The sequence below is a fragment of the Protomyctophum bolini genome (genome assembly GCF_963924005.1).
Source record: "Protomyctophum bolini genome assembly, chromosome: 5".
Taxonomy (NCBI): Eukaryota; Metazoa; Chordata; class Actinopteri; order Myctophiformes; family Myctophidae; genus Protomyctophum; species Protomyctophum bolini.
In genome coordinates, this window is record NC_137866.1 from 24400346 (window position 1) to 24529558 (window position 129213).

The 129213-nt window shown below is 40.4% G+C and overlaps 5 protein-coding genes across 12 annotated transcripts in view; 2 read left to right on the forward strand and 3 right to left on the reverse strand.

Moving 5' to 3' along the window:
* ctdsp2 (CTD (carboxy-terminal domain, RNA polymerase II, polypeptide A) small phosphatase 2) overlaps positions 1–2 on the forward strand; it is a 9341-nt gene extending 9339 nt beyond the window's left edge. The window contains exon 7 of the mRNA XM_080764490.1: positions 1–2. This exon is cut by the window's left edge and continues 2016 nt beyond it. The gene's annotated coding sequence lies outside the window, so the exon portion shown is untranslated.
* A 1492-nt stretch (positions 3–1494) lies between these two features.
* On the forward strand, positions 1495–15593 carry tegt (testis enhanced gene transcript (BAX inhibitor 1)). Its single transcript, XM_080764451.1, has 10 exons — positions 1495–1622; positions 2232–2341; positions 2452–2560; positions 8301–8421; positions 8760–8808; positions 9231–9328; positions 12356–12435; positions 13441–13541; positions 13755–13830; positions 14674–15593. Exons 2-10 carry the CDS (start codon positions 2286–2288, stop codon positions 14695–14697), a joined length of 714 nt encoding a protein of 237 aa, XP_080620577.1. The 5' UTR covers positions 1495–1622; positions 2232–2285; the 3' UTR covers positions 14698–15593.
* Positions 15594–50984: 35391 nt separating this feature from the next.
* On the reverse strand, positions 50985–105216 carry nckap5l (NCK-associated protein 5-like). Of its 6 annotated transcripts, XM_080762747.1 has the most exons (14): positions 105065–105216; positions 102688–102763; positions 83867–83955; positions 70377–70517; positions 69329–69397; positions 69102–69140; positions 68383–68502; positions 66391–66483; positions 62884–66083; positions 60337–60466; positions 56981–57053; positions 55689–55994; positions 54010–54161; positions 50985–52468 (listed from the first exon to the last, which is right to left on the reverse strand). In XM_080762747.1, exons 4-14 carry the CDS (start codon positions 70515–70517, stop codon positions 52208–52210), a joined length of 4584 nt encoding a protein of 1527 aa, XP_080618873.1. In that variant the 5' UTR covers positions 83867–83955; positions 102688–102763; positions 105065–105216; the 3' UTR covers positions 50985–52207. The 6 variants fall into 6 exon arrangements, 5 of the variants coding, with proteins under 5 accessions (XP_080618873.1, XP_080618871.1, XP_080618874.1 ...); XM_080762745.1 differs by lacking the exon at positions 102688–102763; XM_080762748.1 differs by lacking the exons at positions 102688–102763; positions 105065–105216 and adding an exon at positions 88051–88223.
* Positions 105217–105552: 336 nt separating this feature from the next.
* On the reverse strand, positions 105553–121258 carry kansl2 (KAT8 regulatory NSL complex subunit 2). Of its 2 annotated transcripts, none has more exons than XM_080762753.1 (10): positions 121189–121258; positions 117671–117929; positions 116693–116865; positions 115031–115145; positions 114511–114674; positions 114029–114192; positions 109970–110066; positions 107998–108251; positions 106957–107121; positions 105553–105977 (listed from the first exon to the last, which is right to left on the reverse strand). In XM_080762753.1, exons 2-10 carry the CDS (start codon positions 117919–117921, stop codon positions 105888–105890), a joined length of 1473 nt encoding a protein of 490 aa, XP_080618879.1. In that variant the 5' UTR covers positions 117922–117929; positions 121189–121258; the 3' UTR covers positions 105553–105887. The 2 variants fall into 2 exon arrangements, with proteins under 2 accessions (XP_080618879.1, XP_080618880.1); XM_080762754.1 differs by having other exon boundaries at positions 106944–107121.
* A 2523-nt stretch (positions 121259–123781) lies between these two features.
* The window catches only part of ccnt1 (cyclin T1), a 5465-nt gene continuing 33 nt past the window's right edge, over positions 123782–129213 (reverse strand). Inside the window, exons 1-10 of one of the 2 annotated variants that reach the window (XM_080762752.1) lie at positions 129067–129213; positions 128174–128255; positions 127937–128065; positions 127293–127353; positions 126621–126683; positions 126201–126269; positions 126066–126111; positions 125769–125932; positions 125344–125414; positions 123782–125203 (exon numbers count right to left, since the gene is read on the reverse strand). The exon at positions 129067–129213 is cut by the window's right edge and continues 33 nt beyond it. In XM_080762752.1, coding sequence (XP_080618878.1) covers positions 123899–125203; positions 125344–125414; positions 125769–125932; positions 126066–126111; positions 126201–126269; positions 126621–126683; positions 127293–127353; positions 127937–128065; positions 128174–128255; positions 129067–129213 — 2137 coding nt within the window. In that variant the 3' untranslated portion in view covers positions 123782–123898. Of the gene's footprint in view, positions 125204–125343; positions 125415–125768; positions 125990–126065; positions 126112–126200; positions 126270–126620; positions 126684–127292; positions 127354–127936; positions 128066–128173; positions 128256–129066 lie in introns of both variants that reach the window. The other variant, XM_080762751.1, reaches the window with a different exon arrangement.

The following is a 129213-nucleotide window of genomic DNA, read 5'->3' on the forward strand; positions in this document are numbered from 1 at the left end:
TACATGTTGTCTACAGTGTTTATGATTCAATCCTATGTCAACTTGTTTGCCTTCAGCAGTACAAATTCTACAAAAGGACATGAGTTGGTGTCCCAGTTATTTAGTATGTGACAATTTGACAAATGTTTGAGAGACATCCAGAGCTCAAACGAAGTGGAAAGCCCATTTCATTAAGAAATGTCACGATATTCAGGTAAATTTATGAGTTTATTTACTGCCATGACAAATGCAAAAATCTACCATAATCCCAATGGATAGTAAAATTTATACTTTAGTATTATTTTATACTAAATATTTTAACCACTTAAAATAAAAGCTTATTTACTTAAACTCAAGTCAAGTCAAATAAGTCAACTTATTTGACAGAGAAAACTTTGTAGTAAAAAAAGAAAAACAGTAGAAGCTACTGTCCAGTGTCCCCCACTGCCGGGAGGCTGGGTGTCGGACAGAAACGGGTTCGAGTTCCTAGTCTAGAATGAGCCTGGGGAGTTATCTACTCTGCCAATATAAAGACATGTCTAAGCCACGAATTCACAGAGTGCTCGTTTAAAACAACGTAAACCTTTACGACAACCACAACATGAAACACGACTACGGCAGCCATTTTAGGTGTACCACTACCAACAAACAGATTAGATTACCGTCTGCCATACAGGAAGTGTAATTTAAATAATGTGTCACCCAGCAGACTCAACGGTTTAACGCCAAATAATTAAAACATAAACGTGTTTAACTCTAAATTCAAGGATTATTAGTATTACACATGACATACACATTACATAGCAGACAGTGACTAGCTAGCTGCAGCTAGTTTATTAGTTTAAACACCGCGATCGCGCGGCGGGCGTGCGCACACACGGGTATTTATTTATTTTGAGTGGTGCAACCACCACTCCAAGGAACAGCAATGTCCGTGATGTTAACCTATTTGACTATGTATGTGACTATGAGTACCAGTAGGGGCAGAAGTGGCGCTGTTGTGCCAGAAACAGAGAGAGAGAGAGATAGTGCTGCACTGTTGCCTCACTGCTAATGAGAGAGAGAGAGCCCTTTGAATTGAATTGAATTGAATTGAATTGAATTGAATTGAATTGAATTGAATTGAATTTAATTTAATTTAATTTAATTGAGAGGGGGAGAGGGGAGTTGCACCACTCGTTCACACGGGTGTGATTTTTTAATTTTAATCGTATTTTTCATTTTCTATTATTATTATTATTATTATTATTATTTTTTTTTTTAGTAGTAGTAGTCTACTGCTACCAATAAGAGGGGCACCCAGCTGCAGCCTCGAATAATAACAATAATAATAATAATAATAATTATAATAATAATAATAATAATAATAATAATAATGGTAGTAGTAGTAGTAGTAGTAGTCTTAGTAGTAGTAACCTTTGTATATTTAATACATACGATCTCATCCATTATTAGAGAATGTCCATTTTGCATAATAAACCTCGTACGTATTTATGGGCGTTACTTGGATAACGTCATCATCACACCAGGCTGACTGACAGGTTACGTTACTATTTTCCCCCAAGAAGAAAAAACACTGTAAAGCAGGAAGAAGAAAGCAAATTAAACCTGAAACATAGCTGAGGAGGAGAGCCTAGCATTGAGTAAGTTATCACAACATTTCCCGTATGCCTTTTTTCCACATAGCTTGTAAGTTCTATCGTTTATCGACGAATAAAAGACACGTCGAACGGTTGGTTAGTGACATTACTATAGACGTTAGCTAGCCATTCGGCTAACGTTAGCTCTTAGCGTTAGCTTAGCACTTTCGATCTCATCATGCGCCATTAACATTTCGACTTTTCGTGACATCTTGATAAATGTTACTGACCTGTTTAAGTATAGCTATCTGCCTATTTTTGTAACGCTACGCAATGTTGCCAGTAAGCTTATTGGCAGCAGTCTGACAATCAAAACAGTTTAATGCTTGGCGTAAGTTGTTAGCCGTTATTTAAGATTGCAAACTCTCACCTATTGGGGCTAACTCTCACCCAGGTACTTTTACCCGTGTCAGTCTGATATAATAACCTGGCTTTGTTTATGTCAATGCGACACTGTCATAAGAACACAGTTGTCTAGCTACAGGCCGAATTACGGCCACTTGTGTTACTTTCATCTCGGCTGTGTTGAGCTGCAGAATAGTTGTCTTGAAAACAAGACGCAACTGTTAATAATCTACCAATGGCGTGTAATCTATTCTGTTCTCCCTCCAGGATAGCTGAAGATCAAAAGGAAATCTCTACGGATCTCAGTGCCCGGGTTCCAACATGAACGTGTTCGACCGCAACATCAATTTTGATGCTCTCTTCAAGTTCTCCCAAATGTATGTAGCATGTGTAACTGACCATGTACGCACTTGATGAACCAGAAATCCTCATTAATTTCCTCCTAGTTATTTACAGGCATACCTTGTCCCCCATACTTTGTTTCCAGCCCTCATTCTACCCAGGTGCACCTGAAGAATGTGTACTCCAGTCTGGCAGTGTGCATGTTCGTGGCTGGAGCGGGCTCCTATGTGCATGTTGTCACTCGTCTCTTTCAGGTAAGACTGATATATCATAGCACAACAGGACTTGGAATTCCCCTTCAAGTATCTATATAATATGACATACTTATTAAGATGTGAAGATATTTTGAAGTTGGTCTAATTTCTTTGTGTATCATCCTGACATAACAAGCAATGCGGATGTCGGATGAAGTCATTAAAATGCTGTCGTCAAACGCATAATGAGAGATCATTACTTATACTTTGTAATTTATATTTCAGGATTGATCAAACGATATAGTAAGGCTCCCATCTAGTGGTTGTTTTTACTAAGGGAATGTTTGGGAAATGGGCATGCATGTGTATGGACTGAGGAATTATCTAAAGGAGACTGTTTATTTTGTTTGAATCTTCTCTCTTGCAGTAGTTGAGACGAAGAATCATCTAAATCCATAATTTGTTCTGACTCCTCCCGGAAAGGCCTATCTGGCCAGACCCCTTATCCATAATTTATACATTATGGTTATAATTACTATGGACTTAGATGGTTTTTCGTCTCTAAACCGCTCAGTTTATATTCATTAGTTGGTTAGTCATAATCATTAGTTGTTTATGCCCTTATAGTTAATTTGTTCGGTAGATGGGCAACACTACATCAGGACTCGGGAGACAATTTTGTCTGTCCCAGACACGCAAATGTCTTTAATGGTAATTATTGCAACTAGACCTGTACCTGCTCGTCGGCCACCGGCCAAATTGGGAACCTAATAATACCCGTTGTCAACTTGTCATAGCACCTGTTTTAACTATCTGTGTCCCTTTTGTGCCCATACTGTATCGGAGATTAAAATAGGGTGCATTTTGCATCCCAAAACACAGTTTATAGTTGAGGGACGCAATAAAACAACGACCTCTGCATCCACGGGATGCACTACTGTACTACTGTACTGTTTTTTATTCTAGTTTATTTGGTAGCTTTAGTTATAATAATCATTTCTTCTTCCGGTTTCTACATGAATATAACCATATGAAATGGGAGTTAAATGCTGCAATTTGTAAAAATGGCAAAATATGACTCCTAACGTCGTTGAAGTGGGACTCATAAAATGTCCCTGGGACTCATTTCTAAAAGACCATCCCTGCATCGTGGGACTCATTACATTGAAAACCTGTTTACACCACTGCTGTGTATGGAGATCTCTATCTGTCTGTGTGAAGAGTGCAAACTGACTGAAAAGTGGACAGGTTAAGTAATCAATTGGCAGGTGTGGGCTTGCCATGGCAATCAATTGGCTGAGCCAGAGGCTGGAAATTGCACAGGTGAGGCAACCTGGGCAAGACCTCCTACGCTGTAGTGTAGAGGCTATCATTTGTTTGGGTGGAAGTTGATGCTTTACAAATCAGTTTACATTCTCTGCGAATTAAACAAGTCTTGTGATTGGTCGGGAAAATATCGTATCTGGGGGAAATGCATCTGACGGATGTTCCCGACGGTACATCTGCCGATAGCTTCTCTGCCTTATGTCGTGACCAGGCTTTTCTTAAAGGAGAACACCACACCAAAACACACTGGCCATGCATCTACCTTCATCCCTGTGCCATCATCCATAGTGCCCTTGATTTTTCTCATAGATGCCCCCTCCTCTACATCTCCCTCTGACTCCCCCCTCCCCTCCCACAGCTTGCATTTGCGCATGTTGTCCTCCTTCTAATGTGGGTATTTAGATAGCTCCAAACTTTATTTTTTTTTCACGTATCGTATTATTATAGTATACTGAGACTCACGCATGCGCAGTTTTCACTCTAGGCCAGCCGTTACATGTAATCTCAGACGTAGTCGATTCCAGACGAGATTCTCGCGAGACGCGCGAGACTTCAAGCTCCTGTCAACTCAACTCTGTGCTCTGCTCTTCCACGCCGCCGCCTACCACTTGTGTTTACATTGTTTAATTACATTCGCACGCGTGTCAAGCATTCCTACTAGTTGTCTAGTTTCATTTATTTGAGCAACAACATGCCTCGTTGTATATATCCAGGCTGTTCAACCGCAAAGACTAGGTCAACTCTAAAGAGAAAAAGTTTTCATGCGATAAGTTTTCATGCGATACCTACTTTGAGGAGACGTTGGCTTCTAGCACTACAGATGGATCTCAATAGCTCAGATGAGCAGACTCAAGGACGCATTATTTGCAGCGATCACTTCAAGGCAGATGATTTTCGTCCAAAACAACAAGAAGAAGAAACTATCTGCCTCGCTACATAAAAAGAAGGGTCACGGTCTGACCCAGGACCTTGTAGCTGTGAGGCAACAGCACTACTGAATGCCGATAAATACTATTGACTTCACACTGCACATTGAACACTTTGAATAAAAAATGTAAATGCCAAACTAGTGGGAATTACTACTGCTAAAATGGTGCTGCGTCAATTTATAACTACCTACTCCAGACTTATGTTACTTATCTACATACAAATTATATATATTTTTTTTTTTCATTCATTTTCCTGTATTGAATCTGTGTAACACTATATTGTTGTTACTTCCAATAAGAATTGAGCATATTGGCTGAAGCGTGTCATTCTGTGACTCATTTAAAAAATGCACCCCAAAATAGTATGTATGATTGACATTATTTTAAAGGTTTGTCAATAGTACAATATTAATATATATAGTATCAATAGAAATACAATATAATGAATTATATTTGAAATAACACTGGCATTTAGATTAGATAAATAATGAGCCAACAGCATGAATTTCTATGGCAACTGTTATAGTCACATGGAAGGAAATTATAAATAATACAAATAGGTTTTTATAACAGTGACATTTATTAATTATAATGACAACATTATAAAAGCCAGTCGTTATATTGTAATTTACTTTCAATTTGAAAATGGATTGAAATGAACAAGGGAGAGAAACATTGTAGAAATTAGGCTATTCATCTCTAGGAAAAACCAACACTGATATCTCCTGCTTCCTCTAAGAATCCACGATACAGCCCGGATGGTGAGGGGTAGATGCTTCTTATTTTGGAAACCAAACATGATGGCAAAACAATTCTGTTGCCTTTCCCAAGCGTTTCTCCACGGAGGACGAACTCCAACACAATCCTATAGGAGGCTAGTCTGCATTGCCTGTGTTCGAAGAGAAAAGTTTTAGAAAAGGATTACAATAGGATTACAATTTACAACAATGTGTATGCTTGGTAGATATAGGCCTCTATCTGAGGTATAATATTCAGGGGGAGGGGGTGAATAGCCTCCCTGCTTGCATGCATTTATTTATTTTCCAGAATGTCAACGTTCATAAATACAAGTCATGTAATGGTGAATGATTAGATTTAGATCCGTTATTCACTTATGTATAATCATTGTAGGTATTAGTAATTATAATAGTAGGCTACGTTGTTGTAGACTATACTTACTCAACGGATAGGTGCCCGTCTTCTCCTTCTGGTTTTGGTCGTTTGTCCCAGTTTATTTTCTTGGTCAGAAAAAATAATTCCAATACTCCTCTGTCGAGTAGATGGGGTAGAGGTAGATCTGCATTGTCTGTGATGCATGAGCGACGACGAGAAACACCTACTGTCTCTGTGTTTTCATCATCACTATACAGGCTTCGACCTCCACTCTTCCCATTCTCTGCTGCATTTACATTCCACTTCCAATGGCTTTAAATCGCAGTTTCCACATGAACACCAAAATAAATCCTCGGTTCTCTGCCGTACGCCTGGAAGGGGAACAGTAGAACCACCAGCTGCCTCGTTCATCCGTGCCTCCTCCATTAGACGCATATCTTCGTCGGTATACTCTGGCTCGTATAAGTAGGGCTCCTCGCCATATTCAAAATCTTCAGACATATACTCAACATCTTCTTCAACTTCGGCCATTATGCAACTAGTCTAGTTTGTTAATAATACAGAAAGATAAGGACTATAATGATGCGACGCGATCAGTCATCAGATTGCATGTAAACAAACAAGAGGGAGACTGGGAGAGATAGTGGATCACAGTTGAAAGGAGCGCTCCAGCTTGAAGTCTCGCGCGTCTCGCGAGAATCTCGTCTGGAATCGACTACGTCTGGGATTACATGTAACGGCTGGCCTAGAGTGAAAACTGCGCATGCGTGAGTCTCAGTATACTATAATAATACGATACGTGAAAAAAAAATAAAGTTTGGAGCTATCTAAATACCCACATTAGAAGGAGGACAACATGCGCAAATGCAAGCTGTGGGAGGGGAGGGGGGAGTCAGAGGGAGATGTAGAGGAGGGGGCATCTATGAGAAAAATCAAGGGCACTATGGATGATGGCACAGGGATGAAGGTAGATGCATGGCCAGTGTGTTTTGGTGTGGTGTTCTCCTTTAAGTAAGCCTGGGACCTAGGCTACAGGTGAGGGGACTTGGGCTCATTCGGTCCACTGGCAGAGCCTGACCAGAGCCTTTTGTGGTGTTTCTGGACAACGGTGTATGCCACCGACTCAGGCCGGGCACTGCACTCCCTGTGGGGGTGTGGAACGCGTGTGTCAAATTTGAAGTTGGTGGGGCAAACGGTTCTCGAGTTACGTGCATTACAACCGTGCACACACAGTCGGAGACGTGGCGCATTTATAGTTTGATGTAACACCATCTTCTTATCCACTAAGCCACAGCAGGCACCACAAGAGTCAACTCAAGATGAGTAAAATAGTTGGACCTGGCTAAGATATGTATGCACTTCATTTAGGAGAGAATATCTCAACTGTTCTTGGCTAATATGACCGCTGCGAACAACTTGGGAACTGTGAACAATTCTCTATCTTTCTGTTTTATGAACACAAGGTTGCTGTACTTTATACCTCATGGGTATAAAGTACAGCAACCTTGTATTCATAAAACAGAAAGATAGGGTATTGGGTAAGACTGACCTTTATGTATCTTTCAGGACCTTTCACTGCTTTGTCTCAACCATTACTCAATGGCTCTGGTCTCAGCCACCACGGTGGATATTTTGATCTTTTTTGGGAATGTTGCCACTACTGTTGGAGCAGCCATAAACTACACGGATTCATCCAGATGTTCTGGGCATCTTTGTAAAGTTAGTGTTAGTAAAAAGCAGGTAAAAGAGTTAACGTTTGAGGCAGACTAACATCAGTCACTTTTCCATTCACTGTAGTAGAACATGTCGTGATGTTACGAGGTGTGATCATATATGGCCATATATTGACATTCCCATATACGGTATTGGGAAGGGCCCCTGGCGATGTCCTCTGTCACTAGATCCCTGATGTCGAGGTAGCGCTGCCGCGTCAGATCGGGTGCGTGCACGCATCCGCCTGGGTGATGGCAGACTGCTGGGCGAGTGCTGTCACTTTAGCATGATGGGATCAACTTTGACCAAAGAATTTACAATGAAAAAACGGGTATGGCCAGGGTTCATGGCCGTGTCTTCTGTCTTGAGACATATGATGTACTGACGGACAATCTAAGGGTCTCCATGATATGGGGGGGGGGGGGGGGGGGGGGTGAGAAGAGAAAAGATAGAGAAACTGGTTAACAAACAACAAAAAGATGTAAACATACAGATGCGTATGTGTTAGCAGGTGTGTACAGTATACATACTATTTTGAACATAATATAATATGCAGATGTGTACATGTTGTTTTGGAAACATTAGCATCATGTGCAAAAAAAAAAGTAGCGGCAGGTACAGTGTTAGGTGCTATTAAATGGACAAGTTTGTGCAACAAGAAAGGTAAAGTCCACATTTGACATGAATAATATGCTCATGTAATGGCCAATGTTTTTCAGGGAGGAATTCTTTCTCTGCTGGGTTCTCTGGGGATGATGTTCTGGCTGGCCATGACTCCACACAACTATGAGACAGAGAAAAAGAGATTGGCCATCCTCGCTGGCTTTGCTTTCTTCACAGGTTAAGTAAACTGATATAGCATTGTAATGGTCATTTAGGCATGATACTAGTACTACACACAGTATTCTGGAGCACAGCTAATTTCACAGTTGTCTTTTGCATATAGTCATCATAAATATTATGGTCTATATACACACATTATGTTGCAGTGAAAGCCATCATTTCACTGATCAAGCAGACAATGGCGTCTTCAAACTAAAATATTAATTTCGTATAATCTGGTTAATTGATAGTTCAACAACATCACAATTTAGTGTCAACATTTGGTTATTTTAGTTAACATTGGGGATGGTGTAAACTGTGGTTTTGTTTCCTTTTTTATTTCTGTCTCTCTCCAGGTGTTGGCCTGGGACCTGCCATGGACTTTGTTATTGCTATCAACCCAAGGTATGACTGGGTGGACTTTAGCCCTGCTGTAGTTATCCGACTGAATCAAAACAGGCTTGTGTGTGTGTGTTTGTGTGTGTGTGTGTGTGTGTGTGTGTGTGTTGAGTTATTTATTTTTAGTTTAAGGCTATAGGTCAGACATTTTGAATGTCACAGGCCAGCAGATAATAATTTACCTGAGCTGAGGACTCATGTATTATTCAAGGTTCACTTTATTTGTCATTTCACATGTTTGCACATATTATTGTTGTTGCCGTGTGCGTTTCGTTATTAGTTTTGAAATGCACTGAAGTTTAAAAACATTTAGTCCTCAAACTTTCTTAGCTCTCTGACCGTGGAACGTTAGTGCCATTTGCAAGCCCATAGTTTGTGCTTAACGTTACGGACAAGTGTGACCTTTGTTTGCTCTGTTTTCTCTGCAGCATCATTGTGACGGCGTTCCTGGGAACGTCCATCATCTTCATTTGCTTCACTCTCAGTGCCCTCTATGCCAAGCGCCGGAGCTACCTCTTCCTGGGAGGTACAGGCATCTGGTTGATCTATCTTAGTGTTGGGTCACATTCACACCGGGATATTTTAACCCATTCTGACCTGAGATCAGATTCTAAAAAATGTCTTCTACATCCTGACCGTTTTCTGAAAAAGCTATGTTTCTTCGATTTTTCAAAAATAGCAGACCTACAAGCTCGTAGCGCGCCACCGGCGCGCTATGAGCTTGTAGATCTGCTATTTTTCAATAGCTAAAGCATATCGTAATGCTAGCACCAAAAGGGGTTCCCGCCCAAAATGGGCTAGTTGATCTATCTTGTGTTACGTCACATTCACACCAGGATATTTTAAAATTAAACCGAATACTGGAGCGTATTTTTGGAAAGTGCGCTTTGTTGGGGCAGGTGTGAAGGCTCATTTGAATTCTGGTGCGGATCAAAGAATTCGGTTCTATGCAGGTGTGAATGTAATCTGCACCAAATAGCAAAGAACGTGTATTTAATTTGCAGTAATTACAAAAAGGCTTGACATCCAAGCTACACCAGGCAATTTTGCGCGCGTGCGTATGCGTTTACTGCGCGTGTACGGTGCGTTTGGATAGGACCAATATATGTCAATGATACCAGCTACACGCACGGATACCGCAGGCCATCCTACGCATGCTCTAACAATAGGATCTGTTCTAATTATTTTACGTGCGTATGCCCCCATGCGCGCGTATCTATATATCCTCCCGGAAGGTCCCGCACAAACCTGCTGCGCGTCTGACATATCGATGTAGCCAGGGCATTTGGCTTACGCACGCACGGTCCGCGCGTTTAGAGTAAACGGGCGAGAAAAGCCTGGTGTAGCTTGGCCGTTAGTAGGTATTTACTTCAAATAGGCATATTCCCATAGCCCCATTCTTGATGAAGTTGGCTCGGTGGATATGCCCAAACCACATCAATGATTTGAGACGCAATGAAACCGTTTTAGTATTTGTCTCAGTGGTCTGATATGTCCCGTTGCACGTTGGCGCATTGCGTCGCAAGTTATTCAATTCAAAGCAGCTTTATTGGCATGAGAGAACCCTAGCTTCGAGCGTAGTTATCTGTCCGCCTGTGTGTGTGTGTGTGTGTGTGTGTGTGTGTCACACTAGCCGGCTCTGTGTGTGTGTGTGTCTACGCGTGTCGCTTTACGTCAAGTTGCAAAAACACTTGCCTCAGAAACCCAGCGGTTTATGTTACAGCGTAAACATCATTGCTGTGGACACCGGTGTAGGGTCCATTGGGCCACACGGGCCGAGGCCCAGTCAGTTTAGAGCTTGCCCAGTCTTACTTCGAAGAGAGGGGGCGAAAAAATAAGAAACGACAAAAGATGGCCTATTTTGGCAGCCCTTGTGCATGCAATTTCTGTCTGTAGCAAACCACAGCATGCAAGCCGCTTTAGCACATTAGCACGTCCGCAAAACCATTCACATATATGGGATATGTGCAGTTAAAGCACCATTCTGTCGTAGGTAGTTGCAAGGAGTTTCATGACGAGTCATTGGTGTAGTTTGGGCCCTAGGTTAGGCTTCAATGATGGCATTCGTCCTGTCACCGTCACCAAGGCAAGGTGGAATGTAGTAGCCAGCTCAATAACAGACATAATGGTATACCTACATGGGGTGTGTGGTTGGTTGGTCAAAGCCGCACACTGGAATATGGAGTAGAAAAGTAGACTGAGTGTCTTCCTGTTGCTGTAGTAATACCGCAGAAGCACACGCCTCTCTCCTCTGATTAGGTAATAACAGGTGTGCACCGTCCGTGACCAGTTGTCACTGTGCCTGAGCCGGCTATGTGGCTTAACGTGTTGTAGATCTGTTATTTTTGGAGCGCACCGGCCCCAGGCCTGTCATACGAAGTAGCCAATGATTTTTGCCCACAGTTAATCCCAAAAAGTGAATGACTGACTTTCCAGTTCCAATAATGCAATCTCATGAACATGAATGGATGGAAGTCCATTGGTACAAAAAATGGCAGCACAATGGAATTGATAAAACGGACAATGAAGTGGTAATACAAAAACAATGATATAAGTATAAGTAATATAATATAATACATTTCAATAAATAAATGCATTTATCGTCCCCTAGGGTAGGTACCCTCACAAAAACATGCAGTAATCCTTTTCTCTAAACTACCTCCCCCTGGACAGCTGGGGTGCCTGATGGAGGGAAAAGGAACTGGTCGGAATAACGTGTCGGGTGAAAAGAAGCAGCTTGGACTCCTCATGCATAGAAGGAAGCATGAGGTCAGTCCGCTGCCCCCCTAGTTTGGCAGGGGAAGTGTAGCGCCCAGGATTACATTAATAATTGACATTCATTGATTATAAAGAATAAATAAATGCATTTATCTCATTGTGGTAGAAATTCTGAGCTACCGTTTCAACTCTGTGACGTTTGGTGCGGTGCAGTGTGCAGTGCAGTGGGAGCGAAAACACTGCAAAATGCAATAAAGTTGCAACTGTCTTCACCCCCCAATCGCACCGAGTCTACCGAACTACAGGTGTGAATGTGCCCGTAGAACCACTAGGGATACACAATACAATGGCCCCCCAATGTTCATGGAAAAGTCCTGGAAAGTCATGCAGGGACCTCGCTATCAAAAATATATACTAAACTGAAATTGAAGTAATGGATCTTTACAGTAGATATTGTCTTGCTCTCGTTACATGTGTGTAATAGTGGGAACTTGTTTTAATGCAAAATATTATAGGAATGACCCGTTATTGTATTATTAACGAGCGCTAACGGCTTAGAAATTCCATATTCAGGGCTTAAAGTTCACAGTCCTGGGGACTGATTTCAGTCCTGAGGATCTCATAGGGGTCCTGGGTCATGTAATGAGATCAGTGCAGATTTGCAAAACAACATTTTCAGTCCTGGGATTGTTTTTGGCTTCAAGCCCTGCATATTGGTACAACTGCCCATCACCATGCTGCCCTGCACCAGCTTCTAGTGAAGTATGACAAATGCCTGTTTTGTATTTTTACTACGTATGCCTGCCCTAAAGAAATGCTGTCTTTCTGTCCTCAGGCACCCTGATGTCTGGCCTCTCCCTGCTGTTCCTGATGTCTGTGATGAATATGTTCTTTGGCTCCGTCATGCTGTTCAAGGTACCTGAACCGAGCTCTGACATTGTTGACGAGTGGATTCGTATGAATTGTTTGCAGTGACATTGGCTACGTTTACATGGACAGTTAAATCCCCTTTTCATTCCAAATAGAAGTTAAATCCTATTAAACGTTGTCATATAAACACCTACAAAAACTTAAATCCGAATGAAAATGCTCGATGCGATCTAAAAACCATTCCGATGTCACTGGCCGGATTATTCCAATGTTCAATGCGATTGAAAGAAAATTGGACTCATGTATACACTGCTTCGGATGTAAGTTCATTCTGGTCTTTCTGAGCATGCTCCAAGGCGCTCATATCCAAGGCACGCCGAGGAGTTTGCACATAGAGCGCGTTATTTCGTGCATTTTGCAGATCCGAAATCCACACCAAAAACGGGGAGCAGCAGCAGATGATGATACCCCTGATCTCTGTGTGTGTGTGTGTTCAACGGTCTCTCTCTCTCTCTCAAAAATAACGAGCGAGGAGCGACCCGATACAATAATAATCAGTGTGTTGCGTGCCCTGGCCGTGCTGTAGATAATAAAGTACAAATAAAAACGACATGATCACCTTCCCAGCGGAGAAGGGGAGCCGCAGCGGGTGGGGAAAAAAAAGACAGTAAACATATATGCCCGCCCCTATCCAACCAGCAGCCTCAAAGCTACTGCGGAATGAAATGATGGGATTTCAAAGTGTCGTCTTTCGTCTGTAAGGTTTGTATTGTTGAGACAGTCACGATGAATGAACTGCCTATATTTTATGTGTACAACAGATGGCGTAGTTTCACGTGAATTAACATGTATCATGTCTTATAGCACTTCTCCATATAAACACTCATTCGGAATGACCATTTCCCATGGAAACTCGAAGCAAAAAACATTACTTCCGAAGTATTTATTCGGAATGATCACCCTTCATATAAACACGGCCATTGAGTGTGAAGAATCTTGGAATGTGACTTTGAAACTTATTACATCTTTTCGGTTCTTATTTCCAACCAGGCACACATGTACCTCGGGCTGATCATCATGTGTGGATTCGTGCTGTTTGACACTCAGCTCATCATTGAGAAAGCAGAGAATGGAGACAAGGACTATATCTGGTAAGGATTTGCATGGGCCGAGCCTGTTATTTGAACTGCATGTCATATGTCAACAGAGACTGAAATAAGGATATGAAAAGTTGTAAACAGTAGAACCTACTGTTGGGCTGTGCATCTTGATACTCTTTGCGGACATTCTGTTTTCTTGTGTAAACACTGTGTGTGTGTGTGTGTGTGTGTGTGTGTGTTAAACTTTTTTGCATTCTTCTAAAGGCACTGCGTGGACCTGTTCCTTGATTTTGTCACAATCTTCAGGAAACTGATGATTCTTCTTGCCATGAATGAGAAGGTACCCCGTTTATTTCATAACACTCACTTCATAACAACTGTTGTTGTCCGTCTTCATCTGCAACTGCAAACTACTAGTCTGCATCATATTTCTTGTGCACAGTTCCAGCAAGCCAAGGAACTCAATTTCCTAATGTCGGTCAAATATCATACTGTGAATTTACAACCTCAGTCCTGCCGTCCCACCCATGGTATGGCATAATGATGTGCCCAAGCTATGTAGCGGAACTAGTCAATCCGCTGCAAGCTGTACTTCCAGTGCATGTGATCTGCACTACTTTGCTCACATCCCTCTGTGCAGCCTGCAACAATATCACGTAGTTGATCATGTAAAAAAAAGATATATATTTCTTTCATTGAATTCTTAGTGGTCACAGCAAAAATTGTTCTTGTGAAATACTGTTCTAATTGGAGAATATTATTTTAAAAAATGTAGCGGCACAGAGAACAACGCACACACACATGGTGTGGTTTCACTCAATCAGACGGTATCACAATGTACGTTTATAGTTGAAACATTTTAATTGTGATATTGCATGTTGCTGTGAAACAGTTTCATTGCAATAGGTGAATGCTGGGCACTGAGATTCACTATTGCGTAATTTCAGTTTGCTCCTTATCGGAGTGATGGGGTCTGGTCTGTTTATACTACTTCTGAACTATGAATAGTTTTTTAGGTTATAATAATTTAACATTATTTTGGTCTTTGTGATGGCATGCTGCTCTACTTTTTGATGTGTTTGCTGTATAAAGATTTGTCTTAGTACAGCCCGTCCCTTGGGTTGCACCGTAATGCTGTAATGATGAGTCTTTATGTTTGTGTGTTTTCTTTTTTTTTTTTCAGGAAAAGAAGAAAGAGAAGAAGTAGATGAGGCAAAATCTTGTGGAGTTTCAAATTAAAAACAATCTGAGAAAGGCACAATTTGCAATGCTGTTGGTGCTTTCACTTTGTCTTCAATTCTTGAAATTAACTCCTATGTGGTCTTACTATTCTTATTATTATTGAAGTTTCTTTGATTTATTAACTTACAATAAGGGTTGAATGTAAGTTTTATGGTAAACTAATGCTAGTCCTTTCTTGGCTGTGAATGGAAAGTAGACTAATGCTGCAGTGATCACGCTTGGCCTATAGATGGGAGTGCTGCCCTGAAAAGGCTCCCACAAGCCGAGCGGCATTTCCTAAGGTTTTCATATTGTTATTTAGTGCCATAAAATAGGTTATTTGAGCATTTGAGACTGATTGTTTTTGTTTGAAGTTATGTAATTTCAGTTGATTTGCCTATTTATACAGTTTTCCCTCAAATCTCTTCAGTGGAGTTGTCAAGATGCCGTCTCCCATGATATTCCCAGTTTAACACCACTTTTTCCCAATTGTGATTAATTACCATGGCGTTGCACAACATTTTGAGAACAACACTGGTAAAAGCCAGCAGTCAGCAGCATCTGATCATACTGGTCTTTTTAAATTCTTGAAGACAAATGTCAAGTCTCCTGGTTGGGATATATGACTGGCTGGTGTTAGATTTGTCATCTATACATAGTTTAAATGTGGATAGCCAAGACAGGCCAGTTCCTGACTTCCTATTGCTCCCATACATGAATTTGTCTTTAAAAATGGTCTAAAATACCTGTGCTCTACATATTAGTTTGCCAAATGTGATGTTAACCTAAAAGTTTTTGAAGATCTGTATACTGTGAACTTATTTTATTGATGTACTATTGAAATAATTTGATACATTTGCTCAAATAAATTTGTTGAACGTGCTCAACTGAGCTGATATTTTTTTGATTGTTCCATTGTGCTTTTTCATGTAATGTTGGCCAATGAAAACCAATAGACAAATTGGGATATTGCAATGAAATAAACAATTTTGTAAAGTACATTTTGAAAGCTTGGGAAATGGGGCATTCTGTATTTGGGGTATTTGACGTATATTTAGATACCAAAACTTGTAAAGCGTATTTCTACGTTGTGGTATTTGTCCTTTTTTTCTCCTTGTGCCTTAAGTGTTGTTATGGATGTTGCTCTCCTGCTTTGCAGGAAAGAGTAAGGCAGGCCTCCCTTTGTGGGATTTGAATCTAGGAGCTTAATGGGAACATGCCTAGTCTAGAGTGTTAACACAGTGAGCCACCATGCTCCTTGTTTTGGTGCAGTTTTCCTTGTGCCTTAAGTAAGAAATATTAGACTACAACACTGCAATGTAAAAACTGCCAATGTGATAAATTAACACAAAAACTAAATCAAAACCGTTATTTGTTTTTTACATAAAATATGAACAAGCATCAAACGTCTTCATTGACGATGATCCTCCTCGAATTAATCTGAATGTCAACAATTGTCAACCAGGGAAGTTAATTTAGCCATCAGCCAATGATATTATCTAGCCTTCAACATGTACTGCACTAGACACTACAAGTAAATGCAACCAAGCGGTGGCAACCAAATGAATTGCCATCATGGTGGCTACTGTCCATCTTTTTTTCCCTGGCTGGCGTCCCTCCCAATTTCTATTGGGTCGCTTGGGCTAAAACCTTGTTGAGTGAGAAAACAATCTTGTGGCTTAATTTATTTTGATTGGCCGAACACATGTTTGGGGTAATCATCATTTTTGAGGATTTGAAAAAAATGAAAAAAACAGATGATATTTCTTTGATTGTTCCTTTGTGCTTTTTCATGTAATGTTGTCCAATGAAAACCAATAGACAAATTGGGATATTGCAATGAAATGAAATAAACATTTTTGTAAAGTAACTCAAGTACAACAGGTTAGTCACTTTCCACCATGGTTACTTAGATTGTTTTGAAAACGTATATTTTGATGCTAAAACTTGTAAAGAGTATTTCTACATTTTCGTATTTATCCTTGTGCCTTAAGTGTTGTTATGGATGTTGCTCTTCAAAATGCTTTGCAGGAAAGAGTAAGGCAGGCCTCCATTTGTGGGATTTGAATCTAGGAGCTTAATTGGGAACATGACTAGTCTAGAGTGTTAACACAGTGAGCCACCATGCTCCTTGTTTTGGTGCAGTTTTCCTTGTGCCTTAAATAAAAAACATTTGATAACAAAAAAAAAAGTTGTACATAGTGTGCTGAATGCAATTGTGTTTTATGCAATTATAGTGTCAATTGATTTCCACCTTGCAGTAGCCTTGCCTTGGCAGGCATATACCAGCTGTACCAATTTCATGATTATCTCATTTTTTCCGTTTTGAAAAACGGTGTGCTATAGTATGCCGTACGATATGGGCTATAGCCCATGGTCCAAAATGATGAGAAACGAGGCTAACTTTTTTTTTTTAATTTAAAAAAACATGGGCTATAACCCATCGTTTTTTTATTTTTTCATTTTTTTCAAATCCTCCAAAATGATGAAAAACGGCGTGCTATAGTATGCCGTACGATATGGGCTATAGCCCATGGTCCAAAATGATGAGAAACGAGGCTAACTTTTTTTTTCAAAATTTCAAAAAACATGGGCTATAACCCATCGTTTTTTTATTTTTTCATTTTTTTCTAATCCTCCAAAATGATGAAAAACGGCGTGCTATAGTATGCCGTACGATATGGGCTATAGCCCATGGTCCAAAATGATGAGAAACGAGGCTAACTTTTTTTTTCAAAATTTCAAAAAACATGGGCTATTACCCATCGTTTTTTTATTTTTTCATTTTTTTCAAATCCTCCAAAATGATGAAAAACGGCGTGCTATAGTATGCCGTACGATATGGGCTATAGCCCATGGTCCAAAATGATGAGAAACGAGGCTAACTTTTTTTTTCAAAATTTCAAAAAACATGGGCTATAACCGATCGTTTTTTTATTTTTTCATTTTTTTCTAATCCTCCAAAATGATGAAAAACGGCGTGCTATAGTATGCCGTACGATATGGGCTATAGCCCATGGTCCAAAATGATGAGAAACGAGGCTAACTTTTTTTTTTTAATTTAAAAAAACATGGGCTATAACCCATCGTTTTTTTATTTTTTCATTTTTTTCAAATCCTCCAAAATGATGAAAAACGGCGTGCTATAGTATGCCGTACGATATGGGCTATAGCCCATGGTCCAAAATGATGAGAAACGAGGCTAACTTTTTTTTTCAAAATTTCAAAAAACATGGGCTATAACCCATCGTTTTTTTATTTTTTCATTTTTTTCTAATCCTCCAAAATGATGAAAAACGGCGTGCTATAGTATGCCGTACGATATGGGCTATAGCCCATGGTCCAAAATGATGAGAAACGAGGCTAACTTTTTTTTTCAAAATTTCAAAAAACATGGGCTATAACCCATCGTTTTTTTATTTTTTCATTTTTTTCTAATCCTCCAAAATGATGAAAAACGGCGTGCTATAGTATGCCGTACGATATGGGCTATAGCCCATGGTCCAAAATGATGAGAAACGAGGCTAACTTTTTTTTTCAAAATTTCAAAAAACATGGGCTATTACCCATCGTTTTTTTATTTTTTCATTTTTTTCAAATCCTCCAAAATGATGAAAAACGGCGTGCTATAGTATGCCGTACGATATGGGCTATAGCCCATGGTCCAAAATGATGAGAAACGAGGCTAACTTTTTTTTTCAAAATTTCAAAAAACATGGGCTATAACCGATCGTTTTTTTATTTTTTCATTTTTTTCTAATCCTCCAAAATGATGAAAAACGGCGTGCTATAGTATGCCGTACGATATGGGCTATAGCCCATGGTCCAAAATGATGAGAAACGAGGCTAACTTTTTTTTTTTAATTTAAAAAAACATGGGCTATAACCCATCGTTTTTTTATTTTTTCATTTTTTTCAAATCCTCCAAAATGATGAAAAACGGCGTGCTATAGTATGCCGTACGATATGGGCTATAGCCCATGGTCCAAAATGATGAGAAACGAGGCTAACTTTTTTTTTCAAAATTTCAAAAAACATGGGCTATAACCCATCGTTTTTTTATTTTTTCATTTTTTTCTAATCCTCCAAAATGATGAAAAACGGCGTGCTATAGTATGCCGTACGATATGGGCTATAGCCCATGGTCCAAAATGATGAGAAACGAGGCTAACTTTTTTTTTCAAAATTTCAAAAAACATGGGCTATTACCCATCGTTTTTTTATTTTTTCATTTTTTTCAAATCCTCCAAAATGATGAAAAACGGCGTGCTATAGTATGCCGTACGATATGGGCTATAGCCCATGGTCCAAAATGATGAGAAACGAGGCTAACTTTTTTTTTCAAAATTTCAAAAAACATGGGCTATAACCCATCGTTTTTTTATTTTTTCATTTTTTTCTAATCCTCCAAAATGATGAAAAACGGCGTGCTATAGTATGCCGTACGATATGGGCTATAGCCCATGGTCCAAAATGATGAGAAACGAGGCTAACTTTTTTTTTCAAAATTTCAAAAAACATGGGCTATAACCCATCGTTTTTCATTTTTTCATTTTTTTCAAATCCTCCAAAATGATGAAAAACGGCGTGCTATAGTATGCCGTACGATATGGGCTATAGCCCATGGTCCAAAATGATGAGAAACGAGGCTAACTTTCTTTTTCAAAATTTCAAAAAACATGGGCTATAACCCATCGTTTTTTTATTTTTTCATTTTTTTCTAATCCTCCAAAATGATGAAAAACGGCGTGCTATAGTATGCCATACGATATGGGCTATAGCCCATGGTCCAAAATGATGAGAAACGAGGCTAACTTTTTTTTTCAAAATTTCAAAAAACATGGGCTATAACCCATCGTTTTTTTATTTTTTTCTAATCCTCCAAAATGATGAAAAACGGCGTGCTATAGTATGCCGTACGATATGGGCTATAGCCCATGGTCCAAAATGATGAGAAACGAGGCTAACTTTTTTTTTCAAAATTTCAAAAAACATGGGCTATAACCCATCGTTTTTTTATTTTTTCATTTTTTTCAAATCCTCCAAAATGATGAAAAACGGCGTGCTATAGTATGCCGTACGATATGGGCTATAGCCCATGGTCCAAAATGATGAGAAACGAGGCTAACTTTTTTTTTCAAAATTTCAAAAAACATGGGCTATAACCCATCGTTTTTTTATTTTTTCATTTTTTTCTAATCCTCCAAAATGATGAAAAACGGCGTGCTATAGTATGCCGTACGATATGGGCTATAGCCCATGGTCCAAAATGATGAGAAACGAGGCTAACTTTTTTTTTCAAAATTTCAAAAAACATGGGCTATAACCCATCGTTTTTTTATTTTTTTTATTTTTTTCTAATCCTCCAAAATGATGAAAAACGGCGTGCTATAGTATGCCGTACGATATGGGCTATAGCCCATGGTCCAAAATGATGAGAAACGAGGCTAACTTTTTTTTTTTAATTTAAAAAAACATGGGCTATAACCCATCGTTTTTTTATTTTTTCATTTTTTTCAAATCCTCCAAAATGATGAAAAACGGCGTGCTATAGTATGCCGTACGATATGGGCTATAGCCCATGGTCCAAAATGATGAGAAACGAGGCTAACTTTTTTTTTCAAAATTTCAAAAAACATGGGCTATAACCCATCGTTTTTTTATTTTTTCATTTTTTTCTAATCCTCCAAAATGATGAAAAACGGCGTGCTATAGTATGCCGTACGATATGGGCTATAGCCCATGGTCCAAAATGATGAGAAACGAGGCTAACTTTTTTTTTCAAAATTTCAAAAAACATGGGCTATTACCCATCGTTTTTTTATTTTTTCATTTTTTTCAAATCCTCCAAAATGATGAAAAACGGCGTGCTATAGTATGCCGTACGATATGGGCTATAGCCCATGGTCCAAAATGATGAGAAACGAGGCTAACTTTTTTTTTCAAAATTTCAAAAAACATGGGCTATAACCCATCGTTTTTTTATTTTTTCATTTTTTTCTAATCCTCCAAAATGATGAAAAACGGCGTGCTATAGTATGCCGTACGATATGGGCTATAGCCCATGGTCCAAAATGATGAGAAACGAGGCTAACTTTTTTTTTCAAAATTTCAAAAAACATGGGCTATAACCCATCGTTTTTCATTTTTTCATTTTTTTCAAATCCTCCAAAATGATGAAAAACGGCGTGCTATAGTATGCCGTACGATATGGGCTATAGCCCATGGTCCAAAATGATGAGAAACGAGGCTAACTTTCTTTTTCAAAATTTCAAAAAACATGGGCTATAACCCATCGTTTTTTTATTTTTTCATTTTTTTCTAATCCTCCAAAATGATGAAAAACGGCGTGTTATAGTATGCCATACGATATGGGCTATAGCCCATGGTCCAAAATGATGAGAAACGAGGCTAACTTTTTTTTTCAAAATTTCAAAAAACATGGGCTATAACCCATCGTTTTTTTATTTTTTTCTAATCCTCCAAAATGATGAAAAACGGCGTGCTATAGTATGCCGTACGATATGGGCTATAGCCCATGGTCCAAAATGATGAGAAACGAGGCTAACTTTTTTTTTCAAAATTTCAAAAAACATGGGCTATAACCCATCGTTTTTTTATTTTTTCATTTTTTTCAAATCCTCCAAAATGATGAAAAACGGCGTGCTATAGTATGCCGTACGATATGGGCTATAGCCCATGGTCCAAAATGATGAGAAACGAGGCTAACTTTTTTTTTCAAAATTTCAAAAAACATGGGCTATAACCCATCGTTTTTTTATTTTTTTTATTTTTTTCTAATCCTCCAAAATGATGAAAAACGGCGTGCTATAGTATGCCGTACGATATGGGCTATAGCCCATGGTCCAAAATGATGAGAAACGAGGCTAACTTTTTTTTTCAAAATTTCAAAAAACATGGGCTATAACCCATCGTTTTTTTATTTTTTCATTTTTTTCAAATCCTCCAAAATGATGAAAAACTGTGTGCTATAGTATGCCGTACGATATGGGCTATAGCCCATGGTCCAAAATGATGAGAAACGAGGCTAACTTTTTTTTTCAAAATTTCAAAAAACATGGGCTATAACCAATCGTTTTTTTATTTTTTCATTTTTTTCAAATCCTCCAAAATGATGAAAAACGGTGTGCTATAGTATGCCGTACGATATGGGCTATAGCCCATGGTCCAAAATGATGAGAAACGAGGCTAACTTTTTTTTTCAAAATTTCAAAAAACATGGGCTATAACCCATCGTTTTTTTATTTTTTCATTTTTTTCTAATCCTCCAAAATGATGAAAAACGGCGTGCTATAGTATGCCGTACGATATGGGCTATAGCCCATGGTCCAAAATGATGAGAAACGAGGCTAACTTTTTTTTTTTAATTTAAAAAAACATGGGCTATAACCCATCGTTTTTTTATTTTTTCATTTTTTTCAAATCCTCCAAAATGATGAAAAACGGCGTGCTATAGTATGCCGTACGATATGGGCTATAGCCCATGGTCCAAAATGATGAGAAACGAGGCTAACTTTTTTTTTCAAAATTTCAAAAAACATGGGCTATAACCCATCGTTTTTCATTTTTTCATTTTTTTCAAATCCTCCAAAATGATGAAAAACGGCGTGCTATAGTATGCCGTACGATATGGGCTATAGCCCATGGTCCAAAATGATGAGAAACGAGGCTAACTTTCTTTTTCAAAATTTCAAAAAACATGGGCTATAACCCATCGTTTTTTTATTTTTTCATTTTTTTCTAATCCTCCAAAATGATGAAAAACGGCGTGCTATAGTATGCCGTACGATATGGGCTATAGCCCATGGTCCAAAATGATGAGAAACGAGGCTAACTTTTTTTTTCAAAATTTCAAAAAACATGGGCTATTACCCATCGTTTTTTTATTTTTTCATTTTTTTCAAATCCTCCAAAATGATGAAAAACGGCGTGCTATAGTATGCCGTACGATATGGGCTATAGCCCATGGTCCAAAATGATGAGAAACGAGGCTAACTTTTTTTTTCAAAATTTCAAAAAACATGGGCTATAACCGATCGTTTTTTTATTTTTTCATTTTTTTCTAATCCTCCAAAATGATGAAAAACGGCGTGCTATAGTATGCCGTACGATATGGGCTATAGCCCATGGTCCAAAATGATGAGAAACGAGGCTAACTTTTTTTTTTTAATTTAAAAAAACATGGGCTATAACCCATCGTTTTTTTATTTTTTCATTTTTTTCAAATCCTCCAAAATGATGAAAAACGGCGTGCTATAGTATGCCGTACGATATGGGCTATAGCCCATGGTCCAAAATGATGAGAAACGAGGCTAACTTTTTTTTTCAAAATTTCAAAAAACATGGGCTATAACCCATCGTTTTTTTATTTTTTCATTTTTTTCTAATCCTCCAAAATGATGAAAAACGGCGTGCTATAGTATGCCGTACGATATGGGCTATAGCCCATGGTCCAAAATGATGAGAAACGAGGCTAACTTTTTTTTTCAAAATTTCAAAAAACATGGGCTATAACCCATCGTTTTTTTATTTTTTCATTTTTTTCTAATCCTCCAAAATGATGAAAAACGGCGTGCTATAGTATGCCGTACGATATGGGCTATAGCCCATGGTCCAAAATGATGAGAAACGAGGCTAACTTTTTTTTTCAAAATTTCAAAAAACATGGGCTATTACCCATCGTTTTTTTATTTTTTCATTTTTTTCAAATCCTCCAAAATGATGAAAAACGGCGTGCTATAGTATGCCGTACGATATGGGCTATAGCCCATGGTCCAAAATGATGAGAAACGAGGCTAACTTTTTTTTTCAAAATTTCAAAAAACATGGGCTATAACCGATCGTTTTTTTATTTTTTCATTTTTTTCTAATCCTCCAAAATGATGAAAAACGGCGTGCTATAGTATGCCGTACGATATGGGCTATAGCCCATGGTCCAAAATGATGAGAAACGAGGCTAACTTTTTTTTTTTAATTTAAAAAAACATGGGCTATAACCCATCGTTTTTTTATTTTTTCATTTTTTTCTAATCCTCCAAAATGATGAAAAACGGCGTGCTATAGTATGCCGTACGATATGGGCTATAGCCCATGGTCCAAAATGATGAGAAACGAGGCTAACTTTTTTTTTCAAAATTTCAAAAAACATGGGCTATTACCCATCGTTTTTTTATTTTTTCATTTTTTTCAAATCCTCCAAAATGATGAAAAACGGCGTGCTATAGTATGCCGTACGATATGGGCTATAGCCCATGGTCCAAAATGATGAGAAACGAGGCTAACTTTTTTTTTCAAAATTTCAAAAAACATGGGCTATAACCCATCGTTTTTTTATTTTTTCATTTTTTTCTAATCCTCCAAAATGATGAAAAACGGCGTGCTATAGTATGCCGTACGATATGGGCTATAGCCCATGGTCCAAAATGATGAGAAACGAGGCTAACTTTTTTTTTCAAAATTTCAAAAAACATGGGCTATAACCCATCGTTTTTCATTTTTTCATTTTTTTCAAATCCTCCAAAATGATGAAAAACGGCGTGCTATAGTATGCCGTACGATATGGGCTATAGCCCATGGTCCAAAATGATGAGAAACGAGGCTAACTTTCTTTTTCAAAATTTCAAAAAACATGGGCTATAACCCATCGTTTTTTTATTTTTTCATTTTTTTCTAATCCTCCAAAATGATGAAAAACGGCGTGCTATAGTATGCCATACGATATGGGCTATAGCCCATGGTCCAAAATGATGAGAAACGAGGCTAACTTTTTTTTTCAAAATTTCAAAAAACATGGGCTATAACCCATCGTTTTTTTATTTTTTTCTAATCCTCCAAAATGATGAAAAACGGCGTGCTATAGTATGCCGTACGATATGGGCTATAGCCCATGGTCCAAAATGATGAGAAACGAGGCTAACTTTTTTTTTCAAAATTTCAAAAAACATGGGCTATAACCCATCGTTTTTTTATTTTTTCATTTTTTTCAAATCCTCCAAAATGATGAAAAACGGCGTGCTATAGTATGCCGTACGATATGGGCTATAGCCCATGGTCCAAAATGATGAGAAACGAGGCTAACTTTTTTTTTCAAAATTTCAAAAAACATGGGCTATAACCCATCGTTTTTTTATTTTTTCATTTTTTTCTAATCCTCCAAAATGATGAAAAACGGCGTGCTATAGTATGCCGTACGATATGGGCTATAGCCCATGGTCCAAAATGATGAGAAACGAGGCTAACTTTTTTTTTCAAAATTTCAAAAAACATGGGCTATAACCCATCGTTTTTTTATTTTTTTTATTTTTTTCTAATCCTCCAAAATGATGAAAAACGGCGTGCTATAGTATGCCGTACGATATGGGCTATAGCCCATGGTCCAAAATGATGAGAAACGAGGCTAACTTTTTTTTTTTAATTTAAAAAAACATGGGCTATAACCCATCGTTTTTTTATTTTTTCATTTTTTTCAAATCCTCCAAAATGATGAAAAACGGCGTGCTATAGTATGCCGTACGATATGGGCTATAGCCCATGGTCCAAAATGATGAGAAACGAGGCTAACTTTTTTTTTCAAAATTTCAAAAAACATGGGCTATAACCCATCGTTTTTTTATTTTTTCATTTTTTTCTAATCCTCCAAAATGATGAAAAACGGCGTGCTATAGTATACCGTACGATATGGGCTATAGCCCATGGTCCAAAATGATGAGAAACGAGGCTAACTTTTTTTTTCAAAATTTCAAAAAACATGGGCTATTACCCATCGTTTTTTTATTTTTTCATTTTTTTCAAATCCTCCAAAATGATGAAAAACGGCGTGCTATAGTATGCCGTACGATATGGGCTATAGCCCATGGTCCAAAATGATGAGAAACGAGGCTAACTTTTTTTTTCAAAATTTCAAAAAACATGGGCTATAACCCATCGTTTTTTTATTTTTTCATTTTTTTCTAATCCTCCAAAATGATGAAAAACGGCGTGCTATAGTATGCCGTACGATATGGGCTATAGCCCATGGTCCAAAATGATGAGAAACGAGGCTAACTTTTTTTTTCAAAATTTCAAAAAACATGGGCTATAACCCATCGTTTTTCATTTTTTCATTTTTTTCAAATCCTCCAAAATGATGAAAAACGGCGTGCTATAGTATGCCGTACGATATGGGCTATAGCCCATGGTCCAAAATGATGAGAAACGAGGCTAACTTTCTTTTTCAAAATTTCAAAAAACATGGGCTATAACCCATCGTTTTTTTATTTTTTCATTTTTTTCTAATCCTCCAAAATGATGAAAAACGGCGTGTTATAGTATGCCATACGATATGGGCTATAGCCCATGGTCCAAAATGATGAGAAACGAGGCTAACTTTTTTTTTCAAAATTTCAAAAAACATGGGCTATAACCCATCGTTTTTTTATTTTTTTCTAATCCTCCAAAATGATGAAAAACGGCGTGCTATAGTATGCCGTACGATATGGGCTATAGCCCATGGTCCAAAATGATGAGAAACGAGGCTAACTTTTTTTTTCAAAATTTCAAAAAACATGGGCTATAACCCATCGTTTTTTTATTTTTTCATTTTTTTCAAATCCTCCAAAATGATGAAAAACGGCGTGCTATAGTATGCCGTACGATATGGGCTATAGCCCATGGTCCAAAATGATGAGAAACGAGGCTAACTTTTTTTTTCAAAATTTCAAAAAACATGGGCTATAACCCATCGTTTTTTTATTTTTTTTATTTTTTTCTAATCCTCCAAAATGATGAAAAACGGCGTGCTATAGTATGCCGTACGATATGGGCTATAGCCCATGGTCCAAAATGATGAGAAACGAGGCTAACTTTTTTTTTCAAAATTTCAAAAAACATGGGCTATAACCCATCGTTTTTTTATTTTTTCATTTTTTTCAAATCCTCCAAAATGATGAAAAACTGTGTGCTATAGTATGCCGTACGATATGGGCTATAGCCCATGGTCCAAAATGATGAGAAACGAGGCTAACTTTTTTTTTCAAAATTTCAAAAAACATGGGCTATAACCAATCGTTTTTTTATTTTTTCATTTTTTTCAAATCCTCCAAAATGATGAAAAACGGTGTGCTATAGTATGCCGTACGATATGGGCTATAGCCCATGGTCCAAAATGATGAGAAACGAGGCTAACTTTTTTTTTCAAAATTTCAAAAAACATGGGCTATAACCCATCGTTTTTTTATTTTTTCATTTTTTTCTAATCCTCCAAAATGATGAAAAACGGCGTGCTATAGTATGCCGTACGATATGGGCTATAGCCCATGGTCCAAAATGATGAGAAACGAGGCTAACTTTTTTTTTTTAATTTAAAAAAACATGGGCTATAACCCATCGTTTTTTTATTTTTTCATTTTTTTCAAATCCTCCAAAATGATGAAAAACGGCGTGCTATAGTATGCCGTACGATATGGGCTATAGCCCATGGTCCAAAATGATGAGAAACGAGGCTAACTTTTTTTTTCAAAATTTCAAAAAACATGGGCTATAACCCATCGTTTTTCATTTTTTCATTTTTTTCAAATCCTCCAAAATGATGAAAAACGGCGTGCTATAGTATGCCGTACGATATGGGCTATAGCCCATGGTCCAAAATGATGAGAAACGAGGCTAACTTTCTTTTTCAAAATTTCAAAAAACATGGGCTATAACCCATCGTTTTTTTATTTTTTCATTTTTTTCTAATCCTCCAAAATGATGAAAAACGGCGTGTTATAGTATGCCATACGATATGGGCTATAGCCCATGGTCCAAAATGATGAGAAACGAGGCTAACTTTTTTTTTCAAAATTTCAAAAAACATGGGCTATAACCCATCGTTTTTTTATTTTTTTCTAATCCTCCAAAATGATGAAAAACGGCGTGCTATAGTATGCCGTACGATATGGGCTATAGCCCATGGTCCAAAATGATGAGAAACGAGGCTAACTTTTTTTTTCAAAATTTCAAAAAACATGGGCTATAACCCATCGTTTTTTTATTTTTTCATTTTTTTCAAATCCTCCAAAATGATGAAAAACGGCGTGCTATAGTATGCCGTACGATATGGGCTATAGCCCATGGTCCAAAATGATGAGAAACGAGGCTAACTTTTTTTTTCAAAATTTCAAAAAACATGGGCTATAACCCATCGTTTTTTTATTTTTTTTATTTTTTTCTAATCCTCCAAAATGATGAAAAACGGCGTGCTATAGTATGCCGTACGATATGGGCTATAGCCCATGGTCCAAAATGATGAGAAACGAGGCTAACTTTTTTTTTCAAAATTTCAAAAAACATGGGCTATAACCCATCGTTTTTTTATTTTTTCATTTTTTTCAAATCCTCCAAAATGATGAAAAACTGTGTGCTATAGTATGCCGTACGATATGGGCTATAGCCCATGGTCCAAAATGATGAGAAACGAGGCTAACTTTTTTTTTCAAAATTTCAAAAAACATGGGCTATAACCAATCGTTTTTTTATTTTTTCATTTTTTTCAAATCCTCCAAAATGATGAAAAACGGTGTGCTATAGTATGCCGTACGATATGGGCTATAGCCCATGGTCCAAAATGATGAGAAACGAGGCTAACTTTTTTTTTCAAAATTTCAAAAAACATGGGCTATAACCCATCGTTTTTTTATTTTTTCATTTTTTTCTAATCCTCCAAAATGATGAAAAACGGCGTGCTATAGTATGCCGTACGATATGAGCTATAGCCCATGGTCCAAAATGATGAGAAACGAGGCTAACTTTTTTTTTTTAATTTAAAAAAACATGGGCTATAACCCATCGTTTTTTTATTTTTTCATTTTTTTCAAATCCTCCAAAATGATGAAAAACGGCGTGTTATAGTATGCCATACGATATGGGCTATAGCCCATGGTCCAAAATGATGAGAAACGAGGCTAACTTTTTTTTTCAAAATTTCAAAAAACATGGGCTATAACCCATCGTTTTTTTATTTTTTTCTAATCCTCCAAAATGATGAAAAACGGCGTGCTATAGTATGCCGTACGATATGGGCTATAGCCCATGGTCCAAAATGATGAGAAACGAGGCTAACTTTTTTTTTCAAAATTTCAAAAAACATGGGCTATAACCCATCGTTTTTTTATTTTTTCATTTTTTTCAAATCCTCCAAAATGATGAAAAACGGCGTGCTATAGTATGCCGTACGATATGGGCTATAGCCCATGGTCCAAAATGATGAGAAACGAGGCTAACTTTTTTTTTCAAAATTTCAAAAAACATGGGCTATAACCCATCGTTTTTTTATTTTTTTTATTTTTTTCTAATCCTCCAAAATGATGAAAAACGGCGTGCTATAGTATGCCGTACGATATGGGCTATAGCCCATGGTCCAAAATGATGAGAAACGAGGCTAACTTTTTTTTTCAAAATTTCAAAAAACATGGGCTATAACCCATCGTTTTTTTATTTTTTCATTTTTTTCAAATCCTCCAAAATGATGAAAAACTGTGTGCTATAGTATGCCGTACGATATGGGCTATAGCCCATGGTCCAAAATGATGAGAAACGAGGCTAACTTTTTTTTTCAAAATTTCAAAAAACATGGGCTATAACCAATCGTTTTTTTATTTTTTCATTTTTTTCAAATCCTCCAAAATGATGAAAAACGGTGTGCTATAGTATGCCGTACGATATGGGCTATAGCCCATGGTCCAAAATGATGAGAAACGAGGCTAACTTTTTTTTTCAAAATTTCAAAAAACATGGGCTATAACCCATCGTTTTTTAATTTTTTCATTTTTTTCTAATCCTCCAAAATGATGAAAAACGGCGTGCTATAGTATGCCGTACGATATGAGCTATAGCCCATGGTCCAAAATGATGAGAAACGAGGCTAACTTTTTTTTTTAATTTAAAAAAACATGGGCTATAACCCATCGTTTTTTTATTTTTTCATTTTTTTCAAATCCTCCAAAATGATGAAAAACGGCGTGCTATAGTATGCCGTACGATATGGGCTATAGCCCATGGTCCAAAATGATGAGAAACGAGGCTAACTTTTTTTTTCAAAATTTCAAAAAACATGGGCTATAACCCATCGTTTTTTTATTTTTTCATTTTTTTCTAATCCTCCAAAATGATGAAAAACGGCGTGCTATAGTATGCCGTACGATATGGGCTATAGCCCATGGTCCAAAATGATGAGAAACGAGGCTAACTTTTTTTTTCAAAATTTCAAAAAACAAGGGCTATTACCCATCGTTTTTTTATTTTTTCATTTTTTTCAAATCCTCCAAAATGATGAAAAACGGCGTGCTATAGTATGCCGTACGATATGGGCTATAGCCCATGGTCCAAAATGATGAGAAACGAGGCTAACTTTTTTTTTTTAATTTAAAAAAACATGGGCTATAACCCATCGTTTTTTTATTTTTTCATTTTTTTCAAATCCTCCAAAATGATGAAAAACGGCGTGCTATAGTATGCCGTACGATATGGGCTATAGCCCATGGTCCAAAATGATGAGAAACGAGGCTAACTTTTTTTTTCAAAATTTCAAAAAACATGGGCTATAACCCATCGTTTTTTTATTTTTTCATTTTTTTCTAATCTTCCAAAATGATGAAAAACGGCGTGCTATAGTATGCCGTACGATATGGGCTATAGCCCATGGTCCAAAATGATGAGAAACGAGGCTAACTTTTTTTTTCAAAATTTCAAAAAACATGGGCTATTACCCATCGTTTTTTTATTTTTTCATTTTTTTCAAATCCTCCAAAATGATGAAAAACGGCGTGCTATAGTATGCCGTACGATATGGGCTATAGCCCATGGTCCAAAATGATGAGAAACGAGGCTAACTTTTTTTTTCAAAATTTCAAAAAACATGGGCTATAACCCATCGTTTTTTCATTTTTTCATTTTTTTCTAATCCTCCAAAATGATGAAAAACGGCGTGCTATAGTATGCCGTACGATATGGGCTATAGCCCATGGTCCAAAATGATGAGAAACGAGGCTAACTTTTTTTTTCAAAATTTCAAAAAACATGGGCTATAACCCATCGTTTTTCATTTTTTCATTTTTTTCAAATCCTCCAAAATGATGAATAACGGCGTGCTATAGTATGCCGTACGATATGGGCTATAGCCCATGGTCCAAAATGATGAGAAACGAGGCTAACTTTCTTTTTCAAAATTTCAAAAAACATGGGCTATAACCCATCGTTTTTTTATTTTTTCATTTTTTTATAATCCTCCAAAATGATGAAAAACGGCGTGCTATAGTATGCCATACGATATGGGCTATAGCCCATGGTCCAAAATGATGAGAAACGAGGCTAACTTTTTTTTTCAAAATTTCAAAAAACATGGGCTATAACCCATCGTTTTTTTATTTTTTTCTAATCCTCCAAAATGATGAAAAACGGCGTGCTATAGTATGCCGTACGATATGGGCTATAGCCCATGGTCCAAAATGATGAGAAACGAGGCTAACTTTTTTTTTCAAAATTTCAAAAAACATGGGCTATAACCCATCGTTTTTTTATTTTTTCATTTTTTTCAAATCCTCCAAAATGATGAAAAACGGCGTGCTATAGTATGCCGTACGATATGGGCTATAGCCCATGGTCCAAAATGATGAGAAACGAGGCTAACTTTTTTTTTCAAAATTTCAAAAAACATGGGCTATAACCCATCGTTTTTTTATTTTTTCATTTTTTTCTAATCCTCCAAAATGATGAAAAACGATATGGGCTATAGCCCATGGTCCAAAATGATGAGAAACGAGGCTAACTTTTTTTTTCAAAATTTCAAAAAACATGGGCTATAACCCATCGTTTTTTTATTTTTTCATTTTTTTCAAATCCTCCAAAATGATGAAAAACTGTGTGCTATAGTATGCCGTACGATATGGGCTATAGCTCATGGTCCAAAATGATGAGAAACGAGGCTAACTTTTTTTTTCAAAATTTCAAAAAACATGGGCTATAACCCATCGTTTTTTTATTTTTTCATTTTTTTCTAATCCTCCAAAATGATGAAAAACGGCGTGCTATAGTATGCCGTACGATATGGGCTATAGCCCATGGTCCAAAATGATGAGAAACGAGGCTAACTTTTTTTTTCAAAATTTCAAAAAACATGGGCTATAACCCATCGTTTTTTTATTTTTTCATTTTTTTCAAATCCTCCAAAATGATGAAAAACGGCGTGCTATAGTATGCCGTACGATATGGGCTATAGCCCATGGTCCAAAATGATGAGAAACGAGGCTAACTTTTTTTTTCAAAATTTCAAAAAACATGGGCTATAACCCATCGTTTTTTTATTTTTTCATTTTTTTCTAATCCTCCAAAATGATGAAAAACGGCGTGCTATAGTATGCCGTACGATATGGGCTATAGCCCATGGTCCAAAATGATGAGAAACGAGGCTAACTTTTTTTTTCAAAATTTCAAAAAACATGGGCTATAACCCATCGTTTTTTTTATTTTTTTATTTTTTTCTAATCCTCCAAAATGATGAAAAACGGCGTGCTATAGTATGCCGTACGATATGGGCTATAGCCCATGGTCCAAAATGATGAGAAACGAGGCTAACTTTTTTTTTCAAAATTTCAAAAAACATGGGCTATAACCCATCGTTTTTTTATTTTTTCATTTTTTTCTAATCCTCCAAAATGATGAAAAACGGTGTGCTATAGTATGCCGTACGATATGGGCTATAGCCCATGGTCCAAAATGAAGAGAAACGAGGCTAACTTTTTTTTTCAAAATTTCAAAAAACATGGGCTATAACCCATCGTTTTTTTATTTTTTCATTTTTTTCTAATCCTCCAAAATGATGAAAAACGGCGTGCTATAGTATGCCGTACGATATGGGCTATAGCCCATGGTCCAAAATGATGAGAAACGAGGCTAACTTTTTTTTTCAAAATTTCAAAAAACATGGGCTATAACCCATCGTTTTTTTATTTTTTCATTTTTTTCTAATCCTCCAAAATGATGAAAAACGATATGGGCTATAGCCCATGGTCCAAAATGATGAGAAACGAGGCTAACTTTTTTTTTCAAAATTTCAAAAAACATGGGCTATAACCCATCGTTTTTTTATTTTTTCATTTTTTTCAAATCCTCCAAAATGATGAAAAACTGTGTGCTATAGTATGCCGTACGATATGGGCTATAGCTCATGGTCCAAAATGATGAGAAACGAGGCTAACTTTTTTTTTCAAAATTTCAAAAAACATGGGCTATAACCCATCGTTTTTTTATTTTTTCATTTTTTTCTAATCCTCCAAAATGATGAAAAACGGCGTGCTATAGTATGCCGTACGATATGGGCTATAGCCCATGGTCCAAAATGATGAGAAACGAGGCTAACTTTTTTTTTCAAAATTCCAAAAAACATGGGCTATAACCCATCGTTTTTTTATTTTTTCATTTTTTTCAAATCCTCCAAAATGATGAAAAACGGCGTGCTATAGTATGCCGTACGATATGGGCTATAGCCCATGGTCCAAAATGATGAGAAACGAGGCTAACTTTTTTTTTCAAAATTTCAAAAAACATGGGCTATAACCCATCGTTTTTTTATTTTTTCATTTTTTTCTAATCCTCCAAAATGATGAAAAACGGCGTGCTATAGTATGCCGTACGATATGGGCTATAGCCCATGGTCCAAAATGATGAGAAACGAGGCTAACTTTTTTTTTCAAAATTTCAAAAAACATGGGCTATAACCCATCGTTTTTTTATTTTTTTATTTTTTTCTAATCCTCCAAAATGATGAAAAACGGCGTGCTATAGTATGCCGTACGATATGGGCTATAGCCCATGGTCCAAAATGATGAGAAACGAGGCTAACTTTTTTTTTCAAAATTTCAAAAAACATGGGCTATAACCCATCGTTTTTTTATTTTTTCATTTTTTTCTAATCCTCCAAAATGATGAAAAACGGTGTGCTATAGTATGCCGTACGATATGGGCTATAGCCCATGGTCCAAAATGAAGAGAAACGAGGCTAACTTTTTTTTTCAAAATTTCAAAAAACATGGGCTATAACCCATCGTTTTTTTATTTTTTCATTTTTTTCTAATCCTCCAAAATGATGAAAAACGGCGTGCTATAGTATGCCGTACGATATGGGCTATAGCCCATGGTCCAAAATGATGAGAAACGAGGCTAACTTTTTTTTTCAAAATTTCAAAAAACATGGGCTATAACCCATCGTTTTTTTATTTTTTCATTTTTTTCTAATCCTCCAAAATGATGAAAAACGGCGTGCTATAGTATGCCGTACGATATGGGCTATAGCCCATGGTCCAAAATGATGAGAAACGAGGCTAACTTTTTTTTTCAAAATTTCAAAAAACATGGGCTATAACCCATCGTTTTTTTATTTTTTCCTAATCCTCCAAAATGATGAAAAACGGCGTTCTATAGTATGCCGTACGATATGGGCTATAGCCCATGGTCCAAAATGATGAGAAACGAGGCTAACTTTTTTTTTCAAAATTTCAAAAAACATGGGCTATAACCCATCGTTTTTTTATTTTTTTATTTTTTTCTAATCCTCCAAAATGATGAAAAACGGCGTGCTATAGTATGCCGTACGATATGGGCTATAGCCCATGGTCCAAAATGATGAGAAACGAGGCTAACTTTTTTTTTCAAAATTTCAAAAAACATGGGCTATAACCCATCGTTTTTTTATTTTTTCATTTTTTTCTAATCCTCCAAAATGATGAAAAACGGCGTGCTATAGTATGCCGTACGATATGGGCTATAGCCCATGGTCCAAAATGATGAGAAACGAGGCTAACTTTTTTTTTTAAATTTCAAAAAACATGGGCTATAACCCATCGTTTTTTTATTTTTTTATTTTTTTCTAATCCTCCAAAATGATGAAAAACGGCGTGCTATAGTATGCCGTACGATATGGGCTATAGCCCATGGTCCAAAATGATGAGAAACGAGGCTAACTTTTTTTTTCAAAATTTCAAAAAACATGGGCTATAACCCATCGTTTTTTTATTTTTTCATTTTTTTCTAATCCTCCAAAATGATGAAAAACGGTGTGCTATAGTATGCCGTACGATATGGGCTATAGCCCATGGTCCAAAATGAAGAGAAACGAGGCTAACTTTTTTTTTCAAAATTTCAAAAAACATGGGCTATAACCCATCGTTTTTTTATTTTTTCATTTTTTTCTAATCCTCCAAAATGATGAAAAACGGCGTGCTATAGTATGCCGTACGATATGGGCTATAGCCCATGGTCCAAAATGATGAGAAACGAGGCTAACTTTTTTTTTCAAAATTTCAAAAAACATGGGCTATAACCCATCGTTTTTTTATTTTTTCATTTTTTTCTAATCCTCCAAAATGATGAAAAACGGCGTGCTATAGTATGCCGTACGATATGGGCTATAGCCCATGGTCCAAAATGATGAGAAACGAGGCTAACTTTTTTTTTCAAAATTTCAAAAAACATGGGCTATAACCCATCGTTTTTTTATTTTTTCCTAATCCTCCAAAATGATGAAAAACGGCGTTCTATAGTATGCCGTACGATATGGGCTATAGCCCATGGTCCAAAATGATGAGAAACGAGGCTAACTTTTTTTTTCAAAATTTCAAAAAACATGGGCTATAACCCATCGTTTTTTTATTTTTTTATTTTTTTCTAATCCTCCAAAATGATGAAAAACGGCGTGCTATAGTATGCCGTACGATATGGGCTATAGCCCATGGTCCAAAATGATGAGAAACGAGGCTAACTTTTTTTTTCAAAATTTCAAAAAACATGGGCTATAACCCATCGTTTTTTTATTTTTTCATTTTTTTCTAATCCTCCAAAATGATGAAAAACGGCGTGCTATAGTATGCCGTACGATATGGGCTATAGCCCATGGTCCAAAATGATGAGAAACGAGGCTAACTTTTTTTTTCAAAATTTCAAAAAACATGGGCTATAACCCATCGTTTTTTTAATTTTTAATTTTTTTCTAATCCTCCAAAATGATGAAAAACGGCGTGCTATAGTATGCCGTACGATATGGGCTATAGCCCATGGTCCAAAATGATGAGAAACGAGGCTAACTTTTTTTTTCAAAATTTCAAAAAACATGGGCTATAACCCATCGTTTTTTTATTTTTTCATTTTTTTCTAATCCTCCAAAATGATGAAAAACGGCGTGCTATAGTATGCCGTACGATATGGGCTATAGCCCATGGTCCAAAATGATGAGAAACGAGGCTAACTTTTTTTTTCAAAATTTCAAAAAAACATGGGCTATAACCCATCGTTTTTTTATTTTTTCATTTTTTTCAAATCCTCCAAAATGATGAAAAACGGCGTGCTATAGTATGCCGTACGATATGGGCTATAGCCCATGGTCCAAAATGATGAGAAACGAGGCTAACTTTTTTTTTCAAAATTTCAAAAAACATGGGCTATAACCCATCGTTTTTTTATTTTTTCATTTTTTTCTAATCCTCCAAAATGATGAAAAACGGCGTGCTATAGTATGCCGTACGATATGGGCTATAGCCCATGGTCCAAAATGATGAGAAACGAGGCTAACTTTTTTTTTCAAAATTTCAAAAAACATGGGCTATAACCCATCGTTTTTTTATTTTTTCATTTTTTTCAAATCCTCCAAAATGATGAAAAACGGTGTGCTATAGTATGCCGTACGATATGGGCTATAGCCCATGGTCCAAAATGATGAGAAACGAGGCTAACTTTTTTTTTCAAAATTTCAAAAAACATGGGCTATAACCCATCGTTTTTTATTTTTTTCATTTTTTTCTAATCCTCCAAAATGATGAAAAACGGCGTGCTATAGTATGCCGTACGATATGGGCTATAGCCCATGGTCCAAAATGATGAGAAACGAGGCTAACTTTTTTTTTCAAAATTTCAAAAAACATGGGCTATAACCCATCGTTTTTTTATTTTTTCATTTTTTTCAAATCCTCCAAAATGATGAAAAACGGTGTGCTATAGTATGCTGTACGATATGGGCTATAGCCCATGGTCCAAAATGATGAGAAACGAGGCTAACTTTTTTTTTCAAAATTTCAAAAAAACATGGGCTATAACCCATCGTTTTTTTATTTTTTCATTTTTTTCAAATCCTCCAAAATGATGAAAAACGGCGTGCTATAGTATGCCGTACGATATGGGCTATAGCCCATGGTCCAAAATGATGAGAAACGAGGCTAACTTTTTTTTTCAAAATTTCAAAAAACATGGGCTATAACCCATCGTTTTTTTATTTTTTCATTTTTTTCTAATCCTCCAAAATGATGAAAAACGGCGTGCTATAGTATGCCGTACGATATGGGCTATAGCCCATGGTCCAAAATGATGAGAAACGAGGCTAACTTTTTTTTTCAAAATTTCAAAAAACATGGGCTATAACCCATCGTTTTTTTATTTTTTCATTTTTTTCAAATCCTCCAAAATGATGAAAAACGGTGTGCTATAGTATGCCGTACGATATGGGCTATAGCCCATGGTCCAAAATGATGAGAAACGAGGCTAACTTTTTTTTTCAAAATTTCAAAAAACATGGGCTATAACCCATCGTTTTTTATTTTTTTCATTTTTTTCTAATCCTCCAAAATGATGAAAAACGGCGTGCTATAGTATGCCGTACGATATGGGCTATAGCCCATGGTCCAAAATGATGAGAAACGAGGCTAACTTTTTTTTTCAAAATTTCAAAAAACATGGGCTATAACCCATCGTTTTTTTATTTTTTCATTTTTTTCAAATCCTCCAAAATGATGAAAAACGGTGTGCTATAGTATGCTGTACGATATGGGCTATAGCCCATGGTCCAAAATGATGAGAAACGAGGCTAACTTTTTTTTTCAAAATTTCAAAAAACATGGGCTATAACCCATCGTTTTTTTATTTTTTCATTTTTTTCAAATCCTCCAAAATGATGAAAAACGGTGTGCTATAGTATGCCGTACGATATGGGCTATAGCCCATGGTCCAAAATGATGAGAAACGAGGCTAACTTTTTTTTTCAAAATTTCAAAAAACATGGGCTATAACCCATCGTTTTTTATTTTTTTCATTTTTTTCTAATCCTCCAAAATGATGAAAAACGGCGTGCTATAGTATGCCGTACGATATGGGCTATAGCCCATGGTCCAAAATGATGAGAAACGAGGCTAACTTTTTTTTTCAAAATTTCAAAAAACATGGGCTATAACCCATCGTTTTTTTATTTTTTCATTTTTTTCAAATCCTCCAAAATGATGAAAAACGGTGTGCTATAGTATGCTGTACGATATGGGCTATAGCCCATGGTCCAAAATGATGAGAAACGAGGCTAACTTTTTTTTTCAAAATTTCAAAAAACATGGGCTATAACACATCGTTTTTTTATTTTTTCATTTTTTTCTAATCCTCCAAAATGATGAAAAACGGCGTGCTATAGTATGCCGTACGATATGGGCTATAGCCCATGGTCCAAAATGATGAGAAACGAGGCTAACTTTCTTTTTCAAGATTTAAAAAAACATGGGCTATAACCCATCGTTTTTTTATTTTTTCATTTTTTTCTAATCCTCCAAAATGATGAAAAACGGCGTGCTATAGTATGCCGTACGATATGGGCTATAGCCCATGGTCCAAAATGATGAGAAACGAGGCTAACTTTTTTTTTCAAAATTTCAAAAAACATGGGCTATAACCCATCGTTTTTTTATTTTTTCATTTTTTTCTAATCCTCCAAAATGATGAAAAACGGCGTGCTATAGTATGCCGTACGATATGGGCTATAGCCCATGGTCCAAAATGATGAGAAACGAGGCTAACTTTTTTTTTCAAAATTTCAAAAAACATGGGCTATAACCCATCGTTTTTTTATTTTTCCATTTTTTTCAAATCCTCCAAAATTATGAAAAACGGCGTGCTATAGTATGCCGTACGATATGGGCTATAGCCCATGGTCCAAAATGATGAGAAACGAGGCTAACTTTTTTTTTCAAAATTTCAAAAAACATGGGCTATAACCCATCGTTTTTTTATTTTTTCATTTTTTTCAAATCCTCCAAAATGATGAAAAACTGCGTGCTATAGTATGCCGTACGATATGGGCTATAGCCCATGGTCCAAAATGATGAGAAACGAGGCTAACTTTTTTTTTCAAAATTTCAAAAAACATGGGCTATAACCCATCGTTTTTTTATTTTTTCATTTTTTTCAAATCCTCCAAAATGATGAAAAACGGCGTGCTATAGTATGCCGTACGATATGGGCTATAGCCCATGGTCCAAAATGATGAGAAACGAGGCTAACTTTTTTTTTCAAAATTTCAAAAAACATGGGCTATAACCCATCGTTTTTTTATTTTTTCATTTTTTTCTAATCCTCCAAAATGATGAAAAACGGCGTGCTATAGTATGCCGTACGATATGGGCTATAGCCCATGGTCCAAAATGATGAGAAACGAGGCTAACTTTTTTTTTCAAAATTTCAAAAAACATGGGCTATAACCCATCGTTTTTTTATTTTTTCATTTTTTTCTAATCCTCCAAAATGATGAAAAACGGCGTGCTATAGTATGCCGTACGATATGGGCTATAGCCCATGGTCCAAAATGATGAGAAACGAGGCTAACTTTTTTTTTCAAAATTTCAAAAAACATGGGCTATAACCCATCGTTTTTTTATTTTTTCATTTTTTTCAAATCCTCCAAAATGATGAAAAACGGCGTGCTATAGTATGCCGTACAATATGGGCTATAGCCCATGGTCCAAAATGATGAGAAACGAGGCTAACTTTTTTTTCAAAATTTCAAAAAACATGGGCTATAACCCATCGTTTTTTTATTTTTTTCATTTTTATCAAATCCTCCAAAATGATGAAAAACGGCGTGCTATAGTATGCCGTACGATATGGGCTATAGCCCATGGTCCAAAATAATGAGAAACGAGGCTAACTTTTTTTTTCAAAATTTCAAAAAACATGGGCTATAACCCATCGTTTTTTTATTTTTTCATTTTTTTCAAATCCTCCAAAATGATGAAAAACGGCGTGCTATAGTATGCCGTACGATATGGGCTATAGCCCATGGTCCAAAATGATGAGAAACGAGGCTAACTTTTTTTTTCAAAATTTCAAAAAACATGGGCTATAACCCATCGTTTTTTTATTTTTTCATTTTTTTCTAATCCTCCAAAATGATGAAAAACGGCGTGCTATAGTATGCCGTACGATATGGGCTATAGCCCATGGTCCAAAATGATGAGAAACGAGGCTAACTTTTTTTTTCAAAATTTCAAAAAACATGGGCTATAACCCATCGTTTTTTTATTTTTTCATTTTTTTCTAATCCTCCAAAATGATGAAAAACGGCGTGCTATAGTATGCCGTACGATATGGGCTATAGCCCATGGTCCAAAATGATGAGAAACGAGGCTAACTTTTTTTTTCAAAATTTCAAAAAACATGGGCTATAACCCATCGTTTTTTTATTTTTTCATTTTTTTCTAATCCTCCAAAATGATGAAAAACGGCGTGCTATAGTATGCCGTACGATATGGGCTATAGCCCATGGTCCAAAATGATGAGAAACGAGGCTAACTTTTTTTTTCAAAATTTCAAAAAACATGGGATATAACCCATCGTTTTTTTATTTTTTCATTTTTTTCAAATCCTCCAAAATGATGAAAAACGGCGTGCTATAGTATGCCGTACGATATGGGCTATAGCCCATGGTCCAAAATGATGAGAAACGAGGCTAACTTTTTTTTCAAAATTTCAAAAAACATGGGCTATAACCCATCGTTTTTTTATTTTTTCATTTTTTTCTAATCCTCCAAAATGATGAAAAACGGCGTGCTATAGTATGCCGTACGATATGGGCTATAGCCCATGGTCCAAAATGAGGAGAAACGAGGCTAACTTTTTTTTTCAAAATTTCAAAAAACATGGGCTATAACCCATCGTTTTTTTATTTTTTCATTTTTTTCAAATCCTCCAAAATGATGAAAAACGGCGTGCTATAGTATGCCGTACAATATGGGCTATAGCCCATGGTCCAAAATGATGAGAAACGAGGCTAACTTTTTTTCAAAATTTCAAAAAACATGGGCTATAACCCATCGTTTTTTTATTTTTTTCATTTTTATCAAATCCTCCAAAATGATGAAAAACGGCGTGCTATAGTATGCCGTACGATATGGGCTATAGCCCATGGTCCAAAATGATGAGAAACGAGGCTAACTTTTTTTTTCAAAATTTCAAAAAACATGGGCTATAACCCATCGTTTTTTTATTTTTTCATTTTTTTCAAATCCTCCAAAATGATGAAAAACGGCGTGCTATAGTATGCCGTACGATATGGGCTATAGCCCATGGTCCAAAATGATGAGAAACGAGGCTAACTTTTTTTTTCAAAATTTCAAAAAACATGGGCTATAACCCATCGTTTTTTTATTTTTTCATTTTTTTCTAATCCTCCAAAATGATGAAAAACGGCGTGCTATAGTATGCCGTACGATATGGGCTATAGCCCATGGTCCAAAATGATGAGAAACGAGGCTAACTTTTTTTTTCAAAATTTCAAAAAACATGGGCTATAACCCATCGTTTTTTTATTTTTTCATTTTTTTCTAATCCTCCAAAATGATGAAAAACGGCGTGCTATAGTATGCCGTACGATATGGGCTATAGCCCATGGTCCAAAATGATGAGAAACGAGGCTAACTTTTTTTTTCAAAATTTCAAAAAACATGGGCTATAACCCATCGTTTTTTTATTTTTTCATTTTTTTCAAATCCTCCAAAATGATGAAAAACGGCGTGCTATAGTATGCCGTACGATATGGGCTATAGCCCATGGTCCAAAATGATGAGAAACGAGGCTAACTTTTTTTTTCAAAATTTCAAAAAACATGGGCTATAACCCATCGTTTTTTTATTTTTTCATTTTTTTCTAATCCTCCAAAATGATGAAAAACGGCGTGCTATAGTATGCCGTACGATATGGGCTATAGCCCATGGTCCAAAATGAGGAGAAACGAGGCTAACTTTTTTTTTCAAAATTTCAAAAAACATGGGCTATAACCCATCGTTTTTTTATTTTTTCATTTTTTTCAAATCCTCCAAAATGATGAAAAACGGCGTGCTATAGTATGCCGTACAATATGGGCTATAGCCCATGGTCCAAAATGATGAGAAACGAGGCTAACTTTTTTTTCAAAATTTCAAAAAACATGGGCTATAACCCATCGTTTTTTTATTTTTTTCATTTTTATCAAATCCTCCAAAATGATGAAAAACGGCGTGCTATAGTATGCCGTACGATATGGGCTATAGCCCATGGTCCAAAATGATGAGAAACGAGGCTAACTTTTTTTTTCAAAATTTCAAAAAACATGGGCTATAACCCATCGTTTTTTTATTTTTTCATTTTTTTCAAATCCTCCAAAATGATGAAAAACGGCGTGCTATAGTATGCCGTACGATATGGGCTATAGCCCATGGTCCAAAATGATGAGAAACGAGGCTAACTTTTTTTTTCAAAATTTCAAAAAACATGGGCTATAACCCATCGTTTTTTTATTTTTTCATTTTTTTCTAATCCTCCAAAATGATGAAAAACGGCGTGCTATAGTATGCCGTACGATATGGGCTATAGCCCATGGTCCAAAATGATGAGAAACGAGGCTAACATTTTTTTTCAAAATTTCAAAAAACATGGGCTATAACCCATCGTTTTTTTATTTTTTCATTTTTTTCAAATCCTCCAAAATGATGAAAAACGGCGTGCTATAGTATGCCGTACGATATGGGCTATAGCCCATGGTCCAAAATGATGAGAAACGAGGCTAACTTTTTTTTTCAAAATTTCAAAAAACATGGGCTATAACCCATCGTTTTTTTATTATTTTTATTTTTTTCTAATCCTCCAAAATGATGAAAAACGGCGTGCTATAGTATGCCGTACGATATGGGCTATAGCCCATGGTCCAAAATGATGAGAAACGAGGCTAACTTTTTTTTTCAAAATTTCAAAAAACATGGGCTATAACCCATCGTTTTTTTATTTTTTCATTTTTTTCAAATCCTCCAAAATGATGAAAAACGGCGTGCTATAGTATGCCGTACGATATGGGCTATAGCCCATGGTCCAAAATGATGAGAAACGAGGCTAACTTTTTTTTTCAAAATTTCAAAAAACATGGGCTATAACCCATCGTTTTTTTATTTTTTCATTTTTTTCTAATCCTCCAAAATGATGAAAAACGGCGTGCTATAGTATGCCGTACGATATGGGCTATAGCCCATGGTCCAAAATGATGAGAAACGAGGCTAACTTTTTTTTTCAAAATTTCAAAAAACATGGGCTATAACCCATCGTTTTTTCATTTTTTCATTTTTTTCTAATCCTCCAAAATGATGAAAAACGGCGTGCTATAGTATGCCGTACGATATGGGCTATAGCCCATGGTCCAAAATGATGAGAAACGAGGCTAACTTTTTTTTTCAAAATTTCAAAAAACATGGGCTATAACCCATCGTTTTTTTATTTTTTCATTTTTTTCAAATCCTCCAAAATGATGAAAAACGGCGTGCTATAGTATGCCGTACGATATGGGCTATAGTCCATGGTCCAAAATGATGAGAAACGAGGCTAACTTTTTTTTTCAAAATTTCAAAAAACATGGGCTATAACCCATCGTTTTTTTATTTTTTCATTTTTTTCTAATCCTCCAAAATGATGAAAAACGGCGTGCTATAGTATGCCGTACGATATGGGCTATAGCCCATGGTCCAAAATGATGAGAAACGAGGCTAACTTTTTTTTTCAAGATTTAAAAAAACATGGGCTATAACCCATCGTTTTTTTATTTTTTCATTTTTTTTCAAATCCTCCAAAATGATGAAAAACGGCGTGCTATAGTATGCCGTACGATATGGGCTATAGCCCATGGTCCAAAATGATGAGAAACGAGGCTAACTTTTTTTTTCAAAATTTCAAAAAACATGGGCTATAACCCATCGTTTTTATATTTTTTCATTTTTTTCTAATCCTCCAAAATAATGAAATAGGCGTGCTATAGTATGCCGTACGATATGGGCTATAGCCCATGGTCCAAAATGATGAGAAACGAGGCTAACTTTTTTTTTCAAATTTTCAAAAAACATGGGCTATAACCCATCGTTTTTTCATTTTTTCATTTTTTTCTAATCCTCCAAAATGATGAAAAACGGCGTGCTATAGTATGCCGTACGATATGGGCTATAGCCCATGGTCCAAAATGATGAGAAACGAGGCTAACTTTTTTTTTCAAAATTTCAAAAAACATGGGCTATAACCCATCGTTTTTTAATTTTTTCATTTTTTTCTAATCCTCCAAAATGATGAAAAACGGCGTGCTATAGTATGCCGTACGATATGGGCTATAGCCCATGGTCCAAAATGATGAGAAACGAGGCTAACTTTTTTTTTCAAAATTTCAAAAAACATGGGCTATAACCCATCGTTTTTTTATTTTTTTATTTTTTTATATTCCTCCAAAATGATGAAAAACGGCGTGCTATAGTATGCCGTACGATATGGGCTATAGCCCATGGTCCAAAATGATGAGAAACGAGGCTAACTTTTTTTTTCAAGATTTAAAAAAACATGGGCTATAACCCATCGTTTTTTTATTTTTTCATTTTTTTCAAATCCTCCAAAATGATGAAAAACGGCGTGCTATAGTATGCCGTACGATATGGGCTATAGCCCATGGTCCAAAATGATGAGAAACGAGGCTAACTTTATTTTTCAAAATTTCAAAAAACATGGGCTATAACCCATCGTTTTTATATTTTTTCATTTTTTTCTAATCCTCCAAAATGATGAAATAGGCGTGCTATAGTATGCCGTACGATATGGGCTATAGCCCATGGTCCAAAATGATGAGAAACGAGGCTAACTTTTTTTTTCAAATTTTCAAAAAACATGGGCTATAACCCATCGTTTTTTCATTTTTTCATTTTTTTCTAATCCTCCAAAATGATGAAAAACGGCGTGCTATAGTATGCCGTACGATATGGGCTATAGCCCATGGTCCAAAATGATGAGAAACGAGGCTAACTTTTTTTTTTCAAAATTTCAAAAAACATGGGCTATAACCCATCGTTTTTTAATTTTTTCATTTTTTTCTAATCCTCCAAAATGATGAAAAACGGCGTGCTATAGTATGCCGTACGATATGGGCTATAGCCCATGGTCCAAAATGATGAGAAACGAGGCTAACTTTTTTTTTCAAAATTTCAAAAAACATGGGCTATAACCCATCGTTTTTTTTTTTTTCATTTTTTTCAAATCCTCCAAAATGATGAAAAACGGCGTGCTATAGTATGCCGTACGATATGGGCTATAGCCCATGGTCCAAAATGATGAGAAACGAGGCTAACTTTTTTTTTCAAAATTTCAAAAAACATGGGCTATAACCCATCGTTTTTTAATTTTTTAATTTTTTTCTATTCCTCCAAAATGATGAAAAACGGCGTGCTATAGTATGCCGTACGATATGGGCTATAGCCCATGGTCCAAAATGATGAGAAACGAGGCTAACTTTTTTTTTCAAAATTTCAAAAAACATGGGCTATAACCCATCGTTTTTTTATTTTTTCATTTTTTTCTAATCCTCCAAAATGATGAAAAACGGCGTGCTATAGTATGCCGTACGATATGGGCTATAGCCCATGGTCCAAAATGATGAGAAACGAGAATAACTTTTTTTTTCAAAATTTCAAAAAACATGGGCTATAACCCATCGTTTTTTTATTTTTTCATTTTTTTCTATTCTTCCAAAATGATGAAAAACGGCGTGCTATAGTATGCCGTACGATATGGGCTATAGCCCATGGTCCAAAATGATGAGAAACGAGGCTAACTTTTTTTTTCAAAATTTCAAAAAACATGGGCTATAACCCATCGTTTTTTTATTTTTTCATTTTTTTCTAATCCTCCAAAATGATGAAAAACGGCGTGCTATAGTATGCCGTACGATATGGGCTATAGCCCATGGTCCAAAATGATGAGAAACGAGGCTAACTTTTTTTTTCAAGATTTAAAAAAACATGGGCTATAACCCATCGTTTTTTTATTTTTTCATTTTTTTCAAATCCTCCAAAATGATGAAAAACGGCGTGCTATAGTATGCCGTACGATATGGGCTATAGCCCATGGTCCAAAATGATGAGAAACGAGGCTAACTTTTTTTTTCAAAATTTCAAAAAACATGGGCTATAACCCATCGTTTTTATATTTTTTCATTTTTTTCTAATCCTCCAAAATGATGAAATAGGCGTGCTATAGTATGCCGTACGATATGGGCTATAGCCCATGGTCCAAAATGATGAGAAACGAGGCTAACTTTTTTTTTCAAATTTTCAAAAAACATGGGCTATAACCCATCGTTTTTTCATTTTTTCATTTTTTTCTAATCCTCCAAAATGATGAAAAACGGCGTGCTATAGTATGCCGTACGATATGGGCTATAGCCCATGGTCCAAAATGATGAGAAACGAGGCTAACTTTTTTTTTTCAAAATTTCAAAAAACATGGGCTATAACCCATCGTTTTTTAATTTTTTCATTTTTTTCTAATCCTCCAAAATGATGAAAAACGGCGTGCTATAGTATGCCGTACGATATGGGCTATAGCCCATGGTCCAAAATGATGAGAAACGAGGCTAACTTTTTTTTTCAAAATTTCAAAAAACATGGGCTATAACCCATCGTTTTTTTTTTTTTCATTTTTTTCAAATCCTCCAAAATGATGAAAAACGGCGTGCTATAGTATGCCGTACGATATGGGCTATAGCCCATGGTCCAAAATGATGAGAAACGAGGCTAACTTTTTTTTTCAAAATTTCAAAAAACATGGGCTATAACCCATCGTTTTTTAATTTTTTAATTTTTTTCTATTCCTCCAAAATGATGAAAAACGGCGTGCTATAGTATGCCGTACGATATGGGCTATAGCCCATGGTCCAAAATGATGAGAAACGAGGCTAACTTTTTTTTTCAAAATTTCAAAAAACATGGGCTATAACCCATCGTTTTTTTATTTTTTCATTTTTTTCTAATCCTCCAAAATGATGAAAAACGGCGTGCTATAGTATGCCGTACGATATGGGCTATAGCCCATGGTCCAAAATGATGAGAAACGAGGCTAACTTTTTTTTTCAAGATTTAAAAAAACATGGGCTATAACCCATCGTTTTTTTATTTTTTCATTTTTTTCAAATCCTCCAAAATGATGAAAAACGGCGTGCTATAGTATGCCGTACGATATGGGCTATAGCCCATGGTCCAAAATGATGAGAAACGAGGCTAACTTTTTTTTTCAAAATTTCAAAAAACATGGGCTATAACCCATCGTTTTTTTATTTTTTCATTTTTTTCTAATCCTCCAAAATGATGAAATAGGCGTGCTATAGTATGCCGTACGATATGGGCTATAGCCCATGGTCCAAAATGATGAGAAACGAGGCTAACTTTTTTTTTCAAAATTTCAAAAAACATGGGCTATAACCCATCGTTTTTTCATTTTTTCATTTTTTTCTAATCCTCCAAAATGATGAAAAACGGCGTGCTATAGTATGCCGTACGATATGGGCTATAGCCCATGGTCCAAAATGATGAGAAACGAGGCTAACTTTTTTTTTCAAAATTTCAAAAAACATGGGCTATAACCCATCGTTTTTTAATTTTTTCATTTTTTTCTAATCCTCCAAAATGATGAAAAACGGCGTGCTATAGTATGCCGTACGATATGGGCTATAGCCCATGGTCCAAAATGATGAGAAACGAGGCTAACTTTTTTTTTCAAAATTTCAAAAAACATGGGCTATAACCAATCGTTTTTTTATTTTTTCATTTTTTTCTAATCCTCCAAAATGATGAAAAACGGCGTGCTATAGTATGCCGTACGATATGGGCTATAGCCCATGGTCCAAAATGATGAGAAACGAGGCTAACTTTTTTTTTCAAAATTTCAAAGAACATGGGCTATAACCCATCGTTTTTTTATTTTTTCATTTTTTTCTAATCCTCCAAAATGATGAAAAACGGCGTGCTATAGTATGCCGAACGATATGGGCTATAGCCCATGGTCCAAAATGATGAGAAACGAGGCTAACTTTTTTTTTCAAAATTTAAAAAAACATGGGCTATAACCCATCGTTTTTTCATTTTTTCATTTTTTTCTAATCCTCCAAAATTATGAAAAACGGCGTGCTATAGTATGCCGTACGATATGGGCTATAGCCCATGGTCCAAAATGATGAGAAACGAGGCTAACTTTTTTTTCCAAAATTTCAAAAAACATGGGCTATAACCCATCGTTTTTTTTATTTTTTCATTTTTTTCAAATCCTCCAAAATGATGAAAAACGGCGTGCTATAGTATGCCGTACGATATGGGCTATAGCCCATGGTCCAAAATGATGAGAAACGAGGCTAACTTTTTTTTTCAAAATTTCAAAAAACATGGGCTATAACCCATCGTTTTTTTATTTTTTTTATTTTTTTCTAATCCTCCAAAATGATGAAAAACGGCGTGCTATAGTATGCCGTACGATATGGGCTATAGCCCATGGTCCAAAATGATGAGAAACGAGGCTAACTTTTTTTTTCAAAATTTCAAAAAACATGGGCTATAACCCATCGTTTTTTTATTTTTTTCATTTTTTTCAAATCCTCCAAAATGATGAAAAACGGCGTGCTATAGTATGCCGTACGATATGGGCTATAGCCCATGGTCCAAAATGATGAGAAACGAGGCTAACTTTTTTTTTTCAAAATTTCAAAAAACATGGGCTATAACCCATCGTTTTTTTATTATTTTTAATTTTTTTCTAATCCTCCAAAATGATGAAAAACGGCGTGCTATAGTATGCCGTACGATATGGGCTATAGCCCATGGTCCAAAATGATGAGAAACGAGGCTAACTTTTTTTTTCAAAATTTCAAAAAACATGGGCTATAACCCATCGTTTTTTTATTTTTTCATTTTTTTCAAATCCTCCAAAATGAAGAAAAACGGCGTGCTATAGTATGCCGTACGATATGGGCTATAGCCCATGGTCCAAAATGATGAGAAACGAGGCTAACTTTTTTTTTCAAAATTTCAAAAAACATGGGCTATAACCCATCGTTTTTTTATTTTTTCATTTTTTTCTAATCCTCCAAAATGATGAAAAACGGCGTGCTATAGTATGCCGTACGATATGGGCTATAGCCCATGGTCCAAAATGATGAGAAACGAGGCTAACTTTTTTTTTCAAAATTTCAAAAAACATGGGCTATAACCCATCGTTTTTTTATTTTTTCATTTTTTTCTAATCCTCCAAAATGATGAAAAACGGCGTGCTATAGTATGCCGTACGATATGGGCTATAGCCCATGGTCCAAAATGATGAGAAACGAGGCTAACTTTTTTTTTCAAAATTTCAAAAAACATGGGCTATAACCCATCGTTTTTTTATTTTTTCATTTTTTTCAAATCCTCCAAAATGATGAAAAACGGCGTGCTATAGTATGCCGTACGATATGGGCTATAGCCCATGGTCCAAAATGATGAGAAACGAGGCTAACTTTTTTTTTCAAAATTTCAAAAAACATGGGCTATAACCCATCGTTTTTTTATTTTTTCATTTTTTTCTAATCCTCCAAAATGATGAAAAACGGCGTGCTATAGTATGCCGTACGATATGGGCTATAGCCCATGGTCCAAAATGATGAGAAACGAGGCTAACTTTTTTTTTCAAAATTTCAAAAAACATGGGCTATAACCCATCGTTTTTTTATTTTTTCATTTTTTTCAAATCCTCCAAAATGATGAAAAACTGCGTGCTATAGTATGCCGTACGATATGGGCTATAGCCCATGGTCCAAAATGATGAGAAACGAGGCTAACTTTTTTTTTCAAAATTTCAAAAAACATGGGCTATAACCCATCGTTTTTTTATTTTTTCATTTTTTTCTAATCCTCCAAAATGATGAAAAACGGCGTGCTATAGTATGCCGTACGATATGGGCTATAGCCCATGGTCCAAAATGATGAGAAACGAGGCTAACTGTTTTTTTTTCAAAATTTCAAAAAACATGGGCTATAACCCATCGTTTTTTTATTTTTTTATTTTTTTCAAATCCTCCAAAATGATGAAAAATGGCGTGCTATAGTATGCCGTACGATATGGGCTATAGCCCAAGGTCCAAAATGATGAGAAACGAGGCTAACTTTTTTTTTCAAAATTTCAAAAAACATGGGCTATAACCCATCGTTTTTTTATTTTTTCATTTTTTTCTAATCCTCCAAAATGATGAAAAACGGCGTGCTATAGTATGCCGTACGATATGGGCTATAGCCCATGGTCCAAAATGATGAGAAACGAGGCTTACTTTTTTTTTCAAAATTTCAAAAAACATGGGCTATAACCCATCGTTTTTTTATTTTTTCATTTTTTTCTAATCCTCCAAAATGATGAAAAACGGTGTGCTATAGTATGCCGTACGATATGGGCTATAGCCCATGGTCCAAAATGATGAGAAACGAGGCTAACTTTTTTTTTTCAAAATTTCAAAAAACATGGGCTATAACCCATCGTTTTTTTATTTTTTCATTTTTTTCAAATCCTCCAAAATGATGAAAAACGGCGTGCTATAGTATGCCGTACGATATGGGCTATAGCCCATGGTCCAAAATGATGAGAAACGAGGCTAACTTTTTTTTTCAAAATTTCAAAAAACATGGGCTATAACCCATCGTTTTTTTTATTTTTTTCTAATCCTCCAAAATGATGAAAAACGGCGTGCTATAGTATGCCGTACGATATGGGCTATAGCCCATGGTCCAAAATGAGGAGAAACGAGGCTAACTTTTTTTTTCAAAATTTCAAAAAACATGGGCTATAACCCATCGTTTTTTTATTTTTTCATTTTTTTCAAATCCTCCAAAATGATGAAAAACGGCGTGCTATAGTATGCCGTACGATATGGGCTATAGCCCATGGTCCAAAATGATGAGAAACGAGGCTAACTTTTTTTTTCAAAATTTAAAAAAACATGGGCTATAACCCATCGTTTTTTTTATTTTTTCATTTTTTTCAAATCCTCCAAAATGATGAAAAACGGCGTGCTATAGTATGCCGTACGATATGGGCTATAGCCCATGGTGTGCAATGTAAAAACTGACAATGTCTGTCTGCCAATGACTACCAACACAAGAACTAAATCAAAACAGTTTAATTAGAAAGTTGAAAAACCGGCAGTTGGTACATACAACCTCTATTAGCTAGGGAACAGACAGCAACAGAGATGTTTTGACATAAAATATGAACATAATCTACTATTAAAGCAATGAGACACAAATTTCAAGATTACAAAAAAAGATGACAATTGCAAATGATGTACATTTCACTTAAATAAATAATAGAAATACATATTCATTGAATAGTGTAGCCATTTCTCTTTTTTCTATGATATTATTGCTGGTATATATTACCTTTGAACGTATTATGATTTAAACAGACATATTCTGGCGACCTTATCAGACGCAGAAGAAGAAATAATCTCAACATGATCAATAAATTGTTTATACATTAAAATTGTGATGCATGAGTTTAGCAATTAAGAGTCACAGACATGAACATTCTTTTTTCCCCTTCTAGGAGCACAATAAGGAAATACTATTTCTCAAGTACATTATGTAGTGAACTGATGTTGAAAACAAAATGGAATCATTGGTACAGTTATATCAGTTATTGAAATGGCCAGCGAGTTATTGCTGCCAAGAAATACCTAATACAAATCCTGATAAAAGGCTCAGAAAAGAAAAGAAAAGAAAAAAACGAATGAGGGCAAAATTCAGCTAAAGAAAAGGTTTCTTTCTTTCAATCTGGCGTGACAGTTTTGCGTATGATAATCTTTTATCTTGCCCACACCTTTTGGAGTTGGGTAAGCATACATTTTTGATTACCGTTAAGTGTCCACAGTCAATTTAATTATATGAAAAAAGTGAAGGTGAACAACCTTTTATCATTTGGGTGGCTTTTGGCTTTGTGTTTATTAGAAATCCTGAGGCGAGAATCCATCAATCAATCCTTCCAGTAGCGACAGAGTTGAAGAGCTGATGATGACGAGTTGGCATCATCATGAGAATGTACTTGGGGACTTCTGCAGAGCACAATTATTTTCCATGTTGCCCCAAAGATGACGATTTCAGCAGCATCACAGTACAGCTTGCAATCAAGGGCGATGTTAAAAAGGGTTTGCTCGGCTATCTTGTGTCATCAAGTTTTGGGAATTATGACTAATCTATACTCTGTTGTAAGATTGCGCCACAAACCACAAAACAATAGTGAGTGTCACGGAAGTGCAACAAAGTATAAATTAGGCTTCAGATCAACATTTGCCTGTCCTTAAGACCCCCCCCCCCCCCCCTCCAGTTCTGTTATCCCTGGCTGCCGCAGGACGACAGGCTGTCGTAGAGAGAATCGCTGAGCGACTCGGGGGTCTCTAGGACCTGAGGACGACTGGGGGAGAGGGCCTCCTCGGGTCGTTCCCTCAGGAGCTCCAGCCCTGCCTCCCTGCTCATCTCAGGGACACTGGGAGTACGAGTCTTTCCTCTGCGGCTCAGCCCCGATTGTGCAGGGACGGGCAGGCTGCCTGGGTCAACCACATGCCCGGAAGAGGGACCTCCGGGCTTCACACTCTGTGCAGATGCAGAGAGGCATAGCACATTTTCAGTCACACATCACAGTTACGTAAAAAGTTTAGGTGAGAACAAAATGCTTACGGGAATCATCCAATTGTGAATCCTTAATATTCACGGCATTAATAATTCATTTCCAAGGGGAGAATGCACTGCTGTGTTTCTACATTTATGCAAGCTGTGAGTGCAGGGTTAGAAACCATAGATAGACCTACTTAACTGCTTCTCCTCTGACTGCTAAAGTATTTCCAGTGTGGTGTTGCTGGCATGGAGAATTCCCTATAACATGCTGCAAACATTGTCCTAAACGCCATTGTCACTGTCTGGCTGTACTGTGTACTAAAAAAAAATCACACCCGTGTGAACTGAGTGGTGCAACTCCCCTCTCCCCCCCTCCTCTCATCTCTCCCTCTCTCCCCCCTCTCTCTCTCTCATTAGCAGACAACAGTGTGTGCAGCACTAATACTATCTCTCTCTCTCTCTCTCTCTCTGTTTCTGGCAACAGCGCCCCTACTGGTACTCATTATACTGGCTCATTAACGTCACATAGGTTAACCACACATAGGTGTACACGGACATTGCTGGTTGTAGGAGTGGTTGCACCACTCAAAAATCACACCCATGTGAAGTGAGGGGCACTCTTGTCGTCCTACATCATCCAATTAAAATGAATGAATGAATAAATCTGTCAACTTATATTATTATCTTTTAACCATGATACAATGTTTAAAAAATGAAACTTATCTTTTCACCATGATCTGTAAGATGACAACTGAAGTTATGTGATATATATATGTGTGTGTGTGTGTGTGTGTGTGTGTGTGTGTGTGTGTGTGTGTGTGTGTGTGTGTGCGTGTGTGACTGTGTGTGTATACTGTATAAGCTCACGGCTCACGGCGAAACGCGTCATGCTAATAAATAAGTTGATGCAGTAAGTTGTCTGTCTCTGTTCCCTGGAGTGTGCAGTCCCTTCCTTGGAAGGTTTTTTCCCTTTTTGATGTCTATGCCTGCTAACTAGACTTGCACCTCCCACGGGTCTTTTTGGATGTGCAGGAGTACCCTTTTTGTCTCATATATATATATATATATATATATATATATATATATATATATATGCCCAGAGCTGAATTAAAACAGTTGCACTGTGTTTGGGAAGGCGATAGACACGTAAATTCTCCATTCATTGTCAATGGCATTTAATGTTTGTGTTACGACCAAAGAGACGATTTGCTCGTCCACATATGACGTAAATTCTCCATTCATTGTCAATGGCATTTAATGTTTGTGTTACGACCAAAGAGACGATTTGCTCGTCCACATATGACGTAAATTATCTTTTTATTGTCAATGGCATTTAATGTTTGTGTTGCCACAAAAAGTCGATTTGTTCAGACATAATTATGACGTGAATTCTCCTTTCAATGTCAATGACAAATGTGACACATGTTAGTGTCACAAAAAAACCCTCAAAGCTCAATTCAGCTTGGTTTGAAACAAATCGAGATGTTACTGAAAATAATGATCCATCATGTCAAACTCACCCCTCTAAATGGAGATCCGTAGGACACAGTCTCTTCCTCCTCCTCTTCCACGGCGAGGTACACCTCAGCGGGCCCCGCAGGGGCCTTCAAGTTGGGGAAGGTCCACGTCTTGGAGCGGGGGGAGAACATGTTTGCTCCATGGGCCTCCTTGTCTGTAGACAAAATAGATAGCTTCCATTCAAAAAAAAAGAAAAAACAAAAAGAGTTCATTGACGTGTCAAGCCGTTCTCGTTCTGTACTACTCAACATCCCTCACACAGCCTAGGATGATTTTTTATTTTTTGTGGCAGTGGGTCAGTGACAGAATGGGGTTGGCAAGATAACACATTTTAAAATCCTTAAAAGGCATGTATCGGGTTTGTTAAAAAGTATACATTTTGTAGTCATGTTGGTTTCGTGCCATTTGAAAAGACATTCGGAAATATTGAATACAATTTACAGATGCAGAGTGACTTACAAACAAAAAAAAGCATGGCAATGCATGACGCATCTAAAGGTTATTGGCTTGTAGATGTTTCAGCAAGCAACACCCTTGTACAAGACATGCTTCCACCCATTCAACACTTACAAATCTAGACAATCTTCCATCATTATCCCAGTAAACACACAATTCAGAAACCAGGCAACAACTCTAGGAATCTGAAATGAAGATAATTGTACACTTGAATATTAAAACTTTTGTCTCTCTTTTAAATGTCGTCTTTCCGAGAAGTGAGGCTCGAAATGTCATGTCCACTATATTTTTTAAGCTTTCATTACCCAGTGTTAATTACGTTTGGTCTCTTTTAAACACATATGGACACAAACAAATGAGTGTCACATCATTGACATTGACTAAGTTAACTTGACTAATATACATACTACTGACTTCTACAGTTCAGTTAGTACATAGTAGTATACTTATCTCTCTCTCTCTCTAATGTGCATAAAACATAAAGTGCATCTCCAAAAAAAGAATAATCCATGAAGAACAAGGTGACAATGATCATTTAACAGTTAAATGGATTACTTTCTTCCAAAATCCCCCTTGAGCAGATTCAAAGGAAATAAAAAACAACTTAATGTATTCCAAGGTCAATGCCATGCACATACTAATTAGAGCTGAAGAAAAAAAAAAAGATGAAGCGCTATATCCATGGCATTACAGCAAATTAGGATATCAATAGGCATCCAGATTATCCTATGTGGCTTTGGTTGAACCCTGGTATTTTGTGCAGTGGGTATAACAGTTTGTAGCGTAACACAATTCATAAAGAAATAACAAGCGAAATGACAGAAGCCAGAAAACAAAATAAATAGAGAAATATTGCATTTCTACTTTAAACCATTTTGCGCGGGAACCCCTTTTGGTGTTTTAAACATTACGTTATACTTTAGTTATTGAAAAATTACAATTTTTTTTTAAATCGTGAAAATGTGGCGCAAATTTGGAATATATATTTTTTCAGAGCAAACGTTTTTTAACTCAAATTTTTGTTTCTGGGAGGGTCCCTGGAACAACATAATATGTTCAGATGGGGGTCGGAGGCCAATTACATATATTTTCGGGGGTCCTTCACAAGAAAATGTTTGAGAACTACTGACATAGAAACATGGGGTTTTTCCAGAAAACTGTCAACATTTAGAAGACATTTTGTAGAATGGTCCTCGGGTCTAAACGGGTCTCAGTGCAATAATACCTTCACGGATGACATTTCCGGTGCCCCGCCCCCCCTCCAGCATGGAGCTGTACTGAATGGTGGGGATCAGCTGTCGGTGGTGTGGGGCATAGCACTCCTCCTGGGAGCTCTGCATCTCCCGGTCCAGGGTGCGGGCGCGGCGCGCCACCTTTCCCGGGGAGCCAGAGGAGGCGTGGTGGTGCTCGGCCCCGGCCCCCGCCCGCGCCTTCGACAGGCTTCTCCCCGCCGCCCCCCCGCTGCTGCTGCAGTCAGGCAGAGGGAAGGTGCCGATGCCGCTGTCCAGAGTGTATGTGGACGCACCGGAACCTGGTACCATGAGGAGAGGGAGGAGGAGGGGAGGGCATGAGACGAGACGAGAACAATTCAATAATATTCTTTTTTTGTTTTTGTTTCCTCAGCACTAGGCATGTAGCCTGGAACTCACCTATTCTTTTTATGGCATAGGCAGGATACGCCGGGAGAATATATGCGCAGCTGCGCGACATGAGACTAATTACTTAGAGCGACAGAGAGAGAGAGGAGCGTGTGTGTGTACATGTGTGCGTGTGTATGTCAATTTTACAAAGGTGCAGACAATCAGAAATCAGCAGAGAGTGAGCAATGCTTGCGCTACTCTATGCCGAATTGTAGTGGACTCAGACCCACACTTTTTTTTCCTCCCTGGAAATAAAAACGTCTGGGTTTCCGAGGCTACTAGGCATGTAACGATATATCGTATATCGATATATACATATATATATGAATATCGATTCATATATAAAAATGATATTATTAAAAATGTATATTGATTTTCAAAACAAACAAAAAATGAGACCTCCATGCAGTCACTTTCAGTAGTAGAGGCCTGCAGAGGGGAGCTGTGTGTGTCTGTGACATGCAGGTGATGGTCGTTATTGATGCTCATTAATACATCAAGGAAGGCAATTATGTTTCTGCACTGTCAAATACCATAGGTCTACATCTATCCTAAGATGCCATCAAAGAAAAGAAGAAATGTTAACTCGAGCTAGGTTTAAACATGAAAGCATGTTTACAGTTGTTGCCCAGAAATTAAGTGATTTTACATGAAAAGTAATGCTACTTTTGCAATGTAGTTAAATAAAAATTGTGAAAAAAGCTTGGGGGGAAGATAAATTATTTTAAAATATATATTTTTCGGCCATTTGTCTGGAAAATAATTGTGTTGAAAATATCGTGAAACCTCATATCGTGATACGTATCGTATCGTGAGTTGAGTGTATCGTTACATGCCTACTCAGCACAGATACATTCCTAGTAGGCGTCCTTGTTACCTGCAAAGTGCTGTGGATGAACTGGATCTGCAAGGTTTTCATCAGATGTTACATTGGTGATTCCATCTGATCCCTGTGTAAAACGAAAAAATGAAATTTAACAGTGAACCCACCCAGTTCAACTCAGCTGAAATGTGTTTGATGACATCAGATGTTCATTAACACTGTTTGAAAGCCTACAGTACATACTTCCGCTGATGAAATATTTTGAACATTAAAAACATTAGATGGGAGTCATCAACTGCATCATCATCTTGTGTTTTCTCAGTGGTTGTCTTACAGTACGATATGGGCTATAGCCCATGGTCCAAAATGATGAGAAACGAGGCTAACTTTTTTTCCCAAAATTTCAAAAAACATGGGCTATAACCCATCGTTTTTTTCCTTTTATTCATTTTTGTCAAATCATCAAAAATGATGAAAAACTGTGCGCTATAGTATGCCGTACGATATGGGCTATAGCCCATGGTCCAAAATGATGAGAAACGAGGCTAACTTTTTTTCCCAAAATTTCAAAAAACATGGGCTATAACCCATCGTTTTTTTCCTTTTATTCATTTTTGTCAAATCATCAAAAATGATGAAAAACTGTGCGCTATAGTATGTCGTACGATATGGGCTATAGCCCATGGTCCAAAATGATGAGAAACAAGGATAACTTTTTTTTTCAAAATTTCAAAAAACATGGGCTATAACCCATCGTTTTTGTCATTTCGTCATTTTTGTCAAATCATCAAAAATGATGAAAAACGGCGCGCTATAGTATGCCGTACGATATGGGCTATAGCCCATGGTCCAAAATGATGAGAAACGAGGCTAACTTTTTTTTCCAAAATTTCAAAAAACATGGGCTATAACCCATCGTTTTTTTCATTTTTTCATTTTTGTCAAATCCTCAAAAATGATGAAAAACGGCGCGCTATAGTATGCCGTACGATATGGGCTATAGCCCATGGTCCAAAATGATGAGAAACAAGGATAACTTTTTTTTCCAAAATTTCAAAAAACATGGGCTATAACCCATCGTTTTTGTCATTTTGTCATTTTTTTCAAATCTTCAAAAATGATGAAAAACTGCGCGCTATAGTATGCCGTACGATATGGGCTATAGCCCACGGTCCAAAATGATGAGAAACGAGGCTAACTTTTTTTTTCAAAAATTCAAAAAACATGGGCTATAACCCATCGTTTTTTTCCTTTTATTCATTTTTGTCAAATCATCAAAAATGATGAAAAACTGCGCGCTATAGTATGTCGTACGATATGGGCTATAGCCCATGGTCCAAAATGATGAGAAACGAGGCAAACTTTTTTTTCCAAAATTTAAAAAAACATGGGCTATAACCCATCGTTTTTTTTATTTTTTCATTTTTGTCAAATCATCAAAAATGATGAAAAACGGCGCGCTATAGTATGCCGTACGATATGGGCTATAGCCCATGGTCCAAAATGATGAGAAACGAGGCTAACTTTTTTTTCCAAAATTTCAAAAAACATGGGCTATAACCCATCGTTTTTTTCATTTTTTCATTTTTGTCAAATCATCAAAAATGATGAAAAACGGCGCGCTATAGTATGCCGTACGATATGGGCTATAGCCCATGGTCCAAAATGATGAGAAACAAGGATAACTTTTTTTTTCAAAATTTCAAAAAACATGGGCTATAACCCATCGTTTTTGTCATTTCGTCATTTTTTTCAAATCTTCAAAAATGATGAAAAACTGCGCGCTACAGTATGCCGTACGATATGGGCTATAGCCCACGGTCCAAAATGATGAGAAACGAGGCTAACTTTTTTTTTCAAAATTTCAAAAAACATGGGCTATAACCCATCGTTTTTGTCATTTCGTCATTTTTTTCAATTCCTCAAAAATGATGAAAAACAGCGCGCTATAGTATGCCGTACGATATGGGCTATAGCCCATGGTCCAAAATGATGAGAAACGAGGCTAACTTTTTTTCTTCAAAATTTCAAAAAACATGGGCTATAACCCATCGTTTTTTTTTTTTTTTCAATTTCCAATTTCCGCAATTTCCAATTTAAATTTTTGTCAAATAATCAAAAATGATGAAAAACGCGCTATAGTATGCCGTACGACAGTGATACTCAACCTCAGACCATTATGACTGGCCCACCAATGAAAATCTAAAAAAAAGAAGAAAAAAAAATCTGGAAAATGAAATAAAAATAAATAAATCTGGTAGATTGTTTTATTTTACTCAGTCAGCCATATCACTACTCATTTTTTTTCATGAAAAAGGTCATAGCTGGGTAATCTATTATCAGGCAAATTGTGTTTATTGTATTTTATTTTACTCAGCCATAACAATTTATTTTCTGTTAACCAACTTGCTGGCTGGCAGGCAGGCAGACAGCTACTCATAGACAGGCAGACAGACAGACAGCTACTCATGGAGAATTGGACAGGCAGGCAGACAGACAGACAGCTACTCATAGACAGGCAGGCAGACAGCTACTCATAGACAGGCAGACAGTAAGACAGCTACTCATTGACAGACAGACAAATAACTACTCATGGACAGACAGACAGACAGACAGGCAGGCAGGCAGGCAGGCAGGCAGGCAGGCAGGCAGGCAAAGAGCTACTCATGTTATGTTATTATAACAGCTACTCATGTTATGTGCAATAATTTGTGCAGTTATGGAAACAGCTCTTTGTGTTTATGCAAGAAAATGTAACACATTTATTTATTTACATATTGTGTGCATGCACATTGTACTTTGATACATTTTGCGAAAATAAAGCAATTGAAAGAGAGAAGTTATCAAGTATCATTAATGTCGTAATTTTATCTACTGGCCCCTGGCCCCTTGCCATTTTTGTAATGTGGCCCACAGGTAAATCTATTTGAGTATCCCTGTCTTACACTCTACAGTAGTACAGTATAATACAGCAGTGTGTCTGTGTTCCATATCCTTCGTTTAACAATGTAGATGAGTTAACCCATTTGGTGTTTTAAGCATTATGTTATACTTTAGCTATTGAAAAACAGCAGATCTACAAGCTCATAGCGCACCACGAGTAGTGCGCTACGAGCTTGTATGTCTGTGGCACAAATCTTTGAATATATATTCTTTCAGAGCGTAACGTTTTTAACTCAAATCATTGCTTCTGAGGGTGTCCCTGGAACAACATATTTCCAGATGGGGGTCGGCGGCAAATTACATATTGTTTCTGGGGTCCTTGACATGAAATATTGAGTACCACGGATACAGAAACATTAGGTATTTCAGAAAACTGTCAGGATTTAGAAGCTTTCAAACTCTAAATGAGTTATTTGAGAACCTACTAACAACAGAGGGTGCTCAATCGCAAACCACAGTATATGTACCTTTTCAATGTTGTCCCGGCTGGTGGTGTGGCTGATGACATCACTCTGTTGACTGAACACTGGTCTGGACGTCTTACAGTCAAAGGACAGTCGACGCTGAGGAACACTTATCACGTCCTTTCCATCCACTCTGTAGACACACACACGCACAAATATATTTAGCCAGGATCATTCAAATCATGGCTATGATTCACACAAACACACAAAGCCGGGCATAGGAGGGACTAGCGCCCCTCAAAAACAAATAAACTAAAAGTAGGTTATTTTTATTTTTCAAAAATAGCAGACCTACAAGCTCGTAGCGCGCCACTCGGTGGCGCGCTATGAGCTTGTAGATCTGCTATTTTTAAATAGCTAAAGCATAACGTAATGCTAACACCAAAAGGGGTGCCCGCCCAGAATGGGTTAAGTACCATTCGCACTCGCATTCATTCTCACCACCTTACACTTGTAGCACCATGTCAATACATGTCATTTTTATTCACTGCTTTAACCATATACATAGATCATGACTAGATAGATTATTTATTTTTATTACATGGCTTGGTTGAATGCTTGATTCTGATTGGTCAATCGCTGAATTCAGCGGTGAGTTATGTGATGATAATGACCGCTCCGCTTTATAACAGACCTCTGCCTAATCAAACCCTCTGAGCACCAGCTGCGTGGCTGCGCCCCGCTTGATTTACTGCCGTTTCCAACATGACAGTCATGTAAACACACACACACACACACACACACACACACACACACACACACACACACACACACACACACACACTAGTGACACACAATGTCCTTTACAGCAAAACATTGCTCTCAAGAATGTTTTTGAAAACATTTGAGCGAGAAATAGACGAAGCAGGACCCGAAAATGGATTCTATTTGATCAATTCACTTCCTTGTTTTCCGACAGTGCTGCAGCCCTGCAGCTGAGCAGACGCAGCCAGCGCAAACTTATGGAATACTTTTTTTGTTGTGTTTTGGCCTTTGGGGTCAATGTATTAATTTATATCAGGTAGCCATGCAATAAGCGGGATAATATCTGGCTAGGTGGTCATTTGTCGGGAGATAATTCACCTTCAGGGAGTTTAACCACCGAGGCGGGCGACCACCTAGCCATACATTATCCCTTACATATTCTATCCATACCTTTTTTCCCCAATAATGTAGCAGCCAATGTTTACCCTTTTTCTCCCTAATAGCCTAGTAGTAGTGAACCCGGACATGTTGAGTACGCCAACATTTTATGTTAGAAATGTTTAGTACGGGTCCCCAGCATGTAGAAACTGCCGGATGCTAACTTGCATATGTTGAGCAATTTTCATAATTGCAATACTGTATGTGACCATACCATTAACAACCTAAAGAAGGCAAAATATTCAAAATTTCATAATGCTAGGGGGTTTTCATGATGCTGAATCCATTCCAAGCATTAGTTTTGGGGGAAAAAACACTCATTGGGCTTAAAACGGCCATGGCCACTTGTGCTGACGTCATCAATTTGTGATGACGGCATTGGCCGTCTTTAGAATCGAACTGGTCTAAATGGCTTAACCAAAAAATAACCATGCAGTTACATTAATAAAAATATATATATTACAGGCTTTAGTTCCGACACAACAACGGTCCGACAGTCATTACTCATTAGCCCGACAACCTATATACCCAAACCCCTAAACCTAACCCTAACCCTAACCTCGACCGGCATCGATCGAGAATCGACATCCATCGACATCGATTAGCAGGACCTAACGTTTAGCAGGACCTTGTAGTCGATCCTGGCTGGAACGGGGAGCCAGTGTGTGGGGAGCCAGGGGGTCTGTGTTTGGGGAGCCAGGGGGGTCTGTGTGTGGGGAGCCAGGGGGTCTGTGTTTGGGGAGCCAGAGGGGTCTGTGTGTGGGGAGCCAGGGGGTCTGTGTTTGTGGAGCCAGGGGGGTCTGTGTGTGGGGAGCCAGGGGTCTGTGAAGCCTGCGCAGCTAGTTCAGGCAGACAACTGGTGAGCACGCCTACCTGATCAGGTGGCTAGTCTGAATAGTCTCATGCACTCTTTACCTGATCAGAGCGGCTATTTAAACTCCTCTGCCTACCTGCTCATTCCTGGCTTCTCTCCCGCTGTGCGGGCGGGCGTGCGACGCTGCTGCTGCCTCCCTGCCTCGCTTGCGACTAACCTGCTGCTCATGAAGTTTTTGCAAATCCCACCGCCTCCCAGCATCCACCTGTATACAGGCTCTGTTTCTAGATCACCCTGCATGGGGGGGGGGGTCTTAATTAATTCCCTGTAATTCCATTTGGCTTATAAGTTATAGCTAAAATGTTACAGGGAATGAATAGGGACAGAGCCCTGACGCCAATCTATGTTTCACATATCATGCTCACTGTGCTCAATGAACATAATATATTCTAAATTCATTCATGAGTTGCGGTCAATAAGCTAAACACACCCAGACCACCGGTATGGTATGAATGTCCGTTGTTGTACGTGCCTTTACACTGAGCGCCCCCCCCCCCCCCCCCCCCCCCCCCCCCCCCCCCTCAACACCTCACCTGTTGAGCAGCTGCTGCATGAAGTTGTCCGAGCGCCCTCCCCTGTACATGACCGCCAGCTGTCCCTGGGCCTGGTCCATCACCACCTCGCAGGAGTGACCCCGTCCCGAGCGCTCCACGTACGCCCTCTCCTCCTCCAGGGCCCTCCTCAGCCCCTCCGCCTTCTCCATCAGCGTGGAGATGTTCAGGCCCTCCACGCCTTCCTTGCAGCGCGAGGCCACCTTGACGGAGTCCTTCCCCACGGACGGAATGTTGATCTTCCACTCGCGCTTCTCGTCCTTGGCCTTGCCGGCGTTGTTGTCCGCCTTGCGGCTGAGCGCCGGCAGCTTGCTCTTCTTGAGGCCGAACCAGCTGGCGATGCCGTTGGACGTCTTCTGCTTGACCTCGGCCACCGGCACGCCTCGGTCCTGCTCCTGGAGCTTCAGCACGTTCTCCTCGATGCCCTTCATCACCTTCTGCTCGATGGCCGACGTCAGGCTCGGGGTCGGGTGGGGGGGCGCCTTGGCGTCCTGCGCGGCGTCCGACGTCGGAGGCCGAGGGGGCGGAGGCGGGAGGCTGTCTCCGAACATCGGGTTCTTCTTACCCTTCCCGCCGATCTTGGACCTCTCCTCCGATTTGGAGGAGTAGCGCGGGCCGCCGTCCACAGGCTTTCCGCCCCTGTGGACCGAGGGACCCGGGCATGGTTTGGAAGGTGACTTGGGCGGGACTTTGTTGGGGCTGCTGCTGCCACTGTGAGGGCCGAGGCCATGTTTAGCGGTGTAGGCCAGATTCAGGGAGCCGGGGCACTTCATGTTGTTGCGCAGCACCTGGGGGGTGTCCGTGTTCGGGGAGGGGAGGCCGATCTTGCTCTTGGGGCTCTCCGTCTTAGTCACGAAGAGCTCCGGCTTGACCACGGACGGAACGGGGGCCAGCGGTTTGTTTCCCGGCTCGTGGACTTGAGACGAGCCGTGGTATTTCAAACTGACGGAGCTACCTTTAGGTTTACCATCCAAAGAGTCCGAATATTTTGAATGTCTCTGCTCCTCTTTGTGGTGCGTCTCGGCAGGCCGGTCCGCCGCCGTCACACGTCTGTCGTCGGCGTGGCTCGCGTGGTTCTCGTTGCACGGCGGCGGCGCGCTCGCGTTGGCGGCGTCGACCGGTCTCAGATTGACCTGCAGGTCCTCGGAGCTCCTGAGTTTGCCCAGGGCGGCCAGCCTGTCTTTGAACGCATGGTGGCTCGAGTCGGCCGGGGACCTCCCGGGCCGCTTGGGGATGGACGAGGGATCGTTCCTCCTTGCTGCGGGGGGGTGAGGAGGAGGTGGAGGAGGAGGCGGATCGACGTCGGACGCCCGCGTGCAGCCGGCGCCCCTCGCTTCCGTCTCCCGTTTGCCGCGCGCGCAACGAGCTCTGCCCGGAGCGTTGTCCGCGCCGGACGAGTCGGGTAGGCTGTGATGATTCACCCAGACGGGGCTCTCCGAGTCTTCGTCCTCCTCCGACGACGACGACGATGAAGATTCCGAGGCAGAGGAGGAGGACTGTTTGCGCCGCGGAGGTTGGGGGTTGAGGACGCTCTCCGGCAGTGACTTCACTAGCTTCCGCTCGCCGCCTGCACCCGCCTTGGCGTGAGAGGGGAGCGTGGTTCTTTTCTCCGGGCCCTGGGTCGACGAGTCCTCCCCTCTGGCGCCGGTCGCTACATCGGAGACGTTCTCATAGTGAGGGACCCTTTGAGCCACCCTCGAAGGCGAAGAGGACGAGGAGGAGGAGGAGGTGGCAGTGGCCGAGGAGGGGGAGGAAGACGAGCCCTGCTGCTTGGGGCCGACACCGGCCTTCGGCACCGAGAGGCTGCTATAGCTTATGACGTCTTTAGCCGGAGGGGAGCAGCGGGTGTCCTCCGGCTGCTGGGGCGGGGAGGTGGGGGCGGAGTGCGTGGCCGGATAGGACTCGGACCTGGAGGGCGGGGGCGGGGGCACCCTGCATCTCTCCGTGGTGGTGGCTCTGCGCGTGGGGACGGGGGAGTGGTACACCTCGTAGTTGTTGGTGCGACAGGGGATCCTGGAGCTGCGCTGGGTGAGCTGGGGACTCAGGCGGACCGGGCTGGTGGAGGAGGAGGTCTGCGACGTCTTCTCCCCCACGGCGGGGATCTTGAGGAACTTGAGCAGCTTGGACGGCGAGTTGACCGACATCGCGGTCTTGACGACGTCGCCGCCGAGGCAGGAGGAGGCGCTGATGGGGCTGACGGAGGAGGCATTCGGCGGCCTCGCACTCCCGTCTCTCTCCGGGACAGAGGGGTCTCCCGGCGCCGTTAGGACGCCGTTAGGAACGGCGTCTCCCGCCTCCTCCGCCTCACAGTGGACGTCCGGGGTGCTTTCTTTCACGACGGGGTAGAAACCGGTCAGCTCATACGACGAGGCGGTCCCCTGTGGGCCTCCTCCCGCCTCCTCCTCCATGTCCCGCTCACAGTCCTTCCCCGCCGCGGCCTCCACCACGCTCTGACCGGCGGTCTCCGGGACCGACGCGAGCGGGGCGGCTCCTCCTCCCGTCGTCTGCTGGTGTCTGTTGTCATTCTTGACGCTCTGTTTCGACGGCAGGAGGACGGAGGAGGAGGAGGACTCTGCCGTCGTTGTTGTCGTCGTTGTGCTCTTGTGTGTGTGACACTCGTGTGTCACGTCGGCCGCCGCCGCGAGATTCTGGGCTCTTGTCGGGGGAGGAGCGCAGACGTGGCTGCAGGGCTTGGCGCCGGTACCGGTACCGGTACCGCCGCCGTCTGGGCTTTTCTTGGAGTGCAAACAACAACACGGGTTCAACCCTGCTTCACACTTATTCACGGCCCCGGCGGGGTCGTCGCCGTTCACGTGCGGCGCGTTGTCCGCTTCGGAGCGGGAGGAGCAGGAGCAGTGGCAGCTGGGCTTGACGACGTGGTGGTGGGCGGCTTTGCACGGCAGCGGCGGCGGCGGCAGGGGGGCGGGGTCGGTGGCGGTGGTGGTGGTGGCGGCCAGGACGGCCTCGGTGGACATGAGCACCTGGCTGTAGTCGCAGAAGGAGAGGCTGGTGGTGGACGGGTGGAACTTCAGCGGGTCCGTCTCCTCCATCTTGCGCAGGACCTCCAGGATGTGTGCTTTCTTCTTGAAGAAGGGGGACAGGGCCTCCATGGAGGAGGCGGGGGGCCCCCGGGGCCCCCCGCCAGGGGAGGAGGCGTGCTGTTGTGTGCGGTAGCCGTTTCCCTTTTTGGGGGGGGGGGGGGACGACAGAGAGAGATCTGTGTCAGCATCGTCCACCGCTCAACGAACTGGAGCCCAACACAATAATTCATCAAAAAAGCTTAACCCATTTAGGCCTGACCTCGACATTTTAAATCTAAATATGAGTTTTTTATGAAAATAAATATTTTCACGATTTTTCAAAAAACAGCAGACCTACAAGCTCGTAGCGCGCCACTCGCACACACACACACACACACACACACAAACACACACACAAACACACACTTCAACCTGTGTTTTGTTAGAATATTTGCTTTGTAATCATCACCTTGGCTTGTGCTTCGGTCTGTGCATGTTCCACCTGCTTGGCAGAGTCACTGTGCAGCTGTGCGTTGTACTCTGGGAGGGGTCCCGACTGGACCTGTAACAGGAGATTCATAAGGCAATTGTGACTATATTGTATACACTACACACTATTGTGAACACACACACACACACACACACACACAGTCACACACAGTCACACACACACGCACGCACGCACGCACACACACAGACCCCTGTGTGATTTGGGAACAATAATATATAGAGCCATGGTGGAATTGTCGAGTACAAGTACGCAATGTTTAAGGAAATGGCACCAGAAAAAAACAAAACGTAAATAACAAAATTGAATTTAATTGTTAGAACCATTACTATATATATATATATATATTTTTTTTTTGTCAAGGGTGGTTGGTGCTGGGGTTTGGGGCAAGGGGCAAGCCACTGATTGCAGTTGGCAAAGAATTTGAATGATGTTTTGTGTGCATTTTCTTTGTATGCCTGTACCTGTGCCTGTACATCCAAAAATGATATAAAAACGTATTTAACCCATTTTGGGCGGGAACCCCTTTTGGTGTTTTTAAATTTAAACATTATGTTATAATTTAGCTATTGAAAAATAGCAGATCTACAAGCTTGTAGGTCTGCTATTTATTTATTTTTATCGTGAAAACGTGTCGCAAATCCTGACAGAAAACTGTCAGGATTTAGAAGACATTTTATAAATTTTGAGGTGAGCCTAAATGGGTTAAAAGAAATGTAATAATAATATGGCTACTGCTACTGTACTTGTATCTCCCTCTCTGTCTCTCTCTCTTTCTCTCTCTCTTTCCCCCCCCCGACATGGTCGAGGCAGATGGCCGCCCACCCTAGAGTCTGGGTCTTCTCCAGTTAACCCATTTTGGTGTTAGCATCATGTCGTGCTTTAGCTATTGAAAAATAGCAGAACTACAAGCTCATAGCGCGCCATGGCTTGTAGGTCTGCTATTTTTGAAAAATCGAAGAACGACTGACGTAGAAGACATTTTTAGAATCTGATCTCAGGTCAGAATGGGTTAAATGGGGGAGTTTTTTTGTTACCACTGTCGCAAAATGTCTTGCTCAGGGTGGGGGGGTCTCTGTCTGGTGCTCTGCTCTACATGTAAAGTGTACTTGAGACAATGTGTATGTGATTTGACACTTTAATAAAAATGTAATTGAATTTAATTGAAACATGCTGCTTTTTGCATGGCTATTCAGAATTTTAGCTATGATGTGAGCGCCCCCCTCCTGAGATATACTGTGACGCTCCGTCGGACTAAATCTGAGACGAAAACAACCATGAAAGTCTCATTTTACCGCTTTCCTCGCAACAACAAAGCTGCGCTGCTCTCCCAAATCTGGCTGCGACAAGGCCGTCTGCCCCACATGGAATACTATCGCCATTTTATTTTATTGTGTCAACTAAATCCTCATTAATGCAAACTAGATTCAAGCCTGCACACATTCTAAATATGCCCCCGAAATATTTAACCGAATAATGATAATGATAATAATAGTCTTTATTGTCTCCACATCATATATTTTTGTTGTCATGGACACTTGTACAAAACATTAATAATTCTGCTCGAGTTGGAAGCATTAAGACCCATTTTAACCCTCAATGGCTTCCTTTCTGAAAAATAACGTAATGAGATGCGGACGGGGGCTGGTGCCACTTGGAACCGGACGTAACGTAGCACTACAAAATTACGTCGGACTTAACCCATTTTGGTGTTAGCATCATGTCGTGCTTTAGCTATTGAAAAATAGCATATCTACAAGCTCGTAGCGCGCCACTTGGTGGCATGCTATGAGCTTGTAGATCTGCTATTTTTGAAAAATCGAAGAGCAACTGACGTAGAAGACATTTTTTTAAATCTGATCTCAGGTCAGAATGGAAAACTGTCAGGATGTAGAAGACATTTTTTTAAATCTGATCTCAGGTCAGAACGGGTGAATCCACAAAGACGTTCACCTGGTAGTTGGCAGTGGGGTGGTTGGGCAGCTTCTGCTGGAAGAGCTCGCACAGCGCCCGGTTCTGTCTCTCCAGGTCAAACACCAACATCTTCAGCTTGATGCACTCCTCTCTGAGGTCCTGGAGATGGTCACACACACACGAGACAATGAATGGACCTCCTCGGTGCTGGTCAATATTGAAGTTATATGCCGTGTACATGTTATTATTACAGGCAGAAACCTTTTTTTTTTAACCCATTTTTGGGTGGGAACCCCTTCCGGCGTTTTAAAGCATTATGTTATACTTTAGCTATTGAAAAATAGCAGATCTACAAGCTCGTAGCGCGCCACCGAGTGTCGCGCCACGAGCTTGTAGGTTTTGCTATTTTTGAAAAATCGTGAAAATGTTGCCTCGAATCTTTGAATATTTCAGAGCGAACATTTTGGACTAAAATATTTGCTTCTGGGGGGGTCCCTGGAACTACATATTTTGAGATGGGGGTTCCGTGGCCCAATAGAGATAATTCTGGGGGTCCTTGACATGAAAAAGGTTGAGCACCACTGACAAAATGTTAGGATTTAGAAGCCGACCTCAGTCCAAAATGGGTGAAATGACAAAAGACATATATACAAGCTCTGAATGTGCCGTATGGCGATGCGTTGTGAGCTTGTACAGTATGTAGACAAATTCATTGTATAGTGAAGTACAGTATATAGAGCCGGTTACAGTCATGTTACCTTTTGGTTTAGCAGAGCTTGGACAACATGGTTGGCGACCTAATAATGACAAGAGGACAAAGAGAAGATGACAAAAATTACGTTTTAGACTCTTTTCTTTTGTCTTAGACGAGAGCGACAATGTGCACATTTTAGAACTAGATTTATTTAGAAATGATGAATTTATAAATGCAACATCTAATGAAGCGTGGGTGTGGAGTTTTTGCTGCACGCGAGGTGATTCTCACCTCATCCAGGCATCTCTCATAGGCCTCTCTTTGACTCTCATTTGCCAACATCAGAGCAGAGTTCTCAGCCTTGGGAAGAAATAAAAAAGATGGAAACAAATAAAAATCATACATCATCACATTCCGGCCAATCACAATTGGCGTCCTCACTTTTCTGTCCTCACTTTTTGAGGACAGAAAATAATTTTACGTACAGCGTCTGAGCAAATAGGCCATGACGGTGTATACGACGATAAGAGCGCCCCTCACTTCACACGGGTGTGATTTGTTATTATCCTCAATTGCGTGCTCGGCCAATGAAATCATCGCTATGGGGTAGTGAGATGCACCGAATATTCGTCTGCAGAAAATATTTGGCAGAAAATGCATTTTCGGCCTTTTCGGTTTCGGCCCTAATAATAGGCAGAAAATGTGTCACCGAACAGTATGCAATTAATGCATTCAAAAGAGCTGAATAAATGTTTTATGGACCCATAATAGTGATTATTATTTAAGAAAAGTTTTGCCATAACCATTTATTTTGCCATAAATCAGGTAGCTTTTAGGTACGGCCATAACAGCAATAGTAGGAAAAAAAGATATATAATATTAATCATATTCGGATATTCGGTATTCGGTTTTCGACCAACTGTTTCCTATATTCAGTATTCGGTTCCGGCCAAGAATTTCCCTTTCGGTGCATCCCTATACTATGGGGTATACACACAAACACAAAAGCTGGCCATAGGAGTGACTGGTGCCCCTCAATAAATAAACAAACACTTGAATACTTTCATTCCAGTTCCGACTCCAGAACACCTCCTCTCACCTCCAGCTCTTTCAGTCTGTCCACCAGCTCACTGCTGTTGTCCTCCAGGTAAGACTCACCTCCAGCTCTTTCAGTCTGTCCACCAGCTCATTGCTGTTGTCCTCCAGGTAAGACTCACCTCCAGCTCTTTCAGTCTGTCCACCAGCTCACTGCTGTTGTCCTCCAGGTATAAGACTCACCTCCAGCTCTTTCAGTCTGTCCACCAGCTCACTGCTGTTGTCCTCCAGGTATAAGACTCACCTCCAGCTCTTTCAGTCTGTCCACCAGCTCACTGCTGTTGTCCTCCAGGTAAGACTCCACGTCCGCCTCCTCCCCCTCCTCGTCCGACCCGAAGTCCTGGTCGCACATTCTCTGTTCTGTCTCGTCGGACATTGTTCTCATCTGGGAAAGGAAGTTAACAAAATTGTATTCATTCTAGGGCTGCAACTAACGATTATTTTCATAATCGATTCATCTGGCCGATTATTTAAACGATTAATCGGATTATGACACTTATTTAGCTATCACCTTAAAAAACTTCTAACTAACAAAAAATATAATTCATACAAAATGTAATTTGATTAGCTACCGATTAGCCTGCTATTCAAATAAAAGACAAACTGAATTAAAATGAATTAAAGCAACGCATGGTGTCTAGGCATATTCTGACTGCATACATTTGATTAAAGAATAGCTACACATGTGTCAGTCTAAAAGGAACAGTTTTCGGCTGCATATGTCGGTGCCACCCTCGGCCGATCAGGGATTGTGCATTTTTTGGTGACACCCTCGGCCAGTGAGGAACCACCGTTTTTTTACATAAACATACATAGTTACGTCATCAGCCAATCCCTGATTGGCCGAGGGGCATATGTCGGTGTTGTGCCTCGGCCAATCAGGAACCACCGTTTTTTTTTTTTACATACACATACATAGTTACGTCATCAGTTAATCCCTGATTGGCCAAAAATTGGCAAAAATTGGCAAAAATTGGCAAAAATTCACATACGTGGATAACGTAACCAATTTGAGTTTCAAACTTATAGGACACTTAAAACCCATTCTGGGCGGGAACCCCTTTTGGTGTTTTAACTAAGCGTTATGTTATACTTTAGCTATTGAAAAATAGCAGATATACAAGCTCATAGAGCTTGTAGGTGATTTACATTGGCCATTCATGGCCAACTTGTGTGTGAAGCGCAAGTTGGCAGCTCGTCAGAGTGCATTTCTAGTTGCCTCTGCGTCAGCCGTCGTCAGCGAGAGAAGTTGTAGATTCTGGCCAACATTCTCTCGTCTCAAATAATTTATGTAATCTTCTCATCTATCCTAAGGAGGATGTTAAAGTGGAATCTATATCGTCGACACATTCTCTCTTGTTTTCATCTACAAGAGACTATTTATTCATAATTATCATCACACTCTTTCAATTAGATGAGTGTACGAAACCGAATTGACTATTTCCTTTGATGTTGGTGTAACAGATGTGTGAGGATTTTAACATACAAACTATAGGAGTGTCAGAAACATCATACCATGAAGAAGGCAACTTGTTTGTCGAAACGTTGGTAACAATAAAAAGTACCTCTCCTTTCTATTTTGAAACATTAAGCAGACAACGTAGAAATGTTTTTGTGGGGCGCTGTAGCACCCCAACGCCTGGCTTTTGGAGAATACGTCATATGGCAGCCAAGTCTAATAGACTTTTAATGACGTAAAAAAAAAAAAGAAAAAAAGAACTGACATCATGTGGCAGCCAAGTCTATGGACTTTCTAATGTTTGTTTAAAGCACTTTAAACAAACATATATCGGGCAACCAAGTCTATGGGCTTTCTGTTTATTTTAATAAAGTTTGTTTAAAGTTCAAACGAATGTAATTGTTTTTTTTAACATACAAGTAACATACTTTACGCTGCGATAAGTTAACTGACACACTTAGCAAATGCTATTTGAACCAGATGTCTTTTACATGAGACAGTGTTCTCATCTGTGTTCTCACTCTTCATAACAAGCAGGAGAGGCAAGGCCTTCTATAGCAGTGACGGTGATTCTCAAACGTTTTAATTTCACTGACACCCAGTTTGGTACTATGCATTAAGGGCCACAGGAGTTACAGAACCATAAAGGTGGTTGCACACTGGAACGCGTTTTTCGGAAAACCCTGATGGAGAAACGCAGCTAAAAATCCGAAAAATGCGCACTGTGTGCAGGGACCTTAAGTGTCCATTTGGTTCCCAAACATCATCATATCATCATACTATAATTCAGCGAATGTCTGAATGTCTGAATGAATGAATGAATTAATTAATGAATGTCACTGACAGCGCTTTATCTCATCATTGGCTGCACCAATCACTCCCATAATTATATGGAGGTCTTAACGGAGCCCTTTTTTCGATTTGACACATTAATGATTTATAATGAATTTATTAGTGGATTAAAAAATGCAAAAATGGGTATTGTACTGTCAATATGACATGAATATGAATGCAAAGTAGCGGTCCATGTGTGGACAGGCTACCTGTCGCCGCTGTGCATGGTGAGATGTGTGCAAACCGTGTAGTTTATCAGGAGAAGAATACCAAAGGATGCAACATTTGTTAGTGAATTAAAAAGGCACCGGGCGCAGTACCCCCCCACGGCCTATAGAGGGCCCTGGACCTGAAAACAACCGTCTAGTCAGTGTATGTAAAAAGGACTCAAGGTAGAACTGTAAATAAGTCCGTTGGATGAGGGCTAGGTGCACAGAAAAATGACATACCACGAATTCTCCATTATTGCCAAAGATTTATTTTGTAAATCAATTACAAAAATAATGTTCCAAAAAATGCCTCAGAAAAAATACTTCTTGTACAAAATTAAAAATATAACTCCAAAAATGAAAATAACAAACTTACATGATCTATGCTTAAAGTCAAGCACCCAGTCTGGACATTAACAGTCCTAACACTGTCTTAGGGCAGAGCTTCCTGCATTAGGCCCACTCTCCCTCCATGTCTCACCATGGACTGACTACCTGCAGTATAACTCAGGCCTCTCCCTAGTGGCCCGTACCACCTGTCTAGAGACAGCTTTCCCCAAACCATTCACTTACATTTACTAGTGAACATGTAACACAGAAACATTTCCAAACATGTACAGTATAATTGTCAATCCAAAATGATTAACACACCAGGTTTTAAATAACCTGTACCGTTGCAAACATATTAAAGAATATGTATTGCCAGAACCTGACACCCCTGCAGCATGGTACAATCCAATTCAACCCTCCACCTATAAAAGGAGCAGTGGATGCAGTATTGCCTCTTTTGTGACCAGGAAATGAGGATGGTGTGAGTAGTGGGTGTTTGACAACATAGTAATGGTAACTTAAACTGTTTGACTGTGAAAGAAATAAATGTATGTTGACCAACCAATTGTCTGTCCAAATTATTATGAAATGAAATGAAATATGTATATAAAACTGTAAATAAGCCAAGATCCACTGATTGCTAACTTTAGCCGGCATAGTTAGCAAACAGTGTGTGATAATGACCATTGACTGACAGGTGGGAATATTGAGTGTGAAATGAGGGTTTGATAAACAGAAAATGAATTACAATTATGCATGTGTGGCTCAAGAGAACATGTCTTTATCACAAGAACTCACTTATCCATTATCCTGACCGTTTTCTGAAAAAGCTATGTTTCTATGTCAGTCGTTCTTCGATTTTTCGAGTGGCGCGCTACGAGCTTGTAGATCTGCTATTTTTCAATAGCTAAAACAAAACATAATGCCATAACACCAAAAGGGGTTCCCGCCCAGAATGGGTTTTAAGTTATAGTCATCAAACTCATCATAACTAATAAGCTAATTAAACAAGAATCAGACTACAATGCACGTTTTAACTGGACCACAGCACTCAGCTACTCACTATTTCCACCACCGTATATACTCAACACAGAGTATATTTTACAATATTTCCTTGATTTGAAGTGATGAGCTTCATCTACTGGGTAGTCAGTGGTTCTCAAACGATGTGCCGAGGCACACTGATTGCGGTTTACTTGGTCCAGATGTGCCAGTTTTATGACAAACACATTATTAGTGCAATACATAGCCTACAGCTATACAAAAAGGTTATGAATTATTTTGTAATGTACTTTAGGATTTTGTGAGCACATATTTCCCAATACAGAAGATTTGGCATTACAAAAAAAAAGAAAAAGAAAAACATTTATAAAGTGATAACGTGTTATAGAGGGGTACAGTACTTAGTTTAGACAGTTTTTGGTTAGACTAGTCATTGGTTAGACCAGTCATTAGTCCTATACAACTACAACCTATCTCAAACCCTCACCCTAAAACCTAACCTCCCACACGGGGCAGCACACCTAAACCTAACCTCCCACACGGGGCAGCACACCTAAACCTAACCTTAACCCATGTCTAACCAATGACTAGTCTAAATTAAGTATGCAGCCCTTATAGGGGCTATTTTTATACTGTATTGTATTAGCACTTCTAAATCCTAACATCTTTCTGAAAAAACATGTTTCTATGTCAGTGGTGCTCAACCTTTTTCATGTCGAGGACCCCCAGATTTATCTCTATTGAGACGCGGACCCCCATCAAAATATGTAGTTCCAGGGACCCCCCTGAAGCCAATATTTTAGTTAAAAATGTTCTTCTGAAAGAATATTATATTCAAAGATTTGTGCCACATAAAAAAAAATAGCAGACCTACAAGCTCGTAGATCTGCTATTTTTCAATAGCTATTTTTCAAAAACACCAAAAGGGGTTCCCGTCCAGAATGGGTTAAGAAATAGAAAGTTCACCTAGCCGATCTACAAGCTCACAACGCTTAATGAATTTGTTTGACATTTTTGGACATTGGGTCACACGTAGGCGTAAAAAAAAGGTCAGCTAATGGCCGACGAGCTTTGAGTACAGATTGTTGGTGTGGTGACGCTTTCAATATGCACAATGCCAGGCACATGAAACCTAATGCACACGCACACACACACACACACACACACACAGACACACACACACACACACACACACACACACACACACACACACACATACAGTACAATAGCGTGCAGTGGTTTCCAGCTACTTCACAGAACACAAGGTCATTATGTAACTACGGCCCGGGGTATTTTATTTGGGACTTTAGGCTTACAGGAAGATTATTGAGAAATATTGGCACGATCCATCATCCAACCCACATCCCCACCCTGGCAAAGAACTTAAGAAGCACTAGTCTCCAAGCTGTAGGCCACTTATTGAGCAAGTAATTGACCAAACAACAGCGCCAATCTGCACGTATAACCCATTTTGACCTGAGATCAGATTATTTAAAAAAAGTCTTCTATACATCCTGACAGTTTTCTGAAAAAAACTATGTTTCCGTGTCAGTCGTTCTTCGATTTTTCAAAAAATATCAGACCTACAAGCTCGTAGCGCGCGCCACTTGGTGGCGCGCTATATGAGCTTGTAGATCTGACATTTTTCAATAGCTAAAGCATATAACATGCTGACACCATGCTGACGCTAACACCAAAAGGAGGGGTTCCCGTCCAAAATGGGATAATGGAGGTCTGATCAATGAATGGAGGTTCCATCTGAGAACGGAAGCGGATATTAGCCTCTCCACCGTTTAACCTTGGGACACAGCAGCAGTTATCGAGTGTTTTATAAATACCAGCTATATTCTCCTCCTCTAATGCACATTGGAGCTCCGGGCAGGAGCTTCGACGTGTGTGTGTGTGTGTGTGTGTGTGTGTGCGTGCGTGCGTGCCCGCGCATTGCATGTGCATGCTGCCTATGACCATTCAAATGGAAATTACAGTGTGTATATACCAAAGACAACAGAAGTTCTTCTAAATATAACACTGGAACTACAACACCGCCACATTGCAGCTTGCTGTGGGGTTCTCTTTCCACGTGTTCTCCTAAAGAAAAACTAAAACAGAAATGGCCACCTTTGAGCATTATTGCTCGTGGATCCGACAGGCCTTTACACATCTAAGATAGATAGTAACTGGTTGATGTAGTGTAAAGCCCCTATCGTACCCCAGACTCCCCAGTCACAAAACACAACTGGCCCATTTAGGCCTGGAAAAAACGTTCGCTCTGAAAGATTATATACAGTATATTCAAAGATTTGTGCCTCATTTTGCACGAGATTTCAAAAATAGCAGACCTATACAAGCTCGTATATAGCGTGCCACTCGGTGGCGCGCTATACGAGCTTGTAGATCTGCACTCTGACGAGGTGCCGACTTGCTCCGACGAGGTTGCCGACACAAGCACAGCTGCTACTAACTAATGTCCATTAATACAACTGCCGTTCTAAATCCTTTTAGACCCGTTATTGACCATTATATACCAACCTTGAAACTTAGCCAATAAGGGACCACCATTCTTTCCCCCGACATACTAATACATACATACATACATACCCAGCCGGTCACCAAACGTATACCCTAGTTACGTCATCAAGAATGGTGGTCCCTTATTGGCCGGTGGACAACAAAACACCGACATACGGTGGACAACACCGACATACATACCCAGCCGATCACAGTACTTGCGCGTTCTGCTTGCCGCAAGTAATAATAACCCATTCTGAACGGGAACTATATATATACTTTAGCTATTGGAAAAATAGCAGATCTACAAGTAGGTCTGCTATTTTTGGAAAAACCCGCGAAAATGCGGCACAAAATCTTTGAATACCGGTATATATTCTTTCAGAAGACCTTTTTTTTTTTTTTTTTTTTTACGTCAGGCCTAAATGGGATAATTAAGCATCAAAGGGTATACACCAGCTGATTCAAGCCCTATTGATGACTGACCCAACATATTTTTGGCTACAAAAAGGTGGGGGCAGAAAGAGGGAGAGAGACAAAGAGAGAGACAGAAAGAGAGACAGAGAGAGAGAGAGATGCCGGCTGCTTTGTACGCCGCATAGCATTGTGACGACGGTGGTTTTTTAGGGTGCCTGTGACCACCAGGCCTCATGCTCTCTGCACACACAGAGGCCCATTGAAAGGGAGGAGGAGGAGGAGGAGGAGAGAGGCTCAGTGTGTCTGTCCCAGTGGGTTCCACACGTCCGCAGTGCCAGGCAGTGCCTTACACGGGGCCCTCCTGGCAGACATAGTAGCTGCAAACTGCCCGATAGAGAGGAGAGGAGAGCCACGAGGGGAATGCAAAACCAGTTAATGTTGCTGCCACGGCTGCTGCTGCTGCTGGGCAGATTGCACTGTGGTATGGCCCCAGCGGTCAGGAGGATATTTTATCACCCCATACCCTGGAAAGATAAAATATCCCTATGGACATTTTTATTTGTCACTGAGAGAGCAGCGCAGGGGTGTCCCTGTGTAGGAGGCGGGATCTGTGCTATGTCCATTTAACCCATTCTGACCTGAGATCAGATTCTAAAAATGTCTTCTACATCCTGACAGTTTTCCATATCTGACCTGAGATCAGATTCTAAAAAAATCTTCTATGTCAGTCGCTCTTCGATTTAAAAAAATAGCAGACCTACAAGCTCTTAGCACGCCACTCTATGAGCTTGTAGATCTACTATTTTTTCAATAGCTAAAGCATAACACAATGCTTAAAACACCAAAAAGGGTTCCCGCCCCAAAATGGGTTAAAGATAGTCTCTCATGACAGACTCCCACAATTTTAAAATGCTTCTTGCCTTAACAGACGTTTCAGACGCTCTAAAACTGAGCAGATTAGTTGGAAGCCCTTATCGAGGTCGCTGTTCAGCAGAAATGGACATTCAAAAATATGTTTGAAACTACTATTGTCGTGAACGTCACTTTGGTTGATTGGTCGAATACACTTCAGGTGTGACAGCTTGCCTGTTCTCATCTTATTGTCTGTTTGTCTTGAAGCCTTCAAATATGGTGGAATAGGTATGTGTATGTCTCTGGCTCGGGCTCCTATAGAGATTAGAATATATCAACATTGGCAAGGTTTGTTATATAGGTTGTAATAATTGCCCATATTGCTTACGAGTGAGTAAAGTGTGCTGTGTGTGTGTGTGTGTGTGTGTGTGTGTGTTTACTTGTAAGTAAGCACTGTATAGTGTAGGTGTAAAGAGTCTTTCTATATGTATTTCTTTATTGGTATCTGTGCATTTATCGTATGGTTGTTGTATGGCCGTATGGTGACATTGTCTAGTATTATTTATTAATATATTGCCTACTTATACCTACTATATTTACTGTTGACTTTGCCCTTTTTATTTCTATATATACTGTATATATACTCCATCCTGTGCTGCTGTAACACCCTCACATGGATTAAGGAAGTGTTTATCGTACACATATCCACAAGCCAGCCATTTCACCCTTATGTCATCAGAGATTAAAATAGGGTGCATTTTGCATCCCAAAACGCAGTTCATAGTTAAGGGACGCAATAAAACCAACGACCTCTGCATCTACTACTGTACTGTTTTTTTATTCTAGTTTATTTGGCTAGTTTTAGTTATAATAATCCTTTCTTCTTCTTCTTTTTCTTGACAAAAACAAAAGAACTTGTCATTCATGAAAAGGAACCTGTGCAGTCCATTACAATTGGTGGACAAATAGTGGAGGTAGTAGGCACTTTTAAATACTTAGGCACATATATTGACAGCAAACTCAATTTCAGTGAAAATACTGACCAGATTTTTAAAACTTGTAACCAACGCCTCCACCTACTACGCAAGCTCAACTCCTTCAGAGTGAGCAAGAATATTATGGAAACAGTCTATAAAAACCTGATAGAGGGAATCTTGACTTTTAACATGGCAATGTGGTTTGGTAATTTAAATGTAAAAGGAAGAAGCAAGCTGCAGCGAATAGTAAACCTAGCCTCAAAAATAATTGGGAAGAGACAGCAACAATTAGGCTGTATCTACAAGGAGGTACTTCGTAAAAAAGCTATCAAGATAGCAAACGACCCCTCTCATCCACTCTGTAGGGAGTTCGAACTACTTCCCTCTGGTAGACGGTACAAAGTACCAAGAGCTAACCGTAACATTTTTTAAAATTCTTTCATACCAAATGCCATTAAGGCACTAAATGATACCATGTCTCGCTAGATTTGTTTGTTTTTCCAATGTATCTGCCACTGTTGTCCTGCACTTTTTTGCCATGTGAAAATAATTGTGTTAAGTGTCGTTGCTGTTGTTGTAACCGTTTGTTTTTTACTGTTTGAGACCGAAGATGAATTTCCACACGTGGACAATAAATGAAACTAACTAACTAACTAACTAACTTCTGTCTTCTACATGAATATAACCACATTATAATATAACCATATAAAATGAAATGGGAGTAAAATGCTGCAATTTGTAAAAAATTGCAAAATATGACTCCTAACGTCGTTGAAGTGGGACTCATAACCCATTTTGGTGTTAGCATCATATCGTGCTTTAGCTATTGAAAAATAGCAGTTCTACAAGCTCGTAGCGCGCCACCGAGTTGCGCGCTACGAGCTTGTAGAAGCTTGTAGAAGCTTGTAGGTCTGCTATTTTTGAAAAATCGAAGAGCGACTGACGTAGAAGACATTTTTAGAATCTGATCTCAGGTCAGAATGGAAAACTGTCAGGATGTAGAAGACATTTTTAGAATCTGATCTCAGGTCAGAATGGGCTAAAAGACCATCCCTGCATCCTGGGACTCATTACATTGAACACCTACTGTACTGTACTGTATTTACATCACTGTGTCATACTGTACATGGGTGGATGCCAGGACGGACGTGGGCTGTGTCGTGTGTTTATTTATTTACATCATTATTTACATGTCATTTACATGTCACTGGAAACAAAGTTTCCATGGCTTGAAGGCTTCCATGACCTGTTCATAGTACAGTGAGTCATAACACCTCAATGGAGTGATGAAATAGTACATTTGTGCAGGTGAGCGCAAGTAGAAGAATTATGCCAAGCAGCAGGAGAACAAATTACAATTCACTGTTCCGATGCAGAAAAGTTATACCAAAGTGTGGTAATATGAAATGAAATGTAACCAATGCCATGCCATGATTATATAACAAACTAGACTCTATAGTTGAGTTTTTAAAATATCTGTTCTTATTTTTGTACCACTGCCTTTGCCTGATTTGACACTGCGTTATTGTCCTATATTGTTTTAACTGCATGCCTGTTTTAATGCCATCTTGTTTTGCTTTTGTTTTTATTATCTTTTCTGCTCTGTAAAGCACTTTTTGAGCTGCATTTATGTATGAAAGGTGCTATATAAATAAAGTTTATTATTATTATTATTATTATTATTATTATTATTATACAAAGATAGGCACTACAATAAAAAAAAACATGTTTAAGGTCAAACGACATTTTTTAAATCATAGCTGCTGTATTCAAAGAACATAACTGGATGAATGTCAATTTGTACAAAAGTCATCACTGCCACGCAAAGGAAAACTTGATTTAGATTAATTTGCTTAGATATCTGCAATTGTTTGTACTTTATCTCTAAAGATGATCCCTCTATCTATGGCAACTAATACCAAGTGACGACTCCTGGTAACTGATGAAAGTGGAAGAGGAAGTAACACAGTATAAGGGGCTGTGTCCACCAATGCATTTTATTTTCTTGAGTGCAGCGTATATTTTGAATTTTTGGTGTTATAGCATTACGTTATGCTTTAGCTATTTAAAAATAGCAGATCTACAAGCTCATAGCGGGCCACCGAGTGGCGCGCTATACGAGCAGAAAACTGTCATTTTTCAAACAGACATTTTTTAAATCTGATCTCAGGTCAGAATGGGTTAACCTAAGCGCGGCGTATTTATTTATGCTATGCTGGATATGCCGGCAGCGTGACGAGCATATCTATTCCATCTGAACGTCTGCTGTGTTTTATCTCTGTTGCTAGATGGAAAACACTGGGCATTTAGATGAGAGTCGAGAGTGCCTTGCGTTTTTCAGCTCACACTGCCAACGACGTGTTGTGTTCATTTAACTTAAAATGCACCTATAAGGCTCCAGAGTTAACCCCTTTTGGTGTTAGCATTATGCTATGCTTTAGCTATTGAAAAATAGCAGATCTACAAGCTCATAGCGCGCAACCGAGTGGCACGCTACGAGCTTGTATAGGTCTGCTATTTAAAAAAAATCGAAAACAGAAAACTGTCATTTTCAAACAGATAAACGAGGACAAGCGAGGGTTGGGCTTCGTTCTGGACAGAGGTGAAAAGTAACTAAGTACATGTATTGTACTTAAGTAAAATGTTTAGGTACCAGAGTTTTTTTTCTCAGTATGTACAATTTTCAATACTTTTACTTCTACCCACCTAAAATGTGTACTTAAGTACAATTTTTAGGTACCAGAGTTTTTTTTCCATCTCAGTATGTACAATTTTCAATACTTTTACTTCTACCCCACTATACATCTCTCTGAGGGAGAACATTGTAATTTTTACTCCACTACAATAAATGATATGAAACCTTTAGTCGCTAGTTAGTTACTTTGTCAGTTTGGATTATTATTACATTATTACACTAACTGTTGGGGTTCTGAACCCTGCAGTATCTATGTGAACGTCGTGTCCACGGCTGGGTTGCCAATGCAGTCCCTGTGATTCGCTGCTCAGGGCGAGAAGCGACATCCTAATTCCTACACGGGTTGTGTTTATAACCACGCCAGTTAAGTTTACTGGGGTTAAGGTTAGGTTTAGGTATAGTTTTACTGAGGTTAAGGTTAGGGTTAGGTTTAGGTATAGTTTTACTGAGGTTAAGGTTAGGGTTAGGTTTAGGTATAGTTTTACTGAGGTTAAGGTTATAGGGTTAGGTTTAGGTATAGTTTTACTGAGGTTAAGGTTAGGGTTAGGTTTAGGTATAGTTTTACTGAGGTTAAGGTTAGGGTTAGGTTTAGGTATAGTTTTACTGAGGTTAAGGTTAGGGTTAGGTTTAGGTATAGTTTTACTGAGGTTAAGGTTAGGGTTAGGTTTAGGTATAGTTTTACTGAGGTTAAGGTTAGGGTTAGGTTTACCGTAGGTATAGTTTTACTGAGGTTACGGTTAAGGTTAGGTTTAGGCTTGTCAATCACAGCGACTGGCCAATCACAGCGCGTCGACTGCACAACCTGTGTATGCTTTGGTATGAGAAGGGGTCTATACGTAACCGGGGGTAGGGTACTGGGTGGGAGTGTAAGGTCCAGTAACGTTGGGGTCGAGGTGGAGTGAGCGGGCGCTGGTGAGGTGAGCAGGTGTCGGATTCTCCTGTACCTATAGTCGCTGTTTGTATACTTCTACGATCAGACGTCCCAGACGAGACGACTCAGCCCACGGTGTCTTATAGTGGTGGGAATGCCCCCGCATCAGTGGATGACATCAGTGGATGACGTTCAATGGTCCATTCCCGAATATGTATATATCTTCTCCGGCTATAGCTTCCTATACCCCCATCCTAAATAGGGAGATGGCCCAAATATGAGCATCTCCCGTACACTAACCACTTCACTGACTTCAGCCCCTATATACATTTCGGCATTTTGAAAATAACAGATCTACAAGCTCACTTGTATGCATTCGATCTGCTATTTTGAAAAGATTTGTTCTTAATTTTGAACTATGGTGAAATGGGACGTTCTACACAATGAGTACTTTAGACTACTTAGGATTTTGATGCCAATACTTTTGCACTTTTACTCTTTTTTTTTTAATTACTTTTTTCATATAATACAGGACTTCTACTATACAGGGTTCTTATACATTGCGGTATTGATACTTTTACTTAAAAATAATTTAGTACTTCTTCCACCACTGCTTTAGGATAGCCACAGTCAGTCAGCACACCCAGCTTTGTTTTGTCTACGAAAAAACCACCCTTCTCAAAACACAGCCACTAAAGAAATGTAAAAAAAAAAAGAAGGAAAAAAAAGGAAATCACACACGGCAAGTGTAAACAAAGTGCAGTGAGGCACAACCATGGTATCTTTAAGGTCCAGTCAGAAAACAAAACAAGGCGTATTGCGTGTTGTCAGGGTATTGCGTGTTGCCTCGGGGTGAGAGAGAGCATGTCGTGCCTTTGTTCTTCCTCAAACGCCTGTAAAAGGAACACCAGGGTATCAAAATAAAAGTGTGCTTAGGGGGGACAATTTGGAATACCTTCACCTGGAAACAAAAACAACTTGCAACGCAATATGCAGCCAGAAATCTTAACGTGTCATCTATTGGTAATAAATAGCTCGTGGTTTCTTTTAGGGAGCTAGCCAGCAGCAATAACTAACAAGATCGGCTTTCATGGGCGTGCACCTGAAATGCAACACACTTTTTTGTGGGCAGTATAAGCGGAGTGTCTTATCAAGACAAATAGACAAAGATATGAACGTATAAGTGAGCAGTCATGTCACATACAGCCGGGGAGAGTTAAATTCCACCCAGATTCTGTCAAGTCAGCCATGGCATTCTCAGTTGGATTTTGCGTTGCATTATTCTTTCAATTTAATCGAATCCATTGGTGAACCTTGAAGTAAATGATGCTTGATTCTAGCACAGTGAGAAGAAATGCACACATGCACACAGACGCATGCACGCACGCACGCACGCGCGCGCACGCACGCACACACACACACACACACACACACACACACACACACACACACACACACACACACACACACACACACACACACACACACACACACACACACACACACACACACACACACACACACACACACACACACACACACACACACACACACACACACACACACACACACACACTCACCTGTGATGTCAGCTCCCTTTAATATCCTTGAAGAGAAGTTGGTCTCCTGTCAGCCTGCACCTCTGTGTTCCAGCGTCAAAACCAAGGAGCTTAAGGGGATCAAACAGGACATATCTTGTTAACCAATCTACATATATCTTGTTAACCGATCAATCAATCAATCAATCAATCAATCAAGCAAGCAATCCTTCCTTTCTCCCATTCTTCTGGCTCCACTGTGGGCATGTGCACACTGTCCTGACATCTCTATAGTGCCAATCCTATTTAACTGTCTCGTTCCATATATACCCCCAATGCTGCTGCGACACCCAGGACTTCTGAAAAGACCTTGAGAAGCTGTCATTTAAATAAGGGGCGGGGGGGGGGGGCTCAGACCAATGTCACCTCTGCTGCTGAAGCTGTGGCCTTCCTCTAGCTTTCAGACTATTGGAACAGGAAACCGAAGAGCAGAGGAGGAGGTAGGAGGAATCCTCCATTGCCCACGGGAGATGATGCCGGCGCATAGTGTGTGTAGACGCCAGCCTCACCATAAGACCACAATCCCTCTCTCTCTCTCTCTCTCTCTCTCCCTCCTCTCTCTCATCTTTCCTTTTCATCTCTGAGTCATTCTAAAAGTGTAATGAAAGAAAGATGAATGAATAATTCAGCAGACGGCATTTAAGAACTCACCCACCCTTTTTGTATGTACTTCTGATAAAGATGGGAAGAACATGCCAGACGGCAGCCCCCGCACGCTATAGTCAAATAAATTGTGTCGTCGTCGTCGTCCCCGCCGCCCGCCCCCTTTTAATCCATTTTGACCTGAGATCAGATTTTAAAAAAAATGTCTAAACACATCTTGAGAGTTTTCTGGAAAAGCCACGTTTCTTTGTCAGTCGTTCTTCGACTTTTCAAAAATAGCAGACCTACAAGCTCGTAAGCTACGAGCTTGTAGATCTGCTATTTTCCAATAGCTATAAAAGCATAACGTGATGCTATAACACCAAAAAGGGGTTCCCGCACAAAATGGGTTAATTCAGCATTCCTACGAGCCTGTGATCTGGGACTCCCTATTAACTAAAGCTCTTCAGCAATTATGTTCAGTTTGCAACAAGGCGTCCAGTCATATATTAAACCCATATAAGACAACCCCCCCCCCCAACTGTCTGATAGCAAAGGGCCACTGCGTCTCACAAGTCAAGTGTGTCAGCGTGATCGCGTTTATCAAGACTGGTATCTGCCTGGTTGACCAAGCGACTTTTTAAACATAATTTTTGTATATATACAGTATATATAAAACTGAAGGGAATATTTCTTAGAAGAGTGGTTTAATTTGAAGTGCAGAAGCCAGCGAGTAATAATTTAGTTACAGAGGGGGTGGGTAGTTTATACGTTTAACTCACTCACTTTTCGGATATGCAGCTTCGATTTCTTTCTTTGTCTTTTTTTTCTTCTTTTAGCTATATTTCTAATCTATTTATGTTAATTGTTTTTCTTTGTGATGCGAAAATGCAAACCAACCGCATGTTAACTCACTCTTCATCTCATATTAACCCATTTTGACCTGAGATCAGATTCTAAAAATGTCTTCTACATCCTGACAGTTTTCTGAAAAAGCTATGTTTCTGTGTCAGTCGTTCTTTGATTTTTCAAAAATAGCAGACCTACAGTACAAGCTATGAGCTTCAGCTTGTAGATCTGCTATTTTTCAATAGCTAAAGCATAACATAATGCTAATAACACCAAAAGGGGTTCCCGCCGAAAATGGGTTAATTCTTCATCTCAAAGGCACTCTGTGGGGAAATGGCATCTGATCCTTCAAGATCTTCTCAAAGTAAAAACGGGATTTTGAGGAGTTTATAGCATCTGTCCCCTTCAATCTGAGTCATTTTAATATAAACCACGGTGGATCACCAGATGACAGAGAAGGTCTGTCTGATGTCCTGGCTTGTTCGCATGCACACCTTGTCCTTGCGAGCAAAGCCCTGGTGTCGTCTGTTTATCTGTGTTTGCCAAAAACGGAATAGCTAATCATCGGAAAACACATAAATGTAGCCTACTATTCTGTAAAGGATTTGACTCTCACCCCCAGACTGCTTTTTTCCCCCGTTTTTGGCAGCAGGAGACTGGAGCACTGATATGACGGTGCCATGTTGAGGACATTCTCAATTGAGCTGCACGTTCAAAGTCACTGGGGATCGTTAAGACATTCTGACCTGAGATCAGATTCTAAAAATGTCTTCTATACGCTGACAGTTTTCTGAAAAAGCTATGTTTCTGACCTGAGATCAGATCCTAAAAAGCTGTTTCTATGTCAGTCGTTCTTCGATTTTTCAAAAATAGCAGACCTACAAGCTCGTAGCGCTGGCGCGCTATGAGCTTGAGCTTGTAGAGCTTGTAGATCTTATTTTTCAATAGCTAAAGCATAACATAATGCTAACACCAAAAGGGGTTCCCACCCAAAATGGGTTAAGACACAGCCATGAGGGAGGGTAGAGCAGTGAGACCATGATATTCATGAAATGGGGCAAAGGCTGACAGAACTCAGAAACACAGAAATGCTCAGAAAATCTTCTTAAATCACGTCAGTCACACGTTTTGGGGGATTTGGGGACAGGCGATGGATGCCGTTTCAGAATACGTCAAAACAGCGGGGTTTCTTCCATCTGGAAAATCGGGTGCAAGGCTTCAGATCGAAGTTCTCAGTGTGTGTGTGTGTGTGTGTGTGTGTGTGTGTGTGTGTGTGTGTGTGTGTGTGTGTGTGTGTGTGTGTGTGTGTGTGTGTGTGTGTGTGTGTGTGTAAGATGTAAACAATGTGACGACGACACAACAACCCTAAATCCTTCAGATTTAGTTGTTGTATCAAACAACACGTGAGAAGGAAGGAGGATTCCTCCTCCAAAAATGTAGGCCAACACAGGCTTTAGTTTACACACACACACACACACACACACACACACACACACACACACACACACACACACACACACACCATTGCTGCTCCGCTATTTCAATCAATAATAGAGAGATGTGATCCCAAATAAATATTAAAGGCCACAGACTATAGGGCCCGTAACGCAGACAGAATCAGGTTATATAGCGGGGCTCTCCCATCGATGCTGCTTCCTCTCTCTGAGGTTTGGCAACGCGCACCGAGACAAATCCTACACAAGAAATATTTGGGGATGAGGAGGAGGAGGACGGAGGGAGGGAGGGAGGCAGCGGTGTGGAGTGAGGTTAGTGGGGGAGGGGGCTGGCTGAAAGGGGAGCTCTCCCTTCCCCAAAAGGATGTAAAAAGGTTGGACATGTGCCCAATGTATGTCTGAGAGTAATCATCAAACACGAAGGTTGGCTGTAATACCTTGTTGGACCCTCCTAAAAAAAAATCCCGGCTCCTTAACGAACCCCCCAAATTAAATGCATTAGAAATGTCCCCCGACATCTTTGCAGCCAACCACCCCCCCCCCCCCCCCCCCCCGCCCCCCGCCCCCCGCCCCCCCATTCCACAACAAACAACATTTAGGCTATGACTGAGCAGAACCCCCCCCACCCCCCACCCCTCCGCCATGATATCCCATTGGAAAGATTTATGACAACATGAGTATCGGTGACCAAAACAATCGCTGTCCTGATCCCCCATGTCGGTTAGTAGCAGCAGATAACAACACCAACTGTGTGATAAAAACAGCAACACGATTATAACCAGAGCACTAAAAATGTAGGCTATACAACACCACAGATGACATGAGGATCATCATCAGACTATACAACAACACAGAGAGAGAGACAGTGGGGACCAGGCCAGGCCTATCGACCTGCTCCAAACGCCTCCTCTCTCCATGTCCACTCCGATCCATCTGCTCATCAACAAACTAACAAAAACATCACATCACAACATGCATCAATCACAAGTCTTTGTTTGAATCATTATACTGACAGTAAAAAGGGACAGACAGAGAGAGACAGTGCCGTGGGAAAAATCCAGCTGCGACAACTGTATCAATATATATATATATTTTTTAACGTTTTCTGTTCTTTTTTTTTTTTACACACAATCACTGCATTCTGTGCTCTCTCAGCTCACCTTGCCGCGGCTGCCGAGCCCTCTCTCTGTCCTCCAGCCAGCACATCCAGAGAACATCAGAGCAGAACCAAAATGTAAAAAAGGCAACCAAATCAAAGACGAATAGGCCACACAACCTTACATTTGTATTTTCCAGCTGTCCGCGCCGCCTGCTGCTGTCCTCCCACGTTCTCGCGGCAACAAGGAAGCCGGTTTTCCTCTATCTACGCTAGCGGTAGTAAAAGCCCATCCTCGGGCATGTGTATTGTTGTGTGTGTGTGTGTGCCTGGGCTGTCTGCAGCAGAGGCTGCCATGTCTCCCATTGTTCCAGAGCGGAATGACTGAGGCAGGCTTCCTCCTATACCCGAATAGACCCTGCCTACTACAACAGCTGTGGACCAGCCCCCACCTCCACTCCCCTCCCCTCCCCTCCCCAACTCCCCTCCCTCCTCCTACAACTCCAACCTCTCTATGTGCTGCTTCCCCTGCCACTGACGCTAAACATTAACCCTACAGCTGCTGGCCCAGCCGCCCGCCCGCGCTGTAAAGGAGGAAAGAGGGGGTTATGTTTCAAAAGGGACCCCCAGCCACCACCACCACCACCACCACCACCGCCGCCGCCGCCGCGCATATAGCGGACAAAGGAGAGTGAGTAGTTAGCCTACAGAGAGAGAGAGAGGATATCCGACGGGCCGACGGGCCGTGCTATAGACTAATAGAGTTCTGTGGCAGCAGGGCCATTCAGTCAGTGCCCCCAGAAAGAACATTATATAGCAGCTCTGTGCTATAAGAGGATTTTTCCTTTTCTCAATCACATTGGGATTGATTCCAGTGTCTATGCTAACGAAAATAAATTGACAATTGACAATGATGGGAGCACTATAAACCTGAATTGGTCGTTTTCTTTTTGTCCAGTTGAGGTTATATGCATAGCTTACTATGACTGGTGAGTCTGCTCTATCCCTGGTATACAATATACTGTATCGCTAAAACAGCATTATAAATGCTTCCATGAAAAGAGGCCTCTGTGCTGCTGTATATCTGCTCCAGTCATGACTCATTTGGCCTGGAGTTATAATGGAGCCACATCACCTTCTATACTCCCAGACAATACAAAAGCGTGTCTGGTAGACTGGTACTGATAAATGACCGCATTGACTGACTGACAACAACACCACCAACGGGAAGAAAACACTGATAATGACTCAAATATGGGAAGTCGCCGTGGACAAAGCAGAACCACGAGGCAAACAAAACAAATCCACATTTTCACTTGGCAATGTTGGCATGTAGAAATATCTGACTGTGAATATAATGTAATCCATTTAGGCCTGAAGTCGAAATTCTTCTAAATCCTAAAAGGTTTTCTGTTTCTGTGTCAGCGGTGCTCAACCTTTTTCATGTGAAGGACCCCCAGAATCTTTTGTATTTGGCCGCGGACCCCCATCTGAAAATATGTTGTTCCAGGCAGAGACCCGCCCAGAAGCAAAGATTTGAGTTAAAAACGTTCTCTCTGAAAGAATATATATTCAAAGATTTGTGCCACATTTTCACGCTTAAAAAAAAATAGCAGACCTACAAGTTCATAGAGTGCCGCGCTATGAGCTTGTAGATCTGCTATTTTTCAACAGCTAAAGCATAACATAATGTTTAAAACACCAAAAGGGGCTCTCACTCAGGATGGGATAACCTTCAGATCTGTCCTACCTACACACTGACATGTGAAAGTTGGCCTGTTGCCCCCCCCCCCTTGCTACATTTATTTGACCCTAATTCACTAGATAGAAAGACGTGACCTGAATTGACTTCATCATACCAGCCCAGACTTCCTCTTGGTCAAAATCAAGCGCCCCGGGGTCATATCTCATGAATGTCACTTGTTAAGGGGGCCATTGCAATATTGGATCTGACAAATAAGTGCCGCCATCTATCCACATGCGGAAACGCATGCCAAAAAAATAAAACGCAGCTCGCCGTAAAAAAGCAACCTGATCAATTTCAAGATAATAAAACAAAATGAGTCAAGTAATTGTCAATTTGGCAAACAATTTGGAAAACAACATACATGTTATACTGCTATGCTAGCGGGCAAGATAAACCGGAACTGATACTAGTACAATCCTATATCCCAACAACATGTGACGGGCAAATCCATGCCTGCAAAATCAAAAATCGCAGCCAGGAGGACCACAAGAGCTTGTGTTACATCGTATTTTATCCTCTTATAACAAACACTGTCCAGTCCCCCCTCTAATCTGAGTCCACGTAGTGTTCAAAAGGGAGAAGACAAGCAGAAGACCCACGGTAACCTATAACGTAACACAACTTCAACCTATAGGGAGGCCGAGTCATGTTTACAATACAGTAAACAAACACGTGGGAATACATGTTGGTGTGTATCTGTGCAAACCAGGGGGGGGGCAGTCAGACAGATATTTCGTGAAGCCACTAAGGAAATCGGGACTTCAAGAAAGTTCATATAATGGCCTGTTGTGGCGCTGTCATTGGGCCCAAAAAACCCCATATCTCCATAGAGGTCCATGTATTTGGGCCCAACTTCACCTAGACTGTATTACCTTAATAAACATGGTCATGAATACTTTCTGCTTCCAGTCACTAGTTTAAAGTCTCATTTCTCATGTCATAATATTCTTTTTGGAAAATGATGGTCCCATTTATTAAAATAATTACTATAAAGTCGCGTATGTTCTGAGGGGCGTGGCTACCGTTACAGTCTATGATCGGGAGCCATCCCCCGTTCGATTCAAAATAAAAAACAACAAAGAAGAAGGGGGGGGGGGGGAGTCCCGCCTCGTTGTCTGTGCCAGCCAATTGCCAGCTGGGCCCAAACGGATCTAGAAAGATTGGCGATTTACTATTCAAGGACTGACTGGCTTCATCTTATGTCCATATCAGACCCGGAGAACGCTTTGTCCATATTATTTTATTTACAGTCTATGGCGCAAACCCACTTCCAACCTATATGTAGACACAGTAGCTGCACAACAGGACGTTGGCTTTTGACTTTGAATAAAGTAAAAAAGACTATGAGAGATTGTCAAACATCCCCTGTCAGATATTAATGCACGCCGACATCTGTATAGGATGAATGGGACTTTCAGGGACGCGTCGCCCCCTTTAAAAGGGTCAAAGGCTGAACAGGCCGACCGACATGACCTGAATGATAGCTCGGTCACATGGTATACCAATACCCTGCAGCCAACACAGGGGGAAGAAGGGCCAATATCCCACCACATAAAAGGGCTATTGTGACTCTCTCCAAGATCCACTTTCCACTAAGTGAGGATCTTCACTCGCTGTTCAAACACTCGACAGTATAACGTTAACGCTGGACAGAGAACGAGGCGTCGTGGAGCCAGTGTTGTTTTTGGCAGCAAATTTCTATTTTAGTTATAGTCATAGTCTTTGGGACTGAAACTTCATTTAGTTTTAGTCACATTTTATTTTAGTCACCTGGAATGTCTTAGTGTTAGTCTAGTTTTAGTCGACTAAATGTCATAGGATTTTAGTCGACTAAATCTGCAGTTGATTTAGTCGACTAAAATGTATTTTGATGTCGTCGTAATGAGTGTTTTTACACTTGCTGAAAATAGCCGATCTACAAGCTCACAACGTGCAACCAAGTGTAAAATGACTTATACTGGATCTCTTGTCCACTAGTCCCTTCCTAACGTTTTAGTCTAGTTTTTATTTGTCGACGAAATTGTCAGTATATTTAGTCTTAGCTTTAGTTTTCATTTAGTTTCCATTTGTTTTTGTCAGTGAAAATAGGTAGTCGACGAAAACATTTCTCGTCTTAGTTTTAGTCAACGAAAACAACACTGTCAGCAATGCACATGGAAATGGTTGTGAAAACATGTTAGGGAAGTGCCATTTAAGGGCTGCGACTATAGCAATTACTCTGTCAAATACATGTTTTATATAACAAAGAATTGATACAAAAAAATGTTTTTTTTTATCATTGAGTACTTAAGTCCTACATTTTCATACTTGTTTGTAGAGCAGGTTTGCACAAATTAGCTACGAGCTTACCATGTGTCGCATCGCGATCCGTGGTGAGCTGGTAGATCAGCTTGTCAACGCTCATTTTAAATCTTTTTGAGGGAAAAGGTACATTTCGATTTGTTTCAAACGGATTATCAATTATTTTAGCTATACACAGGTTTAATGTTTGTCTTTAGTTCAACGTTTGTTTAGTAGATGCATTGATAATTAAGGGAAAACGTACATAATGTGTCGTTTACGTCATATTGCCACTTTATTGTTAATGGCGTTTAACGTTTGTGTTGGTTTGTTTTACAACACCTAATCAACATGAGTTAGACTTTAATATATCAGCGCCCCTCACTTCACACGGGTGTGTGATTTTTTTTATAATCAATTAAATTGATTAGTGTTCTGTTCAAACCAGCATGTGAGAACTGTAAATATCGGATGAGGCAATGTGACTGGCTTCTGAAGTCTGAGGAAGAACTTGTATTGTATTGCCACGGTATTAAATAAAATCCTCTAAATGGGAGCTATTCTGTTCAGCTCTTCCTGCCTCTAATCTACAAACCTCCAATGTGCATCATGTAAAGCAATAAAAGCAATGACATTAAAGATGATATCACAATGCCATCGTTTGTCTCCAACTTACAAACAAAGCCATTTCCACACAAACCCCTCAAGGTGCTCTGGTGACGGAAACATATGCTTCATCCACTTCAAAACAAATTATCCCCATTCGTTTTCGGGGGGAAAGCATCTGTGTCATTTTAGATTTTAAAGCAGCTATATATAACGTGTGTTTTTTCAGAGATCCGTTAGGATTTAAGAAGGCATTTGTAGAATCGGCCTCAGAGGTCTATAAAAGGGTTCATATTCAAAGACAAAGAATAGAAACTGAACAAGGAAAATATGCAAAGGATGAGGATAAGGATATGCCATGATTTTTCTTTTCCCGTTGGCTTTTGGGCAGATGGTCGGTTCTATATTGACCATTCTTTATTCCGGGGGAAAAGGGCAGTTTGGGTGTTAGGGGAGCTGTCAGTGATGGAACTGAGTATTAAAGAGTTGTAAATCAGACTCGTGGGGTACAAACCCCCATTGAGAGGCAGACAGTTTAATGGGCAGTAATGTGCACAGCTCCATGTGAGGTTGGACGGCTAATCCACCTACAAGAAATGTGACACTCGTTCTTCTCTCTCTGCCAGGAAGATGGGCTGGGGGTCTACAGGGGCTGTAAAAAAAACCCCCACTGGTATCAGCGGAGGCCTCTTGTGTTCATTTGCATGAAGCTTTTAGTTGAAAGTCATTATGAAGGCAGCAGTCGAAGCTGGTAGAGCCATCATCACACCAGTAAAGTAGTCTCTCTGGGACCCTGATGCTAGCCATTTGTACAAGCTAACACCTACACTATTGAGGAGAATTTACTTTCAGGTGTACAACACATTAACCCATTTAGGCCTGAAAAAAATGTCTTCTAAATCCTGACAGTTTTCTGAAATACCTATATGTTTCTAGGCCTATATCACTCAATATTTCTTGTCAAGGACCCCAAAAATGATCTGTAATTGGCCTCCGACCCCCCCTCTGAAAATATGTTGTTCCAGGGACCTCCCCGGAACCAAAGATTTGAGTTAAAAACGTTTGTTCGGAAAATATATATTCCAAATTTGAGGCACATTTTCACGATTTTTCAAAAATAGCAGACCTACAAGCTCTTAGCGCGCCACTCGGCGGCGCGCTACGAGCTTGTAGATCTGCTATTTTTCAATAGCTAAATTATAACAATGTTTAAAACACCAAAAGGGGTTCGTTCGCGCCCAAAACGGGTTAAAAAGAAACATTTATTTTTCTTCCTTTCATCACAGTCTCATTCCACAGCCCACGGTATAACGTTCATAAATAAATTCCTCACAGGTGCTAAAGATTTCAAAGTATGCTCCATATAGCTCATTTCTGTAATGATAAAAGGGGGGCAGTAATGAAAACCATTCGTCATGACTCATGGCTCTTATAAAGACAAGGTTCACACTGCCTGTGGAATACTCCGGAGAGAAGCCCGTGTTCGTTCCCCTGGCCAACCTAGACTAAAACAAGCGCTGGAGGTAACTGGACAGCTAAAAAAAGGAACAATTGCATCTGGTTCGGTTGTTGTAACACGATATTTCCACGTGTGTCAGCAAAACGGCCTTTAAAAGCCTATTCCACGATGAGTCACATTTAAACATCAAAACCGTCCGTTGCACTCTGACTCCACCAGAAAGAAATGTAATGTGAGCGAGGCGCAGTATATACGAGGCCAGGACAGGTTAATCCAGGTCACCATCTCCGATATAGCCCTCGTAAAAGGATGTACGGTATAGTGACAGGGCCATTTTGCTACAGCAATACGACTAAAATAAAAAAGACTAATGCGCACGTTATACTTTAGTCGGGAGCTGGTGTTGCGCACCACAAATAGCAGATGTACAAGCTCACTGTCTTTGTCCGGTGCCCTGACACCGGCATGCAACTAAAGTAGAACTTTAGGCTTTTAGCACGTAACAGAAAAAAACGACACAGGATCAGAAAAGGTGGAGGAGGAGGTAAATTAGCCCATTTTGGGCCGGGAACCCATTTTGGGTGTTAGCATCATGTCGTGGCTTTAGCTATTTAAAAACATTTTTTGAAAAAGATCGAAGAGCGACTTGACATAGAATAGAAGACATTTTTTTAGAATCTGATCTCAGGTCAGAACGGGTTAAGAGACTTGACAAGGCATGATGGACTCCTCCTCGCTCACATCTGGCCACCAGGCCCCAGTCAGCACCAGTCAGACCAGAGGACCTTATAGTTATACCATCTCAGGCCGAGCCAACAAGCATGCTCTCTCCCTCCTCCTCCTCATCATCCACATCCTTTCCCCTGCTGTTGGCCAAATGGAACGTCTATTTATGGATCTGAATAAAGATTCATGGTGAGTCCATTGATGTTATAATAATAACCCATTCTGACCTGAGATCAGATTTTTTTTTAAACGTCTTCTACACATCCCGACAGTTTTCTGAGAAAAGCTATGTTTCTATGTCTGTCGATTTTTCAAAAATAGCAGACCTACAAGCTCACACACTCGGTGGCGCGCTATGAGCTTGTAGATCTGCTGTTTTTCAATAGCTAAAGCGTAGCATAATGCTAACACCAAAAGGGTGTCCCCGCCTAGAATGGGATAAAGTAGGTCATATATGGGGGTTAAACCCTGTTACGTGTAAAATGTAAAGCACACCAAAAGATGCTTCGTGTCTGCGCTTCTCTCCCACAGCAGCAGTGGTCAACTACTATACGATCTCCATAGGAAATGGTATATGTCACTGTTTTCCAAAGCATTATACACGTCGCATTGTTGGGGGGGGGGGGGGCTTGAAACCGGATGCCCATGAGACAAACCATTCAAGGGCATAGTCAGATCTAACGCAAAAAAATCAAACCCGTGTGAACTGAGTGGTGCAACTCCCCTCTCTCTCTCCCCCCCCCCCCCCCCTCCACCTCACTCTCTCTCTCATTAGCAGGCAACAGTACAGCACTATCTCTCTCTCTCTGTTTGGCAGAACAGCGCCCCTACTGGTACTAAATAGTCATACTCGTGCTCATACATATTAGTCACATAGGTGAACGTCACATACATAGGTGAACAACACGGACTTTGCTGTTCCTTGGAGTGGTTGCGCCACTCAAAAAGGGACACAAGCACCTTGTAGGTCTGTAGGAGCAGTGCTTTATGGATTGAACAGGCGTGGGTGGGTGCCGGGTGGGTGCATTGCATGCACGCTGCAGCCCGCCCGGGGCCCCCAATAACAACGTTATTTTAGGACACGTCAAAATAAAGTCTTGGGGCAACACAAAGCAACGCTCAGTACACACAAAGGGAGGAGGACGGCCTAAATATAGATATATTCTTCCATCTATAAATGAGCTTAATTGCTCCAGTTCTCCGTTGAAAATGTTCATAACAGTAAACCTACCTATTAAAACTGCTTTGCTATGATCCATCCAAAAGAAAATTATAGCCATTTATACTCCCTTTCTTGGCCAAACAGGGCATGGTAGTGAACCGGCTTGCTTGAATTGATTAAAGCTACATTCCAAGCCATATTTTCCCTGGCCTGGACTGATGAATTGAATGTTTGTTACAGCTGCAGCTAACGCAGTGTTTTGCCAACTCCAATGTTTGTGTGAGCAGAGATTCCTCTGCTGGGTGTATTCCTGAATGAGTCCTCGGCACTTGGCGGTATATAGCTCCACACTCTTGACACTCACACATTGGAATTCCTTAAACCAATTTAATCATACAAATCATAATAACAGGCCATATTCTATGGAGTAACACGCTTTAATTATGCAAAGAGAACCAACATGGTAAGGGCAATGGTGGTAACTTGTTTTAGTTTTAGACACGAGTTGATCTAGATACTTATTTTCATGCAACGCGACCACTTAAACCCATTTAGGCCTGAAAAAGAAGTCTTCTGAAACAATAATATATAGGCCTATTCAAAGATTTGCGCCGTATTTTCACGATTTTTCAAAAATAGCAGACCTACAAGCTATGAGCTTGTAGATCTGCTATTTTTCAACAGCTAAAGTATAACACAATGCTTAGTTAAAACACCAAAAGGGCGCCATAATAATAATTCAACAGAATAAGACAGTCTAATATAGGCTCCTGATGCAACACGGGGGCTTAAGTTGCAGATCTAGTATTTTCCTTTTTGAAAATGTTTGGAAACGTTTCACCTGTATATTGGCATGACATGGGCATGCCAAATGTCAGTTATATTATACATATGGATTTAAAGAACAAAGAGAAACAACACAGGGGCCATGGGGAGAACAACGAACACAGGCAGAGATAATTCCTTTCATCCATATGTCTGCAGCGTGCAAGTCCGTGTGTGTGTGTGTGTGTGTGTGTGTGTGTGTGTGTGTGTGTGTGTGTGTGTGTGTGTGTGTGTGTGTGTGTGTGTGTGTGTGTGTGTGCGTGCGCGTGCGTGTGTGTGTTTAAAGCGCAGTACTACTAGTGATCATGGTGATGTTCTGCCGTATCTTCCCAGCTCCTTAGACTTAGAGTATTGGACAGAATATTTCTGCATGCTAATATCAGCTCCATTTAGTGCCCGGGTTCGCTGTATATAACCATGGTAACGGTAGGTATAAACCTGCATGCACATCAGACGGCAGTGAAGGGATGAAGGGGCTGAACCCGATAACTGATAAGGAAACAGGTCCCAGTCAGACACCCCAACCAACCCACAAACCTTAGCCTATCTTCAAAGCACTGTGGCCTGGCCGGAGCATTGACGCAGAGGGGAGGCCAATCCACGGGACGGATGCATGTGAGATTGGCTTAATCCATTTTGGCCCTGCAACCTCGAAATTTAAAAAGAAAATCTTTCTAAATCCTCCTAGTTTTCTGAAATAAATATTTTCACGGGGGTTTTTCAAAAATAGCAGACCTACAAGCTCGTATGAGGTTGTAGATCTGCTATTTTTCAATAGCTAAAGTATAACATAATGCTAACACCAAAAGGTGGTTCCCGGCCCAGAATGGGTTAACCCATTTTTGACTGAAGCCGATTCTAAAAAAGCCTTCTAAATGCTGACCTATACGTTTTCTGGAAAAACTTCAAATATTTATATAGCAGCATCCATTTTTTGTAATTTTTTGTAATACTGTACATACTGTACAGAACCCCAAGAGGGGTTCCCAGCGTCCAGAAGGGTTGGAACACCAAAAGGGGTCCCCGCCCAGAATGGGTTAACCCATTCTGACCTGAGATCAGATTCATACGCGGTTTCCACTGGACACACACTGGTCTGATGAACCCATTCTGACCTGAGATCAGATTCTAAAAATGTCAGTCGTTCTTCGATTTTTCAAAAATAGCAGACCTACAAGCTTGTAGCACGCCACTCGGTGGCGCGCTATGAGCTTGTAGATCTGCTATTTTTCAATAGCTAAAGCATAACATAGTGCTAACACCAAAATGGGTTCCCGTTCAGAATGGGTTAAAGACAGCAGGAGACTATCTGCCTCTGAACTGTCTGTGTACTGTACTTCTGAGAGATGTCACACTGACCAAATTATTGTCCAATTACTCTTTCCTTACAGTATGGTGGTGAAATAAGGCCAGGAGAATCTAGTCGTGATAGAACGGCTGACCTTGACTGTCTGCCAGTAGTTTATGCCAAAAGGTTTTTTTTGCTCCAGTTATCCCATATTATGGCAGTGGAACTGTCCCAAGGGTTTATGTGGCATTGTTCTAAAACAATGGTGGCTTGGTACCCAGTCCTCGGGGAAGTGGGAACTAATACTGATTTTGTAAATGGCATCAACTTTAAGTACTTACAATTAAGTAATCCCTGGCATGCTTTTTTACTTTCATTATGAAAGTCTTCAGACTGTATATGCAGTGTCTATATGAGGCTGTGTTTGCAGCGAGATGTTGTAGCGCACAAAGGCGTGCAGAACATCTGTGAACAATTAGAGAGGCGAAAGGGGTGAGTGAGCACTTATACTGCCCATTACACTTGAATAAGTCACTGGCTCTCTGCTTTACGTGATGTAATGCTGAACAGCTTGTGTATTGCACTATGCAGTCACAAAGCTGCACTGGGACAGAGCCTTCACTAAACTTCAACTTAGGGCTTGCTGGGCAATATAGCGATACTGTTATTATTTTTTTACTTTAAATTTTTATCCCACAATTTTGTACACCCGTTTTTTCACCCATTGTCAATTATCTAATGTAATCCTGGGCTCTATACACTCCCTCTGCCAACCTGGGGAGAGCAACGGACTGGCCTCATATACTTCCTTCTATGCATAGGAAATTGTGGAGGGCAGCGATCCAGGAATCCCAAGTTGGTGTTGGCTAGACCTCATGCTCGCAGCAACTAACTGTTATAACTATTTGGAATATAGTTGTTCATATTTCACATTTCATTTCATAATGTTTATTTCATAGTATTATTATTTACAGTTTACAATGTGAAATATGAACAACTATCTATTATACATTAGAGAAGTTGTACCCAATAAGTTGTACCCAAAAGAAACCCAAAGCCACAACAGCTACGTCGCTGTTGCAACACCCACAACACCATCTTACACACTACACCCACACACACTCACACGGCAGTGACGTCACACACCTACCCTTCGCAGTGTTGCAACGCTATCTCCTCCTATGTCGCCCCTCACCAACACTGAACACCACCCGCCAAACAATGGTCTTTGCACTGCCACCAATAATGCCTCCCTTCCACACTCACGCCGGCAATGCATTTGTTTACTACAAACATTATCGCCCCAATCACCCACACCCCCGAGCCTTCCCTACACGGAACACTAACCACTGTTGCCTATGCTGTTGCCCCAACAGACCCAGAAACAAGGCCTTTAAACCACGCTACTTACACACACCACAACTCGCTTACAATTCGCAAACCTGGCAACACTGCCCTGTCTTCTAATAGGCCCACATCAGGCCCACACTAGCTTTCACAGTCTCAGAATCTGATCTCACGCAGGAGAAGAGAAACGAGGAAGGAGAGGAATTGGAGCCTCACGATTTTGCTTATTCCTTCTAAATCTCTGTATTTAAAATATCACTGACTCAGCGAATCCCTTAGTTACATCAACATTGTTCTTTGTCAGTACTTGGTTCGTGCCTAAATATTACGATTACACGGATCGCTTTGGCTATTTTCGCCTGACAGCCAACTGCCGAGTACACATACACACGCCTGCACGCACGCCTGGCGTGCACACACACGCACGCCTGGAAACCACAATCTCTGTCTCTCTCTCTCTCTCGCCACGCCACACACACACAGGAATAGCCATGCAGGCAATTTCCTTCTTCCCATAGTGCGCGGCAACGTAACTATCTGGGATGAGTGGCCGCAAAGCGGCAGCAAAATTCTAGTATTCCAAATAGTTGCGAACGCAGTGAGCACTTACTATGAGACCTAGCAGATCATGTCTGTCTGTCTGTCTGTCTGTCTGTCTGTCTGTCTGTCTGTGTGTGTGTGTGTGTGTGTGTGTGTGTGTGTGTGTGTGTGTGTGTCTGTCCCGCTGTTACCCAAATATGGAGTGTGTTGCATCAATCACAAACAAATCACTCAGCTCCATATATGGGCACAAAAGGGGCCAGGTCAAAAACTTAACTTAAAAAAAAAAACTTAACTTAAAAAAAACATATAAGGAGTCCCCAAAGCAGCTATACGTCCAAAACCCAAATATGTACGAGCTGCGTTCGCTTCCCGCGTTTGCGCGTCTTACTTGTTATAACACTAACTAACTAACTATGCATGAGGAGTCCAAGCTGCTTCTTTTCACCTGACAGGTAGGAAGGAGTTTCCCTGGTTGGACGTGGCATAGTGGAACATGTTATATTCCATTAGTATAACCAATATAGCGATATTATATCGATATAATCGATATTGTGATATAAAATTAGATATTGAATCAGAACCTGAACTCAACTATATTGTCACATCACAGGTCTACACTTGTAAAAAAAAAAGAAAAAAAAGAGGTTGAAATTATTTTTTGTGCAAGCTCCATCATTTGTAGTTTTCAGGAGGGGGAGGGGGGAGTGCAGAGAGAGCGAGCGAGCATGGAAAGAAAATAAATAATAAAAATAAAATACATTTATATATCAATTATAGCATAGCAAATAAAAAGTACCAGGTTATGTACATGAGGTCAGACATAAGATGCAGGTTAAGAAAAAGACAGCAGCAGGTGCAGTACATGAGGCACAGCACCATAATGATAAAGAATGTACAGTATATGCTATGTTATGTGCTAGTATAGTGACATAGCCCCATAATGGAACCTCTCCCTCCGCTATACTGTAGCCGGGATGCACACGTAGATCCGACACAGCAAAGGTCGGACATGCGGAAACAACGGTGGGACATGTGGTTGAACATGCGCAACATGTCGTAACTAAAGCCTGTACCCCTGTAGCCTGCATGTTCATGCATAAAAGTCCTATTCAATCTGACCAGGAGAGGCAGTAATGTTGCCTCTGTGTCTGTGGCCACAACTTCCTGAAAAACATGGAACCAGCTGACTAAATAGGCAATTTAAGCGCTTGTTTCAACCTGTCACTTAGATGTTCTTGTGCGGTAAAAAATAAATAAAATACAAAACAAAATGTTCATCGGTTCTGAACGCTGCCGATAGGCTAAGAGGGTGGAACCTCATCTCGGAGCTACAGTATAGAGCGCTGAAGTCTGACGTCAATATCGGTAGAGGGCGCTAAGTCCACGGGTTCACGTACTTTTTATTTGCATTGTAATTGCCCATAGGGGGATTTTAGATCGCTTCATATAGATAGAAAAATAAGCAAATCCTCCCGGCCGTTTCACTCATATGGATATGAAGAATCTAGTAATCTACTGACTGTGAGAAAACGCTAATGTTACTGCTGCTGAATTAGTTATATTTTCGCTAGAAACAGACTGTAATATGAGTGACTGACTGTCATCAACGATACATTACAGAGACACCTCCCCGACAATATCGCCGGGGCAGTTTGTTTATTTTTGGACCACAATGCTTATATTATATATATATGCTTATATATAGACAATTTTAAGATGACCCATGTTATTCTCCATAGAGAGGTTCCATATGGGGCTAGTAGTGCCATACTAGTCCAGGAGTTCTCAACGTTTTTGGCTGGGGACCCGTGGAAATGCTTTAGCTGTGTTTTGCGACCGTCGCAGATTACTATGAAAACTTGCAAAACATGTCTGTCCGAAGTCGTGTCACTGTCACGTCCTATATGGTTATCACTCAGTCCATCATGCCTCGTGACATCACTTCTCCATATATGGCCTTCTCCATATATGAAGATCACGACACAGACTTCATCAAACCCTGGATACATGGAGAAGACTGGATCATCACCTAGATCAGAGATATATGGAGCCGGCCAGCAACTCTACATCTGACCTCAAACCCTTAGATCTCTATATATGGAGCTGACCTGTTCTGACATTCCATATGTTGATCTGACCTCATCAAACCCTATAGTGTGTCTTGAGTGTACACTGTACACTCAAGACACGCTCCATATATGGCCAGACCTCATCAAACCTGTACACTCAAGACACTGCCCCCGATGCCACCCTTAGATCTCCATATATGAAGCTGACCTAGCTCTGGTCCATAGCTCTAATGCATTGCATTCAGAGCTGTTACTGTCAACTACTTTAGCGTAAATAAAAAGAACGTTTTTGCTACTCACCAAAACAAAGGCGGGTTGTGTCATTAGAAAGCCTACTTTCCTTAGTGGGAGCACTCTGAGCCCCCCCACCACACGTATAAACGGTACTTTTTGGGCAAAAGAGGATTTCGTTTCCACCGGGAAAAAAATACTTTTAGTTACTCCACTGCGCCTTCTACCGACATTGCCCAGAGAATTGCCTCATAGAGAATATATTTCCTCCAGTGAAAAGAAAATCCCTTTCTCGCCAAAAAGTAGCGTTTATACGTGTGGTGGGGGGCTCAGAGTGCTTCCACTTCTTTTTATTTACACTAAAGACGAGAGGCTGGTCATTCATGCGAGCGGCGGAAGTTGAGAGTAACATAGATCTAAATGCAACGCATTAGAGCTATGGACATGAGCTAGAGCTGACCTGTTCTGACATTCCATAATGTTGATCCGACCAACATCAAACCCTGTACACTCAAGACACCCTCCATATATGTACATACTGTATGTTGATCTGACCCCCGCCCAGCAGTCTCCCGTCACCCAGGCGGATGCGCTTCTCGCCCTCAGGGCGTCTAACTGGTATATTATCGTCACAATATTGATATGGAGTTATTTGTCCATATTACCCAGCCCTACTTCAACTCGGCTCAAGGCCCAGCCTTAGCACTCTAACACAGATGTATAGGTACATGATCACATCCACGCAGGTGAGCACACACACACACACACACACACACACACACACACACACACACACACAAACATCGATCAACAATGTAGGTAACCAATGTAGGTAGCCAAATGGACCCTAACCAAATCCATTTGTTTCCATTTGTACACTCTCAGAGTTAAATTAACATTGATTTTACAATTTTTACACACACACACACACACACACACACACACACACACACATACCCAAACCGATCAACAATGTAGGTAACCAATGTAGGTAACCAAATGGACCCTAACCAAATCCATTTGGTTCCATTTGTACACTCTCAAATCAAATTAACATTGATTTTACAATATAAATTCAAATTGAGGGTACCAGAGATAGAAATGCCATTAAATGGCATTGTATTTGCATGCAATGTAGCCTAAATGCATGTCAAACTGAGGGGTCCTAGTTGAAAATCACTGCTGTTAAAACTTAAAATCTTCTCTCATGGGGGTCCCTGGCATATCTTTTCTAATGGGGTCATGTTGGGGGTCCTTGACATGAAAAGGTTTGGGAACCACTGCATTATGGATCAAAATATGTTGAAAGAATATGAAATCTAGTTCTCATGAAAATACATTCCGAATGCCATGTCCCGTACAATATCACAAACGGGTCATATCAAGTGGCATCCATCAACAAAATAAATGTAAAAAAATTCAACCAATCAACTGAATAAGCTAGAGGCCTTTATTTTCAATATTAATGCATTTCTTCGCTCATCTCCATGGTAGACTGGTCAGTTTTGGAAATCTGAGGTTTGGATGTACAAACTTGTAATGTGAATGTGTCTTATCATGCTTTAAACACTGAATACATTGAATCACTAAAGCAAATGTTCGAAGTCTGCTAGAAGTTTATCAGTTTGACAAAAACATTACATTTCTCAGGCACCTACCACTTAGTTCGCACCTATTCACTTCAATCTCCCAGTGAAAAGAAACTAAGGGATTCGATGCACAGTTGCACACTGCACTGTATATTTCACATGATACAATATAGGCTATATAGTATTAAAGTACAAGAGAAGGAAATAGCAAACAACAAATGTCAGTGACATGACATCAACTTTTAAAATCACTAGACTCTAGTTCTTTGTATAACTAATAAGTACAATTTGTAAGTGGTGTAATTTGTTTTATTGCCAATAAAATCGGTGAATTTAATTCAGAATGACACCGAATTTCTGTAGAGGGCCTACTATATTCCTTGTACTACTATAGGATTAAACTATAGTTTAATTGAAGTAGACTACCAATCTGATGCGTTACCTTCACCTGAATAGGCTAAGTACAAGCAGAACCCAATGGTACTGAAGTTTCTGACATTTTGGAGACCCAGTAGCCCGGTTCGGCACGAATCGATTGGGCTGACCCACGGGGTTCCGAGAGGGGCTAGGCTAAGCAGAATCAGGTGTCTGACTCGTTATTCTTTAATTCAAAAATAAATCAAACATGCAATCATTTGCTTTGTTGGAGTTGTAATGTCACTTTTGTCAATTTCAATTTTCAATCTGAGCATATAAATTACATTAAACTGATTGCAAGTTAATAGTACATACTGTACATCAAGTAGGCTACAATAAATGTAGACACCATGTTCACTGCACAAGTAGGCTATAAAGACATTTTTTACAAGTTTACCTACCGGTATGTATTATTTCCTATGTTTCCCCCATCACAAAGTGATATGTGGATGCGACTACTGAGCACTGCCTCCGTTCCCTTTCTTCAGATTTTCACAAATTCATGTCGAGTCGAGCTTAGCTGCTTAGGCCATGTGAATTTTGCCCCAGATACATGTCCGGCCAAAATAACTATAGCAGCATGACTTGTGTTTACAAGATGCAAATTTGTCTTTGGGGTAGGCCCTCCAAGCCTACCGAAAAATCCCCCCCACCCACCCCCCAGCATGCTGTTCCGCCTTGGATACACGTCGAATTCTCCACAAATGCAAATAAATAGACAAACAACAGTTATAATATACATATTTGCCATCAAGCTCTTGGGGAATGTATATACGTTTACCATTCCCCTGTGAAAAAATAAACCGCTCACTGTCGGCATTCCAACAAATCTCTCCCCATCTGAAACGAGTAACGTTATGCTAACATTACAGGACACGAAATGGCTTTTTCCACGTCTAAGAAAACTCACCTCATTTGGTTAGCCAACGATAATTGTCTTCAGACATCGCTAATTAAAAATAAATAAAAGACTAAACTTATACTATTTGACCGAATAACGCGTTAACACACATTTTCCTCTTCTTGCGGCGACTAGTCCTTTGCGGCAGCCACTCTCTCTCGCCAGCGTTTGGTGTTTGGGTTGAATGAGGAAAAGTGATGTCATTGCATGAAATCACATTACCCGCCCCATTTTTTTTACAGGAGATTGTGTCCCATGTTGCCAAACATAACTTCACCATATATACTTAAAACTTTTCCATGATTGCGGGTTTCAGAAATCTAAATATTCTAAATGCATTATTCTGTGCTCTAAAATAACTTGGTATACAATAAAATCTGCACGGATTTACAGCAAATCGTACAAATGTTTTCTCCAATTTATATGTCCCATCTGGACGAATATAATCAAAGACATTTTTCAAATAAATACAAATAATAAATCAAACAAATCTCAAAATGGTTTGTGGATGGTTTACTGAAAATTAACAAGCTCTTGTGCGCAAAGCTGGACACATTTAAACTTCATGTTCAGAAAAATTACATGTGCCCCGGTATAGCCTAATTATTTTAAGGCAAGTAAATATGAACACAGACAGACACCAAGAGAAACATTAAACAGACAAGAAAGACCCAAGATGACAAACGGAACTGGAATCCAGGAATAAAAACAACAGTATCAACTATAGTTTAAAAAGCCTTGGATGGAGTATGACGACTTAATCAATTCCAACATTAGATTGGTCAACTCAATATCAGTCTTTGTGGAAAGTGAGCATCTTGAAAGACTGTTCTCATCTAGTAGAATCAACTGCAGCCGTGTTGATGTCTTCAAATGAACCGTCAGTGGCGCCGTCGTCTACTCCTACAACCTCAGACACAACCTAGACGAGAGAAAACCATTGTCATCATCCATTGTCAAACCCAACAGACAAAAGAATTACGTGAAATAAGGGAATGCATACATTTCCCTCGCCCATTGCTCTGTATGCAGGAATCAAACCCAACAGACAAAAAGTTTAAAAGAATTACACAAAATAAGTTATATGAGTTGGTCAAAAAACACAAATAAACAATAAAATATGCATACGTTTTATTAAGTTGTATGAAATACTTGCCATTAATATAGTGGTTGCAACTGTATTCATTTATTGCCCAAGTCCCATGGTGGGAGTTCTGCTCTGGTTTTGGTGAATATTAAAGTAGTTCCGGTCATTTTGTGGGGGGCACCGGGACCACACATTAAAAGTGAATTTTGCACAAACTCTCCCTGGATGCCAACGATGAACCTCTGCCCCAAATATTCCAGAACGGCCTGTTATAGCGACACCAAGACACAATTTATTTATATTACTCCTCCAGATTCTGTCCAAAAATCCCGCAAATCGGTACACACCATCTCTATAGTCATGTGTTCAAGCCGGGGTCTGTCCGATATTTCATATTCCATCCTAATTGGCCAACATTGGCTTTCAAAGTTTGCAGGATTGGCCCGTTTTGAACAAAAAGCCTCAAATCATGAACGCAGCGTGCAATTTACGTGAAATCTTTCACAGACTTTCCTACTAGGCTGAGGAATATATCCCACCCTCACATTGGCCTGTTATAGCACCACCAACAATTGCAACAATTGCAACAATTGCAACAGTTGCAACAATTGCAACAGTTGCAACAATTTCAACAGTTGCAACAAGTGCAACCACTATATTAATGGTAAGTATTTCATGCAGCTTAAGTTCGGAAATTCGGAACTATCCCTTTAATTGACCGTTGGTGTTAAATGAACACTGAGCATTTGTAGCATTGTAGAAAAGGTGCAGAGGAACATTTAAAAACAAACGGGTCCATACTGGAGAGTTTTACCTGGTCATCCATAATGGCACCGTCCAGGTCTGGGTCCTCTCCAGTCAAGATGTCCATGGGGTCCTCTGCGATGGCTCTGATGGTGTGGTCCTCCAGGGCCAGGGCAGTGTCAAACTGTAAGGGGGACGGAGGGCCCTGCATGCCGTCCCCTTCAACATCCAAGTCCTAAAAGACATCAGAGGGATAGGGGAGTCTGTAACGTGAATTCACTGTTGCCACTTTATACTCTTCAATACTTTTGGTTTCTGATCCCTGCATCTAGGTCTATGACCAAACATACAGTAGATAGTGTGGGTGCTACAGTCACGTAGTTATTCAATACATGAAACCACTATAAGAGGAATATCAGTGCACCGTTTATTTGTTGTAGAGAAGGAAGGCATTATCAAAACAGCTGGAAATTGTCATGAAATAAAACGCATGCCATGAAAATTTCATGGCTAGTCCATGATCCACAAATCACACAACAAAGTGACAACTGTATTAACCCATTTTGGGGCGGGAACCCATTTTGGTTATACTTTAGCTATTGAAAAATAGCAGATCTACAAGCTCATAGCGCGCCACCGAGTGGCAGAGGGCCTTTCTGTGTGGAGTTTGCATGTTCTCCCCGTGTCCCCTAGGGTAGGTACCCTCACAAAAAACATGCAGTAATCCTGGTCACTAAACTCCCTCCCCCTGGCCAGCCGGGGCGCCTGATGGAGGAACTGGTTGGAATAACGTGCTCCTTCCACGTGCTACGTCCAACCAGGAAAACTCCCCCCTGTCAGGTGTAAAGGAGCAACTTGGACACTCAGGCATGAAGGAAGCATGAGTTCAAGTCCGTTGCTCTCCCCTTGTCCCCCATATATGGGGACTAGGTTGGTGGAGGGTGTGTAGAGCCCAGGATCACATTAGATGATTGACACAGGGGTGAAACATGGGTTACAAAATCGTGGGATAAAAATATATATAAAAAAAAAGTGAATGTTTTTTAACTCCGGTCTAAATGGGTTAAGCACAACTTTATGTGAAGAAAGTAGAAAAGCATTTCTGACATACATCACTGAACTCTAGAGGAAGGCTCTCCGTGGGCTGAAGCTCTGCTGCACTCAGGTACATGTCTTTGGCCGCCAGGGTGAGTTGTTCCTGTGGCGGAGGTTCCTGCTCGGGCTGGTACATGGGGGGAGGCAGCGGGAGGTGAAGCGGACAGCGGGGCTCTTCGGACTGGCCCATGTGCACGGTGCGGTCGCACGGGACGTCCTTCAGCCCCGGACACATCTTGAAAAGCACTTGATTACTGTCCTGGTAGATGTCTTGCGTAACATTTTTTTTTGTGTCAAGGACAATGATAGTTCCAGTAGCAGAATACTTCAGAGCAGAATACTTCAGACTTGCGTGAGAAACAGTGTTGTTTTTGGCAGCAAATTTCTATTTTAGCTTAGTTTAGTTTTAGTCACCTGGAATGTTCTAGTGTTTAGTCTAGTTTTAGTCGACTAAATGTCATACGATTTTAGTCAACTAAATCTACAGTTGATTTAGTCGACTAAAATGCGTTTTGACAGGCCTTGATGTCGTTGTAATGAATTTTACACTTTGGTTGCATGCTGAAATGCGTCGCAGCGCGACACGTTGTGAGATTGTATATCTGCTATTTTCAGCATGCAACCCAGCATAAAACTGGATCTCTTGTCCACTAGTCCCTTCCTAACATTTTAGTCTAGTTTTAATTTGTTGACGAAATTGTCAGTATATTTAGTCTTAGTTTTAGTCATCATAGATTCGTTTTTATTTCGTTTTAATCAGTGAAAAAAGGTAGTTAACGAACATTTTTCGTCTTCGTTTTAGTCGACGAAAACAACACTGATGAGAAACAGCTTCCATCCACCCAAAACAATGGAGAATCACGAGAATAGAATTGTATGATTAGAAAAAAAGAAAGAGAACAGTTACACAAATAATCGCTATTTTTCCAAGAACTGCAATTATCCCCATACAAATACACTTTGTGTAATTACAGCAAGACGTAAGACTTATTGTTTATTTGCAAAAAGCTTGCCTGTACAAATGTTATGCCTGAACGGTTTTGTACAATGAATTAGTACTTACCGTTTAAGCATGGCTATTAAGAAGGATCTTGCAGAAGGATCTTAGTGTAACACTGTTTTCTGAACTAATCAGTTTCCAACTAACTTGGCAGTAATGACAAATTAAATACTGACAACAACTATTTAGTTCTGAAAACTGATGCAGACAGAACCACTTTGTGGCATAGAATGTAGTGCAGATGGAGGCAAGTCTATACAAAATTATATGAGGCTCATATGAAGCACAAAAAAAAACAGGAAAACAAGAAATAATCACAGTGATATTTGTCAGGTGAAAGAAGCGCTGGTTTCATTATTTAGTAACGAACGCTCCTCTCACCCGGCCTGTCTCAATCATAACATTACGTTACATAACATTGGGTGTTTAAAGATTTCTGTTACCTGCCTCCTGTTACCCGGTCATGTGACTTGAGTAACCAATACATGACAGCAGCGTGTGTCAGCGACTCGGCAGCCAATTAGGACTAGGTCCCGACTAGGAGCCAAAGTAGTCATTACATTTGACTAATTCATGTCAGGTTTCACCTGACAAAATTACTGCAACAATAAAAAACTATATATAAACAGCCTTTTGGAACTGTGGAAGAAGCACAAATGAGCTCCGTTTGAATCCAACAACTGCAAGTTGTCAGTCATGATCAGGGCCATGTGGAACAAGATTCAGGAGAAAATGTTAGGCAAGGCAACTTTAAATGAATACATTATCTCACTTTCAATTACAGCTTGAAATCCAACTGTGGAAAGAGATTATGGCAATACATATACTATACAGTATATAAACAGTAAATGGTGCATAGCACCATTTCCAATTGCTATGCAAGGGGCACCAAGAAAACATTTTCGTTATGACTGGCGTGAAAATGGACCAAGTTCACAATACAGTGGGCTTATTCAAACTACTGTACACATGATGGAAAAAAGGATACGTGAGATGCAGTGTCGAGTCATAGGCAGGCATGGGTTTGTGCATCGGGTGCCTTCTACGAAGGAAATGCATTTCTCATACACCGTCCTTGCATATGGCTAGAAAAATCACAAGAACAAAAAAGGTTAAACGTAAATTACCATACGCAACTAGGATTTACAAAGCACTATACAATCAAGACTGCACTTAATGTCAGTCAATCTGAGAATCCCATCGGCAAATATTCGGGAAAACAGCGACCCCTGTTCCTCGAAATTTGCCACTGGGGGCAATGTTAAATAGAATTGGTGTCAACCGGAAAAGGCATTACTTTTCCGCCTTGCTCCACTCCCGAGTGGAATAGTAAGAGAGTGGCGACACTCTTTGATCTCGCCACAAAGCGGGTGCCTATGGGCTATAGTTCCAAACAATGGAACTATCCCATTGAGATAGAACGAGTACTTACACATTCCAATTAATTGTTACAATGGGAGTCAACGCTAGTGTCGCCACTCTCTTACTATTTCACTCGGGCTCCACAACTACCGCTGCGCGACACTTTTTCATTCCTACTTTCAACCTTTCTCGTGCGGAACAAGGAGACATGACAGGAGACGTGGAGGACTTCTTTGTTTGAAATATTTAATAGATCGGCCACATCGGCGAGATGGTTTGGCATGTTAGCCACGCTGGATATGGGAAAATCATCATATGAAGTTAGCTAGCGAGCCTTCTGGTATTCATCACTCTTTTCTTTTTCGACATTCTTCCCCATGTGAATGTGTATCGCAATGCAATAGTGTTGTAATCATAGCCATAGTGCATGCAATGGCGTTTTATTCAAAACATTGGAGTTTTCAATAAATCCATCTGACTGACATGTCACACTAGTGCCTAGCCTGGGCTCAGTGGTCCAGGCACCTTGGCCGGTAGTCCAATTCTGGCAGTGTGCCGCGGGTTCGACTCCCAATCCCGACGGCCTTTACTGCATATCACCCCCCCCCCCCATCTCTCTCCTCCATTTCCTGTCAGCCAGTCTGTCTTGAGAGACTATTGACCAACCAACAGGCTCCTTCTACCTTGTTCTGCCTCCTTCTGGTTGTTTATGCTGAGTTAACAAAAAAAGAAATCTGAAAAATCATATTTTGAGAAAAAAGAAACAAAAGATTATGCAGATTCACTATACTGTACCAGAGATTACTTTTTAGTGGAGCCAATATTAAATTAAGAATTGGATACATTAAATATCAATACGAGGGCACCTGAAAAACGTTTTTTTTTGCCAGGTTAAACCTGGCTTATGATCGCTGCTGTTGCCTAGGAGGACCTTTGCACGACCCAGTCCCGATTGGCTGGCCGAGTCTGACCCCATGCTCTGAAACGCAGCCTAACCCAATGGGAGACTGACCCCATACTCTGAAACGGTGCGCAGAAGTCTCAACCAAGCCCCCATGACTTCCATTGAAGTGAATAGCGGGGGGCGGACCCGTCGCTCCTCATCCACTCTAGTCTAGTCTGTAATGCCGCAGAAAAGGGGGACAGATGAACAAGGGGAAACGCTTGTATGTATGTTGTATCTGTATGTTGTATGTACAGTATGTTGTTTGGCTGTATGCTTGTCATTCTTGTTTTATTCCAATTGTGGTGGCTGGAGAAATCTCCGACCAAGTAACAATAACCAGTGGGTTTACGGGCAAGCTCTGCACAATATTAACAGTGCCATGTAGCCAATAGAGTTTATGCACAGGCACAAACTGAGTGGCAAAGTGAGTTTAAGGTTGTTGAATGCAATTAGATAGGACTTTTGTTTGGACATAATGGGCTGTGTAGTTTTTTTGCCACCCAGTAGGTTGTTCCCGAACTTCCTGTACCACGTCCGGGTATAATCATGATGTCACATGCATACCCTGTATTTCGCTTTGAATAGGAACAAAATCATTTCAATCTTGTGATGTTTCTTCTTTTATTCATTGCTATTGTAGCACTTTGAGATTCCATGGAATGTAAAGTGCATTATAAATAAAAATCCATTATTATTATAGCAGCAGTGTGTTAAAAAACCCCAGAGGAAGACACTTATGTAAGGGATAATGTATTGGTTGGGTGGTCATTGTTGATAGATAAAATCACAGACTTTATATATAAACAATGACCACCCAGCCATACATTATCCCGCGGCTGACAAGTGACAACAAAACAAAAGTATTTCCTTGTGGTAACGAAAGTATTCACAGCATGTGCACGAGTCGCCTCGGGAAAAAGGATGTGTGGTGCGTTGATCAAATGGAATACATTTTCGGGTACTGCATCGTCCATTTCAAATGTTTTCAAAAACATTCTTGAAAGCATGTCGTTTAGTAAAATGACATTATGTGTTAGTTTACATGGTCATGTTGGGCACAGCATAAAATCCCAAAAAAGAAATGCTTTGATTGTGTATATATGTTATCAATATAAAAAAATGATATATATATATATTTATTTTTTTTAATGTTTTTTTGTTGGCCTCTCCTTCTGCAATGTACTCCTTGTTGATTCACGCATGTGCACTGCCGTTCACATCCTTGTTTGCGGCTTGAAAAGAATGGCTCGTATCTCCTAATCTAGGGTTTTGACCAGATGTTCGGTCTTCATTTATTTCCCGACTTCAGCATGCCTCTCGTTTGGAATATTAACGCTTCTAGAGAGACTTTAGCTTGACCAGCGCTTGACAAGATTCCCGTCTGTCCCAACAGCCAGGAATCTTGGTGTTGTCCTGGACAGTCAGCTCTCGTTCAAAGCTCACATCACAGCTGTCACTCGATCCTGTAGGTTCACACTCTATAACATACGACGAATTAGACCGTTCCTCACCCAGGAATCAGCCCAGCTCCTAATCCAGACAACAGTCTTGTCAAAACTCGACTATTGTAACTCCCTCCTTACTGGCCTACCAGCATGTGCACTTAAGCCTCTCCAGCTGATCCAAAATGCCGCAGCTCGCTTGGTCTTCAACCAGCCAAAATTCTCACATGTCTCCCCCCTGCTCCGCTCCCTCCACTGGCTCCCGGTCGCTGCCCGCACAGAATACAAAACTCTGATGCTGGCATTCAAAGCAACCAAAGGTATGGCTCCCCCATATCTTGCAAGTATGATTGAATCCTACAAACCCTCCCGCACACTCAGATCAGCCAACGCAGGGAAGCTGGAAGTACCCTCACTAAAAACGCCGGGACAACGCTCCACACGTCCCAAACTCTCCCTTCTGGCTCCAAAACTGTGGAATGCACTTCCCATTGCAGTCAGAACTGCAGCATCACTCCCAATCTTCCACCGTAGTCTGAAAACCCACGTTTTCAGACTCCATCATGGCCCATAGCACTTACCCTACCCCCTTAGATAGCATTTATGTAGACTTGGATAGCATTTGATACAGACTTATAGCATGTTATGTAGACAGCACTAGAATTGCATTGTATATAGTCATAGCACGCCATAGTACATATGTATAGCATAGTATATATGTATAGTTTATATGTATAGTTTAATTATATAGATATTCCACTGTTACTTTCTTAGCTTACGCATGTTTCATGATAAATGATTTTATATGATGTATTCCCATGCTTTTGTTCTTGCTTAATGTAAATCGCTCTGGATTAAGAGCGTCTGCTAAATGCCTAAATTGTAAATTGTGAGGTAAGAATGAAAGATTATGCCCCCTGGTTTTGGTGGGGAACCTTTCAGAGTAAAATCTGACATATCTGGTGGCACTACTAGCACCATTATTTTGAAAACCTCTGGCACATTCTAAGTGTTAATATAACGCCATTTAGGTCATCGCTATAACATTATGTTGCGATGCGATATAATATTATAGCAGCGCAGCGGGTAGGCTACTTAGGCCAGTCAACTGCTGATGTGCAGCCCCCCCCCCCCCCCCCCCCATATGAATATAATTTGATATGAATGACTCCCAGTTGTTTTATTTTATCTCTGCCTGTGTGAGCACAGGTTTAGAGGGGTGAGTAATTACTAGCTAGCAAAAAAGAAATCCATTGTAAGTGACCAAATGCCAAGGCTAAAAGCTAAGGAGACACACCTGGAGAGCTCCTTCTGTGGCGGCCAGCCTCCTCTCCCTGAGCTGCCTGTGCAACAGGGCCTCCGCACCGTACCGCCGCCGGTACCGCCGCAGAGCTTTGAGCTTCTTCAGGTTCTCACGCTCTTTCATGGACAATCCCTCAGGTCCCGTCAGCAGACTTGGCCCTGTAAGTAACACGCACACACACACACACAGAGCATACATTATAAAAAAGGACAAAATAGGAGCTCTGGGGTGCTGGAAAGACATGGCCGCTTTTACTCTTTCGTTCTCTGTATGTGTACATTTATGCAGCACAGCATTAACCGTTTAATGCTGTGCTGCCATTACGACATGCACCAAAGCAAATTCCTTGTATGAAAGTAATTGGCAACAATAAAATATTCCTCGCTCCACATATAAACATGTACCTAATGGGAAGTTAAATCAGCCAAATACAATTCAGCGCGACGTCTGAACAGTGTGATATTCTCCATCCGTACCCAGTGTCTCGTGCTCCACCTTGCGACTGTGTAGATATCTGCGCTTCTTCTCCTTCAGCAGGTGCTGCAGCCGTTTGAACTGGTCGATGTAGAGGGACTGTAGCCTAATCAGTTTCTCCCGGGTGATCAGAGCCACTTCTTCGGCCGTGTAAACTCCTGCATGTCTGTAGTGGCAAGAAAGGTATAGTCACAGTCACACTGTGGGCAAAAAGTATCATTTTAAGTTTGCTCAAGGAAATAGAGCATTTGAGGATCTCGTGAAGTAATGGCCCGATTAAAGAACTCCTTGACTGATGTTCCACAAATTGATTCACCGTCACCCCGATAGATTCAATAGAATAGACACTTGGACAGAATAAAATGTTGCCCGTTCAAAACACAGTCATGGCCAGTGCTGAACAACATAAATAATCAATTGGATGTAATGATAAACGCTGACCAAACGTTTAGGTTAGAGCGATTGAAATCTAATTATCGAGACAAAGAACAAACAAAGACAAACAATTGGGTGAGACATTACTTGAGTGGATCTTCGTGATCACTGTCGACACTGTCGGGCTCACTGTCAGGATCGCCCCTCCATGTCTGGTCCAGCACTAGGGGAACCTGCTCCTCCTCACTCCAACTGTCCTCGTCTAAACAGAATGAAATGTACACACATCACCACAAACTGTGAGTATATATATTTTTTTAAAGAAATCTTGGGCATGGCCAGACTGAGACAATGACAATTCGGGGCAGAAGTCATACAGCCACCAGGCCACCATGCACCTCCACAAGGGGAAAGGGTCAGACATACTATTGGTCCGACTGCCGTTAGAAGACCCGACAACCTACCTCAAACCCTAACCGTGAGCACAGGAGCAGCGCATGTCCGACCACATATCCGACCGCTGTTTCTGCATGTCGGTCCGTTGGTTTTGTCTAATCTGAGTGTGCATCCCCTCCACACACACACACACACACACCAACCGTAAATCATGGACAGTACTTCACACTAGAAGTGGATATTGGTTATCCTATTAAACGGGGTTGGCCCTAAAAGCTCAAACCAAATATCACGTGAGGGATTAACAAAGGTGGGGACCCTTTAGTTAATCCCGGCATTTGTTAATCCCCAATTAAACGCAACAACCCAAATTCAGACGGTCCTCCAATCCAATGCTTTTCTCATCCATCCATGATATTAAATGTCCTCGCCAACATGTGCCTCTCAGCTCTCAACACAACAGCCAGGCTGACAAAAACGTTGTTTGCATGTGGACAGTGGAGTTAGGCCAGTACAATTATTAGGGGTCATGCCCTTATTGTTTTCAACGCGTACGTATTCCGCCATGTTTAGCAAGTTTTGGCAGTTCTGTGCAGTTTTCCCACAACATTGAGCAATATGGTAGAGGGCCGTGAGAATCCCATTAGTCATTAGTCAAAGACCTTTAGATCTCAGAATGAGTCAATTTTACGAATCGCTCAATCCACTTTGATTGAGATGTTGTTTTTGACAGTAAATATTGTTTTAGTCACATTTTAGTCACCTGGAATGTTTTAGTGTTTGTTTAGTTTCAGTCAACTAAATATCATAATATTTTAGTCGACTAAATCTATAGTTGATTTAGTAGACTAAAATGATGCCGTCGTAATGGCTGATTTTACACTTGCTGAAAATAGCAAATTTACAAGCTGTGTAAAATGACTTATACTGGATCTCTTGTCGACTAGTCCCTTCCTAACATTTTAGTCTAATTTTTATTTGTTGACGAAATTGTCAATATATTTAGTCTAAGTTTTAGTCATCATGTCTTAGTTTTCATTTAGTTTGTCAGTGAAAAAAACATTGTTCGTCACAGTTTTAGTCGACGAAATCAACACTTGGTAATCACTTCCCTTGAAATTGCATTTCCATGAATGCGAGTGAAGACTACAGCGTTGACAGACAACCTCTTCAGCCAATCAGCATAACAAATAAAGCCCACGTCATCTCCAGTCTCCAATCAGTGAACGACACTAGCCCGGAACACGGAACCTGATTGCAGCTCTCAGCGGGTATCATGCCATGCCAGGCAACACATCACAATCCCAAGAACAGCGACAATCACAAACCCTATATCGTTCGTTATTAAAAAAAAAAAAAGATTCACAGAATTTAAATTAAACTAGTGGTGACTACAAAGTGCATCACACTTACCCAGAGTGCGGCTTGCTTCACTCCGGCTTCCGTCGAGACCCTGCGTTTCCGATCGGTTGTATCCACTGAGCTGAGACAGCAGTGTTTCAGGGGACGGACCAGCAGATGCCTTTCTCATCTGAGCACGGAGAGCCATGGCATTCCTCCGAGCGTGCTCTGCACAGAATGTCACCCTGATGAACAGAGGAAGCCATTAGAATAGTGGTGGATGAAAAAGAGACAGCGTACAGTAGGTAAAGATACTTCCTGACTCCTAAAATCTGAGTCTGAGTGAACACATAAAAGGACATTTCTACTTGACAGCAGGGCTTAACGCATTCTGACCCGAGATCAGATTCTAGAAATGTCTTCTACATCCTGACAGTTTTCTGAAAAAGCTATGTTTCTATGTCAGTCTCCACCGAACGCAGAACCCCTAGGGAGCACCATAAATGTATGTTTGTTAGGTACATTTTTAACCCTTTCTGACCTGAGATTTAAAAAATGTCGTCTACATCCTGACAGTTTTCTGAAAAAGCTACGTTTCTGTGTCAGTGGTTCTTCGATTTTTCAAAAATAGTAGACCTACAAGCTCGTAGTGCGCCACTCGGTGGCGCGCTATGAGCTTGTAGATCTGCTATTTTTCAATAGCTAAAGCATAACATAATGCTAACACCAAAAGGGGTTCCCGCGCAAAATGGGTTAAAGATACCATGGTTTTGCCTCACTGTAAACTGGGTTAAAGCCAAAACAAATCCCAAGACTGAAAATATTTTTTTTGCACATCTGCACTGATCTCATTAAATGACCCCTATGAGATACTCAGGACTGAGAACTTTAAGCCCTGTGACAGCATTTGAAGATTTCAAAGAAGAATCAACTGCTAACCAGGCCTTGCGGAAATCTACAATGTTGTGGGATTTTTTTTTTTTTTGATTTTCTTTCTGCAGATCCTCGTTGTCGAGGCATTTTAGAACGTTTCCACTTTTCCACACATACCCGTCTTTCTTCTCCACCTTCGGAGCGGCGCTGGGGCAGCGCTTGCCGTTCTTGGTGGAGACATAGCTGCATTGTTTATAGGGGGCGTTCTTGTCCTCCAGTATGTGCTTGATGCAGAAGTCCAGGGCGTCGAGCCGAGGCTGAGGGCAGGGCCGCTGGGTGAAGGCGCAGGCCTGGGGCTCCTGGGGGCGAGCGGTCTGGGTCACGCGACCCCGACTCGACGGCAGCACGTGGATCCGTATTCTGTTCATGACGAAATCTGGCAAGGCAATTGAAAAGGGGTATTCATGAAGGCGTCGTGTTTTTATTAAAACCCATTCTGACCCGAGATCAGATTCTAAAAACGTCTTCTACATCCTGGCAGTTTTCTGAAAAAGCTATGTTTCTGTGACGGTGGTTCTTCGATTTTTCTAAAATAGCAGACCTACAAGCTCGTAGCGCGCCACTCGGTGGCGCGCTATGAACTTGTAGATCTGCTATTTTTCAATAGCTAAAGCATAATAGCATAATGCCAACACCAAAAGGGGTTCACGCCCAAAATGGGTTAATGGTTATAGGATCCTAATGAGTAAACAATCAGTGGCTGGAACAGAAGGGGTTCCCAGTCCGTTACATTTTGAATTTAAAATCCACAAGTGATTGTTTGGCTGACAGATTGGTGGTCCCCGTCTGTTGAGCGCAAAGGCTACGAGTTATATTTACAAATCGTACAGAAGCTTATATTATATCGTTGGCCGGACATAGCGCGTGGAAGGAAAGGAACGCGTTATTCTGATCAGCTCCTTTGCCCTCCATCAGGCGCCCCGGTTGGCCAGGGGGAGGTAGTTTAGAGACCAGGATTACTGCTTGTTTTTTGTGAGGGTACCTACCCTAGGGGACACGGCGAGAACATGCAAACACCACACAGAAAGGCTCTTTTGCCAACCCCACCTTGGGCACTGATGACACAGAGGAGAGAATACGCCCCCAGCGGGAATCGACCCCAGGACCTTCTAGCTGTGAGGCAACAGCACTACAGACTGTGCCACCGTGACCCCCAAAAAATTTAACATTCTGGAGTTAAGTGGTTTCTTCCCGACAGCAGAGATATGTAAGCTGACAGCTGTCTGTGTTTATGAATAAGCACAGGCTAGCTCTGGTCCATAGTGTTAGCCTGGGAACCAGACGAAGACTAATCTGTCAGTGCAAAAAATAAATGCCCAATATCCTGGCAAAGTGAAGGAGGAGAACTTCTAGAAGAACTGGACCAGTGACACTCAACCTGTGTGAGCTCTAAAGTCTAACCATACCAGTAAGACGCCCTGAGGGCGAGAAGCGACCTCACCCTAAACTAAAGGATGAGGTCGCCCTAAAGGACCTCACCCTAAAGGATGAGGTCGCGCTGAAACAACAGAACTTCTTAATACGGCACAGTTGAGAAGCAGGAGTTAAACACTTATACCGCCATTGCCATAGATCTAGGTCAATTAAAGCCTATTATTTAAGGCAATGGTGTTAAGCGCAGCATTATAGCTTTTATAGCGCTTTTGATCGATCAAGCCACAGTGCTACTTAAGTTAGCATCGGGTAGCTAGCTGGGTCGCCCATCTTAGATCGTCATCACCATAATAATCCATTCTATCTGTTTCTTTCAATCGCCTGCATCTCCTATTCCTTGTCCCAGATGGCATTTTTGGTCAATACGTTTCTTTGATGGCACAGAGCCGATGATGTGGAGCCCTCCAGTTCCCCGGTATAGATCCATCTTGTAAACAACAGTCGAACGGGACCCATTTCATTTACTAGTTTATGCTCACTTCCGGAAGTCTGGAAATGTGGCTTTTCAAAATAAGAGCTCAACTGGGAAAAATGCTGGCGTGAATTACATCCTAATTTGTCAATAAATGCGTGTGTTAATCTGGTGTCAGTGAGGTCAGATGTAGATTTGCTGGCTGGCTCCATATATGCAGATGTAGCAGAGCCATAGAGTATAGAGACAGAGTTGCGACATTGAGGGGGCAGAAAACAGCCCAGTCACGTGGTTCATTAGTCCTCTCGGAACCCCCTGGGTCAGCTCATTCTTTCGTGGACCCATTGGGTCCCTGTTCAGAAGTTTGTTTCCTCATGCAAATTATGGAACGCAGACATAAATACCGTCGGAAACGTCATCTCTGCGGCGTTTGAGTGATTGTGATCCCGTTTCAAACAAAGCATATAAGAGCTATAGGATACAACGGAAACCGATGAGAATTTTGGGTCCACCAAAGAATGAGCTGACCCAGGGGGTTCCGAGAGGGGCTAGTGGTTCATGTACTGCACGAGCTCAGACTCTAATGCATTCCGTAAACTTCCGGTGTCCCTATTCACCAATAGAAGTCTATGTAGAAGAGCCGCAATTGGACTGGCCCCATGAAGTGAACAGAGTTGTATTGTAACTCTGTCTAAGGGCCGATTCATACTATTTTAGAGCCGAATAAAATTCGGTTCGGCGCTGTAGAGCCTACAATGTGATGTCATTTGAGGTTCGGGGGGGGGGGGGGGGGGGGGGTACCGTCCTAAAGTCTTCTCTTCGGTGCTACTGAAAATTAAATTCTGACGAGCCGCACTACAGCGCCGAAACAGCGGTAAAATAGGAGTATGAATCGGCCCTTACTCTATGGCTCTGAGATGTAGGTGATCATCCCGTCTTCTCCATGCCATGATCTTCATATATAGACTGCCATATATGTTGACTGCCATATGACACAGAGCGTGTCACGAGGCGTGATGGACTGACAACCATATATGGAGGCGGCCATATATGGAGCGTGTCACAAGGCGTGATGTCACGAGGTGTGATGTTCTGACATCCTTATATGGAGGCGTGGCCGACGGACCGACTGGCGTGTTTTGCAGGTTTTCATAGTAATCTACAACTTAGGGTCGCAATTATTGCAGGTGGAGCTTTAACATCAACGCCTAACAATTTATTTAAGACTGCCCGCAAGTATTGTCTCACAATATTGTACTGCCCAATATGCAAATGTAAATATTCAAGCACAACTAACAAACATCGGATGGATGTGTGTGAGTGTGTCTGATCAAGTAAAGCAGACAACTTTAATGCAAATACACACACACTACAACTGAGGTAAGTTAGTCTGGGTCAAACGCAGCACTTAATATTGTAACGGCATGCAATGATCTACATCGAGAGTACAATTTTATACTAATATAATATTTTAAGTCTTTAAGAGAACAGAACAGCCACTAAAGCTAAACCAACATGTGGCCAGACGACTCAGACCGTCAAGGGCTGTATTCAAAGTTAAACCCGCCTCTTCTTACTGCGTCACGGCAGTTTGCTGTTGGCTGCGCAGTCAGTCGCCATATTTGATTAGCTGTGGTGGCTAATGTTAGCAAATCCCAAGTTCTCTTTAATAATTGTTTTTCATTCACCCGCGACGATATGCAGCCTATTCTCTGGACACTACTAAGGCACTCCGATGTCGAAAGATGAAAATATTTCATAATTTAGGCTGGTAGCCGGCGGCGCTTACCTTGTTTTCAGTTAGCCAGACCGACCTAGCTGGTGAACAAACAACACTGTGTGTCTGCTCTGCAACTGCTACTCGCCTGCTTGCCGAACAAGCTGAGCACGCCCATTTCGGGTTTTGATAGCGGTGATTGGTTGAAAGCATATCATGAATGTAGCTGCCAATCAGTGGTGGTTGTCTTGGGAAAAAAGGCAAAGCAGTTTCTTAAACTATTTATTGACAATTTGACATAGGATTATATCAACCACATATCAAAATGAACAGTGTTCACAAGTAACAATGGAGACCTTTAACTCAAAACAAGATCCCAAATGATTCAATTCCAGACCTGAGTGTCACTACTACACTAAACACCAAGACGTGACAAATTAAGAAATTTCAAAGTTGCAGAGGTGCAGCAATATTACGGTACTTTGCATTGTTAGGTTGCATGAGTTTTATATTATCATATCAACATATTTTGCAACAATTCTCGACACAAGTCTTTAATGACTTCCTAGGGCCAAATACTGTTAATACTCAAGTTGGAAGTTTAGCCATCAAATTACATGGTAATGATAGAACACACATATTCTGTCCAACAATGACAAATGAAACATTTAAAATTGTTTGCCTGCTAGGCAATTTTACTGGGATAAAGATTCAGTGCACTCAGTTTTTTCCACTTGTTTCTCAGTGATAACCAAAACTTGACAGATCAAACGAATATCTCTGCTAACCTGAGCAGTCATCAGAGCAAACATGTTATCTATTAAGGGCCATTTAAAATCACATTACTGTGGTTTCTCTGGTGTATTAATAATGTATTATTGTGAACCTCCAATAAAACAGAAATGTTTTAGTTTTTAACAGGGGGGACAAAAAGGAAAGAAAAAAAGTATGTTGAATCATAATACTATACAATCAAGTTCATATACGTTTACAGGATCCAAATGTACATAAGATATCCAATAATTCTGCTTTACACACAGCTTCTTTCACAATTTAAATGGGAGTACATTTTCAAAAATGTAATGTAAAAAATAATTCCTATGAAATTAGGCAGCTTTCAGACCCAACGCCCTGAGGTGGAGGTACGCTGAAGTTCCTTTTTACCATGTTTGATTGAAGCAACTAAAACACTTGAAGAGCACAAGCAAATATATTGAATTGACCTATGTAATGGGTTAATCCACTGGACAAATCTGTAGCCAGACCTCCATCAAGCTTGCATTTTGCATTGAGAGCGGTGTAATAAGACCGTCTCAACATGATTAAAACAAACCAGGATGAACACAGGTGTACAGTATGGTTTACAAACCAAAACACTTCCCCTAAAGGAAGTGTATAAATTAAAGAAATACTATCATACAGACAGCAATGGAAACAACACAATTTGGTTCAAAACAACCAAAAAACAAGCTGGTTTATCGTTTCTCTTTATAAGTCATATGTGCACTGTGAATATGTAAATAATTTGTGCAGGGTATGGTCAATATGAAGGAAACGCAATTATAAAGACAGCCTTCATGATGGCCTTCATTCTGGCAAGATTTTAGAAGCAGGTCAATATCTATGGATATTGCTATTAATCTCAAGCATATAGACTGTATTTTCATCTCTCATACAATTACGATCATCCTGGAAGTGGAAAAATGAATAACTTCATGTTGGCAGTTCCTTTATTGTGACCATACCCTGTAGATATGTTTTATGAACCAGACGTACATCCTTGGTATAAACTTTGTCCATTAGTGTAATTATTGGTATATTGACATAGCGTTTTTAATACAACCATTTAAAACAATGACTGCAAAACAATGACTGCAACACTTAAAATCTAAAATCAAACATACAAGATTCTTATCTTATTTACATGATTTTTTTTTTTACTATTCATAACAAAATGTAAAAATATTTTGTGTTTGTTTTTAAACATTTTACAATCTTTATACAATTGTTTATCAAATAATGCAGATAATTACAAAACCAAGTATTGACAAACTGAGCATAGGGAGTGTGAGGGTACTACTACCTATGCTTCCGAGGCTACAGTATTTTTTATATTAAAAAAACAAAAACATGGCTTTGGGGACATGCATTCTGAAACTAAACTGTACAGTTAAAAAAAAAAACGAAACAAAAAACCCTTCCGCCTAAAAAGGACACGGCAAAGGGGAGGCCTTTTGTCTTTTTCTTTTAAGAGGACAGTGCTCCTCAAAAGCATTCAATTCTAATAATAAATAGTGTACTATAAAAACATTATAAAAGACAATCGCTAGCAAGACTTTAGGTAATGCAAATACGTTTCCTTTCCTACATGTTAAAGACATTTGACATCCTTTAAAACAGTGATGGCAAAAACGCCAGGTCCCATCATCACATTTCATTTGAGTTGACGAGATACAAAAACGATAACATCAAAAATAGTATGTACACTTTTTCCCATAAATATGTATTTTTTTCCTTTCTTCCTTTTATTTTGCAAGCTTTTAAAGCCATTATTGCCCCCACAACAGCTCTGAACACAAAGAAAAAGAAAATAAGTTTTAAAAGCATACTGAAATATCAGAAGTACATTTCTTTGCTGTCAAGCTGAAACCCACAAAACATCAACATAAACATGAAATAGAAGGGATCCCAAAAGTCACTGGGCAACAATTGATTTGATAAGTTTCATGTTAGTGACGGCAAGAACAATGTACGTTAACACATCCCATACTGGATGACCAGATCATTTTGGTAACGGGGGTAACGGGGGAGGGGGTTCAGAAGGCAGGGGTGGGGGTCTGGAAGAACTCCCTCTAGAGGCGCCAGTGTATCTGTATTCACCATACTGTGATCTGTAGTCAAACATGGGCGGTTGTGAGGGCTGGACCCCCTGGGCACTCAGCAGCGAGTTCAACATGTCAAAAGTGTCCTGGTACTCGTTTGACTGGCCGCCGGCCGTCACATTGTGTCCGTTAGTGTCAGCTTTGTCCCCTTTGGAGTGAGGGTAGCTCCCCTGGTGGTGGGGAAGGCCGAGGGCAGGGAGGATGTCGGCACCGAGACCAAGGGCATGCCCGGGTGCAGTGGCAGACAGGGGGGGTAGCTGGTAGGCGTTCCTAGAAGACTTGCTGAGTTTGGTGGGAAGGTGCGAGCTAGACGCAGGGTCTACTTGAGAGTGGGTTCTTTTCCGAGACGCTGAAGACGAAGACGAGGAGGAAGAGGAAGAGCTCATTCGGGAGGAGTCAGTGGGGGCTTTTTTGCTACTCCCCAGCGCTCCGCTGGTACCAGATGAGTGTTTATGCGAGGAGGAAGAGAGTGAGGCACCCGTCGAGGACGAATGGTGGTGGTGGTGATGGTGGTGGTGGTGATGATTTGACCGTTCCCTGTGCTTGTCCCTGCCCTTGCCATCGTCTCCTGCGGTCCCCCGTTGCTTCTCACCCGGCACCCGAATTCGAACTTTAATGTCCTGATCCTGGGCTTTGCTGCCTCCGCCGCCGCCTCCTCCAGGCACTGGGAACCGCATCTTCAGAGAGCTGCGCTCATGCCTCTCCTTCTCCAGGGGGATCTTGAGAATGATGGGCGAGGGGTTGTTCATGTCCGAAGTGGATCCCGACTGCTGCTGCTGCTGCTGGTGGTGATGCTGCTTCTCTTTCCGCTGCTGTTGGCCAATCAGAGCTTGGGCAGCGTTGGCGTACTCCCGCTTCACGCTGGCCTCCAGGTTCTCAAGCTTCCGCTTCTGGGCGGCCAACACGTCCGCGTTCTTGGCACGGTACTCGCTCAGCGACACCTTAGCTGGAGCATGGACCTCCTGGCTGGGCAGCTGCTGCTCAGAGCCGCCCTGGCCTTTCCCGCCCGGATGCCACGGCTGGGCACCTTTGTCGTCTTTGTCACCCGTGGACGAGGAAGAGGAGGAGGCAGAAGGACCAGAGAGGCTCATCAGACCTGCCAGGGTGCTCTCCGATGACACCATGGAGATCATGCTCATCATGGCGTCCGTCTGGTCTCCCTCCTCCGGGACTTTGGATTTCCCTTTAGCCGTCTGTCCCGCAGCCTGGAAGGCAGACACAGGCAATCAGAATTGTGAATAGAAATTCTACTTTAACATGGAGCAATAAATCAAGTTGCCTTAGCTGTGCTTCTTGGGCTCAAGTGTAAGAAATGGAATAAAAAAAGGGGTGTATTGGTGTATACCTTCCAGTTACGAATCCGTTTTAACCGGCTGGGTGTTTTCTCCAGAATCTGTAGGAATTCATGTGTGAGTTCTGTGGGAGTTGGCAAAACATGGCAATAAAATTAGCTGAGGATTGTCAGCTGAGCAGCGTGCTTTTCAGCTTCCTCTAGTCTAAATTGTAACGGCAAAGCAAAGTAAGATTAAAAGATTTCTTAAAGCATTTCAATAAATAAAGCAAGAGCCATGTAAACAGACAAAGCATTAACACTTTGCATCACATCAAGCAACTAATTCATGTAAATACATTTTACCAGAAAAAGTTCCAGATTCTCTTGATAGGACCGCTATCAGTCACAACCTCATGAAGTTATACTAGACATACTCGTACACATCCACAAGGTATTTCAGTGACCTTAAAAGACATTGGGCTATTCCAAACACATACCATCAAGTAGCTCCAAGGTAACCGTGGGCTCCACATATTCCCACCAGTGTTTGCTGTCCGTGGAGACAGGGATCTCCCAGTTGGACCATTTGCAGGCCAGATGGATGCACACACACGCTACAACAGGTGGGCTATACTGCAAGCAGAACGTAGTCAAGTGCAGACTATACAGCAGGTTACGCCCCAGGTAACGGCAGAAGGAGGAGGGGAGAAGAGATAGACTTTTCAGACCATTCAAGGCACTGCACGCAGATATAATGTTGATTACTGGTCATTTGTCCATAGAACTGAAAATACCTGTTGGTGGCCATGAAGTATGATGTTTGGGCCAAATCCTTGCTCGCTGTAATGAATAGAAATAAAGAGTCAAAGTTATTAAAATCTCATTTGCCGTGTTTCAAGTAAACCCATTTTAATTTTGAAATATCCTACTATTAATTTGAGAAAACTCTGTCTGTCTGTCTGCATCCAATTTTCTCCTCAATGGGTTGGTCAATCGATCTGAAATTGCACATGTGCATTGGGCATTGAGCATTGGCACAGGTAGGGACTGACAAAGTAGACGTTTTTTAATTTTCCCAATTTTTTATTAGCATTTTGGCACGTCCGAATGATTCTGAACTGTGCTTAATGCGAGAGCAGGCTATGGGAAGTGAGAACAAATATCAACTAGCCAGTAGCATTTCACAGAAATGTTCATCAGAAATGTAATGCCGATATAATACCAAGATAAATGACGAGCCATCGTAATGATAATGGGAAAAAGTTCAAGAAATGGATGTAGTTGGGATGCACACATCACTGAGTATGGACTAGTTTATTCTAATAAAGGGTGCCTGTTGGCATTTTTACCTCTGACAAGCTGAGTGCACTTCACAACATGAGTATGGGGATGGTCAATGGTGATTTCAAAAGCTGCAATAAAGGGAACAAAGAAAGAGAGAGAGAGAGGTTCAATCAACAAAAAGGAAATGCAGAAGCTAAACAAATGCATTAATGCATTCATTTAACGCAACCAGATTTCCATCATGGCAACAATAATTTCCATTTCATCTGTAAATACGAGCCAAAGTCTCTGAAAACAAATTTTTAACTTGAATAAAACTAGAAATATCAAAGTCAAATGATATGGAGTACTAGTAGTACACTACATGACAGGACAAATAAAAGTGAAGGTTAAAGGCATAGAGAGGGAGATTTGACATGAAAAACATTTAAGCCGGACAGTAAATATGAATCAAACATTTTAAAATAAATGGCTGGAAAAGAGATATTGGGGCCTTGGGGGGTGTGAAATGAAATGACAGAAGTTAACATGACAGACACAATAGTAATGTGACAAAATATGAAGGCACGATCAAATGCTTGAACGTCAAGAGCATGAATGAGAACTCCTAATGTCGCTGATTGCATATGAATTATCTGTGGAATAGAATAAATAGGTTAATAAAGGGTTCTTTAAGCAGTGCTCTAATTTGGGGGAAATCAAAGAGACGCAGAATCTTCTATCCCAAGTTGACTTACCCAAGGTCTGGAGTATTATGCTCTCAAGAATGACCAGGTCTTGGGCTTGTTGCAGATAAGCCTGAGGTTGAGAGGACAGGCAGGTTACTCACTAGGAGGCATTTTGTGTCTCGTCTTGCTCTTTTGGTCCTCTCGCCTCATTTCTCAACACTACCCTCCTGTGATTGTTGTCCGTTTGTTTTTACAGACAAGCCTTATCTCATGAGGGAGAAAAATTCTCAGCTCGGATAATCTAATTTAATAGGCCCCCCTATCTCAAAACACTCCTTTATGATAAAGCAGGCACTCAACTCCCAAGTGATGGAGGCCCACAAAATGGTAAAGACAACGGTTAACAAGGAAGAGGAAACCCCAAGGAGTGTACGTAGGCACGAGCAGCAACTAAAAGTAGTAATGGTAATAATTAATAAAGAATAGTTCAGTTTACAAATGACATTTTCCGGGAGAAGGAAAAAAAAGATACCTCATTAATATGGGAATTCACAGCAATATCCAAACACTCATACAAAAACTAGGGTTAATTGCCCGATTGCTGTTGTTGATGAATGCAAAAATATCAAACAAACATTGAATATTGTATGATGCCAGCCAGGTTTGCCTGGCTACAAAGTGAAAATTTCAGTTAGCCAAAACTGGATACTCACATCACTGCGTACATCGGGTGATGGATCCTGAGGATTGAGACATGCGTGTGTCACCTTTATAACATGTTCCAGCTTACGAGGTTGCTCCTCAACTTTTGCAGCAAGGAAAAGCGTGGCAGGAGCAATGACCTGGTATAAGACGGACAGGTAAGCTTGCTGGGGACCATTACATTTGTGTGTCATGTTTATAGGAACAGACATGGGTGTTATAAGATGAGGCACAACATTCAAACTTACATTTCTGTGAAACCGGGTGAATGACTGCACCATATAGAATCGATGCATGTATACAATGGCAGTATTTATCGTGAGTTGGGACCTGTTAAAGAGTAGTTAAGGGCCATGGTATGCAAGTGAGGGCACAGTAAAATATTTAGTAAACAATTCATTTCATGGTGGTGTGTGGTAGCGCCCTGGGTCCTGTATCAGGGCTAGCCCCTGGGAGAAACAACATGAAGGTCCTCCTGGCTTGTATCGGTGTCATGTGTGTGTTATAGGACTGATCTCTAGTCTAGACGAAGTGATCAAAGAACCCAAAACAAACATAATTAGCAACGACCGCACACACGAACGTGGTAACTCAACATGCCCATACATTTGAAACAACCACACAGACTTGGTAACTCAACATTCCCCTTAGGTTGCAGCTCACTACGTTACGGTTACCACGTTAGAGGACAACCAGTTATTCACGTCATTTGATACAGTACAAGACGTACGATTGCGAACTGGCAACTGTCTGTTACGTTACAAGATCAGTCTGAAACCACAACAACTGCTGTTACTGTGTAAGACAACAAATGTCGCTACGCTCTTGAAGGCTAATGCTAACCGATGCTAACCCACACCACAGGCCAGTCTACCCGGGAATAGCAGAGGCCTTCGTGGCGTAGCGTTAACTGGGCCGCGGGCAGTTAGCAACCATATATCAATCAGACAATCGAACGTGGTAACACTAGGTCGGACCTCAACATAAATGTAATACTGAAAAACAACGAGCGACACCGAGACAAAGCGACATGAACCCACACGAGCAACGGCATTCCGCAAAACAACACCGGCTTCATGTGAAACTAACAGTTAGCCAGCAGGCTAACGCTGGCTACCAGCAGCTGAGACGTAAAAGATACACATTGAGTCGTTGTCCCATGTCCTGCAGCAGGTTGGCGGCTTGCTGTCTGTAGGACAACTCCTTGTCAGGATCGAGCCCCGCGCGGCGGGACGGGCTGTTCTCGATCTCTTGTCGGGTGTAGTACCATTTGTTATTATTGTTGCTT

Bases quoted from the DNA above. Each gene is read 5' to 3' on its own strand.
- tegt (XM_080764451.1), top strand. From the start codon at position 2,286: ATGAACGTGTTCGACCGCAACATCAATTTTGATGCTCTCTTCAAGTTC. The intron at 12,436-13,440 runs GTACCTGAACCG...ATTTCCAACCAG, and splicing joins GCTCCGTCATGCTGTTCAAG to GCACACATGTACCTCGGGCT. The intron at 13,542-13,754 runs GTAAGGATTTGC...ATTCTTCTAAAG, and splicing joins GGAGACAAGGACTATATCTG to GCACTGCGTGGACCTGTTCC.
- nckap5l (XM_080762745.1), bottom strand. From the start codon at position 70,517: ATGAGAACAATGTCCGACGAGACAGAACAGAGAATGTGCGACCAGGAC. The intron at 69,398-70,376 runs GTGAGTCTTATA...TTTCTTCCCAAG, and splicing joins ACAGACTGAAAGAGCTGGAG to GCTGAGAACTCTGCTCTGAT. The intron at 52,469-54,009 runs GTGAGTTTGACA...GCATCTGCACAG, and splicing joins ACGGATCTCCATTTAGAGGG to AGTGTGAAGCCCGGAGGTCC.
- kansl2 (XM_080762753.1), bottom strand. From the start codon at position 117,921: ATGAACAGAATACGGATCCACGTGCTGCCGTCGAGTCGGGGTCGCGTG. The intron at 116,866-117,670 runs GTATGTGTGGAA...TCTGTTCATCAG, and splicing joins AAGGTGGAGAAGAAAGACGG to GGTGACATTCTGTGCAGAGC. The intron at 105,978-106,956 runs GTAAAACTCTCC...TCTCTCGTCTAG, and splicing joins GTGCCATTATGGATGACCAG to GTTGTGTCTGAGGTTGTAGG.